At 50.6% G+C, this 141,417-nt stretch overlaps 2 protein-coding genes and 1 pseudogene across 15 annotated transcripts in view; all 3 read right to left on the minus strand.

The window, feature by feature from the left end:
• The window catches only part of Mdfi (MyoD family inhibitor), a 14,831-nt gene extending 13,250 nt beyond the window's left edge, over window positions 1-1,581 (minus strand). For 3 of the 11 annotated variants that reach the window (XM_020157104.2, XM_074082221.1, XM_074082219.1), the window contains exons 1-2: window positions 1,464-1,581; window positions 1-37 (exon numbers count right to left, since the gene is read on the minus strand). The exon at window positions 1-37 is cut by the window's left edge. In XM_020157104.2, coding sequence (XP_020012693.1) covers window positions 1-26 — 26 coding nt within the window. In that variant the 5' untranslated portion in view covers window positions 27-37; window positions 1,464-1,581. Of the gene's footprint in view, window positions 38-161; window positions 342-961; window positions 1,300-1,463 lie in introns of those variants that run through there. The other 8 variants (XM_074082223.1, XM_074082215.1, XM_074082216.1 and 5 more) reach the window with 8 other exon arrangements.
• Window positions 1,582-10,570: 8,989 nt separating this feature from the next.
• LOC109682186 (transmembrane protein 126A pseudogene) lies at window positions 10,571-11,755 on the minus strand (annotated as a pseudogene).
• Window positions 11,756-33,892: 22,137 nt separating this feature from the next.
• On the minus strand, window positions 33,893-84,420 carry Foxp4 (forkhead box P4). 4 transcript variants are annotated; one of them, XM_074082227.1, is made up of 17 exons: window positions 84,320-84,420; window positions 67,257-67,476; window positions 55,236-55,331; window positions 49,401-49,514; window positions 48,850-48,936; window positions 47,229-47,376; window positions 46,902-47,112; window positions 46,534-46,638; window positions 45,740-45,827; window positions 44,739-44,822; window positions 44,446-44,614; window positions 44,273-44,349; window positions 43,451-43,552; window positions 39,518-39,639; window positions 37,844-37,910; window positions 37,189-37,358; window positions 33,893-36,795 (listed from the first exon to the last, which is right to left on the minus strand). In XM_074082227.1, exons 2-17 carry the CDS (start codon window positions 67,458-67,460, stop codon window positions 36,648-36,650), a joined length of 1,992 nt encoding a protein of 663 aa, XP_073938328.1. In that variant the 5' UTR covers window positions 67,461-67,476; window positions 84,320-84,420; the 3' UTR covers window positions 33,893-36,647. The 4 variants fall into 4 exon arrangements, with proteins under 4 accessions (XP_073938328.1, XP_020012876.1, XP_073938327.1 ...); XM_020157287.2 differs by having other exon boundaries at window positions 44,446-44,650; XM_074082226.1 differs by having other exon boundaries at window positions 46,902-47,115.
• Between the last annotated feature and the right edge of the window lie 56,997 nt (window positions 84,421-141,417).

Here is a 141,417-nt window from a genome sequence, read left to right on the forward strand (position 1 = left end):
GGGCGCTGGCCGCTCACCTGGGACATCTGCCCGGGACCTGCGGAAAACAGGGCTCAGCGGGCGGGGGCCGACCTCCCCCGGGAGTGTAGCCGGATGGGGGACAGGTGGGGGGCTCCGGCGCCGACACGCGCCTCCCCCCGCCGGCACGGCCCCTGACTCACTGGTGCAAGCTGCGCGCTGCTCTTGTCCAGCCGGGATCACCGCGCCAGGGGCCCCATGCGCGCCTGCGGTCCCCTCCCCTCTCACTAGTTCTTCTCTCCCATTTCGGCGCCAGCTCGCACCCACCGCTCGCCCCTTCCTTCTTCCTTCTCTGGCTCCAGCCCCCTCGCTCCTCCCCTGCTTGCTTCTCCCCCTCCCTTCGGTCCTGGCCCACCCTGTCCCCGCCCCCTCCTCGCCTTCCCAGTCGCACCCCCCACCACGTCCCCTCCCCCGCGCGGGACTAGGCGCTGCCTGGCCGGACACGTCTGTCCGCGGGGCGTCAGAGGCCCGAGCCCCCACAGGAAGCCGGCTCGGCTCGTTTCCTCCCCGCGCCCTGAGCCGGGGCCCCAGTCTCCCCAAATCTCCGCCTCCCGAGGCCCAGAGCACAAGGGGCTGCACAAGGGGCTGCGTGTTTTCCTTCTGTCTTCAACTCTGTAAAAGTTTGCAGAAAATCAGAAAAGAGAGAGAAACCACAACCATTCGGGCCAATTGTCTGGATAAATTGCAGTCTCAAATATCACTGTCCCAAAGATGGGAGCGATCCTCTGGCACCCTTTGCCCATCCCCTCGGTCTCCGCTCCGGGTACTAAGTCCGGTGCCCGGGATCTGGGGCTCGGAGACCACAAGTCCAGCCGGCGAGAAACTGTCCCTCCGAGAATCCGCCTAGTGACTATCCAGCCTGGCGACTGTAACAGCCCAGAGCATCCCTCGCCCATCCCCACCTCCACCAGCTGGACGTGAGAATTCCTGCCAACAAACCCACCCTGGAAGCAAAGAGAGCTTTTCCCGGAATTCAGCCCTCTTTGGGGCTCCAGACAGGAATCCCAAGTCTTCGAACACCAGGGTGCGTGCAGAAAGACGAGGGCGGGGCCAGGCGGGTGCCACATCTGGAATTGTGAGCCCTCGTGGTAGGAAAGAGCCGCCGCCAGGCAGTCCAAGGGGGCTCAGGGACCCTCAGCGTGACCCCGGGACCCGATCCCCGACAAACGGGGAGGGCATGGAGTTTGTGGCCAGCCAGGTGGGGCTGGGCGTGCCCATGCGGCGATCCTAAGGTAGGGCGGCCCGCCGGGGTGTCCCAGACGCACTTGATCTAGACAGCCCCCAGCACCAGGGCCTGCGAGGACCAATTAGGGAGGCGCCAGGCCACCTCCCCTAGCCCTGCGTTACAGTCACGGCTGGAAGTGCGGAGCTGGGACGCTGGGGACCGGGCGAGAGACTCAGAGTTTCTCCTTGGTCTCTCCTGAGCCCTGGAAGTCACTACTTACCGCGTTCGCAGGACCTCTGGGCGCCGTCGGGGCCAGGACCAGCGTGGCCCCCACGGCGCCGAGGCACTCTCTCCACCCGCAGCCACGTCCCTGCGATGGGCCCGGGTGGCTTCGGGAAGGAGGCGGGACGGGCGGGACAGAGGGGGTCCGCCCTGGAGGCCGGGCTGCTCGTTGTGGGGGCCTGGCTGGGTGCCCCGGAGCCTGCTGCGAGCAGGCTGCTGTCTGGGAGCGCTGGAGAGTTGGGGCGCACTCCCCCTTCCTGGCACCGCCTGAGTCACTGGGACGCGCCCTGGCCAGGGCTTGGCGGCTGCTGCATTTTTCCCGGCTTACCTGAGCCTGTGGGCTGGGCCTCGCCTGCCTCCAAGGGTAACCCCATGGTCCCTCTCTGTCCTTTCCCGAAAATGGAGTCTCTGCCCCAACCACAGACCTCAAGGCGGCACCACCTTCTCCTCATATTTCTCAGTTTTAGTTCAGGGTCCCTAGGACCCACACAACCCCAATTCTGAAGCCACTTGTGTGATCGCTTAAGTCCCCCAAATCTAGCTCAGTATTAAAATCTGTTTTATTGGAAATGTAAACTATATTCTTAATTTAACCCCAAATGCCGGTTACACAGGTGCGGCCTGTGTAAGGATTAAGTTTACTGAACGTTGGAGGGACATGCACTTTGTGGCATACTGGACGAATTTAAACCCAACACCCGTGAAAATGAACTTTTCACGACAGAGCCCAATAAACTGCTCAGTAGGGGAGTGAGCTTTGGCATGGAACTAGACTTTGGATCCCAGCTCCGCCAACCACTGTGCTTCTTTGGGGGCGTCCCTGTGCCTCTCCCAGCCTCAGAAGGGAGGCACATTGGGGCCCTCAGTGTGTAGCCCAAAGGCCTCATTGTGACCAAGGACCAGGGCCATTTTAGTGAGGCACTAGCCGTGGGTGCACAATTTAGAGAGTGCCAAGACATGTAATATTTGAAGGCAATATTTTACAAAATGGGCAAACAGTAGCCCTGGTGGCCAGCTAGCTTTGTAAAGTTTTATTGGAACCAGGGCCAGGATTAGGATGAATTGAGTGAGACAAAATCGTGCAGTTCAGGGTTGAATCTTGACTTTATTTAAAATGGTGACATTTTGTCATCTTGAGCTTTTTTGCAGTTATTTTGATTTTAAACATATTGCAGGAAAGCATTTTTTTTTTCTTAGTGACTAAGGGTTTCTTGTTTTATTTTTTGTTGTTGTTTTTGGTACATGCCTGGACCAATGAGCTGTATCCCAAAAAAAAATCTGCTGAGGGGCCTTTTTTTTTTTTTCTCTCTTTATTTTGTGGTTTTTATTGTTGAATTTTTTTTGCTTGGTTGTTTTGTCTGGTTTTTTTTCTGAGACAAACTCTTAATAGGTAGCTCAGGCTGGCCTTGAACTCTACCTCCTCTTGCCTTAACCTGTGGAGTGCTAGAATTACAGGTGTGTGCCACCACACCTGGCTTAGCTGGGTTTTGTTGCTCTTTTAAGATTTGTACCTGAGCCAAGTGCCTCATTTACTCTAGGCTTCACAGGCCTCACCCTAGTCCCTGCCCTGAAGGACCTGGTCAGGATGCCTAGGTAAATAAAGGGAGGTCAAAGGTGCAACTGCCCCACCACCACACCAGGTGGGCTCTATACCTGAGCCCAGGCCTAGCTTTCCTGGGACCAAGTGGCTGGTACAAATACAAAATCCTTACAATGGTCTTCAGCCTCCATGTGCTGGGCCCTACCTGACTTAGCCTTCATCTCCCCTCATTTATTTCTGTGACACCAGGCAGCTTCCTCCGCCCCCTCTCCAGTGCTGGGGTGTCTAAGCCAGGCAAGTCAGGCAAAGGTTCTATCACTGAGCTACATCCCCAGCACCGGCTCCCCCCCTCCCCATTCTCATCTCAGGGCCTTTGCATTTGCTCTTTCTGCTCAGAGTGTGCTTCTAGATATCTCATTTCCTCTGCTTATGTCACCTTCTAAGTGAGGCCATCCTGGGCCCCTCACTCTGCCCCTCACATCAGTTTATTGTCCTTTGCAGATTTTTTCCATTATTTCCCCTGTTATGTGTTTGCCTGTTTTTTGGTGCAGTGATTTTCCTTGTCTGCTAGTATATCCCCAGAATTGTGTCCAGGTAGATCTTAGCATGTCTGTCCAGTGTTACAGGTGGGGAGAGGGGGCCAGAGAGGGAAGAACTTAATGCAAGTCAAGTGCAGTTAGTGGTAAACCTAACTAGATCCCAGGTTCCCAGAGTCCCAACTCAGAGCTCTCTCCTACCCCAGGGCTTATCTGCCACACCCACCCAGAGTCCTCTAGATAACCAAGGTGACAGTAAACCCTTACCCCCATGTGCTCCCAAAGAACAGCAGCCTATACCTAAGTCTCCCTTGCCCTCTAGCCATGAAGTACCCACCCAGCCTGGCTGTTCCTGCTGTGGTGCCCACCCTCTGTGTCCAGCACCATTCATGGTTCTTTCTCTACTTCCTGTCTCAGGCAGAGGCCAGCTGGCTGGGCTGGGTGCTGCAGCTGGACCACAGCTGTGGTCTCAGTGCCCTGGAAATGGGAGACAGAACCCTCCCAGAAGACGGGTGTGCTTTTTGTTTGTTTGTTCGTTTGAGATGAGGTGTCAGTGTAGTGCCAGGCTGGCCTCCAACTCCTGACCTCAGGTACTCCTCCTGCCTCAGCCTTCTGCAGATCTGGGATTGTAGGCATTGACCCCACACCTGGCATGGAGGGCGGATGTCTGTGTGTGGTGGGGGTTGGCTGCTGGGTAGGGATTAAGAGCCCCTTGCTCAGTTGGTTGGGGTGAGCCATGCCTGTGATCCCCGCTACTTGGAAAGATCATGGTTTGAGGTCAACCTAGGCAAAAAGTTCCTGAGACCACCCCCCATCTTAACCAATAAAAAGCCGGGCATGATGGTGCATGCCTGTCACCCCAGCTATGCAGGATACATAAATAGGAGGACTCGTGTTCCAGGTCTGCCCGAGCGTAAAAGCAAGACTCTGTTAGAAAAATAACTAAAGCCAAAAGGGCTAGAAGTGTGGCTCAAGTAGTAGAGTGCCTGCCTAGCAAGTGAGAGGCCCTGAGTTCAAACCCCAAGTACTGCTGGCGGTGGGGGGTAAAGAAGAAGGAGGGTAAAGAAGAATCCTTGATTAAACCGGGTGGGGTGGTTCATGCCTGTAATCTCGGCACTCAGGAAGCTGTGCCATCTTCCCTGGGGAGAGAGAGAGAGGTGGCTCAGTCATCACCGATCCTCCCCTCTGTTAGGATCACTTCCTCTTCACCCCTAGGACCAGGTATCAACTCTCCAGGTGCATAACACCCTACCCCAGTGGTCTTCAAAGCTTTGTTTTGTTTTGTAGCAATTCAACCTTATAACAATTGTAACTACGCCTGTTAGAATTTTCTAACGATGCCAGCATTTGACTTTTTAAAAAGATAAGCTTTATTTTTTTTTTAGAGCAATTCTAGGTGACAGCAAAATAGAAAGTAGAGTTCCTGTGCTCCCTTTTCTCTCACAGCTCCCCACTATCAACTTCGCCCACCAGACTGGTGCATCTGTTGTAATCAGTGGACCTGTGTTGACAGTATCATCACCCAAAGTCCAGAATTTATATTAAGATTCAATCTTAACAGTGTGCATTCTGTTTTGACAAATGTATACTGATGTGTGTCTACCGTTATGGTGGTTTTTAAAAATTTATTCATATGTGCATACAATGTTTGGGCCATTTCTCCCCCCTCCTCCCTACCCCCCTTCCTCTCCCGCCCACCCCCTTGCTTCCAGGCAGAAGTTGTTCTGCCCTTAATCTCTAATTTTGTTGAAGAGAGAGTATAAACAATAATAAGAAGGACAAAGCATTTTTGCTAGTTGAGACAAGGATAGCTATACAGGGAGATTCCTCGCTTCCATGTACATATGTGTTGCAGTCTAAGTTGATTCTTCTTGAATTGACCTTTTCTCTAGTTCCTGATCCCCTTCTCATATTGACCTCTGTCGTTTTAAGTTTCTGTATTAGTTCCTCTGCAGTGGGAGCATCAAATACTATCATGTTTTTTGGGTTTCTTACCTATCCCCATACCTCCCATGTGTGCTCTCCCCTTATCATGTGATCCAAGTCCAACCACATTGCTGCATTTGCCCTAGATCTAAAGTCCGCATATGAGGGAGAACATACGATTTTTGGTCTTCTGAGCCTGGGTAACCTCGCTCAGAATGATGTTCTCCAATTCCATCCATTTACCTGCAAATGATAACATTTCGTTCTTCTTCATGGCTGAGTAGAATTCCATTGTGTATAGATACCACATTTTCTTGATTGATCTGTCAGTAGTGGGGCATCTTGGCTGTTTCCATAACTTCTGTTATAGTGTTGTACAGAGAGTTTCAACCTTAAAAATCCTCTGTGCTCTGCTGTTCATCCCTTCTTCCCTTACCTACTGTTTCCATAGTTTTGTCTTTTCCATAATGTCATATGACTGGAATTACACAGTGTGTGACTTTTCAGACCGGCTTCTTTCACTTAGCAATATGCATTTAAAGTCCCTCTATGTCTTTTCTTTTATTATTCATTTATTGACATGTGCATACATTGTTTGGGTCATTTCTCCCTCCCTCTGTGTCTTTTCATGGCTTCATAACTCATTTCTTTTCAGCTGTGAATACCATTCCATTGTTTGGATGCACTACAGTTTACTTATCCATTCTTCTATAGAAGGACATCTTGATTGCTTCCAAATTCTCGAAATTATGAATAAAGCTGCTCTCCATATCCATGGGCAAGCCAGGTGCCAGTGACTCACACCTGTAACCCTAGCTACTTGGGAGGCTGAGATCAGGAGGATCATGGTTCGAAGCCAGCCTGGACAAATAGTTTGTGAAACCCCATTGTCAAAATAACCAGAGCAAAATGGACTAGGGGTGTGGCTCAAGCAGTAGAGTGCTTGTGAAGCCCTGAGTTCAAAACCCCAGTCCCACCAAAAACCAAACCAAAACAGAAAAGATTCATGGGCAAGTTTTTGTGTGGATGTAAGTTTTCAGCCAGTTGGGTAAATTCCAATGGGCATTATTGCTGGACAGTGGGTTCGGAGTGTTTTGTTTTGTTTTGGATGGTTTTGCTAACTACTAAGGGGCTCTCTAAGGGGCTGCCCTATTTTATTTTCCCACCAGCAATGAACGTTGTTCGTGTTTTCATATTCCTGCCGGCATCTGGTGTTATTGGTGGCTTGGATTTTCTCCATTCTAATAGGTATGTCTCGTTTTAATTTTCTTTCTTTTTGTTGTTTTTTTTTTAATTTGTATTTTTCTAATGTAAAATATCGAACATCTTTACTTCTGCTTGGTTGTCATCCATACATCCTTGGTGAGATGTCTGTTCAGGTCTTGTGCCCATTTTAAAAGTAGATGGTTCTTTTTTTTTTCATTGTTGAGTTTTAAGAGTTCTTTGTATGTTTTGGATATCAGTTCTTTATTAGATAATGTCTTTTGCAAATATTTTCTTTAGTCTCTCTCTTGTCTTCTTACTCTCTTGACAGAGCAGAAGTATTTTATTTTAATGAAATCCAGTTTGTCAATTGTTTCCCTCATGAACCGTGCCTTTGGTAGTAGTGTAACTAAAATGTCATCATCAAACCCAAGACTAGCTAGATTGTTATTCTATCTTCTAGTTGTATAGTTTTGCATTTTAAATTTAGGCCTGTGACCCATTTTAAGTTAATTTTTTGTGCACGGTCAAAGATACATGAATATTACTGTTTTTTGTATGTGGATGTGCAGTTGTGCCAGCATCATTTGTTGAAAACATTATCATTGCTCCACTGTATGGCCTTTGCTATTTTGTCAAAGGTCAGGTGACTATGTTTGTATGCGTATGTCTCTGGGCTCTTTATTCTGTTCCTCCAATCTGTTTAGTGTCCATGTGGTATTGGCAAGCTTTATAGGAAGTTTTTTTTTCTTTTTCAAATAAGATCTCAATATGTAGCCTAAGGTGGCATCTTTTTTGTTTGTTTGTTTGTTTTTTGGTTTTTTGTTTGTTTTTATTTTTGGCGGTACTGGGGTTGAACTCAGGGCCTACACTTTGAGCTACTCCACCAGCATCTGCTTTTTTGGGGGGATGGGTTTTTTTTCGAGATAGGATCTCAAAGACTATTTGCCTGGGCTGGCCTCGAACTGCAATCCTCCTGATCTCTGCCTCCTGAGTAGCTAGGATTACAGGCGTGAGCCACCGGCACCCAGCTGGCATCACTCTTCATCTCCCTCAGCCTCCTGAGTGCTGAGATTACAGGCATACATTACCATACCCACCCTGTGGTAAATCTTGAAGTTGAGTGCAGTCGGTCTTCCAACTTCATTCTTCAGTATTGTGTTGGCTGCTCTGGGCCTTTTCCTTCTCCATATGCAAACTATTCTTTCAGCAACTTTACTGAGATAATTCACAAACCATACAATCCACCCGTTTAATGTGTACAACTCAATAGTTTTTGTTGTGTTACATTAATTGTTTTAAATTATGGAAAAATATAATTTTTTTCATTTCAACAATTTTAAAGTGTTCAACTCAGTGGAAATAATTACACCCTCAATGTTGTGCAACCAGTATAACTCTCTGTTTCTAAAACACTTCATCACCTCAAACAGAAGCTCTGTACCTATTAAGCGAAAACTCCCTGAAGTAGTTTCTCAGGGCGGCCATGTCCAAGTACCCAAAACTGGGGGGTGAGAAGCAACATTAAGTTCCTGGCTCGTGGCTTGGGAGTCCAGAAGCTCAAAATCAAGACCATCAGGGGTTGTGCTTTTGAGACTTCCTCGTGTCTGCTGGAGGTCCTTGATGTCCCTTGGCTTGTAGACGCAGTTCCTTAGCCACATGCCTGTCCTTTACCTGCGTCCTCATGTCATCATCCCTCTAGGCACATCTGAGTCAGTCCACAATTCCTCTTCTTATAAAGGCATCCGTTATTGCATTTAGGACTCACTCTAAATGACCTCATTTTACCCTAGTCAGGTCTGCGAGGACACTGTCTCCAAATCAGGTTACATTCTGAACTTTGGAATGTCTTTTAGGGACACAACTCAACCCATAATGCCCCTCATTCCCCTCTCCTTTCAGCCTGGTACCCGCTGACATACTTTCTGTCGCTATGACTTAGCTATTGTAGACATTTCCTAGATATGAAATAAAGTATCTGTGCCTTTGTGTATATTTCACTCAGCAGACCTTTTCAAGATTTGTCCATGTCCTATGGATGCATTCCTCTTTATGGCTGAATAATTTCCGTGATGTATGTAAGTGTATATACACACATATATGACGTACATTACATTTTGTTTGCCCATCCATCTGTTGATGGGCACGGGTTATGTCCACCTTTTGGCTGTTGGTAAATGTTGGTGGACAAGTTTCTGGCAGGCTTGCTTCCTCCAAACTATTTTTGATTGATCACCTATGTCAGTTTTAAAAAGTTGAACATCAGGGCAGGTAGAGCAGCTTAAGTGGCAGAGCAGCTGCCTAGCAAGCATAAGCCCTGAGTTCAAACCCCAGTATAGCAAAAAAAAAAAAAAAAACTTGAACATCAAACAAAACCAACATGTATCATCAGTACTTTTTGCTTATAAATTATATACACATGCAGCAGTGCCAATACATAATATGCCCGATAAATGTGTATCAAAGTAGAAAAGTGACAAGATGAGACAAAAACGTGGGCACAAATGAATGAGATAGAAATAGAGGAGATAAATAGAAATATGTATTTCTTTTTTTTCTTTTCTTTTTGGCAGTACTGGGGTTTGAATTCAGAGCCTCACGTTTTCTAGACAGGCACTCTACCACTTGAGCCACTCCGCCAACTCAGTATTTCTTCTTGAACTCCACCAGGGAGACACTGATTGACAAAGATAAGCAAAGCAAAATAGGTGGAAAGTGCAGAAAGTGGGGTGAATCAGATGGTGAGAAGTACTTGGCAAGCTTTCCCTGCCAGTCAACTGAATGAGACAGGCTGAGGGAGGTGATAGAAGTGGGAGGAGAGACAGGGTGGGGTCTGTGTATCCTGGTCTCTGAAGAAGTCCGTGGACTCTAGTTGGGATGACAGATGGTCTGATCTGAAGCAGTCAAGCAGATGGGTGGGATGGTGTCAGATTCCTACTATGGGGAAATCACTGACAGTTTAGGTTTGGGATTTCTTTTTGACTTTGGCCATTGCTATAGTAAGAAGGAAAGGATCACATTTGTCAACTCATTTATTGATAGCTCTCTCAATTCGTGTCCAATTAGGAAAACAGAGACCATTCTAGGTACAACAAGGAGAAGGCTATTTAATACAGGGAATTGGTTACAAATGTCCTGGAGGACAAATGAGCGAAAGAGAGAGGTGATGCTCCAAGGCTAGGATGCTGCTTGCTGCCACCCCTGGGCTGTAGTGCACAGCCCACACACTCACTTGAGAGCAGCTGGACATGCTGCCACCACTACTATTGCCACTGCCACCCGGCCCCAACCAGGGAGCCTGGCACCCCTGCTGATTATGCTGAATGCCTACCCCAGGAGCCTGCTTCTGTCACTACACTGTCACCTCTGGAAGCAGAGAAAGCTTATTGTGCTCCTTTGTGCCTTTCCATCCCTTCCCAGTTCCCATGACAGAACCCAAATGGAGTATAAGAAATGCAGTTTGCCAACTTCTGCAAAATACAGAAAGGATGGAATGAAATCGAGAGCCCAGAGTGTGCCGGCATGTCACAGTAGCTAGGACAGACCCCAACTTTTTTTTCCCCCGCCCCATGTGTTTGAACTTGACTTCTTCTCGGCCCTCTACTAGAAGTAGATTCATGATTTACAAGTGTACTTGTGTCTCTTCTCACTAGAATATGACCTCCTCAACGACAGGGTGTTGTCTTGCGCACTCTAATTTCTCCTGCACTTAGACCTAGGGCTGAGTCAACCCGGACAGCGATATTGTCCCTAACGGTTTGGTCAGAGAGGGTGTGTGTTCTCCACCTTTCCAGGCAGAGAAAAAAGGTCCAGAGAGTCCGGACTTGCCTGAAGGGATCAGCTGCCATGACATGTTCACCTGGCCAGCCTCAGGAAGGCTTGGGGAGAGAATGGGACTGACTACATAGCTGCCTGTTGCCTGCCACTCCTCCCCAGCCTGGTGCCATGGCTCTGAACCATGACGTGAATGTCTCTTTCATGTTTCCATGTGCTCTGGGAGTTGAGGCCAAGAATGGCTGACTCAGCTGTGACCTCTTCAGGCCTGGCAATTTCCTGCTGCCCCAGGAAATAGGGCATCCGGAGGCTCTGCCAAGAGGACCAGGATGGAGGTCAAGAAGTGTAACTACTGAGGCTGGGACCGGGACAAAGGCCGCGGCCCTCTTTGTTCCCCAGGGTGGAGCTCTCAACCACAGAGTCCCTGCTATACTTATGTGACCATATTTCCAAACTGAATACTCATATATGTAGTTAGATGCACGTGACTGTCCTTTTGAGGCAAACAAGAGAGTGTTAAAACCAAGAACCAAGTTCTGTCCTGAGATTTCTCAGCCTTAGTGCTATTGATGTATTAGGGCAGACAATTCTTTGTTATAGGGCTGTCCTACAGTAAACTGTAGGATGTTTATTGTCACCATTTTGTTTTTGTATACATATTTGCTTAAAATCTGCATTTCTAAGCCAGGTTTGTGTAACCAAAAGCTTTATAAGTAGCTTATAGTGTCTAAGTCCACAGAATGTTGCACAGTCTGAAGTGAGATGGAAAATAACATGTTCTTTCTAAAGACAGACTTGGAAATTCTAATCCAGTAAATTAATGCAGGGTTGATTCACACCTGGCTGCTGGCCCACCATCACAGGTATAGCCAAGAGATCACCAAAATCCAATCCAACCTGTCTACCTTGTATCATGGCACAGCTTTCATAATTCAGATCACCTGTAATCAAAAGTAAACCTATAAGACCTTTGTAAGACGCATTCAATGTCAAAAAGGGAATCATTAGGCAGGAGGTGTGGCTCAAGCAGTAGACCATCTACCTAGCAAGTGCAAAGGCATGAGTTCAAAACCCAGTGCCGCCAATAAAAAAAAAAATGTAATCACTGCCATTGATAAGCCAGCTGGTGTCACATGCAAGACACACTGAAAAAGACTGTTAGCTGTCAGGTCACAGAGAGCAGCATTAAGTCCAATAGATGTCAGTCCAAGTTCAAGTAGATTTCTTCTTTCTGGAAGTTGGTTAGTTTTGCTGGTTATGATATCAAAAAATTAAGTTTTCCTTGATATCATCTGGTTTATGATTTTCCATCATGAGCCTGATGCTGCCTTTCCAGCAGCTGGTGCCTCCCCTGCTCATCCTCTGCCACCCTGGGACTCGCTACGACCCCTGCTCCACTTGCTGGGAGGGCAGCCATCTTTGCTGGAGGATGTGTAACAGCACCTCCCTGCCCCCAAGTCATGACAACCCAAAATGCCTCCAGACAGTTAAATGTCCCATGGTGAGGTGTGTGTGTGGGGATGCTCTATTGGTTGAAAAACTTTAGTCTAACCCCAAAACACAGGACCTGTCTCTATACCGGGCATGCTCAGTGGCCAGGAGATGGTCCCAGCCTGACAGAAATACAGCTCCAACCCCTCCAGGGAAAGAAGCGTAGTTCTCTGAAGGAAGAGGGAGCGTCCTGCCTCGGGGAACCCCTGGGCTGATGGGGGAGGTTGGATAGTCCCTTGGGAGACAGGCGACCAGCCTGGGTTCAAATCCTGACTCCACCATTCACAGGATAAGCTATCTCTTTATGCCTCAGTTTCCCCACATGCAAAATGAGGATAGCAAGGGCATTTATATTACAGTCTTATTACATTTTTATTTATTTTTTATAATAGACGTTAGTTTTTAGAAAGATGGAGAAGGTGGGACAAGAATCTCTCAGGTCCGAGTCAGTTTCCCCTGCCGTTAACGCACAGCCCTACCAACACCTTCAGGTGAGCCCCTGCCAGCCCAGAGTTGAGCCCTGACCCAAGAACCATAATATAACAATTTCATGTCATTTGATGCCCTGCATTCATGGTGACTAATAGCAGCAAAGGGAAAGGAATACAGGTGCAGACAAGCACGGGCGAGAGTCAGCAAATTTCCAATCACTTCCTGTACGTGATCAGCCCTCTTTCCCTCTGAGCTCAGTTCTTTTAACAGCACCACCAACCGCAATGACTCTGCTGGTGAGTCTGCTGGCTGTTGAGCGTCAAGTCATACCAGGCCCTGGACTGGGCTTTCTAAACGTTGTCTCCTATCTGCAGCAAGGACCAGGGAGACTTTTTGCCCTTCTTCCTCCCAGGTTAGCTCTTTGTTGATCATTAACTCACAAGCCCAGCTGGGAACTCCAGGAAGCCAAAGTCCTGGGAAACAAAAGGAGATGCCTTAGCTAGTTGGCCTCTCAGTTGAAGACTCCCAAACGCAGTTCTTGCAGGCTGTGGGAACATTGCTGGAATATCTGGACTATCCTGCAACCATTCATTTATTCATGCACTCATTCACTCATTCGCTCACTCACTCAGCATCGCCCAGCACCCACTATTAGAGCCATGGCCTTTAAGAAGCTCACACTCTGGGAGACAGGCATGAACGTGACCAGGAGCCAGGTAGGACTGCTGCCTTCAGGAAGCAAGTCGTGATTGCTTGACCAACAGGCGGCACTGGACTGTGGGAATCTGGGAAGTCTTCATGGAAGTGGTGCATTTAAGATGGCCTTGAAGAACAGGTAGGCTGAACCATGCAGGATGAGGCAGTGGCCTTCTACAAGCAAAGACCCAGAGAAAGGGGAGCAGAGGCCCATAGAGTAGCTTTTTTACTCCTTAGGGTATTCTTGAGTAGGTATTGTTACTACCCCACTTTGCAGAAGCATAAACTGAGTCACAGAGTAGGTAACTGACTTGCCCCTGAGCATACCTGGCTTGGATGTGGTGAGCTGGGATTTGGAGCTGCAGTCTGACCCCAGAATTCTGCTTCTTCCTCTTTTCCTCACGGTCCTGGGGAAATGAAAGGTGAATTCAGACCATGGGAGCAAGTGAGAGACATATGTCTATCTTGTCATTGAACAAACAGTGATGGAGTCCCCACTGGGTGTCAGCTCTGTGCTAGGGAAGCCAAGATGACTCCAGGGAGCTCCTCTCTGGAGGAAGAGGTAGTTAGGTGAATGGTGAGCTGTTCACTGTTTAGTGAATGCCCTGAGACATGGATGAACAGAGGACAGAGTGTGGCCACAGGCTGGCTGTTGCAAAGTCCTTTTCAGGAATGTGGCAGAGGGACCAAATCAGTGAAGGAGACAGAGGACGTGGTCAGAGAGCCAGTCTGGCAGAAGCAAGCCCACACTGAACATTTGCAGGGCCTGTCTCACAGCCTGCGCCTTCTGTTCACATCCCCAGCATGGCCTGTGAACAAGGGCCTCAAATTAGTGAGCAAGCACATTCCAACCACATATCAAGCCTTGGCTACACTCTCCACCTCTCTTCCCACAAACAGCCTTTCATGGTCACCCCAATCAGTAGAGTTATGTTTAACCTCAAGAGGACAAATGCTGGGCTTGATAGTGCGTGAATGTAATCCCAGCACTTGGGAGGGTGAGGCAGAGGGTGTTGAATTTGAAACAATTCTAGGTTACGTAAGGAATTCAAAGCCATCCTGGGCTACATAGCAAGGTCCTTTGTCAAAAAACCAAGGACTTCGGACATAGCTAGGTGGGAGACTACTTGCCTAGTATGTTCAAGGTTCTCAGTTCAAATCCCAGCACTGATAAGAAGAGAGAGAAAGAACAAAAAATAACCAAGAACGAAGAACCTTTGGAGGTGATGACTACATTAACTACCTCGCCCATGGTGATTGTTTTGGGGGTGTGTGTCCAGACTCATCAACTTGTATGCATGAAAAATGTGCAGTTTTTAAAATAGGAGGAGGAAGAGGGGGAAAGAGAAAAGAAAGGAAAGGAAGTGAAAAGAAAAACAGAGTAGTGGTTGTTGCCAGGGTTGGGGAGGGCAGGAATAAGTAATGGGTAAGAAAAATTATCTGAAATTGTGATTGCAGCATTCAGGAGACTAAGGCAGGAATATCCAAAGTTCAAGGCCAGCCTGGACTATAAATGAAGACCCTCGCTCTAAATTAATTAATTAAGTGACATAAAATTGATGGTGGTGATCATTGCACAATTGTGAATATCCAAAAAAAATCATAGAATTTTACAGTTTACATGGTGAATAGTATGTGTGAATTTTATCTCAGTAAGTTATTACAAAAAAAAAAAAACCATATGCTGTGCTGGTTCACATAAAAGTTTCTGTGAACTTCAAAGAGGGCCTGGGGTGGAGCTCAGTGGGAGAGCAGTTGCCAGCATGTGTGAGGCCCTGGCCAGATTCAGCCCCACAAAATGAAAAAAAAAGAAGAACAAAATAAACTTCAAACTCTTTTGAAGTAATTTCAAAAGAGAACAAAGTGAGAAGTCCTTGCAGGCTCTGGAAGTAGGCTAAGGCTGTTTGGGCAAAGAATGAATGCCTACCACCGAGCACCTGAGCGAGCTGGTCCAGGACGACTTGTTTCTTTGGCACCACAGCTCCTTGCTCTCAGGCACCCTGGTTGTCCAGGACTAAAGGCCGTTTTGGATAGAATCATGGAAGCCTTAAGCAGAGGTTTCATCCAAGTCGCATTCTCCAGGGAGATGGCATGGGGCAAGGATTAGGGAGAGGCCCCTGCAGGCAGAAGGTCCCTGGAGCTGTGAGAAAACCCAGCCTGCATAGTGGGGGGTGGAGGTGAAGGGTAGGAGGTGGAGCACAGAGCACTCTTTCTTTCAGGACCTTTGGCAGTGAAAGGGAATAAATCCAGAGGAAAGAAGCTGGGAATGTTTCTGTTTGTGTTAGTAGACTGTAGACAGGAGTATGTTTTAGACTGAGGGAGAAAAATCTGTGTGGGGGTAGACAAGGGAGAAAGAGGGATTGAAAAGTTAGGAAAGGAATGAAGAGAAAGTATGACCCAAAAGGATCTTTCTACCTCATCACCCTAGTAATCTGAGGACCTTAGAGAGAGGAAAGACTGCCTCTCTCTCTCTCTGAGGGAAGGTGGGTGGAGGTTGAGGGAGCCCTGGTTGTGGGGTCCGATGATCTCTGAAGTAGCAAGATTGAGCTCTCACTACAGGCCGGGCTACTCGTGTAATATCTTACACATTTCTCACACAACCCTGAAGGTCAGTACCACTGTTGTCCTCTTCACTTGACAGGAAGGAAACTGAGGCACAGACAGGACTAATGACTGGACCAAAGTGTGGTTAGTACTCTCCAGAGGGGCCTCTGACCCAGGATTCACACATTAGAAGGTTGTATGTGTCGTAGACGCACACAAATTTGTTAACCAAATTAAACTACAGCTTTTGGCCATCATGAAATGAGGTAACAGGGACCAGATTTTTTTAGACTTTGGACAAAGGTGACTTACTCAGGACTCTGATCATTGAGGAAAGGGAAACAAAAAAGGTGAGGCCTATAATTATCCCAGCTCCTGCTCAAGGCACTTTCCAGGTGGCACAGGGGCTGGAGAGTCTAAACAGAGCTGGGTGTCTTGCTGATTAATAGACTGAGAGTTCAAAAGACCAAGGTGTTACAATTTGCAGGGCAGAATACTGGAGAGGAGGGCGCTGAGCATAGATATAAAACCAGCAAAGGGGTCTCCTTAAGCCTTTGGATGAGTTCTGATTTGCACAGACAGGAGAGGCAGGGCTGGCAAAGAACCGCTGAGGGCAGAGAAATGCCTGGATTTCACACTAGGTGGGGGTTAGTTTGTGTTCCCAACTGGCAGAGTAGAAAGACCTTAAAATACATGGGATATTGAGTATAACCCTTCGCTTAGGCAAGGGCTAAATTAACCATAGACTAACAGTTACCATGTATCTGACCTAATCTTTGTTTGTTTGTTTGTTTTTGATGGTATTGGGGTTTATGCCCAGGCTAACCTGGACTGTGTTCCTCTTCTTTTAAGCTTCTTGCAGTAGCTGGGATATGCACCACCACGCCTAGCTTTGATCGGTTGAGATAGGGGCTGGTCTTGAACCGCCATTCATTCAATCTGTGCTTCTCAGGTAGCTAGGATTACAAGTGTGAGCCACCGTGCTGACTCTGTCCTAATAAATCTTAAAACCAAGCATCATGAGAAAACTTATTGCAAGTATGTTCTGTACATGTGAGAACAAAGTCCAGCAGTACTTAAAGGCTTGCCACAAAATCCAACAGCAAACAAAGTACCTATCACAAGGTTCAGCCTCCAATCAAACTGCCTGTGCAAATCCCTTATAAACACAGACATAAAAATTCTCAACAAAATTTTAGCTAATTAACTCCAACAGTATATTAAAAGGATAATACAACATGACCAAGGTAGAGCTTATCTCAGAACAAAGTTGGTTTCATGTTTGAAAATCATTTTCATTCACTTTACTGAAAACTAAAAAATAGAAACCATATAATCATTTCAGTAGATGCCAAAAATGCATTGGACAAAATCCTATATCCAAAGCCAGGTATGATAATACATATTTGTAATACCAGCACTCAGGAGGCTGAGGCAGGAGGATCACAAGTTTGAGGTTACCCTCAAACAGTGAGACCCTGCTGCAGAGGGGCTCAAGTGGCAGAGTGCCTGCCTAGGTAGTGCAGGTTCCTGAGTTCAAACCCTAATACTGCCAAAAAAAGCAAAACAAAACAAAAAACCCAATATTATTCCTTATAAAACTTTCAGAAAATTAGAAATAGAAGGAACATTTCTCAATCTCATAAAAAGCATCTAAAGACAAACCAACAACCATAACAGAAGGCATGCAAAGAAGCAGAAAGTATGACCCACATCCAAGATAGAAAGCAATCAGTAGACACATGCTAGAGATGTGGCTCAGTGGTAGAGCGCTTGCCTAGCAAGCATGAGGCCCTGAGTTCAAACCCCAGCACTGCCAACAAAAAGAGAGAGAGAGAGAAAGAAAGAGAGAGAGAGAGAGAAGGAAGGAAGACCCAGCAATGAAGAGATGAAGGAATTGGCAGAGAGATAGTATAAATATGCTTCACATATTCAAGAAGATAGAAAAAAGTATGAAAATGAAAAGGAGATAAATGGGAGTTACATGAAATACCCAAATATGATTTCTGAAATGAAAAAATACAGTATCTTATAGTACACTGCATTGGATAAAGAGCAGATTAGATACTGTAAAAGAAAGAATCAGTGATTTGGAAGATAGAATAAGAAACAATTAAAATGAAGCATAGAGAGAAGATGAGAGAGGAAAAATAAACAGACATCAGTGCATTTGATGTCACTGATGTCTGGATCTCTAGTTGGAGATCCAGATTTGGCAAGGGAATGAAATATTTTATATGTGTGTTGCATGTGTGTGTGTGTGTGTGTGTATGTAAATGTATATATACACACAAATATATTGTATGTGTGTGTATATATATATATATATATATGTTCATTCTATCTATCTATCTATCTATCTATCTATCTATCTATCTATCTATCTACATAAACACATAAACACATAAACACAGTACTAGAGATCAAGCCCAGGACCTTGTGCATACTGGGTAAGCACTCTAGCATTGAGCTACAATATCATCCCTTGGTTTCATGTCCTTTATTTCTTTCTTTTCTTCCTCCCTCCCTCCCTTCCTTCCTTTCTTTCTTTTTGCAATACTGGGGCATGAACTCAGGGCCCATATCTTGAGCCACTCTGCCAACCCTTTTTGTGATAGGTTTTCTCGAGATAGTCTTGTGAACTATTTGCCTGGGCTGGCTTCGAACTGCGATCCTCCTGATCTCTGCCTCCTGAGTTGCTGGGATTACAGTTGTGAGCCACCAGCACCTGGCAGTTTCATTTCTTTTGAGACGAGTTTCTCACTATGTAGCCCAGGGTGACCTTGAGCTCATGATCTGCTGGTCTCTATCTCCTGAGTGTTGGGAACTAAAGGAATGCACCACATACAGCTAAAAACATTGTATTCAAAGGGGCTGGGAGTGTACCTCAGGGCGGAGCCTGCTATCATGCACGAAGCCTTGGATATGTATGAACAGCACTGCAAGTTCATATATATATACATATACATATACACATACATATATATCTGAAATAATAGTTTAAAAATATCCAAATTTGATGAAAGCTAAAAACAGAAGATTCAAACAGCTCAATGAATCTAGGCAGAAGAAACCTAAATAAGGCCACAATGAAAACACATCAGACTCAAATTGTTGAAAATCAGTAATAAAAAGAAGAAAATACACATAAGCAGCCAGAGGGGAAAAAGAACACATCTCATACAGAGAAACAAAGAAAAAGAATGACAGCATTTTTCTCATAATGGAGAGGCAGCTTTAAAGCATCAAAAGGGAAAAGAAAAACTGCCAAAAGGCCAGGCATGGTGGTACATGCTTATAATCCCAACACTCAGGAGATTGAGGCAGGAAGATTGTTGAGGATTTGAAGTCACCCTAGGCTACAAAGCGAGACGCTGTCCAAAAAACAAAACAAAACACCAGTCAACCTATAATTTTATACTCAGTGAAAATGTCTGCCCAAAATGAAGGTAATTGAAAGACCTTTTCAGACATAGGAAAACAAATCAAGACTAGCCAAAGCAAATTTGAAAGGAAGTACAATGTAGGAGGAGGAGTAACTGAGTATAAGACTTACAAAACTACAGTGTTGTATTCATGCACAGACAAATAATCCACTGATATTTATCAGTTTTAATTCTTATATTCCATTTCTCATTGTAATAATATTAAATATTTTAAATTAAAATTTGAAAAATTCAAGTAACAAATTTTCTGATATTTTTACATTTACTTTTAAAATGCTTTTATAATAATATTAACATTTGTAACTTGAACACAATTAGAATTTCTTATTTATTTCTTCATTTGTTTACCTTTTTGAGACATGGTCTCTCCTCCTAGCCCAAGCTGGCCTTGAACTTGAGATCCTGGGGCTTAGCCTCCTGAGTGCCGGGATTACAGTTGTGAAGCACCATGACTGACTTGTATTAATATGTTAATCTTTCATGTTTATTGCTATGCATAAAACAATGACATGAAAAATCTTGATTGTAAAACCAGAATTAGTGATTTTACTGAAATGAGATCATAAAAAAAAAGAAATGGTATAAGGTAGCCATGTAGTAATTAATGAATTATGGATGTTTTTATTGATTATTCATTCAAATAATTGATGGGCTGTCAGCCCATCAATGGAGCCTCACAGGCGTAATATTAAATTTGGTGATTTTTGTATTTTACTCCTTTATCATACAAAAAACATAGCTATGTGCATACATACACATTTCTTGCTTAAAAAGAATGTTATAGGGAAAAAAAACTAATTGTGTTGACATTTAAAATCTGCCTAAATTTTTTTGGTGGGACTGGGGTTTGACCTCAGAGCTTCACTCTTGTAAAGCAGTGCTCTACTGCTTGAGCCACGCCTCCAGTTCATTTTGCTCTGGCTATTTTGGTGTCCCATGAACTGTTTGCCAGGCTGGCCTCAAACTGTGATCCTCCTGATCTCAGTTTCCCAAGTGGCTAGGATTGTAAGTGTGAGCCACCTGTGCCAAGCTAAAATCCACATCACAATTCTTCAGCAAAGAGGACCTTTGTTTAAATGTCGTTCTCATCCTCTGAATTAGAAAGGAATCTCAAGGCCATGTTCACCTGCGACCTGCAGTGCACCCGGACGTGTGTTTGCTCACCTGGCAGTACGCAAAGCGGCAGAGGCTTGCTCTGTAGTCTGTGACTGATCAGGTGGGGAACTAATGTACCCTTTGCAACAGACGATGCCAGGCAGCTGGTGTCCACTTTCTGTCACAACTCCATTCTCCTAGAAGGGTGTTTTTGTCAGACTAGGAAGCTGGAATGTGTTTTTATAGAATGAGATGTTAGCTTTATTTGTAACCCGTAACTGTGAAGTATGAAGATACAGATTTCAGGGGCCTCCTTTACATTTCTGTCCTGAGCTTTGCAAACGTGACAGGGATGTGGAGAGGTGGGTGACTGGTTGGTGATAGGCCTCTCCCAGTGGTGTGGCCCCAGGACCCAGCTGCTTCTTCCTTCAACACACTGCCTGGGAGGGGAGGCTGGGGAGGGAGTTTAGGAGGAGCCCAGCATGGAGAAGCTTCTGGAAGAGGTCCATGAAGATGCCAAAGAACCTCTGTGGTGAGTGGAAGGTAATGTTGAAGAGGAAAAGTTTGAGGGGCAAGGTGTGAGGAGGACCGACGAAGCATGGTGGGATGCTGGGGACATTGACTTTTCCTCTGGGGACAACAGACTCTGACAGAGGTGTCAGCAGAAGAGAGATTGAATCAGGGAGCTGGGAAGCTAGGTGATGGTTCCTTTCCTTCAGCCAATTCCCTGTCACTCCCGGAATGGAGGCCAGTGTCACTTGGCCATCCTAAAAAATAAATACAGGAGAGACAAAGCAAGGTACGACTGTCTAGCCAGATACTGTTGCCTGCCAGGTACTGCTGGTTTGGGGCCAGAGACCAGTTGGTGTTGGAGAGGGATTACAGACTGGTCACACTAGGCCAGCACCGTTCTCCTTGATGGACTCAAAAGAATTCCAACTGCAAAATTAATTCTCACTATGTCCAGGTCCACCAAATCATCCCCAGGACTCCAGTGGACAGTCCCCGGGGCCTGGGAAACACCATGCTGGGCCAGACTCCAAGACAGTGCGAATTGATAGGCTGAGAGAAACTTTCAGAATCCTCATCCACCACTTCTCTAACAGTATGTACTGGGTGCACTGTTGCCAAGGGCAGCCTCCAACAATTTCCCTCATTCCTGGGCTGGCCTCTCCTCCTGTTGGGGGCTAGGAGGCTGTTTCCCTTCCATTTGATTCTGAGGTGGCCTTGGGACTTACTTTGACCAACAGAATGTACCAGAAATGATGCTAGGCCAATCAGTTACAGCCCAGGCTTTAAGAGGCCTGGCTGCTTCTGCCTGTACTCCCTAGACCTGGGACCACCATGCAAGGAGTCCATCCTGCTGAAGAAAGAAGGCCAGTCAGTCTCCACCCACTCTGGTCACCCCAGCTAAAAACAGTCAAATGAGCTAGCAGCATGAAGAGCACAAGGAAGGACTGCCTGGCCCGGTCCCCCAAATGAAGAGCTATCAACAATAGCTGTTCTTTTGTCACCATGTTTTGGAGTGGTTTTTCACAGCAATACACAACTGAAACATGTGCCAGGCACTGCTAAGAGTCTTCCCTGTGTTATTTGTTTAATCCCCAAGACATCCCTGCAAGTGCTGCTATCTTTAATTCTATTCTCATGAGAAAACCGAGTGTCACAGGGTGACTTCACCTTGCCTTTGGGCTCAGAGCTAGAAAGTGCTGGCACCTGGCTGTGGACCTAAGTCTGTTTGACTCCAAGATGGGCGGGGAAGGGCCTGTGTCCCTGGACAGGAGGGAGGGAGAAGTCCCACAGAGGACGGTCCTGTCCTCTCTGCAGGAGCAAAGTGAGTGAAGGGGGAAGTACCAGCTAGACAGGGGAACCAGTTCTTGTGTGCAGGCTAACTCCATTAGCTCTTGGGGGAAGGCTGTTCATGGCCAGGGGTTCCTTGGTCCAAGCCAACTTGGATAGCACCCTGCTCCCCATTGCGCTCACCTTGCCTGAAACGCCAGACTTCACAGGGGCTGGATTGGGTAACATCTCCAAAAAAGCCTCCTGGCTCATCCAGCTCCCAGCTGGTGTCCATTGGTCAGCTGCCCAGAACCCATATGGCTGTCCAGGGCGCTGCATTGGGCATTTCTTTGACACAGCTAAGTCCCCAAGTTGCAGAGGGTGGAGGGATCACTAAACTAGGCTCCTTCTTTTAGGGAGTGTGTCAGCCATTTCCTTTCTTGAGAATCCATCCCACCCCTCCCCCAGGCCTTCTCCATACATCCTGCCTGACATTCTTCTTGTGTCCCCAGCCAAACCTGAAATCCTTTGTTCCTCTGAATGAGCTGGATTCTCCCCAATGGCTGAGAGAGGAAGGACAGTTATACTTGCAGAAGTTTCTGGAGCTGTGGGGGATCCAGAGTCAGGCTGTGTGCAGAAGTGGTGGGCTAAGAGCCCTGTTTGCATGAGTGTCCTGACAGGTGGTGGCATTCCTCTCGAGGCCTAGGAAGAGAAAGGAAGTTTCGTACTTGCCTGAGACAGAGGAAGAGAGGAGAGGGATGTCCTGAAACAACACAGGACATGGTGGAATCTGGGAAGTGTCAGTCTCAATTTCTGGGCCACCTCCTTTTAGACATGTCCAAAAGCTGATGGCCACACATCCTTAGAGAAAGGGCACTGGTGGAATCAGTGTCTACCTAGTACCCATGTTCTTGGTGGTGTTTGGAAGGCAGAAGTGAGGCAGAGGCCATTTCTTGCCCTTGGGCCACTTTTGCTCCCATGTGAGGAGGTGAAAGCGTGAGGGGTTCCTGCATCTCTGAGTGGACATTCCAGGACCTGCTCTGGGCTTCCTGGCTATAGAGAGGCAGGTGCAGTGACAGCAGGTGAGCTTTATGTCCCTAGATCCTGGATCGCAGCCATGGGCTGTGCTCTTGAACTCTTGCTCCTGCAGGGCTTTCGGGGGATTAGTCAGCCCCGTGGGATCCATTTCTTCTGTGAATTGCTGCTCTCAGCTGGGGCAGTGTTACCAGGTCTGGCGGGAGTTACATCTACCTTTCTCATACCTCTTTCTCCTGGCTGGCTTCATCTTCCCTCTTGTTTTCTTTTTTTTTTTTTTTTTTCTCTCTCCCCAGGAGAGCTGCTTTTGTCCCATAACTGTCACCTCCATTCAGCTTAGAAGGCAGCCCCTGCTCATTGTAGGAACTCTGGGCACAGAGAGAGTCCACACTTGACATCATTGCCCAGAGCTGCTGCTTATCACCCAAGCATCAGGAAGGTGTCATTTCTTTGTGGGCCTCAGTTTCCTAATCACCCAAATGATAAGGTTGAAACACAAGTTCTCTCCCAGATTGCACCTATAATGAGTCATCCTGCAAACATGTAGCTGGGGGCTGCTGTCTGACAGGTCATGGGCCAGGTGCTGGCCTTCTAGAGGCTGGGCTGACAGGGAAGAAGGGGGAGGGGGGCTCTACTACAGTTGAATCATCACCTGTTCTACCAAGCCTGTTAGAATAGCAAGGCCTGCCTGCCTCCTTGGCCTCTCCCTCTTGCCCCCTGGACACAGTCACCTTCAATTATTTGAGTGGATTCTTTTGACTTTTAGCATCATATCTGTAGAAAAGTGATTTGCATTGCTTTTTTTTTTTTTTGACAGTACTGGGTTTGAACTCAGATCCTTATGCTTGCTAGGCAAGTGCTCTACCACTTGAGCCACACTCCCAACCCTTTTTGCTTTAGCTTATTTTTCAGATAGAGTCTTGCATCTCCACCCTCACCTCCTGCATAGTGGGATTACAGGCGTGCACCACCACAATGCTCAAATGTAATTACCGAGTCATCCTCTTGGTTAGACTGAGATTCAGTGTTCTTGTGATTAATTCTCCCTCCCCTCTTTTTTGGCTTAGTTTTTTTTTTTGGAGGTACTGGGATTGAATTTGGGGCTTCACACTTGCTAGGTAGGCACTCTAGCACTTGAGCCACTCCGCCAGCCCTAGGTTTGCTTTATACATGTTAGTAATCCAGTCCCAAGTCTCCTTGGTAGTACAAAGCTCATCAGAAGCACAAGATTAGATTCGGAGTACATTTTGTCTTCAGATAAAACTCCCTCCCGTAGCCTTTGACAGCTCCAGTCTGGTCAGGTTGGTCCCTCTCTGCTCCTGGGACCAGGTCTCCTGACCTCTTTCTTAGGGTGACATTTGACTTCCCTTTTCTTGTCTTAGGGGAATATACCTTCCATCCTCTCCTGTGAGAACCCATGAGTGGGAGTTGCATTTTGAGAATTTGTTTCCACATGCTTTCCCCCTTACACTTAATTAATAGTTTGGCAGGGTGCAATTTGAGGCAATGTTCCAGTATCTTCTACAAGCAATCCAGTGCTACTTTGAATCTTCATCTTTTATTGTGCCTTAGCTTTTTCTCGGCGAATACATCAAATCTACTCTTTGACTCTTGCATTCTGAAATTCCGAATTGCCTGCTGACGTTCTTTGGTGAGGGTATGTTTTTTTACTTGCTCTTTGGCCTATTCAGTTTGGAAACGCATGTTGATGAATTCTGGGACAAGTTCTTGAATCACTTCCTTTTACCTCTCTTTCCCTCTTCTGCCTCAGCCTCCTGACTGGCTGGGACTACAGGTGTGTACCACCATGTCCAGTTTGAATTACTTCTTCAAACTGATTCCTCGTTTCTCTCTTTCTAGATCTCCTGTTATTTATTTGTTAGGCCTCCAGAACTGGTCCTCTGATTTTGTCCTGTTTTCCTTTGTTGTTTTATTTCCTGTACTTTGAGAATGGTCTGTTTAACAACCAGCCTGTCTGCTTAAGTTTCCATTTCTGCCATTGCATTTTAAATTTCTGAGAGCTCATTTTGTTTGAATGCTCATTTTACAGCTTATCATTCCCATTTTTTAGATGCGATATCATATCTCTCTGAGAAAAAATAATATATATATATATTTTTTGGTGGGATTGGGGTTTGAACTCAGGGCTTCTCGCTTGCAAAGCAGGTGCTCTTCCACTTGAGCCACACACCAGTTCATTTTGCTCTGATTGTTTTGGAGATGGGGTCTCAAGAATATTTGCCCAGTCTAGGCTTGAACTTCAATCCTCCCAATCTGAGCCTCCCAAGTAGCTGGGATTACAGTAGTGAGCCACCGGCACCTGGCTGAGAGTGTCTGTTTAGCAGTGTCCTCCATCTTGCTTTCTGCACTTGATCTTAGCCAAAAGGCCAAGAGGTGATCCAACCTGCTTTCTCTCTGTTTGATCTCTGCTTTTCATATTAAAAGCTTTCCTCATATATTTTCTGGTCCTTGGGTTTTACTGAAGAATGGAACTCTGAAAACCCTTTGTCCATGGATGGTCTTGATGAACTCTCTCTCTCTCCTTTTTTGCAATACTGGGGCTTGAGCTCAGGGTCTACACCTTGAGCCACTCCACCAGCCCTTTTTTGTGAAGGGTTTTTTCCAGGTAGGGTCTCAAGAACTATTTGCCTGGGCTGGCTTCCACTGCAGTCCTCCTGATCTCTGCCTCCTGAGTAGTTAGGATTATAGACGTGAGCCACTGGCTCCCGGCTTAATGAACTCTTGATGTCTGTGTCTCTTACAACGCATTTGAACGACAGATTCAACATGTTAAAAAGACAACAGCATCAGTGCATGTGGGTGTCCGGGTGCCAGAAACCCAGAGACGTGGTGGGAGGGCACCCAGGGACCTTTTCCTCAGCCATGCCAAAATACTCATTTCTGTCATCTGCCAGGTGCAGGGAGGGAAAGGAGACCGCGCCGAGTGAGGAAAGGATCTGGAGGACTAACTCTTTAAACTTACCTTCAACCATTTTTCTTGATTTTTTCATTGTATTTGTTAAGATGGACCAACTGACACTGACACAGAATTAACTCCCAGTCTGTCATTTACATTAGGGTTCACGCTTGGTGGTGTGCATTCCATGTGTCTGGACCCATTAGGGTGACATGTGCCTATCATTACAGTATCATACAGAGCAGTTTTATTACCTTATAAATACTCTGGGCTCTGCCCATTCATCTATCCTTCCTGCTAGTCCCTGGCCCCGGCCAATCATGAGCCTTTGTGGGAGGTCCGTATGCAAAGTAGGCTGCTTCTCAGTTCTCATTGGTGGTTTAGGATTCAGCCATCTTTCCCCATCCTCTCTCCAGATTCTCCAATTTTGTCTCTGTTGTCCCCTGTCTTGTTCTATTTGTCTCTAGGAGTGTATTCCTTATAATAGTGATAATAATAATAAAAATCTCAGGCTGGCGGAGTGGCTCAAGTGTAAAGTGCCTGCGTAGCAAGTGTGAGGCCCTGAGTTCAAACCTAGTACTGCCCACCACCCCGCAAAAAGTCTCCACTATAGTGCAGCAGGCTTCAGAGCGCAGGACGGGACGAAGTGCATGAGTCCACCAGCCATCTTTAATGAGAAGCTGCTGCTCCAATTGGATTTTCTGTTGTCATCTCAAATTCAACTTGACTCAGACCAATCCTCTCATCTTCCACCACAAAATGATCTCTTCCTCCATATATCCTGATTCCTGGGGCTGCTTCCCCTACTGTTTGTTATCTAGGTTCAAAACCATACTTTGTATCTTTGTTTTCCTTGCCTCCTATTTGTGGAACAAGTTCATCTTCTCCTTCCTTGCAGAGCCCCACCCATTTCCCTTCCTCTGTTCACAGCTGCTGGGGATCTGACTCCTCACACCAGGGCCTGAAGGAATGGCCTGTTAATGAGCGCCAAGCTTTCCTCCTTACATCTTACCTACAAAATGTCCATTTAATAAAAAGAATAATAAGAAGAAGATCCTTGGGCTAGAGGAGTGGCTCAAGTGCTAAGAGTGCCTTCTTAGCAAGTGTGAGACCCTGAATGCAAACCCCAGTACCACCAAAAAATCCCAAAACAGCAAAAAACAAAACAAAACAAAAATCCCACCATTTCTTTGCACAAAAATATTTTGGTTTTCTGGGCAAGGTGGCTCAAACCTGTGATCCTAGCTACTTGGAGGTGGAAATCAAGAGGATCACAGTTTGAGGCCAGTCCTGGCAAAAACTTCAGAGATCCTATCTCAATCAACAAAAGCTGGGCACGGTGTTATCCCAGCTATTTGGGGAACCATAAATAGAAGAATCGAGGTTGAAGCTGGTCCAGGCATAAAACAAACCCCATCTCAAAAATAACCAGGGCAAAAAAGGTTGGTGGTGTGGTAGGAGTAGCATGACTGCCTAGCAAGTGTGAGGTCCTGAGTTCAAATCCCAGAACCACCAATACAAAAATCTTATTAAAAATTTTGTCTAGAGTAAAAAGTCTAACTTTCTGAGGTGAGCAGGCAGGTTTTCCAACACCTAACTCCATTCTTGCTTTCTAGGCCTAATTTCCTGCTGCTACTTGGGGGTGCTCAGTGGCCCCTTTCCAACTCTTTGCCCCACCTGCTCTGTTCTCTTTGCCTCTTCACCTCCCAATGCTCAGCCAAGTGCTGCTTCTGACACAAAGCTTCCCAAGCCACTCCCCAGAAGTTACACAACCCCCTTTCCAGGGTCCCTGCCCCAAGTCCAAGGCCATCTTGTCATTGTGCTTGCATAGCCCTCTGTCCCTTGGGTTGTTCTGGAAAAGGACTGTGCCTTACCCATCTTACACATTCTGTCTTAGCTTTGTCCTCATCAGCAGTGTGTTCTCAATAAATTTCGAATGAATGAGTGATTAGCCTTATCGCTATCCTTCCTTATTTGTCTATTTTTATTCCTTTCTCTGCTGCTGCCTTCATTTTCACCATATTGATAACAATTTTCCTAGGAGGATTTTTAAATAATTAAATTTCTTGGAAGTGTCATAAGAAGGGCCCTTTCTATATTAAGCGTTACTTAGAGTCAAAGGCTATGGAGTCTGTTTTGTAGGCAGCCTTATCGTGACTTAATATTTTACTTCTTTATGAATTGGTGGGTTTTGTTGTTGTTTTGCCAACTTTTCTGTTAGCCCCATGAGGACTGGGCCTAGGTCTTAGGTATCCCCCAAAGTCCCCAACACCAGTCTAGGTGTAGAGTATGTGTTCAGTAAAGATTTGTAGATTGAAGCCAGGCATGATGGTGAACACCTATAATCCCAGCACTTGGGACACTGAGGGAGGAGAATCCCAAGTTCAATGCCAGCCTAGGCTACATATTGGGACCCTGTCTCAAAAAAAAAAAAAAATGTAGGTTGACTGTCCACTGGGATAGGGAAAGATATATAAGTTAGCTTGGGGTAATTCTCTGATATGGAAGGAAACTCAGGAGCTGAACTGTGTCTGGGTCAGGCCTGGGTGATGGTGACAGTGAGAACCAGAACAGATGTCCAGGGAGGGCATCTGGAAACAGCCAATCACAGCAGGTTTTCTTTGGGAAGCAGGAGGCAAGAGGCAGCGAGGAAGCGGTTAGATAGAGCAGAAGAGAAGTGCGCACATGCGACCTGCACCTGCGTGTGAATGGAGCAGCAGCTGTGTGGGGAGGGGTGGGCAGGGCAGTAGGGGACAGGCACAGCCTCCGTGAGGAGGCCCAAGGAGCCTTCAGGAGTCTTCTTCCCTCTAAGGGGTCAGTAGTGAGCTCCTCTTTCCTCCTACTCTCCAGCCCCTGCTCACTTCTGCTGGCATTCACCCGGGCCCTAGGTGTCAGCAGGCCCAGGCCCTTGCTGGTGTCTGGGATCCCCCACTCCCAACATTCCCTGCCAGACCTAATGCTATGAGTTGCCAGACCACCCAGGAGGTCCTGTCCCTCTTCCTGTGCAGAGCTGGGTTATGAGCAGATCTTCCCTGATGGGGCTGGAGGTGGGGATGATGCGGAAGACACGGTCTGAGGGGGAGGAGGACTGCTCACATGCACTCAGATCCCACTCTACCCTCCCTGCTTTCCTTACAAACCCATAAAACACAGCTGAGTTATTCACCATCAAACCTTTTCTTGACAGTCTCTGACTGTGCCTCCTCCCCTCCACCTTTGGGGACCTGCTCTTTCCTGAATTGCTTCTAAACTTAGAAGCGAGTGCTACAGCTATACTTCTGTTTCTTCTGCAGACTGACTCCCCAACTCACTGTCCTCCTGCATGTTCTAGGGCACCAGAAGATTCCAGTTATCAAGTCCCGGGCCTTGCATTTCCGGAAGCCTTTGGCCTCTGTCTCTTAGGACTCCTGCCTAGGCCTGGGGCTGCCCTCTCTCCAGTTCTTTGTCATTGGATGTCACCCACTGATTGTCTGTGGCTTCCTTTGTGGCCAGGACTCTTGCCTCATAACCAGATGAGGGCTGGACATGTTTTACCAGTGTCCATCTGTCTGCTCGATCAATGCCCTGCACCCCTGACAACCAGGTAGAATTTTATCTTCTCATTTGTCCAATCTTGAGCTTGGAGGAGCTGAGTGGATGAGGATTCTTCCTGTGGCACAGTCTCCAAACCTTGGAACCATTTTTTTTTTTTTTTTTTTTCGGTGGCACTTTTGAACTCAGGGCTTTACACTTGCAAGGCAGGCACTCTTCCACTTTAGCCACTCCTCCATTTTGCTCTGCTTATTTTGGGGATGGGGTCTTGCAAACTATTTGTCCAGGCTGGCCTAGAACCCCGATCCTCTTGATCTTAGCCTCCCAAGTAGCTAGGATTACAGATGTGTGAGCCACTGGTACCTTACTAACTCCTCTTCCTCCTCCTCCTCCTTCTTTGTGGTAATGGAGCTTGAACTCAGGGCCTACACCTTGAGCCTCTCCACCAGCCCTTTTTTTGTGATGGGTTTTTTTCAAGATAAGAACTATTTGTCCAGCCTGGCTTCAAACCACTGTCCTCCTGATCTCTCCTCCTGAGTAGCTAGGATTACAGGCATGAGCCACCAGCGCTCAGCTCTTCTTTTGTGTTTAAATGAAATGCTCCAGCCACACAAAAGCTACAGAGAATAACTGAATGAACCCCGGGTTCCCACTGACAATTACCTGCACATCTGAAGCCCCTTGAGTGCCCCTCCCAATAGAATTCCCCTCCCCTGGAGAGGTATCAGGATCCTGAATTCGTTTATCATCCCTACAAACTCTTTCCATGTTCTCCACGTGTATGTAAACGCCCTCACACGATAAAACATTCTTCCGCGTGTTTATAAGTATTATGTAAGTGGAACCCTTTCTCTGTATTTTTTTCTCCTGCTTACTTTTTTTGTGTATGTGTACTGGGGATTGAACTCATGGCTTTGCACATACTAGGCAAGCACTTGACTGACTGAGTGACACCCAGTTTACTTTTTTTTATTTGCTCACAGTTACTCTGCTGGTGGGAGTTCTTGCTTATTCCTTTTCTTTGCAGTACAATATTCTATTGGATGCTGTGCCACACTTTATTTCTTCCTCTTTTGTGAATGGACACTTAGATGAACCCAGTTAGTGCGTGCAGCGCCCAGTCCCTCTTTCTTGTGCTGTTATGCAAAACACTTCCTGATTTCATTCTCAAAGCAGCACCCCCTACTTAGGATTCACCACTAGACAATCCCAGCAATGGCCTGTAGGGCCCACAGCCCCTGTCTTTCCCCAAGCTGTTCTGTCCCACAACCCCAAGTTGATCATCAGTTGCTCCACTCCAGCCTCCCAGACTTCCTGACTGTCTCCCAGCATCCTACCCAGTCCCAGCCCGGCCTTCTCTCAGCTCTTTGCCCCACTGAGAAACTTCGGCTAAGTGTGGTCTTCCCACAGGGCTCCTTGTTGGCCTCACTTCCTGCAGGAAGCCTGCTCTGAACACCTCTGAAGGCCACAGCACCAGGTGTTAGGCGCACAGGGTAGCCCCTCACTTGTCGCCATGTATTTAAGTATGAGACTCCCTCCTCCGGGCACAAGCTCCTTGATGGTGTAGGCTGGGTCTCTTTGGCATCCCCACCAACTGGGTATCCATGCTGGGCATGCTTCCATTCCTCCTCCCCTAACCTCAGGAGTCGGGGATTTGCAGGACACTTTAGCGATTGCACCCTGTTCATTTGCCCAATGCCCAGGGCTGCAGGGTGCAAATGTGGGCTGGTGACAACAGTTGACAGGGCCACCTCTGCCTCTCTCCCAGTTCCTGTCAAGCCTTGTTTTCTGCCACGTTCACATCCCTCTGCAGTCCCTCTGCAGGCCTAGAACTTTCTCTCCTCTCCTTTCTTCCTACCCAGATTTCTCGTCCTGGGCTCCAGGGCTTTCCCACAGAGTGAGCCCTCCAGTCCCTCCCCCCCTATGGTAATTGTCACCCAAGACTACTTGTTATTAACAGCTGTCATAGAGACTCCCAAGTTTCTCAAGAGGCTCCCCCAAGACGCCCCAGAGCCGGCAGGAAGCAGAGGCAGGATTCACTGGCTCCCGCAGAGCCTGAGCTGTCCCCCTCACAGTGAACCTGTCCTGTGTCCTTTGGTGACCACTCAGCGCTGCACCGCCCCTGCTCACTCCTGAGTGCAGGAAGGAGCACGATGTAATTCGGTGTGAATTCCCAGGCCCAGGAAAGTGCTCCTGCCGCTGTCCTGCCCCGTCCTGTACTCTTGGCCGCCTCTGCAGGTGGCTGGTCCCCATGCTTGCCCTGTCCCTCCTGTCTTGGCTAGGACAGAGAACCTTTCAGCCCTTGCTGTCACAAAGCCACCTTCTCAAGGTGGGCTGTCTCTCTAAACTTTTGATCCTAAGGTGGATGCAGACTGCAGTTTAGGGGAAGGCCCTGGGGCATGTGGGTTGGCATGTCACTGTGACCTCTGTGAGAGGCATGTGTGTGTCCTGCCAGGGTGCCCACAGGCTAACTGCCTAAAGATGTTTAAAAATGGAAGGGACCATAGGGTACCAGTGGCTCATGCCTGTCATTGTAGCTACTACTTGGGAGGCTGAGACTGGGAGGATTGTAGTCGAGGTCAGCCTAGGCAAATACTTTATGAGACTACTGTCTCCAAAATAACCAGAGCAAAATGAAGTGGAGGTGTGGTTCAAGCAGTAGAGTGCTGCTTTGCAAGTGTGAAACCCTACGTTCAAACCCCAGTCTTATCTCCCCCCACACCAAAAAAGATGTGTAAATGTACCTTAGCAGTGGTGTGTGTGGATGCTTGTGTGACTGTGTATATGTGTTGGTCCTTGTGAATGCCCTCTGTACTCAAGGGTCTTTTTGTCTTCACTGTCCTGACTTGCTATTCCCAGAGGTCCCAACTGGTTATAGTCACAGGGTGTTTTGGCCTTCTTCTCTGTCTGGCTCTGTACAAGCCCTGGTTTACCTCACTGTACCTAGAGAAATAGGGCAGCTGGGGAACTTGAAAGCCACTGTCTAATTCTTGGCTCTGTACCTCAGTTTCCCTACAGGGTTGTCTCCCAAAAAGCAGTGGTGAGGGGAGGGGCAATCCGAAGTAAACTGTAACTAGTGGAGACCAAGCCACAGGGCTTCCCTTTTCCCTTTCCCACTGCAGACTGAAGTATCCATCTGCATCTGTGAAGTGGGGATAACAGAATCTAGCCCAAGAGTTCTGTGAGGATTCAGTGACATACAAAGCTTCTAGCAGACTGCCTGGCATGTGATAAAAGCTCATTGTATGTTAATAATTACGATTACCGTTACAAATCGTTGAAACTGAGCATAGTGGTGCCTGCCCATTATCCCAGCTTGTGAGGCTGAGGCAGGCGGATGGCTGTATAGTGAAGCTTTGTCTCAAAAGACAAAAAATGTTGAGCCTTTTGTTGTGCCTGGTGTATGAGACTGAGAGATCTCTCCCTGCTGGCATTCCTCACTCTTCCTCCCTCTTGCCTTCTCCTGTTCCTATTTAGAATGCGTCCTAGACGACAAGTTGGAAGGGTCTGGAAGCCTCTGAACAGCAAGAAGAACCCTTTCCTGCCCTGGGCCTAGGCACTCAGTTCTCCCAGGAAGTCAAGCCAGGAGCCCCTCCAGTGGGCAGGTTTGTCCAGAGGAGCCGGTTCACTTTGTCTGCTGCGCCCTCTGCTGGCCACTGGCAAAAAGCCTCAGGCAAGGGTGGTGAGGAATGGTAAGGGCAGCAGGGAGCCTCGAGTGCAAAGGGAAGGGGCCGCTGCCCTATGCAGCACCCAGGGTGCTACTCACCCTACCCTCAAAATGTCCAGCTTGGAGTATTTCCCTTTTTCGCCAGTCTGAGAACAGTTATCCAAAGATAGCTTCCCACCAGGCAGAAATGCCAAGACTAGAAGCTGCCAGCCACAGCTAGCACCCTGCCCTCTATAGCTGTGAACCGTAAGGAAGGACAGAAGCTAGACAGCACACGGGACTTCCAGATGGGAACGTGTGACTGGGGGGAGCAGAGAAGTTGCCTCTTACTTGGGAGATAATAATGGGGGGTGGGTGCTACCCTATGTGGGAGTCTTGTCAGATCAATAAGAGAATTATTGAGTCTATAAGCTCAGTGCACTGGAAGGCGGTGGTCCATAGTCTCCTGTTCTTATACTGCAGACCCGTCTTGATGTAGCTCTCCACCCCACCTCCCAATAAACTGACCAGGTATTTGCTATAGCCCATATGGAGGAAGAAAGAAAAAGGACTCCAGCTTTTCAGTCCTTTTGCAGGCCTTTAGTTTAAGCAGGAGAAACTGAAGTTAGACTGCTGGGAGGACTTTCTGAGAGTGAGATGGGGTGGGGGACTGCTCTTGGGACCAGCCTGCAGAACAGACCCTCTTCTTCCGGGGGTGGAAAGACTAAGGGAGCTGGGAGTTTGGTCACCAGTGCCTCTGGGTTCTCAGGGGTTTTCTAGGGGGCTGGTGGGCTCCGGCTGGGAAGGGAGACAGAGAGGAGGAGAAGCAGCAGCAGTCACGGGTAATCATTTTATTGCACCACACAGGATGTAGTCCACAGTGCATGCAGCCAGTTCTGGTGCACAGGTGGTGTGGCCTCTGTGGGGCCAGAGGGCAGATTACAAAGCAGTGTGGCCTCTCTAGGGTCTGGGGTGAGCTGTGGGCAGAGGACTCAGCCCCCACCAGGGTGCCAAGACAGGATAGGGAAGCCAACCCAGAGCACCAGGGTGGGAGGAAGTGGGAAGTGGGTAGCTGGGGTGAGATGGAGAGGGGGCAGTGAGCTGGACAGAAGGCAACAGATGATGGCGGTAAAGGACAGCCAGGAGGAGTCAGCAGACTCATCTCTAGGTCCTTCCCCTAAGCTTGGCTTTTGGAGAGTTCCAGCAGTTTTGGGGAAACCTGTGGGGAGGCCCCTGCTCTATTGCTTCTCTACCAGCACCCCCTCCCCATTCCCTCAACTCTATATCGTGGGTCCTGTCCCCCCCCAAAAAAAATCTGGTCCCCCAGAACCTGGAGGAGGAAGTGTCCAGAAGGTGTCCTTGGTACTGGAAGAAAGGATCCTAGAGTGAGATAAGAGGAAGGGCTCAGGCAGCAGGATTTGACCTGGAATGAGCCCATGGCTGTGGGCTGGGCTGTAGCATAGGGCTATGGGAGGAATCAGGCACCTTTGGTCTCCTCTTTTCCTCTTGATAGTCCTGGGTCCCTCTGAAGGGACTATTAAAAGTCACCAGTACTATAGTCACTGTAGACACGGGTGCCACAGGGCATGCATGCATTCCCACTAATAACCCTACCTTACACAGGCCTATCCAGGTGGTTTCCACAAGGACATGGATGATGACCTAGCATAGGTGGAGGCCAAGGTTAAAAGCCCTCCAGCTATCCTCTTGTCCACCCTGATGCAGCACACCTCCTAGGCTGAAAACACCTGAGCAGGAGCCAGGATTTCACACGCAAGAAAGGACAAAACAGAATGATGGAGAGGCCTAGTTTAAGCAGAAGGGCCAGGAGCAGAGGAAGGGAGAAAGGCCCGGTCCATGGGTCCAGGGCCCAAGCCCACGCCCACTCACCTGGCATCGCCTTCTGCCCACTTCCAGGCAGAAGTCATCCTGCAGGAGCCTCCTGCCCCCAGCAGTCTCAGAGTTTGATTGCCCCTCCCCTTCCTCCCCTTGGCGACATACTCAGGGCCCAGTAAATAGAGGACGTTTAATATTACTGTGCTGGTCGAACGGAACACAGGTGGGGATACATGGTGGGGCAGAGGCCCCCTGCCTCTCAGGAGGGTGGCTTGTGCAGGGTGTGTGAGGGATGCTTGGGAAATATCCAAGAGTCTTCTCAGCAAAGGGGCCTGGTGGGGTGATCTGAGCATCCGACACACCCAGTCCTTGGCTTTAGGTTGGGGTCCCCCATGGGGGGGTGTCTGTGGAGAGTCTCACTTTTCCAGCTCTTTTGCCAGAATCCACTCTCCCAGCAGGATGGGGGACTTGGTCCTAGAAAGGGATCTGGAGAGCCCCCAGGAAGCAGCCCATAGTTGGGGGCCAGGGCTCTGCCCTGTTCCTTTCTCCCAGGCAGGGCAAGAGCAGAGCGGAGGTGAGCAGGGCACCCGGCATTACTGACTCCCAGGGCCCTTGGGTGGGGTAGAGGAGGGGTGGAGGGAGAGGGTCTTGCTACCAATGGACACTGTAAACTTTGGTTTAAAACAATAACTTAAGTGGAGGAAGGGCATCCAGCCTGGGGCCAGGGAGTGGGGCTGGGAGACTAGGGTATTCAGGAGGCGACAAAGGAAAAAGCCAACAAAAAGTTTTGGTTTTTGCTTCCGGCATAAGAAAGGTCTTTGGTCATCCGTTTAACTGGGGACAGGGAAGAGGTTTTGGGGAGGGGAGAATAAGGACTGCAGTGGGGGACCCACAGGCCTGGGCTGGGGGTGAGGCCAGATTTCAGCCTGGCATCCCCCCCCCCCCCCCCCCCCCCGTGCTGTCTCTGAAGTTTCCCTGCACCACCTTGGGCCCAGTTCAGGCCACTGGGGATAGCCGAGCTCTACCTGCACAGAGCTCTCCAGAGGGAGGCACCAGGCAGCCTACACCAGGCCTCTTCTGTGCTCCCTCCTGGGACACGCTGGCAGAGCACCCAGCAACTGGGGTGGGGTGGAGGCTGACCTCAGTCTGGGTCCCCCCTCAGGTTGGGGGATGGCAGGGAGCCCACAGGGCACACACCTTGTCCTGCCCCAGCAGCCCAGGGACTTCACTCCCCAACCTGCAGGCCAGGCCTAGGAGCAGGGGCTGGAAAGCAAATCTTCACAGTACGGAGGAAAAGAGGGGGAAGCGGGAAAAATGAGGGGAGAGGCCTCTGGCCAGGAACCACAGCCAGAGCCAGGTGCGAGAGGCCCTGGGGGTGAGGGTAGCTTAGCCCCGCCTGCGGGTCTCCATGGCACTGAGGGGCCCTGTAGGGGAGTGCTGGTGGGGGAGGAGGGCCCTGCTGCTGCTGGTGGTCAGGGGAGGCAGTATTCAGATACAGGGGAGAGTCTGAGAGGGTCTGGGCCCTCCATATCCTCTACCGGTCCCAGACCAGGGGTTCTGTGTCCCCCGGGGGCAGGACATCCCTGCCCCCAAGCGTTTGTCAGTCCGGTTGCATTGGGAGCTGCTGGCCCAGGCCTCCCCCACCTGAGTCCTGGAAGTGCCTTGAGGTTGGAGGGGCTGTGGAGTGGGGGTAGGTGGGGCCTTGGGTCTGAGCTGGAGGGGTCTCACCCCTGCCCTGCCCGCCCCTCCAGGCCCTTAGGAGAGCTCCTCTCCAGGCAGCTCCTCCTCCAGGTCCCTCTCTTCTGGAGGCCCCACGATGCTGGCGTTGGGGGGACCCAGAGGGGCCCCAGGTCTCCGGTCTTCCTCTGCCTCTGTGGGCTCCTCTTTCACCTGCACCTGGTGGCTGTGCAGAAGGGGTGAGGTGGGCAGAAGGGGTGACACGGGCAGGCATGGGTCCCCACCCCATCCCCTCTGCCTCCAATGCCTAGAAATCTGGAGCATGTGGGGTGCCCACAAGCCCTCCAGGGTCCCCATCATTACTGAGGCCTGTGCTCCCCCAGGGCTCTCTGAAAAGAGGACATGGAATGGAGTGGCTAGAGAAGGGAGAAAGGGGGACAGTGATGGGGAGAGGAGAGGGAAAAGGAGAGACAGGAGAGGTAGAAGTGGATAGAGCTGAGGAGAGACTCACCCAGGAGGGGAAGAGGTCACTGCCCTGGGAAGGGGAGACATGAGGCATAGGATGGGTTGCCTCCCAATATTGAGGGACCCCAGGGCTGGGCCTGAGCTGTATGCTCACCTGTACTGGGGAGGGGAGAGGCGAGGGGGGCTGCTGCTACCGTTGCTGGGCAGTGGCTCCCCAGGGGCGCCTGTGTCATCCTGGCTGAGGGGCAGGAGGTTGCTGGCAGAGCCGGGGTTCAGCATGCTGGGGTTGCTGAGAAGGGGGAAGCTGCTCTCCGCCAGGGCGGCCTAGGGTGAGTGAACAGGGTTGGAGCTGTCAGGGCGGGTCCCCTTCCCACTGCTCCTGCATGTGATCAGATCTCCATAGCCCCTAGGACTCACTCAGTTCTTGGGACACAGCACCCCTCCCCTCCCACAGCCAGAACTCTGACCCAACCACCCACCTCCCTGCTTTCCTGGGCATCTGGCCTGGGTTACTCCTCACCCAGGGGACAGAGGACCCCCAGGGGAGGGGATGTCACTGGCAATGCCAGTCTCCCTGTGCTCTGCACACACTTGCTGAATCCAGCCTCAAAACAGGAGGTGCTGGCTGGGCCCAAGGTGGGGTAGCACAGGGGGCTGGGGTTTGGACACACAGTGGTCTTTGGCCTCCTTCCCATCCTCCCACCCTCCAATGGGCTCTCTGCAGGGGGGTGGGAGATCTCCTCACACACTGAAGCCAGGCAAAGCCAGGGGGAGGCAGGGAGGAGTGGGTGGGCCGGGCAGCCAGTTACCTGGTAGCTGGCATTAAGCGCTCCGTAACTGAGCCCAGAGATCATGTTCTTCACCAGGGTGGGGCTCCTGGGGAGAGAAGGCGGCTCCAGCTCAGTCACTCCTGGTCCTAGCTAAGGGAGGCGGGAGCAGGATCCTGTGCTGTGCCACCACCCTCACTCCTCACACCAACCAAGCGCCAACCAGGCCCCTGGTGATGGTGCTGGGTCTCCCAGGGCTCCGTGGCTTGTCCAAAGTCTCAGAGTTGGAAAGTGGGAACCAAGACCCCTCCCAATGTCTGTCTTCACACCAGGCACCCCCAGCATTTTCTCTTTCTCTGGTCTATAGCCAGAGCTATAGCTTCATAGGTTCATATTTGCAAAATCCACACTTTCCTTGCCACCCCGAACTCTGGAACACGTGATAATCCATGTGCTCAGCCTGTCCTCGTGTGCTCCGTACAAAAGGCTTTTCTGTATCAGAAAGGTATTGGGGGAGAGCAATGGCTCGATGCTGTGATGATCCCATTTACAGAGCCTCTTAGAAAGGTTAGGAAACTGGCCCAAGGTCACACAGCTTGTGAGCAGAGATGCAATTTGAATTTAGGACTTCTGATTCTACATTGGTAATGAGACATGACAACACAGAGTGCAGAACCTGGCACGAGGGAGAATGTGGTAGGGGGTTTCTCAGGCCCCACCCACCCCCCTGCAGCTGCCTGGGGTGGAAAGGCTATTGCCTGGGGGAAGGGACACCCCAGAGACATTCTTCTAGCCTGCTTTAGGTCTCACTCCTGAGCCAGAGGCTGCTGGCCTAAGAGGGGCAAGCAAGAAGGACAGGCATGGGGGACTGTGCTGCAAGGGAAGCCAGGAAGGCCGGTCTGACCCTCTCCTGGCTCCTCAGTTCTCATTTAAAATCAGTGTGGTAGATCAGAGCACAGGCCCGAGAAACCAGAGATCTGACCCTGGACCCGGCTCTCCCACCAACCTGCTATGTGGCCTCCTGCCAGCCCCTTGCCCTCCCAGGTCTTCTCCCCTCTAGAATGAAGAGGTGGGACTTGGGGGTCTTAGAGGTTGCTTATCCTATGGTAGGCGAGGGGAGTGTGGGTCCTGGGGGTGGCAGGTCCACCCACAGCCCATTGGCTGGCATCTGCTCCAGTCCCAGCTCTGATGGTGCTGTTTCTGTTTAGAACTAGGTACTCCTTGGCTACTTCCCTTGAGCAGAAGTAAGGACAGAGAGTCCAGGCATGGTGGTGTGTGCCTGTCATCCCAGCTATGTGGGAGGCATAAAAAAGAGGATTGAGGTCCAGGCCAGCTTGGACTCAATGTAAAACCCTATCTCAAAAATAACTAAAAGCAAAAACGGCTGAGGGCGTGGCCTCAAGTAGCAGAGTAGCTACCTAGAAAGCTCAAGGCCCTGAGTTCAAAACCCCAGACTATCACCAAAAAGAAAAAAAAAAAAAAAAAGAAGGAAGGAAGGATGAGGAGGAGGAGGAAAAAGGAGAGTGTAAATGTCTACTTTTAGATTACCCACTGTTTCTAGATTCTAGTCACCCTTCTCCACCCTTTACTAACCTGCACCCCTGCAACAGGGAGGGATTTGGAGTACAGGTACTCTGGAGAAGGAGTGGAGGAGTGACCTAGCTCCTCCACATACCACCAGGACAGGTGCAGTCCACCAAGGCTGAGCCCACGTACCCCGTCATCTTTGGTGGTCTCCGCTTCTGATATTCCCGCTCATCCACAGTCCACACAGCACCCTTGACGTTCTCCACACGGACAAAGCACTTGTGCAGGCTGAGGTTGTGGCGCACAGCATTCTGGGAGTGCAGTGGACGGGGGCTCAGGTGAGCAGAGATAGCAGCCGCCTACAGTCCCATGTCCCAGACAGCAGCAACAGCCACCTCCCTCCAGCACAGAGGCAGCAGAAGGAAGAAGGCCCTTCCCTGCCCCCACCACCAGGGAGTCCCCACTCTTTCCACCAATGCTCACTTTATTATCAGCTCCCTGCTACCACATTTTAGAAAATGCTGACTGCCAACTAAATGATATCCAGGTAGTAAGTCCTTTCACCATCATCGTTGATCAAAGGCACACATGGCCTTGACACGTGGCTTCTGGCATCTCGGAGAGTGGGGGCTACCTCATCTCAGTGCTTATAAAACTCCCACCAATATTTGGCAAACTTTGGAAGTAACTCATGACCCCTCACTGCTAGCTTCATCAGCCCTAGGAGTCTGGGAGCTATGGTCTTGAGATGTGGCTTAGAAGAGACAGCTTATTTACTGAGAGCAAGAAGTATACAGTAGAGGCCTAATATATACTTGTAAAAATAAGTTAGTTGGCCAACTGGGAAGAAGAATGAATGGCAGCCACAGGCAAAAAAGAGAGAGAGAGAGAATAAGTCACCTTGTCTTATCCCCTCCTAGAAGGATAACTTCAGGAATTGAGGTCACCTGGTTTGTAGGACACTTGAGTGAGGGCGGGGCTGGGCCCAACTCCCCCTGGGAGCCTGGCCTAGAGACCTAATCTGCTCCCTGCTCCTTCCCCATGTCCCTCAGTCCCACCCTTGCCCTCTGTTCTCAGCTCTTCTGTCCCCCATCTCTGTCCCTGTTACCTGTCCTCCATCAGCCTCCCCTGCCTCACCCCATCCTTGTCTCCTCTTTACATTTCTAAATGGGAAGAAAGCGGGCAGGGCGGGCAGCCCGTGCCCCTGGAGACCCCCTCTCCCTCTCTCCCTTCCAACTCTTGCCACTTGCAACTGGCCCGATTTCATTACCAATTTTAATTTGCCTCTAATTAAATCCTGTGTATTTTTCCGACTCGCTTGCTAATCCACGAGGGAGGCGGGCAGCTGGAGTGGAATCTCATGGAGCGATAATTACAAAGGGCCTAATCACGCCGGGGCTCCTGCCTCAGAATAAATTTGCCCGCATTATGGGGCTCCGATCCTCCGCTTTGCAAATGAGAATGACCCCAATTTCTGAGGATGGCCTCACCGGGGCTTTTTTCCCTCATTTCGAAGCCTGATTCGTGATGAGAGACTAATTCGTTACGCTGAAACATTAACGGCAATTTAAGGGGTCTGGTTGGGGCTGCGTAAACAAAAGGATGGGCCCACAACATGGGCCCTGGGAGGGGATGGACACTGGGGGGCCAGCGAGGACCATCAGCTTGGCAGATGGCAGCTCTGTTCCCGGATGGACAGCAGCTGGCCTGTCCCACACTAGCTCCCAGCCCTTCTCTCTGCCCCTGTCTGAAGTGGATGGCATCTTAGGATGGATGCCGGAAAGGCTGACAGAGGGCAGAAGAAGAAGCCCAAATAACACAGGAGAAGAGGAAGGGCCCCAAAGGGCAGGTAAATGGGTGCAGAAATGGAAGTGGGAGGGAAGCAGTGTGAAAAGGCACGCTTCCTGAGTAGCACGAAACTTGGCTAAACCTGAAAGTCAACGTGGACTACAAGTCACTTTGATGGAAGTCTGGTCTGCCGTGGAGGGCACAGGCAGTGTGCTCCTAGGTGGCACAGGCAGCAGAGCACTGCTAACGGGGACTGTCACTCATTCATTCTCTTTCCCCTAGCCTGGCTGGTTGCTTACTGGGACCCAGACTGGCTGAGGGAGCTGGAGGTGCAGGAGAGATGAGATGAGCAAGGCTGGAGAGCAGGTGTGTGTATATGGGGAGGGGGTGGAATTTGGAGAAGGAGCAGCTTCAGGATAGCCAGAGTGGTTAAGGACGTCGCCTACACCAGCTCTTGAAGTAGAAAACTGTACTGAGGAGGAAAAGGAAGGTAGGTACACTGTCCCCCAGGAGGAGATTACCATATGGAAATGAGGCTCTACACCCCAAAATGCAAAGGATGACAATAGCGTATTAAATAAACATTAGATTATAATTGTAATGGCCCTTCTGCTTGTACAGGACTATCATTTCTAACACTTGGTATCAGATCTGATCTGGAGGTTGGAGACTGGACCAGGTGGCCTCAAGAAGGCCAGGCCGGCTCAGAAAGAGGGCAGGACTGTGGTTGGCAGGAAATGACATCACTCACAGCCAATCAGAGTAGCTGTGTCAGCAGCATGGTCTCTCCCCCAAGCTTTGGAAGCTATTCATAAGGACACAGAAGATTATGGAGCAGACCCTCCTGCTGCACTCTGAATACTCTCAGGACAGAGAAGGCTGGACCCCTGCAGGCCCCACCCAGTCCTGGGTGCTGGTGAGGAAGGAGGCCAGGCAACACTTGTTGAAACCTGGTAGCATTGGGGAAGTAACCTGTTTAATTGCAGTTTCTACATTGGCCAGCAGGGGGACTCACGAGCCAGGGATCCAATTAGGGTTCTGAGCTAGTGACACCCTCCTCTGTCTAGCCATCCCCACAGGATCAACATTCCCTCCCAATTTAGATATCAGTTGCCTTCCCACCCTGCTCCACAGGCACACATACACATGCACACACATGTACACACATGTACACCCCACCTTGGCCCTGGCCCACATCTCTGTGTCCCATTTTTCTAGGGACCCCTCTTGCATTCCTCCGGTCTCCCAGGAAAACCCTTATGGCTGAAGGTGTTAAAATGACTAATTGGATAGAGACAATTGTCTTTCTGCCAGGGATGGCAGAACTGGGGAGAGTGAGTGGCAGTGTCTATGCCCCAGTGTATGGTCCACAGGCCTCGGTCCACCCTCATGTCCAAGTTTTTGTACCTGCCCAGGCTCTGGACTTTAGAACATGAGCCTTTAGCCAATGAATCCAGACCTGGGAGAGGAGGGGTCTCTGGGAAATTGATTCAGGACTGACTCCCTCCTGACCTCCCAAGTCCAATAGGTCACTATTGACTCCTAGGATCCTATCTCATGGGGCTGGAGTCTTTGGGGCCCATGGAAGAGCACCCCAGAAAAGAGAAGGATTTCTTCCCATAAAGGAGGGTGGGCAAGCTGAGCGCCAGTGGCTCAGGCCTGTAATCTTAGTTACTCAGGAGGCAGAGATCAGGAGGATTGCACTTTGAAGCAAATAGTTCCGGGGACCTTATCTCGAAAAAAACCCATCACAAAAATAGGGCTGGTGGAGTGGCTCAAGGTGAATGCCCTGAGTTCAAGCCCCGGTATTTCCAAAAAAAAAAAAAAAGGAGGCAATGCTAGACCAGACAGGGTCATTAAAAGCAGTTACAGGACTGGCGGATGAAGTGCAGTGGCAGAATGCCTGCTTACAAAAGGAAAGGCATGACCAGGCATGGTAGTACATGTCTGCAGTCCAGCTACAGGAGGGTCCCTTGAGCCTAGGAATTTGAGGCCAACCTGGACAACATGAGGAGTTCCTGTCTCAAAACAAAAACAAAGACAAAACAACAACTAAAAAAACACTCCACAACTCTTGCCGAGGTGGGAGACAGGGCCTTTGGTCCTGCCCAGGCTATTTCTTCTTTTTTGGCAGTACTAGGATTTGGACTCAGGGTCTCAGCCTTGCTAGGCAGGCACTCGGCCACTTGAGCCACAATCCCAGCCCCCTGATGGGCTATTTCTGCATTAAGTAGTTGTTGAGAGCTAGAACTGTTAGGCAGTCTTGGTTTCACAGGGATATGGAGATGGCCAAGGTGCCTGAGACCCAGGAGGAGGCAGAGGGGCCTGCCTTACCTTCCAAGTGGCGGTGTTTCTGCGGAAATAGGCGAACATCCTGGTGAACCAGTTATAGATCTCATTCAGGGTCAGCTGCCTGTCGGGGGTTTCCAGAATGGCCTGCAGACACGGAAGGAGCAAAGGGACGCTTGGTCTGGGTCACAACCCTGTGTTCTCTCCCTTCTGCCTGGCCCCTAACTCATCCATGGGCGGTGGACACCCACTGTGGATAAGGAGATGGATGGATGTGGAAGTAAGTCCATGAGAGGCAAGCTGGGCCTGTACCAGCCCAGCCTCCACGGTCTCACGTGTACAAAGGGCGCGGGGGCTTCTTCTAGGGATGGCTTCACCTGCCCCATCCTGGAGTGTCTGTTTGGAATTTGTCTTGATTTTGGCAAAGTGCACCTTGAATTTGGAGGGTGTAAGAGAATGTAGGTAAGGCTGCGTATACCTGTATGGAGTACGACAGAGAGACCACACGTGCAACTGTATGTCTGTGTGTGAATGTGAATAGTATGTGAGCATAAAGGATGTGAGGATATGCACAGGAGGGAGGAAACAGAAGGCTGCATGTGTGTGTGAGAGACAGAGGAGACAGAATGAAGAGCCTGCAGTCTGCACACAGAAGCGAGCACCTGACTGATACAGTGGGTATGGGCAGTAAAACCAGTGTGCCTCGAGATGCCACGTGAGCAGCAGGCTGGCTGGCCAGCAACCTGCAGGAGGGACTATGTAGGGGAGACAGGAGGAGGGGGCCCGTGGATCCTAGAGGCTGGGACCTGGAGGTTAGGGTGCAGCCCATGCACCATTCCCTCCTCTCCTTCTGCCTCTCACACTCACCTGGCGGATGAGGGAGGCATAGGTGAAGGGGGGCCTGACGTCTGCGTTCTTGTAGAACTCATGATTCTGGGCCAGCTCTGGGGGAGACAGGCAAGAATGAGGAAGCCAGATAGGGGTCCTGCTTAGGGAAACGACCCTCCCACCACAACCCTGCAGCCCCCATCTGCCCTCACCTGAGGAGATGGGGGAACAGAATTTGTCGCTGCTTCTCCTGCGGGCAGGGCCCCCACCGTGCAGGGAGGCAGAGCCCAGGCCAGGGGGCCGCAGGGGCGTGACAGGGGCAGCAGCCGAGGTCGGGGGGTGCACTAGGCCATCTGGGAATGGGTCTGCAGAGACGGTCACCTTGGAGAATGAGGAGGAGCCGGGGACGGGGTTCAGCTGTGAGCAGTGGGGAGGGTGAGTCATCTGGAGGCTGGGAAGGGGTTGTGGAGGGGCTCAGGAGGGTGGAAGGAAGGCGGTCACTCACCGGCTGGCTGAAGGGCTTGGGCTCAGAGGGCCGCATGTGCAGGTGTGCCATCATGGCCTGCAGCCGCTCGCTCTCCTTGGCGAGCTGTAGAGGAGCAGAGGTGGGAGGTGAGTGGGAGGCTACGGGCTTCTCGTTTTCCACATCCCCCTTCACCAGCAGACCCATCAGAAAGCCTCATGTTCCTCTCCACGAGCTTACCTTCACAACTCAGTATGCCAGTTCCCTCTGTCCTTTGTCACCTCCGTAACTTGTAAGTAATTTCTCCACACCCGCAAAGGCAGGATGAGGAGCTGCCAGCTCTGTGAAGCCCTGTTCCTGTGTCATATGTCTACGCCATTGGAACACTCCCTGTGTTGTGTGCCCCAGGCTTGAGCTTACTACGGCCTCTATATACCAGCGGCCTCTTCCACCAGCCACACCTTTGGAGGCCAGAGGCTGAGGCTGAACAAGTAGCTAGCACCCTAGTGTGGAGTGGAGACCTAGGGACAGATGAATGACTCAGTCAGCCCAGTCATAAATTCAGTGGACTTTCATGACCACCCTCTCACTATAGGTGAGTCTCAACGTGAGAGGCCAGCTCTGCCACTCACTCGCCGAGTTACCATCAGCAGGTTACTCTGGCTCTCTGTGCCTCTGCTCCATACATAAAGTGGGGGCAATAATAAAAAGGTACCACCACACAAGGCTGTTGTGAGGACTCCTGGAGCTTTTAGATTAATGAGCACAAGGCAGGTACTCAGTAGCTGTCATGTTATTTTTGTTTTTATGTAGTATGGGTTTCTTCACCTCCCCAGAGATGCCTCCACCTTGGTTCATCCCCAGAATCCAGCTGCCCTAGCTTCACATCGTGGTAATTAGGACCTAGAGACTGTAAGACAGTGGTTCTGAGCACAGAATGTCCCCTCCCCCCCACCCAAGACTCTGGAGATCCCTCATGGAAAGTGTGTAGTGCAATGCACAGTGTGAACCCACCGTGACCCTCTCACCCCCTTGGGCCACACCTGGATCTCCAGCTGCTGGACCACCTGCATCTGCACACGGCACTGGGCTGTGCTCCGGTCATCTAGTGCGTGCTCTGTGTTGAGGTGTCTTGGCGGGGAGGGTGGAGAAGAGAGTTGGTTCAGGTTTTTCTACTGCACCACCCAACCCATCCTCCAATCCTGCCCGCCCGCCTGCCCATGGCCTGAAAAGCACACAGACCAAGAGATACAAAGAGAAAGAGGTAGAAAGAAAAAAAAACGGGGCAAGGGAGGAATCCTTTTAGTCAGCCTCCTTTGATGTCTTTGCTAAAACCCGGCTACAGAGAGATCTAATTGCAAATGAACTAATTAAGTAAACCTCTGACGAAGCGTGAAAACAATTTGTTTGACCCTGATGCTGCAAGGGTCCGGGAGACGGTGGAGTTAATCAGTCAGTGACAGAGCCTGGCACTGTGGTGGCAGCTGGCCGCCTGCTGCCAGCCGCCTGTCAGCCTCCTGCCCTGCCTGTCCACAGCCTTCTCAGGCCATCCCTCTCCAGGCTGTGGGGAGGCAGCCAGTGGAGAAGTGCTTCCTTCTCAGACCCCTCTTTTCTGGGGAGGGGTGCGAGGCTGCCAGCCCAGGAAAGGGGGGGGTGGTAATCAAGGAGTTGATGGGGGCAGAGGAGGAACTAGGCCCCCCTGTAGTGAGGATATAGGACAGCTGGTGACCGAAGGCCCCAGAAAGGGCAAGCTTGGTGGCAGGCTTGGGGAGTGGTTAGTGTGAGGACCTCTCCATTGTCAGGAGAGGCTGCTGGGAAGGGCCAGGGTGACACTTACTTGATGAACTGGCCCAGGTCTTCACACAGGGTCTCACAGCCTGGCCACTTGCACTCTCCATGTCCGTAGAGGGGATGGGAGCTGGGGGTCTCCTCATGGGAGGAGCTGGGAGGGCAGGGGAGAGGTGCTGGTCAGAGACCCCCACATTCCCCAGCAGCCCTAGGCCCAGCTCAGTACCGCCGATGCTCCTGTCTCTATTATAGACCCCCAGGCCTAGCACCATCTGAACACCCTGGGAGAGAGAACAAACTCCTGGTCCCCGAGCTCTAGTCTCTCCCTCCCAACCCCCACCATAGTGCCTTTTCTGGGGTCCAGGTTTGCCCAGCAGCAGGTCTTTACCCAACCCCCCTACCCTTGCCGGGCCATACCTGTCTCTCCGAGATGTGAGCACAGTGGGCTGTCCATTGGGCAGGGGGTGGTGGGAGAGGGGTGGGGAGACCTTGGGGGGGCTGGCAAACGAGGTAGCGGTGGCAGCTGTGCCGGCGAGGTCCAGCCCCTCCTGCCTGACGCTGTCCTCGGCAGGCTGCCCAGGAGCACCCTCACCTTTCCACAGCTGGGGCAGGTCCGTTGGGCACACAGCTGCTGTGAGACAGACAGGGAGGCTGCAGGGCTCAGGCATGCATATGGCCTGCACCTCACATAGCTCTGGGTTTGGGAGAACTGTGGGGCTGGAGGTGGGGTGGGGGTGAGCTCACCTTGTGGGAGGGTCTGGAGGGGTCCTGAGGCTTGGCTGGGCTGCAGGCTGACCAGCCCCTGCCTCTGCAGGTTGAGCAAGTGCTGTTGCTGCAACTGTTGCATCTGCAGGAGCTGCTGCTGGAAGGCCAGCTGCTTGTTCCCCAGTGCCTGGGAGGGGGCCCGAGGGGGCGGGCAGAGAGGGGTGCCGTCGGTCTCGGCCGTCCCATCTGGCCCCCACGCTGCAGCCACCCCCTCCCAGGGCCTGTCAGCCCCTGGAGCTGTCGTTGTGGCGTCTGCAGCTGCAGCTTCTCTGTTCCCGGCCCAGCTTCCATAGGGCTGCATGCCTCCTCGCAGTAAACACACGCATGCACGCAGGCACGCACACGCGCAAACACACACAGCCAGACCCAGACACGCAGCAGGACGCCCTCCCTCCTCCTCCCTCCTCCACTGCTTAGGCTCCAGCCGCAGCTGTGCGCCTGGCGGTGGGGGGGGGGGGGGCGGGGGCTCTCATCACCATGATCGATGAGCCCGTCAGATCTGGGGGCCACTCCTGCTTGGTAGACACCCTTCCCACATGCCCGGGGCCCCCTTCTGCCCTTGAGGTGGGGGGAGCTTTCTCCCCCTCCAAGATCCTGTCCTCTTGCTTTCTGGATACAGAGACTCAAGGAGTGGATGGGACTCGATCAGCCTCAGCTGGCTGGTGGGACCAGCTCGGGAACAGTTACATCACCACTGCCCAGGCACGCACTGCTGCTTCCCTTGCTCTCCTCACCACCCCCAATTCAGATCTTCACACAGGCACTGACAAGTCAGGCTGTCAGTAAGCCTTCTGACTCCTGGGTGTTTGGGAGGCAGGGTCCGTCACTGCCTGCCTGCCTGCCTGCCCTGGGGGAGGGATGGCAGGAGGAAGAGGGTAGAGGGGGAGCTGGCTATTCAATAAGGAGACAGGAGGATAAACCAGTCTAGAGATTTAAGGGCAGATCTGCAGCAACTGAAAGATCATGGAGAGCCTGAACCCCATTAGGGCAGCCTTCTGCGGAGAGGCAACTCAGAACCCAGGACTGAGCTTTGGCCAGCAAGAGGGGTTGGATGAAAACACTCAGAGGCATGATGGGGCAGGGTGTATGGGGTGGGGATTCTGGAACAAGACACTGGAGGGCTGGGCAAGGCATTATAAGAAAGGAGCGGAGCGAAGGCAGGCTGAGGTGGAGGAAGTGTATACCTGAGGGACTAGGAGGTCCTCAGGATAAGGAGAAGGGGAGCTAAGGGGCTGGGTCACTAAGAGACAAGTGAACAGCAAGATGGCATGACCACAAAGCACCAGGACATGAACACAGACCATCACTGATGGCACGTACACACGTCTGTATGCATGTGCATAGAGACAACTTGAAGCAAGGAGAGAAAGAATGCTGTGGGGATGAGGGACTAGAGGCATGCAAGAGGCATGAAGAGACCTCTTTGCCACCCTCCTGCTCCCCCGGGGCCCTCCCTGCAACTTTCTATTCCCACAAGGCTATTCTCTCTTGACCACTTTCAGACTTTGGCCTCTGGCCAGGAGGGCTGGGCTGCAGGTGTGGGAAGGAGGCCCTCCTAAGACATCTGGGACCTGGGCTAGGCGCTGCTGTGGCGGCTCACCTCTTTGGGCTGCTGTTTCCCGGCCTGCTGCTGGGTGAGGAGCTGCAGGTGGAGCTGCTCTTGCTGCTTTTTGTAATATTCCTGAAGCTGGAGGAGCAAGGGGCGGTTACCTGGCAGGCCCTGCTGGCTGCAGGGTCCTACGAGCATGTCAGGGGAGTTCCATGGAAACCTGGCCTGGCAGGGAGAGGTCTGTTCTTCCCCCTCAGCCCTGAGCAGGATCTGGGTAGAGAGGAAGGAAGGGGATCCCACAGCTCTGACTCCTCCCTGCCTCTTGGTGGACCTCCTGAGCAGGACACAGGGACAGAGGGCCTCAGTGTATTCCAGGACTTTGCCCTTCCTGATGGATGGTGGACGCAGGGCTAGGACACAGGAAGGGTGTGTGGGGGTGGGGGGCTGTTGAGGCAGGAAAGGAACTTTGGTCTCTCCCAGCTGCCCTGGAGAAATGCAGATCAGTGCAGCCTGAGCCCTCCACTGAGGCTGGTAGTAAACAGGGAGGGAGAGCAGAGGCCAGGTGAGCAAGTGGGGGTCCACAGCCCTGGGATCAGACTTACCTGTTGGAGCATGAGGGCCTGTTGCTGCTGGAGCAGAGCTTGTAGCTGTGGGGGTGACAGGATCTGCTGGGGGGTGAGCATCTGCTGTGACATCATGGCCACTGACACGGGCACCTGTGGGATTTGCCCATTAGCAAGAAGCGGTACCCAGAGCCTCACCCACAGCGTGACAAAGTGGCTCCCACTGAGACTGCTGGGTTCACATGCTGGCTCTGCTACCTATGGGCTGTGTCTCCTTGGATATGTGACTTACTCCCAAAATGGAAACAGCAATTGTGTCTATCTCATAAGGGTAACACAAAGATTAATAAGTTAGTCAGAGCTTGGCACAGAGCAAGTGCCCATAAGGGATGGCTATGACAGTGGGATGTGCTGTTCTTGGTGCAGGGAGATTAGAGTCCCACGACCCTGGTCCATGGAAGCCATGCTTTGAAGGGTTTCTCACCTAGTGACAAGGAGGGGCAGCACTCCTGGCCATTCCTAAATCTGTTCAGTCTGACCTAAGACCACCAGTCAAGGTGGGCTGGCTAGCAAGGCAGTTTACACTCACAAAGATTCAAAAAAGCGGCCAGGCCAGCATGAGGGCCTGGACTCTGGCCCTGCTCCTGCATACGCCACACACCTGTGGCACCCACAGTGGCTGAGAATTGAGGTCCAGGGAGCTGTAAGCAGAGCCATGTCTACAGTGGGTGGAAAGAGCAGCAGGCAGGGAGTTAGAAGTCCTCTACTCCTAGCTCTGCACTGAACTTGCTGTGCAACCTCAAGCAAGTTGCCTGCCCTCTCTGGGGTATCATTTTTCTCAAACATAAAACATAGAGGTTGGACTAGGACAGATGACCCTGAGCTGGAACATCCAGGGTTCTTCCTGAAAGTAGAACAGCTTTCTGCTTCCTGCCTTGGGTTAGGTCCCTATAGGAGGCCCAGAGGATCTAATTTCAGGGAAGAGGCTCAGGGAAGAGCAATGACATCATTCTTTTCCTAGCTCCACCCTCCCACCCTTACCCAAGCTTGCAGAGTCATGGCCAGGCAGGTCTAAGCCGCTATACTGTCCTACTCCGCTTGTAGCAGGACAGGTGCTCTGACGGAGCTGGCTGCCCCACCCCTCCCCCCCACTCTAATCTTCTTTCTCACTCCCAAGCCTGACAGAGGGCCTGGCTCACTAAGTGTTTGGTCCCATCAGCTGAAATGCCTTCCCCAAGAGATCTGAGTCTCTCTGAAGGCCCTGGGCCAGGGAAGAGGGGTGCAGGACAGCTAATCAGGGAGAAAGTCATGCAGGGACTTGTCCTGGGTGGAGACAGATTAGGCCCCCAGGGGACCCTTCCCTGAGCCCCAGCCCTACTGTAAGGCAAGGGAGGAGTTTGTTCCCTTTCCAATGATGGGAAGGACTCAGTCTCCAGCCACCCCATAAGTCATGGAGTAGGAACTCCCCAGAGGAGCAAGCAGGCAGATGCAGTGAACCAGGGACACTGGGGAAGTCCCACTGCCCTAAACTCTTCTCACCCGTCCCAGTCCTGAGCTTTATTCCTTACCCAAGTCTGTGTCTGTGCAGAAGTCCCCAGGAGGGGTAGCAACCTAGCTCCTAGCCAAGGACATACCATGTGAAGGAAGGTTCCAGAGGCTGCTAAGCTAGTGGGGGATATGCACAAGAGCCCTTGGGAGCTGTTTGTGTTTAAGCCCCATTTCTATTCAGAAGCAGATCAGAGAGACTAGGTGGCTTTAAGTGGTAGGGTGGGATTCCAGCCCATGTCTGGTGAACCTGGTGGCTCCCAGTATTTCTATCCCACACTGCAGGCCGGAGAGAGGCAGACAGAACACAAGGGGACTGGGCCAGGTTGGGCTGAAGTGGCTAAGATTTCACAGGCAACTGTCCTCTTTGTAAATTATTTTGGAAGCCAGGCTGCTGGGGTGTCAAGAGCACTCTGAGGGGACCTGGCACAGACACAGCCCCTGTGTCTACCATAGCTGCTCAGAGAACTTGGGTTTTATCAGGCATAGACTTGGGCTGCAGAACCCCAGGTGGGGAGCACCCACATCACACAGGTATCAGAGACTGTCTTTGCATCCTCCTCCTATGGGGACGCCCAGCAGAGGCATCACAGTGGTGGCAAGCTCTAAGTCCTGGCTTTCTGAGTCAAGTGACCTAGACTCTTGGCCCTGCTATTTACTGCTCTTTGAAATCACCGCCTGCTGGCTGGGATTCACACTCCCCACACAATGATGTTGCTGGTGGAGCAGGTGGCAGGTATGTGAGCAAGCCCTTTACACATTTCATCTCACTGAATCCCCGCAGCCACCCTGTGAGGAAGGTACCATCATCCTTGCCATTTTATGGATGAGACAACTGAGGTCTGGCTTGCTAAATAACCTGCCCTGCTCCCAAAGGGACAAGAGGAGAAGGAAGAATGAGGACACTGCATGGTGAGAGCCATTTAGGACCAAAGCACTGGGTCACTTGTGAGCACAGTGAGAACTGAAGTAGAAGAGATGAGCATAGTCCGAGGCAGGACGATGGAGACCAGACATGCCGAGATCTTTTCAGGTGTCAGGACTGTTGAGTCACTGACAGTAGCATGCAGGGAAGGATGTGGCCTGCCCTTTCCTGGGGCTTTCTGCCTCAGAGGCAGGGGACTGGAAGAGATGACATTGAAGACCCAGCTGACCCCTATGGCTCCTGCCAGTCAGTCAAGCAGGTTGGCCACAGAGGCCCCCATGGACACCGACATGGATTCCTCATGTACACTGGTCTCCAGGTGGCCTGATAGGCCAAGAAGGGCCATGAGGTGGCTGTGCCCAACCACCCCCTGCCATGCTGTCTGGAGTTCTGAAAACTGAGTGGGAGTGCCCCCATGTCCCTGTGGACTCACCAAGCTGGGATGTGTCAGCATGGGCTCTTGTCAGCTGGTGGGCTCCGAAGGGCTTGTGAGGCCCTGTCTGGAGAGCAGCCAGGGCAGCTCTGTGCTCTCTAAAGCCTTGGCGGGGGGGCTGGGCTGAATGCCAGCAGCTGATCCAGCCCCCCAGCGGCCCCATTCAAGGCCCTAAGTCCTCTACTCATCATGAACACACAGTGCTGGGTTGGGTGGCCTGACCAAAAGGAACAGGGACAGTGCCTGACACTGAGGAAGCTTGTTTGGGGACTGGGGGCTGGGATGCATGCAGTTTGGGGCCAGTGTGAAGGACCCAGACTTAACTTAAGTATGAAGCCTGGAGTCCCTGGTTGAGTTGAGCAGAGAGCAATGTGGGGAGATCAGGCTAGAGTATGGTTTGGGTCAACTCCCTTGCAAATGACCAGAAGGAAAAATTCTCAGACTGATTCTGGGCTGGAGCTGCAGCAAGAAAGATAATGCTGGGACATCAAGAAAAACTTCCAGGGGGCAGAGGGTGAGGGTGGAGGTGGCCTAAACAATGTATACACATACGAGTAAATGTAAAAACAATTTTTTAAAAACATAAAAACAACAACCACAAAACAAAACAAAACTTCCAGAAATGCCAGATGGGGAGTAGGCAGAAGCCAAGGGGCTGGCCCTAGGCATTTTCCTCCAACTCCCAGCAATCTGCACTGCCTTCTGTGACTGACCTCTCTGTGTCTGGGGTTGAGGCCTGGCTACAACAGGCAATCTCCCCAGAGCCAGAGCTGGGACCCTAACGCAGTTCGGAAGCTCATCTGAGGCTGACAACAGAAGGGTGGTGTAAGAGGCTGGGTGACAGGTGAGTGGAAGGTGATCCTGTTGGCGAACAAAGTCCCCTGCGAGACCCTAGGAAAGGCACTGCCATCAACTTCCTTCATCACCCACATCATTCAAGTTCCAAATCAGCAGCGCACACTTTGATGTGTGTGAGGAGCCCAGCCCTCCCCCTCCCCTGTCCCCTTTCCTCTTCCCCTGGTCTGAAGTCTCAGAAACAGAGAAGCAGGACCAATGGCTCCAGGGGAAGTTCAGACCTGACTCCAAGGATACCATCTCTCAGAGGACCACAGAACCTGGGCATGGAGGGTGTTCTCCAGGATGTGAAGGTGTGGGCAGCAGCACATGGGGCTGGAGTTGTGGAGCAATCCAGGCTCTGCCCTTACTAGTGGGGTGACTTTGGACAAGTTATGTACCCTCTCTGGGCCTCAACTTCCTCATCTGCACAATGGCCTAATAATAGCACCTGTTCCGTGGGAGTGAGGACGAAATGACATGATGATTGTAAAAGGCTTGGGGCCAGCCTTGGGGAAGCATTCTCTAAATGTCAGCTGCAAGTTTAGGGCATGCTTTGTGTCTACTGAATGAATGAATGAACAGACTGCCGAGATGTAAGCAGGCAAGAAAAGAGAAGCCCTGAAGAAAGGACCCGTTTATCTGTCTCCCTGAGCTAGGTGGCTCTCATTTTGGTGGGGTGGGGTGGGGATGTCTCCTAAGGGGGACATCCATAGGCTCCCTTCCTCTAGGTTGTTCCAGATCTCTCATCCCAACACCCCTAGAAAGTCCCTTCTACTCCTGATCTTGGCTTCCCACACCATCCATCTCCTCCCCTCCTATTGGGGTTTAGGGCCCTTTCTGGTTTTGGGACACTCTTGTCCTGTAGCCTGCCTCTCCCAGTTCTTACAAGGGTATACTAAGCTGTGCTAGAGTGGGGAGGGCCGCTGCAGACCCTGGGAGCATGTGTGTGGGTGTCCCTCATGCAAGGAGACCCAGTCCTGACACCCTGGGTGTGAGGACAAATGCATGTAAGAAGTCTCTCTTCCTCCCTGCATCTCTCCCTCCATACTCCATAGTCTTTCCAGACTTTGTTCTCCCCCTCCCCCAGCCACACCCCTGTTTGCCAGTTCCCCTTTTGAGGGAGCTCAGATTGTTCACAGGCTACTGACTGCTGCCACTGCACAGCAGCTTTTTCAAAGCCCTTTTCCAAATATACACTAGTTTTTTATAAAACACAGATACTTCAATTGGAGCACTGGAATCTCCCTCAGGACTAAACCCAGTCCTGGGTCCTTCTGTGATTCCCTGCACCTCACCCTCCTCCTCATACCCCTGTCTCTCCCCCTCCCCCCAGACTACTCAGGATCAGCTAGCACTGTGCTCACCCTTCCTCCCTTAGATAAACTTCCTTTCAAAGTCCAGCTTAATCCTCTCCCCGGCCCCTAGCTGCCCCAACTGCTGGGCAGAGGGGGAGGGAAGCGGCTGCCAGAGTTGTGACCCAAGGGGACCCAGACTGCAATTCTCCCAAGTTCTTTGTGACACAAAAGGTAAACAGAAGGCCTGGCTTCCCCACCACTACACACAGATTCCCCCTCCCCCAGCCAGCCAGATGGGCCTGCAGGCTGGGGGGAAGGGAGAAGGGAAAAAAGGGCAGAATGTGCAAAGGAAAACAAAAGAGACAGAGACACCAGAGACAGGAAAGGAGAGAGACAGGGAGAGTGGGGATGAGAGATAAGGGGAGTGACCCTGCAAATGAGACAGCCTAGGAGGGGGAGATGCAGGGACAGGGGGGTCACACAGAGTGACCCACAGGGAGGGAGAAGCAGAATTGTGGAGTGCTCAGCAGAGACCCTGAAGGAGAGACAGAGTGAGAAGCCCAGTGAAGAAGATCCAGAGTCAGTGAGAGCTGCAGCCTGACATATAGCTGTGAAGCAGACCAAGATCTGGCAGGTAGACCAGGTGGAGGCAGAGAGAAAGTGCAAATTTCTTTAGACTGCCCCTGTAGTAAGTGACTGTACTTTCTTCTTGAAAGTTGCCCACTTTTTGGCATAAGGGCTGAGGAAGACTGCTTTCAGAGGGGTCTTGGACCTCCCCCTGTACCAAGGCCACCCTCCAGCAGTCCCTAGTCCAGTTGGGGGAGGCACCCCCTTCTCACCTGCACAGCAGAGGCTGACTGTTTGCTTTCATTGTTCCCAGGAGAGCTCAGGCCTGAGGCCTGCTGCAGCAGGAACTGCCGGGCCACCTGGAGAGCCTGCAAGACAGGGGCTGAGTAAGTAACACTCCAGCCACATCCTAGGAAGGGCAATGTGCAAGGAGAGTTGGGGCAGTGAGGAGGAAAAGGTAGGGGAAGACCTTGGGACAGAGGAGGTCATGGTGTCCCTATGGGTTTGGGATAAGAAACGAGGCAGGAGTCACTGAGAACTGTCTCTGTAGGGAACACAGCCCACAAGGGCTTGCTGGGGACCAGTGACGTTCTGTTAGGATTCAATGGGGACAGCAAATGGAAGGGCTAATGGTCCAAAAGGACTCCAGGGAACAATACAGGTGGTAGACTCAGGAAGCCTGGTTTCAAGGCCATTCAGGGGTGTCAGGCTCTGGAAGCAGTCTTCACTGTGGAATCAGAGCATAGAAGTTGAGGTGAGGGTAAAGTCTTGGGGTCAGTGGCACAGGGTCTGAGTGCTAAGTGGCTTTCTAAGTTCAGAGGGTATGGCACTGGGAGAACCAGATCAAGGGTAGATCTGAATCAGTAGAGATCCATGAATGGTCGGGGCTTACCAACCCTGGTGGAGTGGCCAAATCCTGAACAAAGAGGGGTGTGAGGAGTTTGCAGGTGGGTAGTAATTTCTGGCAGGAGACTGAGGGGTCAAGGAGTCCCAGGGAAGTCTCTACAAGGTGGGCCAAGCCCTCCACCTCTCTGTCTGGGTCAGTGGGAGTTCAAAGGCGGGGCCTGTGGGGACTTGTTCTGAACCACTAATACCAGTCTGCCTTTGGAGAGGCAGGGCTCTGGCATCAGGCAGAACTTGGCTTGATCCAGCTGTTCTACTTGCCTGCTGTGATCTTGGGCAAGTCATTCGTCTCTGTGCTTCTACCTCATCTGCAAGACTAGGACGCGACCCATCTTCCAGTTGCTAGGGGGATTAAAGGACTGATGGCTGACACCTAGTTGGCATTCAGGAAGTGTTTGTCCTTCCCTTCCTACTAATCTCCCAGGGGTCGGTTCTCTGCTCACCTCCATCACCAGCCTCTTCCCCCACGGCCTCACCGCCACCAGTCTTTCCCCACACAGCCTCAATGGCACTTATTACATGTAAGCACCCACTTGTGGCTCCTTTTCCCACCCGTGCACACACATTCATGTTTTTTGTCACAATCTCACAAGGACTCCATTCTCCTATCCCACCTCCAACACCTTCACATCAAAACTCTCCACACACCAGCCAGGTGCTGGTGGCTCATGCCTGTCTGTAATCCTAGCTACTTAGTAGGCTGAGATTAGGAGGACCATAGTTGAAGGCCAGCCCGGGCAAATAGTTCACGAGACCCCATCTCCAAAATAACCAGAGCAAAATGGACTGGAGGTGTGGTTCAAGTGGTAGAGCGTCAGCTTTTCCAGCATGAAGCCTCGAGTTAGAACCCCAGTCCTGCAAATAGCCTCCTTCACTACGTGCTGGGGATGGAGCCAGAGCCTCATGCTGTGCTCCACCACTGAGCCCCAGACCAGCAGCCAATCCTTGTCTGTGTGGACATGAATTGTGTCATCCACACTCACTCTCGGCAGATACCCTCCAAATACCCAGTGTGTGTACACAGCCACCTCTGTGGTCCCTTCTGCACTCTGCCGACCAGCTGGGCCTCCTGGGACCCTAGTCCACTGTACCTTAGGATGATGTCTAAACATGGCGTGTCTATAGGAATGTGTGTCTCCTGGGAGACCCCAGACTTCAACACCCAGAGGTGTCCTGGGCTTCCAGAGGGAGACAGGATGCTGGCTCCTCCTTGGGATTCACCTCAGAAAGCAGAAGTCCACCCTCCTGAGTCTACAAGCTCTGAGCGGCTGTGGGGTACGAGGTGGAGGGTGGGTGGTGAGAAGAGGCAGAGTCAGCCAGGCAGGCCTCTGGAATGTGACTCTGTTGCCTGGCTTCTGAATATCTTCTCCAATTCTTTTGATAAATGAGAGGAGGATAGCCCCAGAGCTGACCAGCCCAGGTGACCCAAAAAGGGACACCCCACATTCCTGAGTGGGGAGAGGGGAATAGCAGGGGAGGGGTTTTGAGGGGAAGCTGGGGGAGAGACCGGCTCAGTCCCTGGGGTGGAGGGAAGTAGCCAGGGGAGCCAAATTCACTCCTCCCTGACTTTCTTACTTTGTGGTCCCCTGGAGCATGAAATTACAAGATTTACAGGGAAAAATGACAGAGCTTTGCAGTCTCATTACTGGGAGGCCTCCCTCCCTGTGACAGGCCCTCCTCTCCCCATCCTTCCACCCACCCACAGACTTCCCTTCTCTTCCTTCCACCTTGCCAAGGACCCTCCCCTTTCAAGTAGTTGAGAGACAGGTAACACCTGAGATTCAGCCCAAGCTGCCCCTTTCCTGATTGCCCTCGATTCCCCCTACACAGGTATCCTCTCCTTCTCTCCCCATTCATTCTCCTTCGTGAAGTATCTGCTGTGTGCCGGTGCCACGGACCATGTTAGGCATAGTCCCGCCCCCAGGGACTCAGGTGCTATGTGGAGGACTCCACAGAAACTGATAAAGAGGTAGGCAGCCTGAGCGGCAGGGAGCATCTGCACCAGGCCCAGGGAAAGACCTCCTCTACTGGGGAGGTCTGGGCAAGTCCCCCGAGTTCTGAAGAGCCAGCTCACCAAGTGGACAAGGAGGAAGCCAGGTGTTCCTGCAGTGACAGCAGGCCAGGGGTAAGAAGTGGCCCAGGGAGTGTGTGTGTGGTGGGGGAGTCAGGGGAGGGGAAAACAGGACATGCAACAATCCCCAGGGTTGGCAGAAAGTTGAGCTCCACTGGGGTAGCAGCAGGAGAAGCTGGAGAAGCCTGAAGGGGACCCTGGAAACCAGGAATCTGACCTCGAGGTGCTTTATTCACTTTTTCCTTTACTCACTCACTCACCTTCACTGCCACCCACCACATGCAGGCCTGGGAAGCTGATGACAGACATCACAAGATTATGTACTGTTTCATGTAATTTGCCTACAGCCCAGCCATGATCCAATTTGGGACCTGATACCATCTAAAGATTAAGTTGTATGGGTCACAGGGCCAGTGTTGGGTAAGTGCCCCTCCTCATATGGCCTGGACATGCTACCCACTGCTCAGTGTGCTACAGATGCTGCCCCTCTCCCCACCACCAGGCCAAGGATTCTGCTCCTGGTCAAGGACTCTGGAAACCTGGGGGGCCTCTGGCCTAGGATGTCCTCCTCCAGAATGTCACCAAGGGGATCAGGTAGGTCTGAGACTTTCTGAAGCCCCTCCAAGTTGCATCCACCATTGTAACATGGCAAGTGTCAGTGTCTACACTGGCACAGGTCCTGAAAAACCACTGCACTGCCTGCTTCCAAAAAAGATGGAAGCAGCAGGCCCTGACTCTGACAGATCCAGCTCCACTTTCTTTATGATGCCAACCAGATTGGAGCCTCCTTAAAAGTGTGGATAATAGCTGGGCATGGTGGTACATGGCTATAATCTCAACACTCAGGAAACTGAGGCAGAAGGATCATGCGTTTAAGAACAGCTTGGGCTTTACAGGCTAGATAGATATTGTCAAATGTAGCTATGCCTCCCCTCCTCCCCCGCCGCCATCAGCACTTGGCAGACATGCAATAGCTACTCAAAAAATTCATTTTGGTCTATGCTGAACCCCAGAGGCAGGCACAGGCTTACCTTGAGTTTGAGAGCTAACAGCTGCAGAGTACCTTGAAGTTTTCAGAGCACTTCTAAATGCATTTAACTGAAATGTCGCAATCCTAAGCTAGGCAGGGGTGTCACTGTCTCCATTTTACAGACAGGCAAAGTGAGGCCAAGCTCCCAGAGCTAGGAAGGAGAGTCCAGACACCCCTGACTGGCCAGCCCACCCATATCAACCTCCTGAGGGTCCACCATGATCCTGTGTAGAGTCCAGCCAGGCCTTCAGGTCTTCAAATCTGCTTTCTCCTGGAAGGTGTAGGGCAGGGAGGGAATGTGCAGCAGGTAGAGTGGGAGAGAAGTATAAGAAAGGAATCCTTGGGAGAAAGGAGGGCTCAGTGCCCCTTCCCTGGGGACCAGAGATTCCTAAACATGGCCCTGGGCAGGAAAAGAGGGGAGGAGGGAGAAGGGTTGAGGAAAGAGTGGAGCCCTTTGGCCCTTAAGCCTCCTTTTCTTCCTTTTACACCTAGGATTGAAAACTAAATGCCCAGCACTGTGGTTTGGGGGACGAGGTCCAATTTTCCTCTGGAGCTGGGGAGGAGGGCAGTACTGTCCATTCAGAGCACAGGAGCTGGACAGAGTTCTTGCTCCCCCATACACCAGGTAACCTTGGATAAGTCGTGTCAGCCCTGAGTCTCGGTTTCTTCCTCAGCAAAGCTGCGCAGCCCACACTTACTTCATAGGGCTCCTGTGAAGAGTACACAGGACAGCTAGCTACATGGAGGACTGGGCAGGGCGCATGGCACCCAGAGGGTTCTGGAAGAACATGACTACTGTTATTATTACTGATCATTCACCAGCCAGTCTGGTCATTTGCTCAGAACCACCCAGAAGGCTTTGCTAACCCAACCCTCTTCCAGCTTGCACCTTTCTCTGGCCCCTCAAGCCTAAGAACTAAGTCTCTCTCTCTCTCTCTTTTTTTTTCCAGTACTGAGGTTTTGAACTCAGAGACTTCCCCTTGAGCCATCCCCTAGCCCTATTTTTATGATAGATTTTTTCGAGATAAAGTCCTGAAAGCACTATTTGCCTGGGCTGGCTTTGAACTGCGATCCTCCTGATCAGCTAGGATTACTTGCGTGGGCCACTGGTGCCCAGCTAAGAACTCAGTCTCCTTAATGAAGCTGAACTCTGCTCCCCTCCCCCGCATTGAGAAGTCATTAGCAGGATCTCCACAATTAATGACTTCTGACGGGTGGTGTGGCAGGGATGAAGGGGAATGGAGCTTCAGCTTCTGAGGGTGGGGGAGTGGGGCCGTTCTGAGAAGAAAAATATGTCTTGGGGTGGTAGGGATCTTCTACCTCCAGGATGAGAGCTCCCCCAGTTTCTGCTGTGGAGAAATTGGGGCTGGGAGGCTGGGGAGGGGTTGTTATGGCTAAGGAAGGAAGGAGCAGGGCTGTTACCAGTCATTTTGCGGGGGGATTCCAGCTCCGTGTGGGTGTCCCTCCTTACTCTGTATGTGTCTGGGAAGACAGGGATTTAATGATCAGGGAGTCACGTTGGAAGGGCAGAGGATGGAGAAGGAGTCACAGAGATCACTGCCCTGGGGAGCCATTTCTGTCAGAGGTTATTCAGTGTAGTGTCTGACTTGCTGATAAAGACCAGGTGGGTCAAAACATAGGTATGTTACACACAGAGAACGTATTTATACTGACCTAGTTCACTTTATAGGTGAGAACATGTAGATCAAGAGCGGCGCAGTGACTTGCCCAAGGGGACACCAGGTACATGCCAAACCTGAGCCCACCAAGCCTGAAGCTGGGCTAGGGGCAAAGAAGAGGAGACAGGGCTGGCCAGGAGGATGGGAGGACAGGAGGGCAGGAGATGGCACTCCAGTAACCTGTGGTTTCTTTGGATTGTGGTAAGAGGCAGTCAAAATAAACAATATCCAAACTTTTTTTGTCTGCCTCTGTGAAGTCTGTCAAAATTGGGATCGTCTTATTCAAATTGTCCCGGTAGTTAATCTTTCACTGGAGGTAGGCAGTTTAGGAGAAGGGACACTAGAAGGGTATCTAAGGATTCTGGCCCCCAGCCATCTCAGAGCAGAAAAGCCCCCCACCTTCACCCTGGCCAGGATGACTTTCTACCAGCCAGTAATCCAGGTAATTAGGAAGCCCTGAAGGCACTGCCCTAGCACCAAGGGGTTTCCATACTAGCGGGCTGACACAAACACTAAACAAAAGATACAAGCAAACCCTAAGCTGGTGTAAAACTTGTGCAGAGGATGGCAGGTGGAATACCTAGGGCATGTGGCCAGGGAAGGCCTCTCTGAGCAGACACCTCACAAAAGGAGGCGCCAACTCTTCCAAGGGAGAGTGTTCAAGGTGGAGGAAACAGATGGTGCAAAGGCCCTGAGGTGGGGAAAAAAAAAAAAATAAAGTATGAGGTACATCATAAACTAAAAAGGTCATCTGGGTGTGGTGGTGCATGCCTGAAATTAATCCCAGTATGCAGGGGCAGGAGGATCGAGAATTTGAGGCCAGCCTGGGCTACATAACAAGACCCTATCTCAAGGAAAAAAAAAAAAAAAAAAGACAAACTAAAAATGTTAGTGTGGCCAAGCTGGGAAGCCTGAGGCAAAGCCCCAAGAAGTATACAGGGATAGAGTCAGGGATTATTACTATTCTTTTTTTTTTTGAGATGTAGCCAGGCTGCCCTCAAACTCACAGTCCTCCTGTCTCAGCCTCTCAAGAGCTGGAATTACAGGTGTGGGCTACCAAGTCAGGCAGGGCAATAGTTTATTACATTCTTACTGGAGGACTTTGAGCTGAAAGTGATATAATATTTGTGGATAGGCACCTAATCCCCTCTAGCAAACAGCAAGTGCCTAATAAGTATTCCTTGATTTGAATTAAACATCCATGCCTCGAAATATAACTGTTCAGGGACCAGAGGATGGAGGGAGGATTTGCAGGGGGAAAGGGCTCAGAGGTCAGTGGTCACGCTCACCTGACCACCTAGGCTAGGGAACTGACCAGCCAGGCTTTGTCCTTCAGCAAAGGGACATAAAAATGAAATTACACAAAGAGGGGCAAAAAGGGTGGGGGAGAGGAGACCATAAAACCCCCGAAGTGATTCTACACTTTTTTCCCTTGGATTAAAAAAAAAAAAAAGCTTTTTGGAAAAGGCTGTAAATTTTTTTTACACCAGCCTCGTAAAACTGACACGGGCACATTCTCAAATTAGAACCATTAAAATGAAAACCAGCGACGCACAGACACAGACAGGCCCACGTGGGTGGGAGAAATATCTTGGGTGCACAGTCGGGTTTCAGGACACTCCTGCCAACTGTCCGGAAGCTGCCTCTTTTTCACAAGGAGCTGGCTTTGGGAGATGGGGACTGACCACTAAGCACAGCAGTACAGAAAAGGAACCCTGTCCCTGGAAGGCTCCTCTGTCCTCTCCTTTGTCAGTCTGCCCTAGGTGGGCTTCATAGCAAGGGCCAGTTCTCAAGAAGAACCCAGGCTAGCTCAGCAGGATGCTGTGAGAGGCAGGACTGGGGTCCCAGTGTCTAGAAGGAATACCTGTCATCTGTCTGCTGACAAAGTGAAAGCACCAAGGTAGAGGGGTGATGGGTGATGGAGGGGCAGCGGGTGGCAGTGGCTCTCCTCCCTCTTGGCAGTGTCTGAAAACAGCAGACACACAGCCTGCCCACAGCTGTGGAATTCTCCCGAAGCGGGTTTACTTCAAGCTCTGGAACCCGGGCTGTAAGTGTGGGATTTATAAAGGGTGCAGGCAGGGCCTTCTCTAGGACTCCCACGGGGCCTCTCAGAGCAACACCTCCCCCAGGAGAAAAAGCAGCTCGCCCACCTGTGGCTTGGGATGCAGACCTCCCCACTTCAACTCTCACACTCAGTCCCTGGGAAGAAACCTACTTTCCCCAAATTCTCCTCATCAGTAGCAACAGGAACTCTGCCATGATAATGAGATAAGGAAGGGAAAAGTAAGGGGCCTTGGCATCCTTCCAGCAGGCTTTCCTGCTACTCCCAAGGCAGCAGGGGTCTAGAGCCCCTCCCCCAGGCCCTGGGCTTTTCCTCTGCTCATGGTACAACTCCTTTTGAGGAAACTCTTTGGGCAGCCTTTGGTGTAGCAACCCAGGAAGGGCACAAGAAGGGGACAGCTAGAGCCCGCTCCCCAACTCTTCTTTCCACAGACGCTCAGCTGCCCTCCTCCGACTATTTCCAGGCTAAGGTACACTTTCTAAGTATTTCCCAACAGCTGGTGTGAAGTATGTTAAGTCCCACTCTGGGGAGTTCAGGCCCCCAACTGTCCCCACCACCTCCCCGCTCAATCTCCAGATTGAGAGGGGCTCAATCTCTAGATGGACAAAGAAGAGCCAGAGGTGTGGGACCAGAGCAAAATCCTGGGCAGGAGGCTGAGTCCTGGGGAGAAATGGGCCACAACCAGAAGCCTGCACACAGCAGTGGACAGCATGTGTAAGGTGGGACAGACCTCCCTAAGTAGCTTGGGCAGAGGAGGGCCAGATGGAGGAGGAAGGGAAAGTTTCCTCCATTCTTATCCCCTCCCCCAACTCCCTGCAGCTCCCCCCCATCTCTTTGGAGGGAGGTGGGTTAAAAGCCCATTAATGTGTAGAACTCCCCCAACCCTTTTGAATCCCCTCACAGGATGTGGATGGGGTGGGATTTGGCCCCGTTGCCGCAGCAACTGCACTGGGAGTTCCCAGACGCTAAGCAACCCTCTGGTGACCCTCCCCGATCTGTCACCCCTGCAACCCATGGACAATAGGAATGTGCACTCCAGAGGCCCAAGGACGCCTTTCAGCACAGCCCGCCAGGGCTCTGCCTGCCCCTCCTGCCGGCTCAGCTCCCGCCTCCAGCGTCAGGACCTCCCCAGGCCCTCCACCTCCCAGAATCTGATGAACACCTCTCACAGCCCTCATTGACCCCCATCAGAGAGCCCAAAGGGTATTTGCTGGGTCCCTGGGGAGAGCCCCACACCTTGGATAATTAGATGAAAATAAAATGTAAGGGCAACTTTCAAAGAAAAAAGCCACCATGTGGGATGAAAACAGAAGAAGGCAGGAGGGTATGAAGCATCCACCTTGGTAAGGGAGGGGGACTGATGCAGCCAGGTCTCTCTGCAACAGGGGACAAAGGCACCAACTCCAGTCCACACAGTGCCCAGCCAAGAAAAGGTTCAATGCTTGTCTGCTGAGTAACTGAATCCTCCAAGGCCTGGACCCTCCCCCACCATCTTCTCAGTACAGGGTCTCCCCAAGAGGTGACACTGCAGACTTTGTGAAAGCCTCGGGGACAGACTGGAGTTCCATATCCTAGTTGCTGTCACTCCCCAATAAGGGCGCTGGGAATACTGAAATGGGGCAGCCAGCTGGTGACCCTCTCTCTAGTCAGACCAGGCCTGGCAGCTGAGCCGGTCACCCCCAACCTCTGTTCAAACAAGCTCCCAGCCTGCTGTTGCATGGAAACCCAGCACCACTTTTGTGACGGCTTCCTGACCTCTTCCGCCTAATGTCCAGTCACCTGCCTGACTTCTGACTTGCTCTGCCTCTGTCTCTCTTTTTCCTCTGTCAACTCATTACTCTCAAAGGCCAGGATTGCATTTCCAGGGCTTGTTTACCCAGAACAGAGGGACCAGAGACCAACAGACAAAGGGAGAGGAGTCTTGGGGACCCAAGGAGGGCATGAAAAGGAGGACGGGACCAGTGCATCATCTGTCTGCAGACCCACGCTCTCTCAAACTCTGCCTCTAGAGTGTGTGGTGGGCATGAGTGGCTACCTAGGGTCATAGGCAGAGCTTCCTAGCTTCTTTCCCTCCTCTTTCTTTGTGTGTTTGTTTCGGTTTTTGAAGCAGATCTTGCTTTATAGCCCAAGCTGGTCTCGAACATGTGGTCCTCCTGCTTCCAATACTGGAATTATAAGTGTGCACATCACACTTGGCTTTAAGGGTTGCTTTTTTATTGTTTTAAAAGACCCCTCCAGTCAGGAAGGAAGTGTTGTCACCAACAGACATCTATTCACCACCTACTATATGAGAGAACCTCCTCCCTCCACATCCCACTGGGGACTGTGTGACTGGGATAGGAACAACGAAGGTGTGATAAGCCCTGAACTGGAACCAGGAGACAAGTCTAGCTGCAGCCTTTATATTACCTGGACAAGTTGGTGCCTACCCCTGACTGCTGCCCCATATGTGAACTAGGAATAATATCACCTCCTTCCAGCAATGGTGAGGGGATTTAATGACACAGAGAATGTGAAAGTTGTCCTCTGAAGACTTCCTGCTGGGGGCTGAAAGGGAAGATGGACCAAGAGACCAGGCTATCTTCCCCATACTTGCTTATTGTTGGGGTACTACCCTAGAAGCTTTCTCAAAAGCCTCATTCAAATACTGGGGGGTAGAGGGAAGGCCCCCACACTTTCGCTTTAGTTGAAAATTTTGTAATTTTAATTTTGCAGGGTTCTTTTCATAGTTTGGAGTCAACAAAACCTTTTTTTAAGTCTCAAATATTTTCCTTGGCCCTGGGCACTACGCCCACAGTAAGCCCTAATGGATAAAACAGCCCTCCGCCTGCCTCCAAATCCCCACCCCAGTTTATTTGTGAAAGCAATACAGGACTTTCCAGGATGCTGGGATTTTCCCCAAAATAAACAGGGATAACTGGGATATAGAGTATAGATGGTAAAACATGGCTCCTATGTAATGAAACTCAGAAACCTGGTGAGTACAGACAGACCTGTTCCTCTCCACCCCAAAATATCTGCCACCTCTCCAGAGACCTGTGTTCATGCTTCATTTTAAGTCATGTTTTTCAAAGGAACTTTCTAGTTTTGGTATGCCCCCTTGCCATGTACCTCCTGACACATTTGAAATTTGTCATAGTTCTCTTTTGTTATTATTTGGATAAAGGTATGATTTTGTTGTTTGACCTTCTGTCCCCATCAGAGCACACAGATTCATTAGGTCACTTCCCCAGAGAGCTTGCCTGGGGAGGCTTAGGAGATGCTCACAAACTCACACGGACATCTCCCAAGGAAAAGAGTCAGGCCCTGCCAGCTTCAGTCTCCCCTGTTGGCAAGAGTTAGTGATTAAAAGTCTGTTTAAATCCACAGGGGCAAGTCAGTGTGAGAGGGGTTTCACACCAGCCGCATAGGACACAGACAACACAGTACTTTAGACGCCAAGCAGGCCAAGGCTGTGGAGGTCCTGGCGTGGCGAAGGTGGCATGACTGGTGAGGGACCAGGTTTTTTCCACCTCTGCTTTAGAGCCCACTCAGCCCTCAGAGCATGGTGGGGCTTCTGAGAGTGCTGCTTCTAGTCTAGTGACCGCTGGCTCCCAAGAGAGTGGTGGGAAAGCACCCCTTAGGAGTTATGGACTGTTGTGGGGTGGGTGACAGCAGTGCCCTAGAGGGAGCACGAAGGCACTGGGTGCGCAGTGAGCGAGGCAGGAGTGTGGAGGGGTACAAGAAGCCCCCAAGGGCCAGTGTTACCAGCAGTGATTGGAGTCGCAGAGTCGAAGAAGAGCCAGAGCTGGCTGGGCCGGTTCTACTGAACTTGTTAAGCATGATCCCCCCACCCCCACCCTGGGTGGGGCTAGGACCAGGGGCCTGCTCTGTCATCAACCAACCAGGCTCCCCACCCTAGTGCTGGTCATCCTCAGAGAGGCTGGTGGTGAACTCCTGAACCCTGAGCTTAAAGATGGAGACCGAAGAGGCACAGAAGAGGAAAAGGGTTCCCAGTGTAAGCCCTAAAAATAGAGGCCTGCCTTTGCCTCCTTCCCTTGGCCTTTTCTCAACTGCTTTGGCCCCTGGTGCCTGGAAGTTTAACCTCTTCACAGTTCTGATCAAGAACCCAGGCAGATTTGGAAGTGGGGAATGTTTTACCATACAAATAAAGATACCCGCCCCCCTCCCTGCAACCCTGTTAATTTAGCCAAATTCCCAGCCATGTGCCTGGAAGAGCAGTGCCCTCCCCCCAACCCCCACGTCGGGGGTAGGGGGGGGTTAACCTCTCAAGCCTGCTGCTGCCCAGGCGTCTGTTCTGTCCTTATGGCACTTCTGGGGCTGTTCCAAGCTCTGTGAACCCAGGCCCCCAGTCCCAAGCCTCTCTTTTGGGAACACTGAGCTTCCCAAGGCTCCCAGTGGCTTCTAGGGAGTTCCTGGAGGCTGGACTTTCTCAAGAATGTTAATGCCAGGTTGATTGGAGGGTGGCTGAAGGGCGGGAGCAGCTACACACGCCCAGGTGGCCTGGAGCGAGTGGGATGAGGCCTCAGGAAGGGGCGCAGCGCCTACCTGTTGCTGCTGGAAGTGCAGAAGCTCTGCAGGGCTCATCTCGCCATTGCTGTCTGCAACACCAGCTGCGTCCCTACCCGCGCCTCCTGAGGCCGTTCCTGCAGCCCCGCTGCCGCCACCATCGGCCTGCCCAGAGAGGCTGCCAACACCGTTCTGACCAGATGGAGCCGACCTGATTGTCTCCGAGGCGGATTCCACCATCATGTCGCTCTAGCGGGACCTGGAGAAGAGACACGGGGGAGGAGCTGAGGCTCAAGACTGGACCGGACAGGGCAGATTCCACTCTGGGCAACAACTGAAATGCCCCCAACCACAAAACCGCCATCATCGTGAACACCCCACTCCCCAGCCACGGTTCTGGGGTCCCTTCCCTCCTCAACCCGTCCCAGGATGTGTGCCTCCTCCATGTCACCCCTCCCCTAGGCCTCGGTAAGGGGCAGTTCCAGACAAGCCGAGGCATCCCTTGCTCACTTTTCCTCACTTCCCCCGGGAGAGGGGAGGAACCCTTGTCCCACCCCTTAGGGTCCTACACCTGTTCTGTCCTCTCCCTCTAAGCCACAGTGTTAAATGCAGAGGCAGAAGGTCCTATAACAACCGGATGGTAGATGAGCTCTTTGCTGAGACCTTCCACACTGGTGCCCCTCCCCCAACCTGTGATGGTTTCTGGTTGCTACCATCTAGATAGGGAGTTCCCTCAAGGGCAAGACCTGCTTCCCCAGTCCCTAATCAACATTCAACATTGTTCTATTACAGTGGCTTCGTTTTGCCCAGTCTCTAACACTTAAGGGAGGCTGCTGGGTATGGGGTCAGCTGTGGGCGCCTTCTTCCCATCTTCCATTCTAAAGTCCTCAGCCCAGCACCAGACTCCAAACAGATACTCAATACTGTTACTGACCCTGCAGAGAACTGTGGTAGATTGTTATTAAAGATTGAAAAACTAGCCAGCCACTGATGGCTCAGGTCTATAATTCTAGCTACTCAGGAGGCAGAGATCAGGAGAATCAAGGTTTGAAGCCAGCCCAGGCAAACTTGAATCTCTGTCTCAAAAATATCCAACACAAAAAAGGGCTGGTGGTGTGGCTCAAGGTGTAGGAACTGAGTTCTTCAAACCCCAGTACCTGGAAAAAAAAACAAATTGAAAAACTGATGCTGGATGTAGCTTAGTGGCAGAGCACTTAGCATTCAAGGCCCTGGGTTCAATCCTCAGCACAGCCCCTCAAATGGGGCTGGTGTAGCTCAGTGGAAGAGTGCACCAAGCGTGCACGAGGCCTTGGACTCCACCACCAGCAAAAAATAAACAGAAAGTAAGTAAGTAAATACTGAGGTCCAAGGAGTTAAGTGCCTTACCCAAAACAAAGGGTCAGGGTCTGAATCCTTCCATGACAGACGTGACTCCCACTATAGAAGTGCCTCTCAAGGAGTGGCTGCAAATTCCACGGAAAGAGAGGGTCTGATCGTGGTGGTCAAGGGCAGTGAGGAGGAGGTGGCCCGAGCTTCCACTAGCCATGGAGAGCCAACATCCCAAGGACTTGTACACACAGACCACAGGGAAGATGGAGGAACTTTAGGATACAAAGGCTGGTGTGGTGGTACATGCATCTGGCAAGGCCCAGGGAATTCAGTCTGTGTTCTTTCCTCGCTTTTTGATCCCTTTTGGTCCAGGCAGATCGCATAACCACAGGGTCCCCCTGTGGATGACAGCCTTTGGGTAACAGATTAGGGAAACTGCAGGAAGAGTGGGAATTACTTCCCTAGCTCTTTCCCCAGGGCAGTGGCTCCCAAGAGCATCCCTCCCATGCCCAAATTCACTCTTTTCCCTGGAATAACTCTTCTCTCACTGCACTAGGCCACTGCTCTGTCTTCATCCCTGCTAGAAGCAGAAAGAGGAGGAGTGTGGAGGTATGAGGGTGGGTAGAGGACAAAGTCCAGGAGACGCCACATCACTGCTCCTGTAGCCCCTCTCTGACTCTGGCTGTCCCTGTCCAAGTGGGTCTACATTGTCTGCTGGCTACCCTAGTGCTACGAAAGTGCCCCATGTTTGTAAATTTCTCTGCATGTTCCCTCAGCTGCTGCTCCCACTCCATCCAGAGTTCTGAGAGGAACTGGGCCAGGGGTAGGGCAAGGATGGGGGTGATGGTTTGGAAGAGATTGAGTACTTGATCTCAGGCCTTAATGGCCATGTCAGCCCTAGGGCTAGTGGCTGCCAAATGATGGATGGGGTGGGTGAGCACCATCCTCCACCCACCATAGCACAGGGCTCCAGCCCCCACCCCTGCAACCACCCACTCCATAGCCTACAGGAGCAACTTCCCCACTGGGGTCTGCGCCTCAGCTACAGTGGGGGATGGGAAGAACAGCAGGAGCCCACTCTGCTCTCCCTAGCCCCAACCTTGGCCGGATTGGGGGTGGAGTGCAGCTGCCTGTTCTGAATCCCAGGCAAGCTGTTCTGAGATCTGAGAAGTCCTGGGCCCCAGGGGACAAAGACCAAAGCCTCAGGGGTGTGTGTGCACACAGGAGAAAGCAAAGAGAATTCCACAGTTATGTCCCTGGGGTAAGGGAGAGTGGTCCCCTTCCAATGTTCTCAGGAACACCAGAAAGTTGTAGATCAGACAGCAAGTTTTAAAAAGGGAAAATAAAAGGAAGGATGCAAACAGAGGTGTCCCTTTCTTTCTTTTCATTTGGTGGTGGGGGGGGGACGACAGAGTGACACCCAGTGAACAACATAATTGCTGCAATGTGGTGTGTAATAATAGCTATTCAAAGGCCGATCATTCATATTAAACAGGGTGAAGCAAGCCTCTCATTTGCATGCTTGAGATTATATGCATTTGAAAAGTCATTTCCGCAGGGTGTATGAATGGCATTAATTCCCATGTGGCATGCTCTGCCCCCTCCTGGAGCCTTCACCCTGCTGACACACACCCATATACCTCCTGCCCACCCACCAACACTTGCCCCTCAAACCCACATGGCTGGTACTCCCAGGCCATCCCTGAATCCTCGCCTTTGCCCTGGGAAACTTGCCCTCCACCTAGGCATACCAACAGCCTCTCCACAGGGTGCTGCAAAAAGACAGTTGGGGTGGAACGCTGGGGGCAGGTTTTGGTATCAGTGCCCTCTAACTACAAGGGGGTGGGAGTGGAAGTCAGTGTCCATGAAGCCTGGACCCTGACTAGGAGAGAAGACAGAGATTGTGCTTAGCCACAACTGTAAATCTTCCCTGTCTCTGGGCCTCAGTTTCCTTTCTCTGTGTGGAAAAGTAGTTTGAAGGTCTCTTCTGACTTGGGAGCTCCGAGTCCAGCATGTGTACATGAAGCCACAGTATTTCAGTCCCTATCTCAAAGGGCTGAAGTGGCTGTTCTGGTACTGGGGTGCACTCTCTAAGGACCCCTCCTCTCTGCACTCCAATCCTTTGGCCTTCTTTGTGAGCAATCCCTACTCTTCTGGTCCACACACCTCTCCCATCACCCCTTTCCTCAGCAAGGATCAGCTAGACACCTGCAGAAGCCCTAAGATTAAACCATCTGGTTTCAAGGCCCAGCTGTGTGACCTTGGGCAAGTCACCACCCCTTGCCCAAATCACAGGCTGCTTTCTTCCTCTGTATAACTAGAAGAGGGCAACAGAAGTCTTTCTAGGATCCTTCACCCTTCCTAGACTCCTCTTATACCACACGTTGGAGGGAATGGAGACCCAGTTATTTTGGGAGGACCAGGATTTCTGCGTGGGGCTCTGGTCCTACAAGTGCAGTTCTTAGGGTTCGCTTAGGTAAGCCCAAGCACCTGGGAGCTGCGGCCAGGCCCTGAGGCTCCAGAAGATGCCATCGGAAGGAAGGAAGCTGGGTCAAAGCCGCAGCCGCCTCTTCCGCTCAGGGGGACGCTGCGGCCTGCCATGGGGGCTCCCATTCCCCCCCACCCCCCCCCCCGGAGGCTCCTGCCTCTAACGTAGAACCGAGCAAGCATGAAAGCACCAACGCCCTTTCAGAACTCGCCCGGGTCCGCCCTGTCCCTCTCTGTCCGGAAGTGACGAGTGCCAACCTACCTTGGAGCCAAAGGGGTGCACCCAAGACCTGGGGTGTTTTGCGGGGAGAGGAAGAGACTGGGAGACCCACACGTGGAGAAACCTTTTGTGCCTTTTCGCGGGCCCATATGGCGTAGGGAGTATTAATTACCATAGCTTTTTAATTAACAATCGCTTAATCTGAACCGTAACATTTGCCACGACACCCTTCGCCTCGCCGCGAACCCGCGCCGCCCGCCCTGCCAACTCATCAATTAATTTTTATTGACGTTTTCTTCCCCAAACAGGCACAATACCAGGGTTTTCCAATTAACACCTCCGCGATCTCTAATTAGTGCAATTAACAGACTGATGGATGCCCGGAGTTTACCCGCGGGGGGAGGGATGAAAGGAGGGGAAAGGCAGGCCCCCCCCCCCCGCACGCTCTCGAGTCGCGCACGTGCACGAGCGCAGCTGGGGAGGGAATGCGCCCCCGGTTCCTAAGGGATCACACGGATGGGGGCGTGGCCAAAGGTCCCCTGTACCGGTGGGGGTTGGAGTTCAAATAAAACGGCAGTTTCCAGGTCATCAGAAACCTATATGGCAGAATGTGGCTGACACTGGACGGTGGGAAACTGGCGTCTAGCCCCAGCTCTATCTATCACCAACTTGCTGAGTGACTCGGAGCATGAACGTTAACTTCCCATTTTTCTCTGTAGAATGGGAAGAGCTGGACTAGATGTAGCTATCTACTTATAATGCCAAGAAAGATGAGGAAACAGATTGCAATAAAAGACAGATACAGCTTCCTAAAATAGAATACCATGGGGTAGGAGGAGTGGAGAATGGACCCAAACTGTTAAGCCAGGTTATCACAAACTTAAGAATCATCTTGGAGAGCTGGTTACTGGGCCCCACCCCCAGAGTTTTTAATTCAATAGGTCTGGAGTGGACTTGATAATCTGTATGTCTAAAAAGCTCCCAGTGATGCTGACCTGCATTTTCTGAGGCTCCAAGAGTGTACAGATTTTGAGATTTCTGGTGACCAAAACTAGACGACGGATCTCTGAGGGCCATTCATTGCATTTAGCACTGATGAAACTAGGCAGTGAAGAGCTACCTGTAGGACACTGAAGTGGGTCCCTAGTCAATTTGACAGTAAACTCCTGGAGGCCAGTCTTACCTACTTTGAGAGCTGCATGTGAACGACTTAGCAAGGGCAGCCGACAATAATGGGGTCCTGACCCTTCCCCTTTTTTCTATGTAAATCTTGCTTGTCTCTTTGAAAGTTTAGCTACTAGTGAAGCTGTATGAACAGTCATACTCTCCTTCGATGGCTGTAATGACCCTTTATCCATTTATTGGTTCAACAAGTATTTAAGCACCGAGTAAGGCTCTGGCCTGTTCTTCTGGAGTTGGTGTTCCCTCAGCAGAGGCAAATGACAAAGCAAGGCACATAAGTATTGATGCTCAAATAAGATAAATTCTATCCATGTGAGTACAGTGAATAAATGGAGGCCTGTCTTCCCTAGAGGACAGAGAGGAAGGTCTTCTCTTCTGAAAAACACATTGAGGCTTGGATATGAACCATGAGGAGGCTTGACCAGGCAGAGTGTACACTGAATGCAGGGAGAACAGCACATGTAAAAGCCTATTCATTTTACAAAAAGAGAGATCACCAGTTCAGACTTCCCCAAGGCTAAAAGCCTTTGACATGGATGAACTTTCCTAGCTGGTATATGAAGAGACACACTGGGTACCACATAGAACAGAGCATGAGGCACACCTGATTCTTAATTTTTCTTTTTCTCTTTTTCTACCTTTATTTTTGGCTATCCAGCTATCAGTATTACTTGTGTCAAGGAACAGAAAGCCAAGATGGCACAGAGTCCCAAGCATTGGCCCTATAAGTAACTGAGGGTGGGGGGGGAGGGGGAGGTAAGACCCAATCACTGTATGCACATATGAATAAAGGAAATTAAAAAAAAAAAAGTAACTGAGAACAACTTCCAAGTCACAGGCCCAGGGACAGCTCTGATACCCTCCCCGCCCTTTTCCCAGCTTTGTCTCTCCTGAAGCAGCCACTGCCTCTCATTTGCCATCCTACCTGCTAGCACTTCCCTGACCTCTGATTACCTTTGGGACATTAAGCAGTGATGTCACCAGTCTGAGCTAGGTCTGTATCAATAAGGGGGAATGCATGAAGAAGATGGTCAAAGAAACATAGCTACTAGAACTGTGGAGCCCAGAAGTCCTGCTACAACCCAACTCTCTGAGTGAACTGGGATTTAAAAAGCCATTTCCCTTTCTTCTCAAGTTCAGCACTTGAGAAAAGGCAGGCAGGACCCAGGAGTTAGAATGTCCCTAGCTTGGTGCTGGAGTATTTGCCTCAAATGTGTAAGGCCCTGGGATCAGCACCAGGACCACACAACACCTGCCTCTGCCAAGCCCCTGCCTTCCCTGAACTCTGGGACTCTCCCTAGTCCCACCTCTGCCTGAGATTGTCCGTGAATGACACTCTTAAGAGCTACCTACCCCAGCTTTAGGGACCATTTGAGGCCTCTTCCTAGCACAAAACTTCTGGGCTAGGGCTTAGCTTAAGTGGCAGGGCAAGGATACCCACCTAAAAGTCTCACACTTTTTTTTTTCTTTTTTTGTAGGACTATTTGAACTCAAGGCAGCAGATGCTCTACCACTTGAGCCACAATTCCAGTCCATTTTGTTCTGATTATTTTGTAATTCTTTTTTTTTTTTTTTTTTTTTTTTTTGATAGTACTGGGGTTTGAACCCAGGGCCTCATGTTTGCTAGGCACACACTGTGTCAGCATTGCTCTGGTTATTTTGGAGATGAGGTCTCATGAACTCTTTGTCTGGCCTGGTTTTGAACACAGTTCTCCTAATCTCAGCTTCCCAAGTAGTTAGGACTACAGGCCTAAGCCACCAGCACATAGTATTACTTACTGCCTTTGATTTTGAAGGTGAACCACTGTCATGTCTATTCCAAGCTCTCTCCCAAGTTTCAAATTACTTTATTTTCTAATCGTAAAAGTAAGACATCTTGGGAGAACATTTTGGAGGAAAAAGTGTATTAACTGGGTGTGGTGTTACATGCTTGTAATTCCATGCTCCCCAAGCTGAGGCAGGAGGATGAGAGGTCAAGGCCAGCCATATCAAGATGCTATCTCCAAAAAAAAAGGTATAAGAAAAAGAGAGTACTTATAATCCTACTACCCAGAGATCTAGCCTTTTGGGATAACCCCATCCAGTCAACAATGTACTTTCACTCTCTCTTTTGGCATATAAACAAAAGTGAAATGGCGGAGGGATGAAGCTCAATGGTATAGTGCTTGTCTAGCATGTGTGAGGACCTGGGCTCCATCCCCAGCACCCCCACCTCTTTCACACACATACAAAAATGAAATTGGTGTCACATGGTTTGGGTTTTCTATTTTTTCCACTCCCCACTTAATATCATAAGCATTTCCATGTGACATCAAATATTTTAAGCAACAGGTATTTTTTGTTTTGTTTTTGGTGGTTCTAGAGTTTGAACTCAAGGCTTCACACTTGCTAGGCAGGCACTCCAGCATTTGAGCCGTTGCTTCAGCTCTTTTTGCTTTAGATATTCTTCTGACAGGGTCTTTTGCTTTTTGCCTGGGCTAGCCTGGGACTGAGATCCTCTTACCCTGTTTCTCGAGTAGTTAGAATTACAGTGTTAGCCACTATGTCTGGCTTCCGAAAGTTTTAGTGGTCAAATGGTTGTCTGAATAGCTGCAGAATGTTCCAGAACTTATTTAGCCAGTTCCAGTCTAGAGTTCAACATCTAGGCTGTCACCTATTTTTTAACTGTGATTTTGTAGTAAACACCTTTAAGAGAATACTTGCATTTCTGACTAGGATACATGCTTAGATAAGGTAGAAGTAAAATTGCCTTGGTTTTTCTGTTTGTTTGTCTTTGAAACAGGGTCTTTCTATGTAGCCCAGGCCACCCCTACACTGTCATCCTCCTGTTATGGCCACCTGAGTGCTAGGATTACAGACTTCAGAACTGATTATTTTTAAAGCTCTTGATTTATTTAATATCCATAAAATTTGTACCAGCTTAGCCTTCCCTGTAGCAATGTGCCCATGTCTAAGAAAACCCATGAACCCTCACATTTTTGGCCATTTCTTTCCATTTACCTCAGCTCTTTCTCCAGAAGATTTTCAGCTCTACCTATGGCATTCAAAACCCAACACTATAGACCCTAAGGAGTCCGTGAGCTCAAGGTGCACATAGATGGGCAGTGGACCTTTTCCTGCAACTGACATTGGGCCCAGCAGGCACTTCAGTCTTGGCAAATGGAGGTGAAGAAAACACAGCTGTTGCTTTTAGTGGCACAGAATGAGAAAGACAAGGGCATAATGCAGCAGAATCACCTTAAACCAAGCCATTCCTAGGCTCCACCCTATGTCAGGCTCTGGGGAGTGGTAGCCAGGTGTAGATATTTCCCAAAGCTTTTCCAAGTACTCTAGCCTAGGAATGCAGCCAGGGTGGAGCTCTGCCCTACACAATGCACACACAACCTCACAAATGTTGTGTTAGACACTGGGTGCAGGATGTGAGATGCTTAGAAAGGCTTCCTGTAGGAGATTGCTTCTGTTGTACCTTGTCCCTCCTCTCTCCTCACTTTGACACTGGAACCACTCTTCAAAGATGCTAAGAGACTTGACAAGGTTACCTGGCTGCTAAGTGGCTAAGCTGAAACCAGTACTCTTCCCAGCATCCCCCCTCCCCCCTAGAGGGGCAAGGCCTGAAGGCAGGTGTCACTAGGGGATTTCCGAGAATCTGAGCTTCTCCTCACCACCCTCTCTCTCCAGTTCACCTGTTACCAGCTCCAGCCCCAAATGCTTCCACTAGACCCAGGCTCCGAGGCCTCATTTCAATACTCCTTTCTACTACCATGACCAAAAGGAAGAATTAATAAAGAAAAAAAGGGAGCGAGAACCAAAGATCCCACTCCATCTCATTAAGAAAGTAAACATAAGAGCCATCTAAGTGTCTAATTAAGCTTCTAATTAGTCCCTGCTTGTTACTAATGCAAATTAGATTACTCCGCTTAACTACAGCATGTCCACAACACCCTTGTTAATTGCGGCCTTTTGAAATTAAATTACTCCCTAATTAGCATATCAAAGCCATTGATTCGGAGCTGGGAAAGATGAGGGCAAGAGGAGCCTAATGCCAACTTTGGTTAATCCGAGATGGCTAATTAAATAGTGACGTCTTACGTGGGGGGCCTGCTAGTTAAGGAGTAGGGGCAACCTGTTTGTGGCCTGAATGGCCATCTGGAGCTTGGTCCTGGTAGTGCCCTTGGCACCAGGACCTCCCGTGGGAATTAGAAAGGCTCCATCGGGCTATGATAAACCATTGGGTCTGGCCTTCCTTGGCCACTGCTCTGTCTTCCTGGCTTCCCTGGAAGATTTCAAGGTGTGGGATTTAAAGGGATCTTGAGCATCAATGCAGGGGCATCAAAAACACAGCCACATCCACATATGCAGTTTCAGCATCCTTCTGCCTTGCTCTGCCTATGTTAAGAAGGGGTTCAGAAGGGTACCTAGTTCTCCAGTCCCAGTGGAGAACTTGTATTCACAGTGTCCACTTGTGAATCTATGCTTGGAAGAAAGTCCTTCTTCCCCAACAAAACATACACAAAGAATAAGGTTTTTTTTGTGGGGAGGGGGCAGGTAAAAGGGTGATGACTTTCATGAGCAGGGATGAGCTGCTTTTGGCTTGCATCAAGCCCCCGGGGCCAAGTTTTATAACTCCCTCCACTGTAGAAAGGAGGGAAAAAAGTTATCTGCCACCATCAGTTCTTAAGCAGCAGTGTGGAAATTAGATTTGGGTCAGGGTGTCCTCCTTATAGGCCTTCTTTGAGCTGTGCGGTACAGACCCTAACCCCACCCCCATACTTTCCATAAAGAACAATGGGTGCCAGTGACTCCCGGCTGTAATCTGAGCTTCTCAGGAGGCAGAACTCACCATTTGAAGCCAGTCTGGGCAAATAGTTCTTGAGACCCTATCTCAAAAATACCCAACACAAAAGTAGGGCTGGCAGTGTAAATCAAGTGGTAGAGTACCTGCCTAGTAAGTGTGAAGCCTTGAACTCAAATCTCAGTACCACCAGAAAAAAAAAGAAAAAGAACACTGGGGACAGGTGGATGTCCATGCTGACCAATGTGCCCTCAAGGGCTAGGATGGTCACCAAGGGAGGAGGGGACAAGTAGCTGCCATTCAATCTCTGTTCATTCCTGCCACACAGAAAGGCAGACTCAGTGTTCTCTTCAGAGGAAGCCCAAGTGGGGATATTTATGTGAAAGTGACCATGTATACCAACAAAAGTCAGCAAGGATGAAATTAGTGGATTTGTGACCTCAGCCTTCAGGCCAGCATTCCCAAAAGACAGGTTCTAGTTAACTGGAAAAGTCACAATGCAGTTCTGGGCCTGGGTCTTTCACCTGGCAAATGAGAACAGTAACTATCACAACTGGAGAACTTCTTGGGGCTACTGCGTTAGATTACAAAGCACAGTTCCTCAACGGAGGTTTGGTGACCATTTAGCTCTACCTGCCACAATCCCCTCCTGAGTTTCCTTGTGGGGATGCTTCTAGAACCTTCTTCCCCCATATTCCATGCAAGGGCTGAGGGCTAGTTCCTATAGGAGGCTTGTCCTGGCTGTTGGGAAGCTGGGAGGTCTTACAGGCACTCTATGTTACATGGGTGATCAGTCTGGGCAGGGGTAACAGCTTCTAAAGGACTCCTTAAAAAAAAAAGAAAGAAAGAGGAACAAGCCAGCCAGATGTCCCTAACATTGGTCCTTCTGAGTCCTCTTCCCCCTAGCTAGGGTGCATGCTGTTCCCCTCCCTCCACCCATTCTCCAAGTTCTTCATCAGTAGCCCCCGGAGTCACCGGAGTCACCGACGGTCAGGGTCAAATTCCCAAGAGGTGAGATCTTGTTTATTTAAGGAGAGATCAAACAGTGTTCAGGGAAAGTAAGTCCCCTTGTCCTCCCCACCTCAGAGAGGGTGAGTACCAGACAGTACCCAGCTCAAGGTATTCATTCAGATCAAACTGGGCAAAGGGACCCATAGCAGTGGTTTTATTTTAGAAAGATATCTGAAATGAAAAGGCAGAAAGGGAGAAACTGGGGGAGGGGAAAGCTGTCCTGGTGTGCGGGGGAGGGGGACAGTGGCACACAAGGGCCAAGCTGCAGCCCGCCTCACCGAGCTCTCTCTCCAACGAGATTCAATTAATTGATAACAAGAGGCATCAAATTAATTTCTGGAGGATGTGAGATTCTGATGAAGGGAAATCTCAGTGATGGGGATCAGGCGAGAGGGGTTGGGCAGCACCCCTTTTAATCAGGTTTGGTGTCCTAATTGGGAAGACCACTAGCCCGGGTTGCAGTTGCAGGGTTCCCTGCCCTGAGCTCCACAGTGCCCCCTTTGGAAAGGACCCTAGGTTCATGGGGTGCTGAGTCACCAACTGTACAGTAGGAAACTGGAGGCCCACAGAAAAGATGGTCCCCCGGGAGCCAGTTAGGACATTGACAGCAGTGCCTCACTGAGTCCCCACCCGCACAGTGTACCTGTGCACATCTGGCCGGTGTAGAACCCAGACCCACTAAGTAAGCCATCTCTGAGCACAGGGTTATATATAGCACAGGTGTGGGTGGCTCTGTGGCTGAAAGACAGAGATCCTGCTGCCCCAGCCACCACTAAGGACATGGGTCTGCAGGAGCCTAAGCTGTCCTGCTCTAAAGTTATTTTCTTAGCACCCTGACTAGAGCTGTGTTCTGAAGACAGGGTCACAGACACCAGAAAGCTTCCAGCAACTCACAGATACTCTGGAAGCTCAGGGAAATGCTGCCAGAGTGCTCAGCTGGGGGGTGGCAGGTAGCTCTGACTCTGGGGAAATCCTGGAGGCTTCCTAAAGGAGGAGGTGCTGACTGAGGAAACAATAACTTACACCCCTTCCCTGCCTACCCTCCTATTTCTCCTCACACTGCCTGGCCCTTCCAAGGATTCTCTTCCACAGGCACATGCCCCCTGTCACAGGACCCCAGCTTGCCTCACCCGGGCAGCACCCATCCAAATGGTCGAGGTTTTTGCACTTGGTCATTTTGGATTTTCCAAGTTGCAAGCAAGTCTTCTCTTATTTCACCTCTTCACTGGGTCCTTCCAGTGTTTGTAGAATGGACAGAACTAGGAGCCCTGTCTCCATTCCCTAAGTCATCCTGCCCTCAGAAGCCATCATTTTTCCTTCCCCTTTCCTGCCAGAGTTCATGGGCATGGGTGAGGCCCTGATTTTTTTCCCTGGCACAGGGTGTGTGTGTGGGGAATTCTGGCCACTTGTGTACCCACCATCCCTGCCTACCTTGGTCAAATGCCTGAGGGTCTTCATTCTACATACTTTTGTTATTGTCTAGGGAAATCCACCATTCACTCCCCCTGCCTATTTAGATGGTATCCCAGGTCAGTGCATCAGAGACGCCTCCAGTGGGAAAGAAAACACTCTAACTCTATCTTGTACCACCAATGGACCCCACGCATCAGAGGCATCAATTGCACAGGGTAAGGGGCCCGGGAGGCAGGGATACCACCTAGGCTGGAAAGAAGAAAGATGAAGGGCTTCACTAGATGGGGATGTGGAGAAAAGATGGGGGTAGTCCTAGGAGCACAGATCCAGGCAAGGGAGGGCACTGGCCAGGCCCAGGCCTAGACACACCACAGGCTCTGACACTCTCTCTGGCCCAGCACCATGTGGCCCTATGCAGATGGTACCTTTTGTATCTCAGCTCTATTTTCCAGAGCAACAGTGTTCTCTGAGTTCAGGCTCTGCCACAAAGTTCAGAGGATAGAGAAAAAAGGCTTTCTACTGTGATCCCTCTGGGCAGAACCTGCAGCGAATGAAGGTGTGCATTTCCACAGTGAATCCAGGAAGGCAATGACTTTGAGGTCAAGGGAAGGTTCTTTTCGCCTCTTTGAGATGATCCATTCAGTGATAGGTCCCCAAGTCAGACTGAGACTCGCTGCCAAACTGCTTTCATAAGGATGTAAGGACTGCACTTTATAAATGCTAGGATCCTCTTCTTTTGAAGAGAAGGGGTAGAAATAATTTTTCCTCCTCTGTGCTCTGAGGAATTCTTTCATTGATATTTAACTACATTTAAACCTTAAGAGTGCCTAGGGGGCACTCCAGGGTGTGTGCAGGAGGGTTTTGGAGTGGCAGGATGTCAGGTTCTGCACCCAGATCCTCCCTAAAGTTAGAGACAAAGGGAAGTACGTTCTTCTAGGCACTAGAGTGAAGAAAGGAGGCTCAGCTAAGCTGGTGAAGGAGGCAAAGTGGGTTGTGGTCCCTCCATCCCTTCCTTTCTTCCTTGTCCATAGCATATGCTCAAGTCCTGCTGCATTTAGACTTAACTCTGCTGCTGAGTAACTGTGTAACCTCAGACAAGTCACCTCTTCTCTCTGGCTTCATTTTCCAGCCTACAAAATGAAGGATAGTACTCCAGTATTCAGCCCAATAAGTGGTCTACCAGTGTTGATAAATTTAAAAAAAAAAAAAAAAAAAGGCATACCTGGATGGGCACTCCTATGGCCAAGCCAGCCAGGCATCATGCTAGGAACTTACCTCTCATTCAACTCCCAAGCTGAGTCTCTACACTGGGTATTATTGACCTACTTTAGAAAATTGAGGTTTGCGGAGCTTAATTAAGTTCCCCAGAGTCCCACCTCCATTGCCAAGTTCCAAAGCCTTTTCCACTCTGATATGCGTTTTGCCCTGGGGAGGTCCAAGTTCCTCACCTGGGTTCCAGAGTTCTGGAATCAAGTATAAGGAAGCCATTTCAGCCAATGGAGCCACAGAGTCCAGGCCGTCCTTGGCCTGGGGAAACTGGAAGGAGGGAAGGATGCAAGGGAAAGAGGTGGAGGAGCCCCTGGGATGGAAAACAGTATTAGCTCACAGAGTTTGGGCTGTAAGAAAGGTGAAGATATTGTGCTTGCTTGGAATGCACTACAGCTAGCTGTGGGGACAGCAGGCCTCTAGGGAACCTCCAAGGTAGTAGGCAAGCAGCACTACGGCTAGCTGTGGGGACAGCAGGCCTCTAGGGAACCTCCAAGGTAGTAGGCAAGCAGCACTAGGCTAGCTGTGGGGACAGCAGGCCTCTAGGGAACCTCCAAAGTAGTAGGCAAGCAGCAAAGGGTTAAGATGTAGGGAAGGAGGGGCAGTTTGTAGAGCAAGGGAGGCTTCTTGGGGAGTTGTCCCATGCCTCCCACAGCACCTCACACCCCTCTGGGAAACAGATTCCCTGCCCCCATTCTATCAGTCTCTCCTAAGCCGAAACTATGAGGTCCAGAGAGCAGACCCCAGCCTTCATCACTTGGGTACCTCCAAGACCCAGCCTGGGACCTGCCCAGACAGAATAAGGACTCAGCAAACATTTGGGGAATTACTGGATCAAAAGAACCATCCCCCAAAGTCATCCTGCTTTCCTCCTCCCAAAGGAAGAGGTGTGTTTGGAGTAGGGGCCCAGCAGGATAGCACATTCCTGGCAAGAAGGGACTTACCTGCCTACAGCCAAAAAGGAAGTTTCAGGCCAAAGGCAGAGAAGGGGGTTGGAGGTGTCTAGGTGAGAAGGGCAGCTACTCAGACAGAAACAGGGGCAGGTTCCAGGCAGGCTGGGCCCAGCCTGCCCTGCCCCTGTGTTCTCCAGCAGTGGCATCAGGTCTTTCCCTTCCCAGGGTTCAGGAGTTCCCCAACTGCACGACCCCTGGGAAAACTCCCACAAATGGGAAGACAGAAAACCTCAGCCGGAGGCCCAGGGCTTAGTGCCAGGGTAAAGTAGGGGCCTGAGAGGGCGTGGGAGAGCACAAGCCCCCTCTTCCCCATGCTACCTTGCCCTACTGACCAAAGTGGAAGCCACACCAGTTAGAGAGCCCTCCAATGCAGTCTCAGGTCTAGGGAACCAAGGCAGCCTGTAAGCCCTCCAGGTGCCCCTCAGCACCATCCTTGTGCCCTCCCTTCCCCTACCAGGTGGCAAAGAGCCCCAGAAATCCTAAGGCAACACAAAATTTCTCCAGTTTAAAAAAAAAAAAAAAAAAGCCCCCGTGGGGGGTGAGCTGCAAATAGAAGTTGTCAGAGACCCGTGGCTCCCCTTGAAACAACTTCTCCCAGTTTTGCCAATTGGAGGGGGTCTCAAAATTCCACGCAGCAGGGCATGGAGGCCAAAGGACCAATCTGTCGGGGTTCTCTGATCCCCGCAAAGTGAGCTTCTGGGGCAAGCTGGGCGGTGGGACCGCAAGGGCCCTGCCGCAGTCACTGGCGTGTAGACCATCCCTGCTGCTCTCCTTCCTTCGGGAGAAAGGGCCCTCGGTGGAACCACAGCAACTGCCCCTCAGGCTGCGCTCTCCGAGACCCTCAATTCCAGACCCAAGTTGGGTTAGGGACGAATCCAGGCTGGTCCTTTTAAACAGGGGCAAAGATACTGAAGTTCAGGTAAAATCCCGCATTGGCCAAAGCGTTCCTGGACTTTCTCGGGAACCACTGAATGATGGCTTCAGACTCAGATTCACTCCTCCGGGCCCCCACTCCTACCCCCCAAGCTCTGGGTACCCCGGTCAACTGGCAAGACGCTGGCGGGTGTGCTTCACACTTGCCGATCTCCAGTTGCCTTAAATCCCAGGTGCGAAGGATCGAGGAAACCCGCCGGCTGGGTTGGCAAGAAAGGCCAGGATGCAAGGGAAAAACGAGGGCTCTCTGAGCACAACTAGGTTCTCTAGGTTCTCTCAACCTAGAGTTTAGGGTGTGATCTGGCTGTGTTCACGAGGTCTCCCCAGTTGGGGGAGAGGGAATAACGCGCCGTCAGAGTCTGTATGAGCAACCGCATACCGCGAAATCACACAATCCTTCCGCCGGGTGGCCGGGACCCCAGGTCTTTCGGAGCACCCCTCATTCTAACGCCACGGGCTCTGCAACCGCGCAGCCCAAGGAAGTTCGTTTCGGGTTGAAGCGGAGCGAGAGATTGGAACGCCGCCGAGGTCGCCGCGGGTCGGAGAGGTGTTGCGGAGGGACGGAGAGGGTGTCCAAAACAGACATTAGAGTCCTCAGTCTGGGAAGATGGGGTCTTGCTTGGTCACTCCAGTGCCCTCTTCTCTGGTGGCCTCCGGCCTTGCCTTTGCCTTCTTCCCCCCATTGCACGTCGGGAGCTCTCCCGTAGTGGGGTGAATAGAGGTATCCGCCAGGCCGGTCCCCCACCCTCCAGCTGCGGCTCACAAAAATCACGGTGGCCATTTCTAGGCGTTCTCAAGTCCCCAAGAAGTTTTCCGGTCTATTTCCAAGTTGAATGAGGGATGCGGGAACGAGGGTTGACGGGTCCCGGGACTTTCGAGATGCGACCTCAGCAAGATAGTACCCTCTTCACCCAAGGAGACGCGGTAGATGAGACTTTGATCCCCCCTCTAGTCCCTGTGCCTCTGGAGAGTCTTGGGGAGTCCCATGCAGACTGGAGTTGGGGGATCCCACTTCACCACTTCCCTTAGCTCAGGAAAGTCCGGGCCGGGAAGTATTCTTTGTCTGACTCGGGGCTTCGGGGGGGGGGTGCGCCCCCTTACACCCCATTCCCAGCTGCGAAGCTGGAAGGGGGGCGGAGCCCAGATTCTTGGGGCAGGGCGGGCCTCAGTGGCCACTCCAGCAACCTCCCCCCCCGCGGGCCTCTGGTTACCTCCCCCCACCCCGTCGCCGCGCCGTAGCCCCCACCTGTTCCCAGGGCAGCTCGGGACCGCGGAGACCAGGGCCCGGGGCGGGGTCTCGAGGCTCCCCGGGGTCTCCGCGTCACGGCCACCTCCGGCTGGAACAAAGTGCGCCGGCCCGGGCCCGGCTCCTCCCGGCGCCCGGCGCGTCTCCGGCGGGCAGTTTGCAAACACAAAGTGAGCCAGTGAGCGGGCGAGAGAGTGAGCGAGCTAGGGAGTTGGTCTGGTCGTCGGCCCAGCCCCCACCCGCGTCCCCGGGCCCCGACCCGCCACCTACCTGTCCCGCCCAGCCGCTCCGTGCGGGCTCCGGCCCGTCAGCCCGCGCAGGGCATGGGGCACGCTCGGGTCGCAGCCCGGGCCCGCCGCCGCCCGCCTGGGCTGCCCCTCCGCGCCGCCCCGCGCCGCGCAGCTCTCGGGCGTCCTCCCCGCGCGCCGCGCCGACCGCCGCGCGCCTCAGCCCCGCCGGGCCATCGCACTTTGTGAGTAGCTCGGCTCGCCCTGGCTCCGCTCCTCCTTCCCGGTCCTCCCGCGACGTTCGTTAGCTAGCTCCGGCTCCCGGGCTCCGGGACCCCGGCGTCCCCGCCCTCGGCCCAGCCCTGGTTCCGGCCCGGGCTCCTCCCCGCCGCGCCGCCGCCGCCTGCGCCGCGCCCTCCTCGCGGGCTGGGGGGCTCTGTCCCGGCCGCCGGCCGCACTGTCCGCTCCGCAGGGGCGGCCGGCTCCGGACTCCGAGGGGCTGCGACTGAGCCGGGGCTGCGAGTGGCTGCGAGCGCGCGGCGCGCGGGCGGGGCGGGAGGGGGCGGGGGACGGGCGGGGTGGAGGGAAGGAGGGAGCGCGCGGAGCGCCGGGGAGGAGGGAGCCAGCGAGAGAGCGAGCGAGCGAGCGAGCGAGTGAGCGGCGGAGGGAGGAGAGACCAACTTCTAGTGCTACCATAATTCGCCTAAAGCAGGTGCAGCCACTTTCACCGCGCGAGGCGGCCAGCCGCAAGCGAGAGAAGACCACGTGGACCAAACTTTAGGGGAGGAAAAAGGGGGACGTGGGGAGAGGACGTGTTGCTACAGATCTGCATAACCGGGTAGTCAGAGAGACCCCAGACATTCACTCTGGCCTGGCCCACTCCTGTGGCGCGCTTTGCAAACTCGGGCCTTTCCCGAGAGTGTGGCGGTACTGCCAAGTTCTGCTCCCACACGGTTCACTGGTTCCCGGCGGACTGCGCCAGGCGTGGGGAGTGGCGGGGGTGGGGTGGGGAGGGGACCGAGTCCCGAGCGGGCGTCCGGCGAGGGAGGGCACTGCCTTGCCTCCCTCCGACTCCCCACTGCACGGGAGCTGGGGGTGGGCTTTCTGAAGCGGGGGTGGGGGTGGGGAGGCTCCTCTGGGCTTTTGTGAACAGTCACCCCTCTTATCCCCCGCACGCGCTGCCTCCGTCTGCAAAGGGGAATTTCCCGTAAAGTGCTATGAGAATTAGGGAAGAAGGGGCCCAATGCTGAATCCACGCGAGGCAATTATCTGTGCAAATTACAGATTTGTTACAGATTGTAAACGAAACAGCGTCTCTGAATGCCGCTTCTGCCAGGGATGGGGTGGGAGGTGTTGGAAGGACTCACCGTCCAAGGGGAAGGGCTATGTCAGGTGGCAGACACCCCACTCAGAGACAGTGGAGAGCTGGATAAATCCTCCTCATCTTCAGTGTGTGTAATGTGGGTGGGGAGCAGGGAGCATGAGTGGGGGGTGGCGAGAGATGCATCAGCGACCATCCATGAATGCCCCCACACTGCACAGTGACGCCAGGTCTCCACGACCAAGAGAGGACCCTGCTGTGGGATGACGGCAGGAAGGCAGTGGCTCTGGAAGGTCTTCTTGGCCCCAAGCCACCTGAGGTAGGTGGACAAGGGGCAGACAACGTGACGCCCCTGGGAAGGTTGAGCTGGGCAAAGACTGTGTCTGGTGGCCTGGGAAGGTGAGTTTCTCAGGGAAGGCCTTTCAAATGGGGCCTGAAATAAGGAATCTCAGAGAGGAGCCTCCTGATTTGCTGTCTCACTTCTGTCCTTTTTCTGTGGGAGAAATAGCAGAAGTAGTTGTAATCTGATACCTGCCACAGGTAGGTCTGTATTTGCCCAGTAGGGCAGGTGTGTGACAGGCATATGTAGGTCCTGGTGAAGCCTTGCAGACATGTAGGAGTGAAGTGGGCTCTCAGTTCCATTTATTTAGTTATGTGTGCTGCTGGAGCTCGAACCCAGGGTCTTGAGAATGCTGAACACATGCTCTACAACTGAGCCACACACGAAACCCAGTGCCGTGTATTTGGATATGACAGTGACCTTTCAAGTATACCAATAGCAGTAGCATAAATAACAGGTAATGTGTGAGCTACACCGTATGCCAGGCACGGTGACTCATTTAACCTTCACTGTAACCCTATGAGATTGTGGCCTTCCAGAGCCACTGCCTTCCTACCTTCACCCCACAGCAGGGTCCTCCCTTGGTGATGGGGACCTGGAATCACTGTGCAGATAGTTCTGTTACCTCCATTTTATAGAGGAGGAAACTGAGGCCCAGAAAGCTCTTTGTCACTTGCCCAGGCTTACACAGCTGGTAAGTGATAGAGCAGGATTCCAACTTGGGCAAGGACTGGAAGCCGCTCCTGGACATCTTTATCTTCTGTGGAGAGTCAGCTTGGTGGACATCATGGTAAGCAGACAACCCTGGGCAGAGCCTGAAGTGGCAGGTCTACCAGCTGGGCTAGTGACTCTACACTTTAGGATAAGGGATTGCTGTATGGAGTGTGCTGTTGTCATACTCACTAGACCCTGCCCCAACACCTTCCTGCAGCAGCCCCCTGCACCTCCTGCATGACTTACTGAGAATGCTTTTGCTTTCGTTTCAGCTTGTCCTTCATCTCCAGGCCCCTTCACTCCACAGAGCCCTGGGAGTACAGTGGAAAGCCCAAAGGAGTCAGAAGACCCCTTCTTGTCCTCACTACAGAGTGTTTCAGTAAGGAAAACAAAACGCCTCCAAAGAAACATACAGAGCAAAGGTTCCCAAGTCACAGAAGCCAGTTCAGAGCCCTTCTTCCTGGTGCAAGAACTTTGTAAGAAGGTTCCAGAGAGGAGTCTTTGACCCTAAGGGGAAGTGACTGTCCTTGGCCTGTCACAGGATACAGGGCAGGTGTTGAGGCTCAGGTGGTGGCAGGAACCAAAGCAGGTGCCCTGCCCCTACTAGGGAGGCCAAGGTTAGGAGCATGTGGAGCTGGAGTCAGGCAGCTTGGGGTTGAACTTTAGTCTCTGCCCCTTACTTGTGTGTGACCTAGGCATGTTACATGTCTGAACCTCAGTTCCTTCATCCACAAAATCAGGAGGATGCCTCTTTGGGGGGATAACATGAAAAGGCCTGGGCAGCACGTCCGGCCTGGGGACCTGGTCCTTGAGTGTTATTCATATATGTTGATCCCCAGTTTCCTCACCTAAAAGCAAGGAACACTGACCTCAAAAGCTGCCAATCCAGTATGAGGCTCAGAGAGAGGTCAGATAACTTGTCTTCAACCACACAGCTAGGAGGCAGTGCAGCAAGGGCTTGCTGTCAGGTCTCTGTGCTCCAAATAGATGCTCTTCCCAGAGTCAGTTGCTGCCCTGGGATGGCCATGAAATTGGCCAATCAGTGAGCTTGTTCCTACTGCTGTGCAGGCCACCACTTGGAAGGGGATGACGATGGTGGTGGTGGATCTATATTTGGAAACATTACTCTCCTTATTCCTACAGTTTCAACATACCTAGACCCAAATACTTTATGTTTCCATTCATCTGACTGCTTAAATATTGCCTCCTTTTCCTCAAGAACATTGTTTTAGTTATTAAGGAATATGCTGGGCACTCGTGGCTCACGCCTGTAATCCTAGCTCCTCAGGAGGCAGAGATCAGGAGGATCATGTTTAGAAGCCAGCCCAGGCAAAAAGCAAGACCCAACCTCAAAAATACCCAACAAAAAAAAGGGCTGGTGGAGTAGAACAAGGGTGAAGCCCTGAGTTCAAATGCTTGTACCTTACAAAAAACAAAACAAAATGAAAAGTTATTAAGAAATAGGACTTTATTAACAAAATACAGCACCTATACTCCTAAGTACATACCAAGAGAACGCATACATATGTATGTTCAAAAGTTGTGTACTACAACACTGTACCATCTATTCCCACTCATCGGCTATTCTAATAGCCAATAATAGTAGAATAAAAAAATAAATCCTGGTCTTCTCACATGTGAGAATGGTACTTTGCAATGAGAATGAATAAACCATCATCACATTCAACAAATCTCACGAAGAGTGTTGAGTGTAAATGCCAGACAGCAGAAAACATTGATCTGAAACTTAAAAGCCAACCAGATTAATTGATGATATCAGAATTTGGGAGAGCCACTCCCACTCAGGGGTGTGTGTGTGGGGGTCCCTTTCTCCATCCTTCTCTATTCTTAACCTCCTGCCACGGGTAACCAGTTCCCTAAAGTTGGCCTTGCCACATAAGGTTTTCTTTTTGCAGTACTGGGGCTTGAACTCATAGCCTTCACCTTGAGCCACACAGGCAGCCCGATTTTTGTGAAGGGTTTTTTTCAAGATGGGGTCTCATGAACTATTTGCCCAGGCTGGCTTTGAACCTCGATACTCTCGATCTCTGCCTCCTGAGTAGCTAGGATTACAGGCGTGAGCCACTGGCACCCAGCGCCACGTAAGTTTTATGCTCTTAATATTTAGTACTGCTTGGGTATCTTAAAATGTCATGTAAGGGCTGGGGTGTCACTTAGTGGTAGAGTGCTTGCCTAGCATGTGTGAGGCCCAGGGTTTGGTCACCAGCCCTGGAAAAAACCAAATCAATAAAAATTAAGTTAAAGGTATCTTTTTGCCCCATGTGTTCACTTGTGTGTTCGGTTTCATTTTGTTTTTTTGAGACAAGTGTTTGCCATGTAGCCCAGGCTGATCTTGAACTCCCGATCCTCCTACCTGTCTGTGCTCCTGAGTGCTAGGATTACAGATATGAGTCAGCATACACTACTTATGTTTTTCTCAACTTTCATGTTGCAGATGCATTCAGGTTTGTTACCTGCATCTCTACCTCATTTATTTGAGAGACTGCCAGGGAGCATTCTATGATACCAGCGTGCCCCTGTTTCTTTACCCAGCCTCTCTCCTAATGGACAATCAGATTTGTATCCATGTTTGGCCATTATGGTTGGGCTGTGGAGAGGTCTTCTTTCTGTGATCCCCCTCCCCATTTGCCTCCTGCTTAGGCAAATTATTTGTCTTACCCCCTCCTCTTTGGAATCTTCTCCCCTCTTCATGTACTCTGCTTCCCAAGCCTTTCAAACTCAGAAAGACCCCAGTATCTGTGCTGGGTGGAGATGGGAAGAGATGGCAGGGGCAGCTTTTTCTCCCTTTTCCACAAAGGCCCCTGTTCCTCAAGATAAATGACTATTTAAACAAAGAAATATTTCATTAAGTGTTGATATCTTAACTGTGCCAGGAACCCTCAAAGCACTCTGTAGACTCCTCCCTTTTTAAGGGGGGCTCCTGCCTCTTGGGGAGGCTTATCAGTTTACCATATTGGTCCCAGTAGAGGACTGTGTAGTGTGGGGTATCCCTGGGGTTGTAGAGGAGAGGCCTGGGACTGGAAGAGGTGGGGTTGCCCTTCTGGGTGCCAGGCTGGCTGGGTTCCTGAACTCTGGTAGGTTTTCAGGCCCCCTTGAAATCACTTTTAGGGACTCAGAGACTCAGGTTGTGTCCATGGTGGTGGGGAAGGAGACTTTGGTCTGATTGGCAGAAAATGAGTTATTAAAGATTGGGAAATGAACGATAACTTGACAAGCAGTGAGCAATTTTCCATGTATTAGAACACAGTGTGTCTTTGGGTCAAATGAGATTCCTCCCTCCCCGCCATGCAGGGATAGTAAAACACTCCTAGGGATGGCCCAGGAGAGCAGACCCAGCACCTTATCCTTCCACTTGTCACTTTTCACTTATGGGGATGGAAGGGGTGTGTGGGGGGAGGGTGTGCATGGGGGCAGGAAAAGGCAAAGCAGCACAAAGAACCCCTTCTCACTTCATTTAGTTTTCCTTCCTCAATCTCTCTTCTTTCTCTCCCTCTCTTTTTCTCCCTCCTCACCCTTCTCTCCCTCCCTTTCTCCCTCTGAGATGGGGGTTGCAGGCTGACTCTCTGCTTCAGAGCTGGGACTACAGCCTTTCACTACCATGCCATCTTAATTCCACTTCGTTTTCAAAGAGCTATCCCACATCTTCCTCTTTTGGGAAGACTTGTAAACCCTAATTCTGTCATCTTCTACCCTGAAATCTTGAGACAAGAGACTTGGCCTCAGTTTCTTCAATTGCATGAGGGCCTAGCAGAGAGGTGGTGGGGACTGGCATGGCTCCAATGACCCCTGCTATTATTTCCTGATTACCCTGGCCTCTTCTGCCTCCTTTCCTCTCCTCTTCAGCACTCTTGTCATTGGTGTTACAATGTATTGTTGCCTAACTTTATTTTGGAAGCATCTAGTAACTTTGAATTCCTTGCCTTATTTCTCCAATTAGAAATAAAGTCCTAAGGTTAGCAGCCCTGGATCCTAGTCATTTGAGAATTTCTCACTGCATGCATCTTAGTGTCTTCTGCACAGTAGGTGCACTGTATATGCATATTGATTTGATTTGATACTTTAAACTCTTAAGTAAGAGAAGCTTAGAGTAAGTTAACTTTAGAGTTTTAAGTATACTTTAGATACTTTGTAGTTAAACCAAAATAACCTGACACCTTAGGGCAAGTTGGGGCTTTGCAGGAATCAACTGGGGGTTATAGAACCTATGCAATAACCCAGTCTTCATTGATTGCAAGAAAAGAGCTGGTAGCCAGGTGCTGGTGGCTCACCTCTGTACAACCCTAGCTACTCAGGAGGCAGAGATCAGGAGGAGCGGGGCTCGAAGCCAGCTTGGGCATATAGTTTGGGAAATCCTATCTTGAAAAACATCCATCACAAAAAAGGGCTGGTGGAGTGGCTCAAGGTGTAGGCCCTGAGTTCAAACCATAGTACTGCAAAAAAAGAAAGAAAAAAAAAAAAGAAAAGAGCTGGTGTGTGTGTGGGTGGGGAGGGTGGATAGAAAACAGGGCAAGGCAGCTTCTTAAGAGCCATCCCGTCCTCCCATGGGCAGGGTCCTTTTTCCCATCTGTCTTGGCTCCTTTCTGCCTTCAGAACTCTGCTTAGCAAGGGAAACAGTCCTTCCTGTGGTACCTTGAATTCTGGGATTTGGGGTCTCAGCCACTGACACAGAGAGGGGAGGTAGAGCATGAAGGAGGAAAGTCAAAGCCAAGGTAGATGCATACTGGAAGTAGCTGCTATCTGTTGAGTGTATGCTGTGCACCAAGCACTTTTTAGATATATTTCTGATGCCTACACTGGTCTGGGTTTGTTGATGGTGTTTTGTGGTGCTTGGAATCAAACCTAGAGCCTTATGCATGCTAAGCAAGTGCTCTACCACTGAGTTATATCTCCACCCTGCCTCCTTTTAAAAGAGAAAGGAGAACCCCAAACAGCAGAGGCAATGGATGTAGTCTGGATATAAGGGGAAGTCAGAATTTTTATATATCCCTATTGTGTGTAGCATCTGGCTGGGCCCATGGAGTGGGGTCACACATTTCCTGGGGCTTTCATATACTGGTCTGAGCCATATTTTATTACAGGTCTGGGCCCCAGGGCCCACTTCCTTCCTGATGCCCCACACCCCCTTTCTGGCCTTCCTCACATCACTTGGGATCCTCTCTGCTCCAGTCCCCTTTGCTCTTGATCTCTGGCCCTCCAGCCCCGACCGCTTGTGATTGTTAGGCAGCAGGAATTCCTTAGAGCCAGGCAGCTGAAGGTTGGAGTGAAGCTGGATGCTCATGGAGAACACCCATGGGTGCACCGAGCCCAGCACTAAGCACTCTGCACACAGGTCCTCATTTTCCTCCCAACAGCTCATGGAGAGGAGCTGTCTTGTCTCGGTGCCTTCACACTTACGCAGGACACCAAGAGTTCCCCAGGACTAACATTTTCTGGAAGAACCCTTCCCCCCATAACAGATAGGAGTTGGTGTATAAATAACCCCGTTCAAAAAAAAATTAGCTGGGCACTGGTGGCTCATACCTGTAATCCTAGCTACTCAGGAGGCAGAGATCAGGAGGATTGCGTTTGAAGCCAGCCTGAGCAAATAGTTTGTGAGACCCTATCTCGAAAATACTTAACACAAAAAGGGCTGGTGGAGTGGCTCAAGGTGTAGGCTCTGAGTTCAAGCCCCAGTACCACCCCTCCAAAAAATTACCCCCACTCCTGAGCTGGCAATGTAACCCAGTAGTAGAGCACTTGCCTAGGGGTTCTATACCCAGCACTCAAAACACAAATGAACAAAACCAACCAAAACCCAAAACAATACAACAACAAACAAAAACTCTCCCCATCTCTGTAGGTGGGATAGCTGCAAGGCATGCACTCTAAACACACCCAGGGTTTCCCCAGTGGAGCTGAACCCATCCTACTGGCTCACGTCATTTATTGCCTTCCTTCTCTTCTTTGTCTATTTCTCCACTTCTTTTCTCCTTTTCCTTCACATCACCTGTTAGCAATGGAGAAGTGGTCTCAGGGCTGCTTCTATGGAACCCCAGCCCAAGTCAGATGGCTAATATTATTCTCATTCTACAAAGACAAGAACAAAGCTCAGAGGTTTGAAACTCACATACCAGGACTGGAGGTGGGGCTTAAGGGTAGGACATCTGCGTTTAAATCCCAGTACCCCGCCCCCCCACACACACACACATAAAAAGAGAGAGAGAAGGCAGGAAGGAAGGAGTCTTTTCAAGCCTTTGCATTGTATAGCAGCCCCTGCAAAAGGTGGAATGGAGTGTGTCTGGTGGTGCTGGAATTGAACCCAGGGCCTCACACATGCTGGGCAAGCATTCTACTACTGAGCTACATCCTCAGTCCAGGAAAGGAATTTATTTTCGTTCTTCCTTTCCTTTTTCTTTTTCTTTTTTTCTTTCTTCCTTTCTCTCTCTTTTTCTTTCCTCTCTCCCTCTCTCTCTCCTTCCTTCTTTCTTTCAAGTAATATAAGAAGAAAGGAAATGATTTATTGATGGTGAAGCCTGTTCATCCTAGGAATGTGGTATGTCTCCTGCTGAGACCCTTAAGGGAGAGAAATTTCTCTGCCTCTTATGAATGTGGAGGTAGGCACTTGGGGCAGGATGACCTGAACCCGTCGAAGACTAAAGTCATACCCTAAGAGAACATCGTGAAATTTTCTACTTGTGTGGTTTTCATGACAACTTTGTCTTAGTTTAGGTTCTCTCAGAAGCAGACTGTGGGGCAAGGATTCAAGCACAGCTGGTTTATTTAGGAGGTGATCTCAGAAGTGGGATGGTGAGGATAAGGAAACCCTACAGGTTACCACTGTTAGCAAAAGGAATGTGCTCCCTCTGGAATCCTAGAATGTGTCCCATGACACATTCATGTTGGTCCCATGACAGGACCAGGGAGTCAGCTACTCATCCACTAGCCCCCTCGGCTGGGCTTGAGACCTGCTTGAAGGTGCTTTAGCTCTCCAATACTTCCGTGTTGCCCTAGGCTGGGGCCAAGGGTGTTTTCATGGCTAGGAAAAAACCCTCAGGCAAAGATCATGAGTTGGCACTGAGCAGCCTTCTACATTTAGAGAGGAAGACTGAGAGATGAGGGTATGGCACCAGTGCCCATGGCACGCTACCCTCTGCTCTCCTCCTTAATTTTCCTGTCCATATGCCTTGGTAGCCTCATTCCTCCCCTACTGACCCATCTTAAGCACTTGGTGTTCTCAAGGCTCCAACCTGGACCCGTTGCTCTCCTCATGATACTTATGGCTTTAACTACTACCTGTAAGCTGGTGGCTGCTGGTACCATCTTGTCTTGGGCTTTGTTCCCACACCCATTCCTGTGGGCCTCCAGGGGTTAGCATACTCAACATGTCTCCATTGCTGTCATCCAAAGCATGCCCACCTCTGCATTCTCTTCCCATTGGTGCACCAGGATCCACCCAGTCACTCTAGAAACTGGTGTGGTGTCCCCACCTTGATTCTCATAAGGGATTCCTTTTCACACCTGAGCAGTTACCAAGGTCTGTGGTTATGTCTTCCGAAGCATTTCCCAGAGCCATTGGCTCTTCTGTGCCCTACTCCTCCCACCCCACCCTTGATCTGGATCATCATTAATCTTCTACCTGGAATATTCCAGCAACCTCTGAACTGACCTTTCCCCTTCTGGCCTGCTCCCCTCCCCAAAGTCTTCCTCGGTGTATCCTCCACAGTGAGCAAAGATTCTGAGCTGGATATGATGTTGCATACCAATAATCCTACCACTAGGGAGACTGAGGCAGGAGGATCAGAAGTTTGAGGCCAGCCTGAGCTACATAGAAGACTGCCTAAAAAAAAAAAAAAAAAAAAAGCAAGAAAGAAAAGAAAAAATTATAAAATAAAGTACCAACCTGAACTTCTCACTTCCTAACCTAGACCCATTCCAAATTCAAGCACCTTGGCCTGGTACACAGGGCACAAGGCTGGCACCTGTGGCATCTGCTCTTTTGTGCTGCTGGGCTTCTTCTCATGTCACACCCTCTGCTTGGAATATGTTTTTTCCCCTTTGCTTTTATTGCTGAGTCTAAGACCCAACTGAGGTGGCACCTCCTCTTGGAAGTCTTCCCTGAATGCCTCAGACTGGATTCAACACTCTTCTTTTGTGTTCTTGTATCAGTGCAAGCGTCAGAAAATCTGCCTCAAAAGGGCTTAAATAACAATGGAAATTGATTAGCTCCTGGAACTAGAAAAATCAAGGGGTTGGGCTTGCTGTAGATGATGTGTGATCCAGGGGCTTAAAATGATGCCCCTGGGTCCTCCCATTGCTTCTCCCTGCCTTTCTCTGGGTGGGCTTCATTGTCAGAGTCCTTGAAGGGCATCACCAAATTCAGACACACATCTTGCTCAGTGCAGTGCTGTGAACTGTTCAAGCAAACACTGGCTTATCTGGACCTCACTGAGGATTTGCTTGTCCCTCTCCAAACCAATAAAAATGGCCAAGGGCTTACAGTGTTCTGCTTCAGAGGTTGGCACACTATGGCCAGATCCTGCCTACCACTCATTTCTATGAAGTTGTGTTGGAACACGGCCACACCCATTTGTTTTTGCCTCATCTGTCTATTTTTGTGCTATGAGGGCAGAGTTTAGTAGTAAAGGTGCGAGACCAGCAAACCTTTTTTTTTGTACAGGGACAGATAGTAAATATTTGAGACTTTGAGGATATTTTTTGAACACTTCTTTTTTGGCTGTACTGGAGTTTTAGGACCTTGTGCTTGCTAAGTCAGGCTCTGCACAACTTGAGCCACACTCTAAGTCCCAAATTGAGGATTTTATATAAGGATTTATAAAACAAAAGAGAAAACAAATTTCCACACACACAAAAAAAATTCTTGTGGTGGTACTGGGGTCCATAAAATTTTTCTTGATGAAATGACAGTAATATTTGAGTACATTTTTTTGGTAAGACAGGTCCACTAGTGAAAAGAATGAATTTGAGGGGGAAAGTAACATTTCGTTGAATTGGATTCAAAGTTAACACTCCCTGTCATCAGGTTAATGTCAAATGGTCATCTATGAAAACCTAATCTTGGGGTGGGGTGGTAGCTCGGTGGTAGAGTGTTTGCTGGCATGAACAAGACCTTAAATTCAATCCCTGGTACCACAAACAGACACAGAAAAAAATCTCCTTAGCTTATAGACCATACAGAAACAGGTAGGATTTGGTTTGTGGGCCCTTGTGGACCTCTGAGTTAAATCAAACCATCATAGAGCTAAGAGCTAAAAAAGGCTATGACAAATCACCCTGATGGTTTGGAAGGAGGAGGTGGCATGAACACCATGGCTCTTACTGTATAAGGCTACCTTTGTGACATGCCATTGTCACAGCAGGAATATGCCGGCAGTTTAGAAGGCATTCCTTATAAGACAGGTTTGTGTTCACTGGGCCCATTAATGGTGACAATATCCCTATGAAGTAGGCACCCTAAGGTGGCTGTACCCTTTTCAGAGGGAAAACTGGAGCTCAGGGAGAAGTGGCTTGTCCTAGCAAGGCCTCTTTGGGACATTTCTGAGGATTCTAAGATGTGGATCTCGTAATGTATGCTTTGTTGATTAATTGAACAATTGTGATATTTCTGGTTGGGTGGCAGAGGCTGGGCCAGAATGGTTTGAACGTAGCCTGGGAAGCTGTGTCTACAGCTGGCTGTGTCATTCAGTGGTCTGTAGGGATGGGGCTCGTACACATGTACACATAAGTGCTCAGAAAGCCAGTGTGGTTGGGCTGGAGGAGTGGCTCAAGTGGTAGAGCACCTGCTAGCAAGCATGAGGTACTGAGTTCAAACTCCAGCACAAAACCCAAAAACCCAGTGTGGCTTTTTTTTTTTTTTCCTTTTTGGTGGGACTGGGGTTTAAACTCAGGGCTTCACACTTGCAAAGCACGCATTCTTTCACTTGAACAACAGCTTCCCCAGTGTGGCTTTAAACTTCTTTGGGACAGACCAGTCTCCCTTCTAACTTTCCACACGCAGTAGCCTGAAGCTAAAGAGAATTCGGGCTTCAGGCAAGAATGCCCAGGACCATAAAGACTCTGACCCCTCATCTCATGTCTGGTCTCATCCAGGTCTCTGAGGAGAGCTCCTGTGTCTTGCTGGCCAAGCTGGGAACAGACTGGGTACAGCCTCCTCCTCCAGAACTGACCTGGCCTCAGGAAAGCTTTCCACATGGGTAGAGGCAGTCAGACGTGAAGGATGGGCTCTGGGTTCCTTCCCAGGATGATGATAAGTAGATTCTGAGTGTGTGTGTGTGTGTGCTGGTACATATACACCTGTCCTGTCTCTCACACATGTTTACACACTCCTATAGTCACACCCATGTGCACTTTCAGAATCTCACCCCCACACATACATACACAGTCTCATGGTTTCCCACATTTACTTGCACACCAAGCTCACACATGTTCAAATGTGTGACTTGATCATACCCTGGGGGTTGCTTAAAACACTTATTGTTTTAAGCAACAAGTGTCTCAGTTTTTAGGAGGCTAAAGCCCAAAATCAAGGCTCCTCCTGAGACCTGTGGGGAGGATTTTTCCTCATCTTCTCTTCTGGCTTCTGGTAGCTCCAGGTGACCAGGTGCTCTGTCACTTATCACTACAGTCTCTGTCTAGTCTTCCTGTGGCCTTCTCCATCTGTCTGTGTCTTCATATGACCATTTTAAGCAGTCGGATTACACTAGGGCCATTCTACCCCAGCACCAATTCCTCTTACCTCCTCTGTCCTTGTCCTGACCAATTGGTTTCTGTTCTGGGAAAGTCAAGTTCCCTCCTGGCCTGACCACCATCTTTGTTTCCAGCACATCTTTGTGTGTGTGGCAGGGGTACGTGGGGGAGGCCTCCAGGGTCCACTTAGGGCCCTGTTGTTTTAAGTCTTTGGGAAGCTTCCAGTCTCAAAATACCCAGGAACAAGTCCCCCAGACTGAGTCCTGGACACCCCCACCTGCTGAACCCACACTTTTGGAGAGAGAGCCCTGGTGATCAGCCTCTAAGAAGCTCTATCCCAATCTAACACCCATTAAATTTGCAAATGACCTTCTAGTGCTCTTTTTCTCTTGCACTGTGTACTCTTATGCATCTCACACAGTGTTTTGGGAACGTGACTGCTTCTTCCTCCCTGAAGCTGCTGAAGCCTGATTCCATGGCAGTTGTACCACCCCCACCCACCCCCATCACTGGGAGCTCTCTGGTTCTAGCTTCCACAGTGGACTCTGCATCCCTCAAGGTCAGTTAGTACCTCTGGGTTCCTCCAGCAGTGGCCTAGGATACCACTAGGCTCCATACCAAATGAAGATATTGTCTCTCTGCCCTGGCATTCGAAGCCAGGCTCAGGTGGGGACGTGTTGCTTCCAACCTCCCCAGAGCCACCCTGCACTGGGGGCTGGTGGGTAGGGCAACTTGTCACCCAGGATGTCCACTTTAGTATTTGTGGGGGGCCAGAGAGGGGGCACTTCTCAGATGGCTCCCATTCCCCCACATTGTGACCCCATACACACTTAAACTACTCCCATCCCTGACTGAACCTGGGAGAGGGGGTGATACAGTGGCCCCCATGGCCAAACAAAGGATGGCAAGCCCCTGGCCATCACCTCACCTGGGAAGCAGCAAATAACACTGTGAGATGGCGGATATGACAGTGCAATGATCCTATTTCCAAATTAGGTCCTATTCTGAGGTGCTGGGCATTAAGACTTCATTTTGTTGTTATTGTTATTGTTTTGGGTAGTGCAGGTGGGGGTAGAGGGGAGCACAATTCAATTCCTATAGCCTATGGCCATAAAATCATTTGCACATACCATACTTCCACAGTGACACACATTCCCATAGTCCCAAAATCACACATACCCAGTTTGTTACCAGGGTCCCACACGCCAGTTGCCTCACACTCACATGCTCATAGTCTCCTGGTCATACAGCCTTGCGCCCACTCGTGCCCTGTCCCCCTCCTCCAGATCCCCATGATCACACTCAAAGGCCACCTTGTGGAGGTCATGCTCAGAGACCCACACATTTGCAGCCTCACATAAGGCTCATAGTCACAACCCTCCCCCCACCACCCACACAGCCTCTCTTTCTTACTCTTCCTCCCTCCAGCTCACCAATTCCCCAATCACTGCCCAGCCTGGCTGCTCTGTCCCACTCCAGCAGGCCACCGGGTGGTGTCCCCTTGCCCTCTGGAATCAGATGTCCCCCACAAGCCTTCATTCTTCACAGACTCCTACTTTTCCCTGTCAGGAGCAGACAGACAGACAGACAGACACACACTCTCTCTCACACTCCCTCACACCCCTCAGCAGCCCCACGGCAGCAGTCTGTTTTTCATTATGGGCCAATGTGCCTGTTTACTCACCCAGCTGGAGATGGTTAGAGAGTGATAAATAATGAAAGAGAAAACAGGCTTTTCCCCTCTGCGGCTTCTATTTATGTAATGTGTCACAGTGCGCTCACAGACTGTTTCGGAGCTGCTTGCAGGAAATAGTTTATTTTTTCCGGACGGTGGCTTGAGGGGTGGGGTTGGGGGCCCAGGTTTGGGTTTCTGGTCTCACGCCCATGGGAGTTTCGGGATCTGGTTCCCAGAGTCTTCCTTTCCTGGTGCCTCCTCTCCCCATCTCCCCTGGCACCCCTGGGGCAAACATCATAGCTTGAGGCTGCCGCAGAATGGGGTTCTCCCGCTCTACCAATTTGGAAGGAACTGGGGTGGTAGGGGCCCCTCCCTGCTGCCTCTGAAACCTCCCAAACAGATGGGCTTGTTTTAAGAGCCAGACAGCTTGAGGCTAGGACTCCCTGAGAGCAGGCAGTTGGCCAAAGGGCTTCCTAGGTAGCATGCACCTGTTGTTGGGTAAGGATGTAAAAGGATTCGTTCTGTAAAAGAATAAAAGACCCATGCCCCTCGTTCACTTAGCACTGTCATATCTGCCATCTCACAGTGGTATTTGCTGCTTCCCAGGTGAGGTGATGGCGAGGGGCTTGCCATCCTTTGTTTGGCCATGGGGGCCACTGTATCACCCCCTCTCCCAGGTTCAGTCAGGGATGGGAGTAGTTTAAGTGTGTATGGGGTCACAATGTGGGGGAATGGGAGCCATCTGAGAAGTGCCCCCTCTCTGGCCCCCCACAAATACTAAAGTGGACATCCTGGGTGACAAGTTGCCCTACCCACCAGCCCCCAGTGCAGGGTGGCTCTGGGGAGGTTGGAAGCAACACGTCCCCACCTGAGCCTGGCTTCGAATGCCAGGGCAGAGAGACAATATCTTCATTTGGTATGGAGCCTAGTGGTATCCTAGGCCACTGCTGGAGGAACCCAGAGGTACTAACTGACCTTGAGGGATGCAGAGTCCACTGTGGAAGCTAGAACCAGAGAGCTCCCAGTGATGGGGGTGGGTGGGGGTGGTACAACTGCCATGGAATCAGGCTTCAGCAGCTTCAGGGAGGAAGAAGCAGTCACGTTCCCAAAACACTGTGTGAGATGCATAAGAGTACACAGTGCAAGAGAAAAAGAGCACTAGAAGGTCATTTGCAAATTTAATGGGTGTTAGATTGGGATAGAGCTTCTTAGAGGCTGATCACCAGGGCTCTCTCTCCAAAAGTGTGGGTTCAGCAGGTGGGGGTGTCCAGGACTCAGTCTGGGGGACTTGTTCCTGGGTATTTTGAGACTGGAAGCTTCCCAAAGACTTAAAACAACAGGGCCCTAAGTGGACCCTGGAGGCCTCCCCCACGTACCCCTGCCACACACACAAAGATGTGCTGGAAACAATGATGGTGGTCAGGTCAGGAGGGAACTTGACTTTCCCAGAACAGAAACCAATTGGTCAGGACAAGGACAGAACTGGTGAAGGAGGGAGGGAGGGAGGGAGGGAGGAAGGAAGGAAATGGAATGATCAATACCTATTGGAAACCAAGAAATTTTATGACATTTTGACCTGACTGTTTTTACATTTTGCCCATTTCTGGAACCTAAAATGCTGTAACTTCTATTTCTTATTAGCAAGAACTGCTCACACAGACGTGCTCAACTCACCTTGAGTCAAGACTGCGTCACTGGGGAGTTCTCGGGCATTTGTTAGCTGCACATCCTGTTTCAGGACTGTACTGATAGGTAATACTGTTCCCAGTTACTGATGAGGTTTAATGGTTTATCTAAGGTCATCAAGCTATGTAAGCCCCTCCCCCTTTTGCTTTGGTTATACTGGAAATAGGGTCTTGCTTTTTGCCTGGGCTATTCTCCTATTTTAAGCTTCCCACCTATCTCTGGGATGATAGGTGCATGACACCACGTCTAGTTATTGGTTGAGATGGGGTCTTGTGAACTCTGTGTGGACCAGCTTCGAATGATCCTAAGTAGCTCAGCCTCCCAAGTAGCTAGGATTACAGGTGTAAGCCACAGACACTGGCTACTATTTTTATTTTTTAACTGCTCCAAGCAGGAATTCCACTGGGGAGGCAGAAGAAGGGTTCTGATTTGCAGCTCTCTCTGGGAATCCCTCCATCTCACTCTGTGGGCCACTACTCATCCAACCCCTCTGTCTTTGGGACTCTCTGGGCTCTCACAAAGCCCACCCAACTTGCACCTGAGCTCTCTCCCAGAAAGTGGAGCACCAGAGATCTTGGAGACCACCTTTCTATTCAGTCCCTAGAGCTCTTGTGGTTCTGAGGGGATCCCAGAGGGGCCATATGATCTGGGCTTAGGAAGCATCCTTCCTGGGTTTCCAGAAGCTCCAGAATCCCTTGGAATCTCTGTCTCTTTGGCAGAATGCTGGTGTCACAAGCTAGAGGGTGGAGTTGGGAACAGCAGGACTGCCACACCTGCTGCCCTGGATATTGTTCAGGCTGAAGACTGAGTTTGAGTCTAACATAGGGGACTCAGAACAGCTTCATGGGGCTCTGCCCAGATTCCCACATGGATCCCTGCCTGCACCCACACGTGTGCAACACCTTTGCAAACTGACCCATTCCTACAAACCTTGATGATGCTCTGGACTCATGTTCCTGTGGACAGTGACCTGAATGGTGAAAACCATGTTAAACCTAGGGGCTCTGCCCATGTGGTCTCTACCTTCACACAGATCCTGCAAGGAAGCTCTTATTGTTACTTCTCCTAACCTTACAGAAGACAGAAAAGGAGCTCAAAAAAGCCAAATGACTGGCCCAAGGTCACACAGGTCTATCATGGCAGAGCTGAGATTGGGGCTTGGGGGTCCCTGCTGTTCCCATATTCTCCTAGCCCCCAGCAGAAATGTGCATTTTCTTTCCCACATGACAGTGCAGGCTCCAGCTGTACTTTTCTCCAAAAAAAGTACAGCTGTACTTTTCTCCCATTTCAAGCTCTGAGTGCAGACTCAGCTTCCTCCATAGCCAGCATTCACACCAGCCTGAGTTCACTGGGCTCCAACCTCAGTTTCCCCTCTGCCTCTCAGGCTCACATACCTGAGCAAGGCCTTCCCTGCATTGAGGAGACCGGCAGTGTTGGCTGAGGCCCTGTCCCAGGTCTGACCCTCATTCTGGAAGCCTCTGGGGTCCAGCCACATCCATCCTGCTTCTTCCTTAGAAACATCAGGCCTGGCACTGGCCCTGCTCAGCCCCCCTCCCAGCAGCCCCGTGGGAGTCCCGGCTTTGCTCGAGGGCAGCGAGTGAAGCGGGCTGTAACAGAGAAACCTCCGGCTCCTCTTTAGAAGTCCCCGGAGGAGGCAGATCTGAGGAAGGGCTGCCGAGAAGGCGCCTGCAGCAATGTCAGCTCAGAACAGCCAGCTGACAGGATGCTGAGCGGGGATTAAGGTCGGGATCAGGGAAGCCGGGAAATGAAGGCAAGTTCCCTGCATCCCTCGCTGCTGCCACCGCTGCCGCTGCTGGGTTTGTCTTCTTGTTTGTTCTCTCTCTGGGAAAGTGGGTGGGGAGGGAAGAGAGGAGGGGCCAGGAGGGAGGTGGGGGCAAGGACAGGGGAGAGGGGGAGAAGGACAGGCAAGGGGTGGAGAGAAGGCCAGGCCTCCTCTGGGTTTTGGGACCCCCACCAGGGGTGGAGCAGAAACATGGGGGTCCTTACCTAAGACCCTTCCTCTATACTGTCCTCAATCAGCTAGCCAGGCTGTCAGACAGTGTGGCACACAGACATGTCCCCTGGTCATCTTCTCCCATGTTCTGAGTGTGGGTAGCAGGACAAGTGAGGACAGAATTGGCTGTAAGAGACTCCAGGTGAACAAAACAGATGTTCTTAGAAAGAGGACGTGCCTGTTTCTTCCTACCTATAAGTCTGAGATTCCCTGAGCTGTGGCAAGACCATCACCTGAACTGCTTCATCACTGAAATGTCACAGGAGCCCAGTCAAATGACTCCTGACTTCCAGGTCACCTAGTGCAATGAATGCTAGTGAACTTCAAACCCTTGCATTGCTGGTGTGGTGGTTAATATGGCTGGGTGCAGTGGTACACACCTGTAATCCCAGCTCTCAGGAGGCTGAGACAGGAAAAGCTCAAGTTCAAGGTTGCTTGGGTAATTAACTTGAAGTTATAACTTTTTTTTTTTTTTGTCTTTTCTTTTTTGGTGCTGGGATCGAACCCAGGGCATCACGCATGCTAGGCAAGCGCTGTACCACCGAGCTACATCCCAGCCCTTGAAGTTATAACTTGAAGTTAATCACTGGAGGTCTTCCTGGAGGAAAGGGAGGGGGGAATCTGATTTTGGAGGCTGAGATTTGGTAGGGGTGGAAGAGTGACATAGGACTGAGGGACGGAGCTTCTGTTTGCCAAGTGAATAACTTAAAAATTGTTTGGTAAGAGGCAAAAAGGATTCGTTCCCCAGGAGCCAGACCCTCTCCCCACACCCCAGCCTACTGGCCAGAAAGCCCACAGATGGGAGAGGGGCTGAGGATGCCACAGGAGCTGCTGGGTAGTTGGGTGAGCAGGCCAGTCTTTTTTCCAAAGTTCCTGTTCTGACTAGGGGTAACATGACTGCTTTCTCCCAGCCTGGTCAAGAGCCAACCAAAGTTCAAAAACCATGCAAAGATGCTGTTTTTCATGGTTTCTTTCCCAGAATAGGGCTGATTCCAGAAATCCTAGCAATTCAGAGACTCCAGTTGTGACTGGGCTCTTTGGACCTGGAGAGGAAGAAGCAGAGGTGGAGTACAAACCTGGCTGGTCGTAGCTCTGCCAACTACTACCTGTGTAAGTTGGAGCAAGTCAGTTTTCCTCCTTGAGCCTCCATTGCCTGGTCTGTGAAATGGGATAATAATATGCACTGTAGACTGTTATGATGTGTAGTTACTCAATAAATGCTCACCGTTGATCTTCAACTTGGCCAGGCACCGGGTCCTAATGAATAAGCCTCTCTTCTGGCCTTAGGAAATTGGTGGTCCTGCTCAAGTGTAGCCACATACCCTTCAAGTTTTGCCTAGGAACCAAGTGGTGCTTCCTGCCTCCATGGGCCTGCTCACCTGCCCATGGGGTGGCTGCCTGGGGTCCTTAGCCCCTTACCCATCTCTGGACATTCTGGCCAATAGGTGGGCATAGGGAGAGGGTATGGGGGGCATTTGGGCATGGGATGGGGGTCTGGCAAAGAAAGGGTCTACTGAGTCTGATTTCTTGGGGAAAACCCTGGGCCAGAGGCCCAGTCTCTGCAGAAGTCTGTGGGGAGCACCCCAATGGGAATTTTATCTCTAGGGGCTAGTTTCTAGAGAAGGCAATTTAAAAAACACCTTTTCTTTTTTTCTGTTAATCAAAGTTATGTATATTTATTATAGAAAATTTGGAAAATGCAGAAAAACACAAAAGAAGTAAGTGAAGGTCAGCCATAATTTCTCCACCCAGAGATAACCATGGTAAGATTTTCCTAAAGTTCTAGAATTTTTAAAGTTCACTCCCAAATACAGACACTCATATTTACATTTCATGTGTACTTATACACACACACACACACCTTTTAATTATGGCATAATACACTTAATGTACATGTATCATTGAAAATTTAGAAATATGATCATGGAGTCATGAAAACATTGCAGTTTTTTAACTGATTTTTTTCATTAAACCAAAGATCAAAGATGTTCCCCCCAGGTTATTAGATATTCTTCTCCAACATGATTTCAAATGACTGCACCATGCTTTATCTTTTTGGTATATTACAAGGCACTTTATCTTGTCAGTCTTCAATTGCCGCCCGTGCAGATTTAGATTTTTTTGCTATTATAAAACACTGCAGTGGACATCCTATAGAGACATCCTGGAGGGAACAGCTAAGTCTGCAATTATTTGTTTATGTGTTTGCCTAACCCCATCCCTAATTTTGATCCTTTCTAGACAGAGCCTGCATCTGATTTGTCTCCATGACTTCCGAGTCTAGCTTGGCCCTAGTTCCCGGCAGGCATAGGGAAAAGGTTGGATTGAGTGTGTTCTGGAGTGTGTGTCTGGGACTGATGAAGAAGGAGTCCACTTTTCCTGCTAAAACACTCAGAGGTCCTTTCTGCTTCTATGTTGGGCAACATCCAACCTCTCCTAGAAAAAAACCACTCTTAAGCCCAGAGCCATTGTCCATCCCCAGGCTCACAAAACTACCCCTTTTATCTCCTTTTTTCTGGACAAACCAAATCTCCCCTCCCCTACCTGGAATTTCCCTTTTGGGTCTCCATCTTTGACTCTTTTGAGCCGTTTTTGTTGTGTCTCCAAGCTAAAGGCCCAGCTCACAGAGAGCCCTTTCACCTGCTTGTGGCTGTGGGAGTTGTGTGTTGCAGCTCCCCAGCTCCTGGTGCAGTAGCCCTCTCTCTGGTCCCCATTTCTGACAGCAGCACAACCCACTTGGCCCCTGGGAAGTGTGGCCTGGCACCCCTCACACCTGCCTCTCCTGTTCTGCTACCACTCCTGAGGCACTAAGGAGCCTTCATTTCTTCCTCAGAGGGTTCTAGACAGATGCTGACATTCTTACTCATATGGATTTCAGGAAGCACAAATTTTGGAGCTGAGACCCAGCTCCCAGATGGTTTTTCAATTTTTTTTTTCTTTTTGACAGAGAGAGAGAGAGAGAGAGAGAGAGAGAGAGAGAGAGAGAGAGAGAGAGAAGAGGCTAATGTTGAGAGGTAAAACTTACCAATTTAATTTCTTTCTCTCAAGCATCCATGCTCCCACCATCCTGGAATTTTTCCCTTTTTTATTTTTAATTTTTTCCTTTTCTTTCTCTCCCTCTTCCCCCTTTTTTCCTTTCCTTCTCTCTTCTCTCTCTCTCTCAGCTCTGACCCATACTCTCCCACCCTCCTCTTCTCACCTCCCCTCCTCTCCCCTTCTTTTTTAAGTTTTTTTTTCTTTTAACTTTCAAGGTCATTCCGGACTCCTGATGCTGCCAGTCCCTCGGTGAGCCGTGAGCGCCATTGGCGTCCGTGGCCTCTGTTTCCGTGGCAACCCAGTAACCATTAATTTTCAATTAAAGGAGACAAAAAGCTCGATGACAGCTCCAGGTCTGCTGAAGATGTCAAGAATCTGTATTAATATACAGCAAGAGAGCATAATTGTGTGTCCATCTTCCAGAGCAGCGAGAAATGGAGGGATAATTACCGACTCGAAAGCCACTCTGTAATTTAGTTCTTACTGTCACCACAACCCTACACATTAGCATAAATTAAAAGCAGCGTTTATTGTTATCAAAGTACATTGATATCGCCAGACCTGCTTTCTTCTTTTTCACTGCTTGTTGTGGGTGAGTGACTCCCCAACTCTGCCCGGGTCTCCCTGGGATAGGGAGACTGGATGTTGAGGTGCTAGATCTGGAAGGCCGTAGCCATTTTTTTGCCATCCTTGAGGTCTCAGGGCAGAAGGAGACGAAGGTGGAGGTATTGCCCCTCTTATGGGAGCTGGAGATGGGGTGGGAGGCTTGGATATCAATTCACCTTTCACGTGTGAGTGCTTTGTTTTGCCTAAGAGCTCTCCGCTCTTTTTGGAGGTGAACTGCCCCATTCCAGGTCCTCCCTCGGTGCCTGGTACAGTGCAGGGAAGATGGTGGGTGCTCAACCAACCTGTTTAACAAAAGAATGAGCAAATGCCAAGGGGTTGCCTCTCCTGGGCTGGATGCAACTGATCAGAGGGAGCTACTTGCTTTTCTGATCTAGAGTGGCCAACTCAGGTGGAGATTCTCCTGACTATAGCCGGTTCCTGCTCCATCACACAGGACCCTAGCTCCCTAGAGGGCCCCTTTGGAGCCCTCTCCCCTTGTAGCATGTCTATCCACCCCTGTGGCCTGGGTCCTGCCATGGCTGCCATCCTACAGCCTCATCTCCAAATAGTCGGAACGCCTTAAATGTCTCACTGCCAGAAGAGTGCCAGCACCAGCCACAGAAACCATGCATTTCCGTGAATGGGGGATGCGGGTTGTTCTTTATTCCATCCAGAAAGAGCTGTCCTTCAGAGAGGAATTTAGTGTAATTACCCTTAAGGGAGCGATCCTTACACAGCCAGTCACAACACTGACCTCCTGGCTGAGATTTGACAGCAAAATTACAGGCTGTATACTCAACAGAAGGGCATCCTCCTTTTTTTTGGAGGGGCGGGGTGGGAAGGAAGGAGGAGGAGGCAAAGGAGATACACAGGCTTTGAAAAGAAAAGTGCTGGCTTACAGCTGCCAGGCGCATGGGTTCTCTTTGGCAAGGCATTGATGGGGCAGGGAGAAGCAGCCTGGGCACTCCAGCTGGTTGGTGGGAGAGGCCCAGACAACATTCTGCTTGAGCCATGGTCTGGGATCTGAGCTGAAATCACTCTTGTTCTTCCGGGTCAGGCTTAGAGGGTACTAGGAACTATCTGATAAACTACTTGGATATATTCCCCCAAACATGTCTGTCTGTCAGTCCCTCCCACAGTGCTTGAATGCTTCTTTATGCCTCATTTCTTTTCTTTTCTTTTTTTTTTTTTTTGCAGTACTGGGGCTTGAACTCAGGGTCTTGTGCTTGCTAAGCAGGTGCTCTACCACTTGAGTCATGCCCTTAGCCTTGTTTTGCTTTAGTTATTTTTTCAGGAGGGTCTTGCGCTTTTTTCTCTGGGTTAGCCTTGAATCCAGATCCCACTCCTCCCAAATACCTGGGACCACAGGCATGCACTGCCATATCCCCCAGCTTGTTTTTGAGGTAGTGTTTCACTAACTTTTGAACTATGGTCCTCCTGTCATTGCCTCTCTAGTAGCTGGGATTATGGACATCCACTGTCATGCCCCTCTGATTGTTGTACTTCTGAGGGAACATGTCCAAGATCCTGTTAGTTTCACCTGGGTTGCCTGGCAGGGTTAACATGCTAACTGGGGGCCATTCCAAATTTAGCAGGGACTTATCTCTTAGACACTCTGGCCCGTTGCGTGGCAGAACTCTGAAGACACAGGCCAGGCAAGGTTTCATGAAGTATTGGAGAAAAATCTCCATGGACTTTGGAGCCTGGGAAGGAGTGGAAGCAAATGGCCACATGTCAGAGCCGAAGGGGCCCTTAAGAGCAGCAGGTCCAAACTCCTCTAGGGCAAGGGTCCTCCCTGACCTCTGCCCCACCCTGCCGAACACAGAAGCTCAGCACCTCTAAGGTCCCTGCTGCTGTTAAACAGTACACTGGATCCCTCCTGAATGTAAATGAAGAATGTGTTGCCCTGAGATTCCTACCTTGGAGAGCCTTGGGTACAATTCTACAGATCTAGACTTTCTCCAGTGATATTGTCCTGACCTGTTTGCAGGCAACTGTCCCATACATTTTCTTCCAATTCTGGGACCCATTGGGCCACCCAGGCCACCTCCCAAGGAAGAACCACCAAGAAGTCTGAAAGGACAAGGAAGGGTCTGCCAGGCAAACCCAGAATTAATTTACTGGGCACATTTCGGGCACCACTCCTCCTTTCACGCTCTGAACCATGCAGCAGTGGGTGGACGGGAATCCCACTTCCTAGAGAAGAAAGACAGACCCAGGAAGCTTCAAGTCACTCGCCCGGGTCACCTGGTCAGTGAGGGGCAGAACCAGGATGGAAACCCAGATTCCTGATTCAGGCTGAGGACTTGCCTTGAGAACCCAGTTGCCAACCAAACATGGTGATGCATACCTGTAATCTCAGCGCTTGGGAGGCAGAGGCAGGAGGATTGCAACTTTGAGGCCAACCTGGACTACATTGCAAGTTCCAGGACAGTCTGAACTACATGGTGAATCCCTATTGCAAAAACAATTACAAAGAGAGAGAGAGAGAGAGAGAGAGGGAGCGAGTGAGAGACAGAGAGAGTGAGAGACAGAGAGAAAGAGAATCTAGTTGTCTTTGCCTCTAGACCTCTGGGCCATTATCAGGTTTGAGCTCCAGAGCCTCTTTTCTTGCTACTTGGTTGAGAGAAAGAATTCCAAGAGAAGCTAGGTACTGGTCGTACACGCCTGTAATCCTAGCTACTTGGGAGGCCGAGATCAGGAGGATCAAGGTTTGAGGTCATCCCAGGCAAATAGTTCTCTCAATCACATCTCCAAAATAACCAGAGCAAAAATGGACTGGAGGTGTGACTCAAACAATAGAGTACCTGCTTTGCAAGCATGAAGCCCTGAGTTCAAATTCCAGTCCCACAAAAAAAAAAAAAAAAGGAAGAAAGAAAGAAGTTCACAGAAACCCACTGCAAGTCCTGCTTCTTACTTGAAGGTCTCTGCCCAACCCAGCACTAGGCAACAGCAACTGCTTCAAGGACAATGATGACAACATCAGTGGTTATTTACTGACCATAGGACCTTGTTCCAGAGCTGGTGCTTACCATTTATTTGGCCTTTGACCAGGTTCTACCTGGACCCCTCTGCCCTCACATATCTGTATCTCCTTCTCAGACCCCCTTTTCAGGGAAGGAGGCCAACCCCAACCGTCGCTCCCAGGAGCTTTTGTGTCTTTCTCTGTTTCCTTCCACAGCTCAGGTCACCTTCCAACATAGCGGGTGTCTTGTCTTTCCCACTCTACGTTCTTAAGGGGCAGAGACTCGGTTTTGTTTACTGTTGATTCCCAAGCACCACGAACAGTGCCTGGCATGAAGTAGGTGTTCGGTATATATTTGTCAAGCAGAAGGAGAAATGCTTAGTACCCTTGGAAGAAAGGCGTGCTATTTTCACAACAGAGAAGAACTAGAGTTCTAGCTCTGGGTTGCACAGCTTGTTCAAGGTCACAGAGCTGGCAATATGCAGGTGCAAGGCCTGGTGTATGTTGGGCTGCTAAGTACAAGGTTTTTTGGGGTAGGCCCTGAGTCTGGGTCTGTTCTGATTTCTGACTGTGTGTAGGGGGGGTGGCTTCTAGGGGGGAGGGTCCGCCTGTGTTCCACCAGCAGATTCTTCTGGGTACCCCTCCTTTCCTATGGATACAGGATGAGGAGGTCACCCTCACTTCCTGCAGTGCCTGCCAGCCCCTCTCTCCCATCTCCCATTTAGGAGGGGCCCACAGGTGCCATCCAGCTCACCTCCCTCCTGGAGATCTCAGGTCCCTGTCTGGGTTGCAGTCCATACCCAGGAGTCTGGGGTGCCCCTGGGAGGCCCCAACCCTCGCCTCTGAGTGGCTTCCCTCCCCGCAGATGTAAATCCGGGCCCCAGAGTGGCCACACAGAACATACATCTTAAACAAACACTTCTCCTTGCTGTTTATCTCCATGGCCTTTAAACAAACTCTTTCAAAGGTTTCTGCTGATAGGAGAGATTTACTGAAAACCATTCCTTGCTTAAAAGCCCTGGGTTTATGCTGCTGGGGTGGGGGTGGTGGGCCCTTCAGGCCTGGGGTTTCTCTGCCCCCGGACCACATGTTTATCCTCCAGGCCTTGATAGAGGAACAGCAGAGACTAATCTTTATGGAAAAGAAAATAATAAAAGCAGGAAAGGGGAGGGAGAGGGAGGCCAGGGAGGTTTGGTTCTTGTCACTGACTTCAAGAGGCTGTGGCAGGTTGGGGTGTGGCAGTGCCCACCACCCTGCTGGCTGTGGGGGTGGGGCGCAGCCAAGGAGGGTAGGGCTCCCTTGGACTTTGAACAAAAGGCCCTTGGGAAGTGAGCCTTTCTTGGGCTTCCGCCCCAGACAGAGGACAGGGTGGGCCTCTCCCAAGCTGCAGGGCCAGGGTAGAGATGGGGACAGGGCCCTGCCACATGATAACAGCTACCTATGTCCATGTCTATCCTGCAGTCAGCCAGCATTCCAGAAGCACGTAGCCTACACTTAGACCTGGGGGTCCAGAGACAGTTAACGTGTCCTTCAGCATTTCTGTGGGCCTTGTTCAAAATCACTTATATGAATTAACTCCTATAATACAACAGATCCCAGAAGTAGCTCCTATAATTATCTCAGCTTTGTATCTGGGGAAACAAAGGCACAGAGAGATTACTGGGCCACACCCAAGAGGTGTGGGCTTCACTGGGACACAGACTGGGGACTGAAATCTAAAATGCATCCTGAGTGGGGAACTACTGGTGTTCAGAGTGACATTCCTGTTCCTGCCAATCTGAAAGAGTTCTTCCAAATCACTGACGGTATAGTTCTTTCTTTTTTTTTTTTGGTGGTACTGGGGCTTGAACTCAAGGCAGGCACTCTACCATTTGAGCCACTCTACCACTTGAGCCCTGTTTTGTATGGGTTTTTCAAGATAGGGTCTCTTGAACTATTTGCCTAGGGCTGGCTTCGAACTATGATCCTCCTGATCTCTGCCTCCTGAGTAGCTAGGATTACAGGCAAGAGCCGCAGACTGTAGTTTTTTCGTAGTAGAAGGTTAAATAACAGTGCATCTCAAGCCAGGTACTCACACCTGTCATCCTCCCTATTAGGGAGGTTGAGATCGGGAGGATCAAGTTTCAAGGCCAGCCTGGGAAAAATCACTGGAGAGAAACCATCTCCAAAATAACCAGAGCAAAATGGACTGGAGGGGTGACTCAAGTGGTAGAGTGCCTGCTTTGCAAGCACCAAACCCTGAGTTCAAATCCCAGTCCCACCAAAAAAAAAAAAAAAAAAGGTTCAAAGAAATAAGTAATGGAGAACTAACCTCTATCAACTATGGGCCTGGGTAGAGGGACTTGCATGCACTATCTTGTGCACCCCACCTCTCAGGAGGTCCAGGGTCAGCTGAGTACCTCTGATGAGAAATCGAGGCACACAGATCTCTGTAACTTGCAAGACTCATTGGGAGGTGGAGGCAAGTAATGTACTGTGAACACACAGGAAATGACATAATATTTATTCCTGACCTTTAAGGGGCACCTTATATTTTTTAAACTGGCTTCATAATTTTTTTTCCTTGATTTTGTATTTTTTTTTAGACTGGGTCTAGCTACTAAAGCCCAGGCTGGCCTTGAATCCATGATCCTTCTGCCTCAGTCTCCTTAGTGCAGGGGAGTGGAAATTACAGATGTGAGCAGCCATACCAGCTCTTGTTTCTGCACCTTTTGTTCATTGAGGAAGACCTTGGAATCCCAAAAGGTTATTTGGCCTGACTTCTCCACCTACAACTATGGGAGACTCAAGTGGGTGGGCCTCCCCAGGATGAGGAAGAGGGCAAGGGCAGGGACCTAGGATAGTGTGGGCTGTCCTGGGGTTTGGGTGCTGAAGGCTGAAGCTGAGCTTGTTCTGGGCCTTCCAAGGGCAGAGGCCCTGGCAGGGGCAGGTGTCATTTCGAAGACTGTGCACTTCCGTCTCTGCCTTGTTTGTTTGTGAACTTGCTGCCGTGGCAGGTGGGGAAGGGAGCAGAAGGCCAGGTATGAATTTTTACTTCTACAGCTGCCCAAAGCTCAGGCCGGAAGCCACTCCCTCTTCCATGTTTACACTCATGGGGCCACACCCCTGGAGATGGCACAGACTGACACCCCTTCTCTGTCCCTCTGCTCCAGGCCAAATACCTTTTCCCTCACCCTGAAAGCACCTTTCAGCACCTGGGCCCTAGACTGGGGTTTGTTGCCAGGGAGGAAGGAGGGGGGAGAGAGTGAGGAGGAGGCTGGCAGGGAGGGAGAGAGCCCGGGAAGTACAGTAGTCCAGGCTAGGACAAAGAAATGTGGCCAATTGTCTCCCACACCCATCACCTTTCTTTTTGTATTATTCTTTCTTTAGCTGGTGACATCCGGTTTCCAATACCTTTCCTTCCTCCTAGCAACTCTTAGTTTAAGATACTTCATTCACACCCAGGTAAACATAACTGATAACAGCTTCCCGAGTGACCCTTTCAAGGGAGAAGTACATTTTGGCAGTGGCTTCTTTGTTTGTCCATTCATTCTTTGATTGACTCAACAATTTCCTTTGGCATTCCTGGAAAGTCCCCCTCCTATATGACTCTATATGCCTCCAAGTGGTGTGACCAAGGTTTGGGCTTTGTGGGTAGTGACACCCCACCTGTCATTTTTTGGGGGGTGAGGGGAGGGCAGTCCTGGGGGTTAAGCTCAGGGCCTACACCTTGAGCCACTCCACCAGCCTTTTTTTTTTTTCCGAGATAGGGTCTCACAAACTATCCCCAGGATGGCTTTGAACCGCTATCTTCCTGATCTCAGCCTCCCGAGTAGCTAGTATTACAGGCATGAGCCACCAGTGCCTATCAACACCCCACCCTCTGACTGCAGGCAGTTACACCAGAAGCAGCCAAAGCTCTCTTTTCTGTGCCTTCGATGAAAGCAAAGGTAATTCACAGGGGACTTTGCCTAGCTTGAAAAGAGAGGTGCTTAATGATAGACCTTCAGGTGTCATTCATTAGTTTATTCTAGCTTAGAGGTGGAGCTGAGCTCCCCAGGGAGGCTAGACAGGAGGTCATCCAGGACATCAAACCTTGGGGTGCAATTTCCAAGGATCATCAGAGCTCCAGACAGGATTTTCTCTCTGTCCTCAGCAGGGAAGGGGCTGAGTGGGAACAATCATTTAGTCTAGTAGTTTATGGAGATTTCAGCCTTTTTTTTTTTTTTTGGAGGTACTGAAGTTTGAAGTTAGGGCCTCATGCTTGCTTGGCAAGTGCTCTACTATTTGAGCCACCCTGCCAACCCATTTTCATATTGAGTATTAACTATCTCCTGGGCTGACTTTGTACTGTGATCCTCCTGATCGGCTGCCTCTCCAGTCTCCAGAGTAGCTAGGATGACAGGCATGAGTCGCTGGCACCTGTCTAAGTTACAACCTTTTGATAAATGTAGTTTACACCAAAATCCAAAATATAAAGCAGCTAAGAGTTGCAGCTCCAGTTGAAGGCAGAGGACTGGGCCTTACTCCCTCTGCTCTTCTACTGATCCACTGAAGTGGACCAAAGCTTCCCTGTGGCACACCCGAAGCTTAGGACACAAACAGAACCCCAATGAGAGAGGCCAGTGATCCATACTCCAGACAAGGAAACTGAGTCCACAGGTGATGGGGGGATGGTGGGCCTCAGGGTTCTCCACCCTCCCATGCTCTGCCTTGGGTTCACACTCATCCTCTGAACTCATCACATGTCCTCCTTTCTGACTGGGCCCACAAAAATCCCATCCTACCTTTAGGCTCAACTCAAATGCCCCCTCCTCCATTCCCCGGATATAGCATCCCCATCTTCAGGACTCCTGCCCTGCGCAACTTCTTCTCTTAGCACCCACCTTCCTTGCTTCTCTGCTCAGTTGGTGGAGAGCTTTTCTCCCTCACCTGACTGTAGGGCTCCCTGAAGCCCCCAACCCCCAGCTGGGCACACAGCCACTACAACACTGCCGGTCTGCCTCCTGGGGGAGGGGGGACTTGGGGAGCTAATTTGCCCCTTGGATGGGAGTCTGCCTTCTAGACAGCCCCACTCTGCCAGGAGGGTACTTGGTTAGACAGTTACTTAGAGATCTGAAGGAGTGTTGGGGAGGGGACATGGAGCCCTCAGAGTCTGGGGAAGGGGGACCCCTCAAGTCTCCAAGAAGATGGACAGCAGGAAGGGAGTGGGGAGGAGAAGTTGGGCCCTCACACTTCCTTCTACCACTGATTTCCCTCTTCTCTGGCATTTTGAGAGCTCAGTCTCCAACCCTTCAAGGGCTGTTGAAACAATTAGATTTGCAAGTGCCCAGCGCTCAGTCTAATTGCTTAAAAGCCACTTCAAGCTCCAACTGACCCAGAGTAAAACCAGGGGCTGGGCGGGGGAGGGAGGCTGGAGACACTCTGCCGGCAGTTCCCAGGCCTTCCTTGGTGACCAAGGCCTAGGTGAGAGGTGATGCCAAAAGGGGACCTTAGTTGCCCCCAGTGACTAGAATCACTGTAATCTCCCTGCCCCTTCCACTGCCCCGCCCCCAGGGAATGCCTTATTTACATCTAACCCTTCTCCCAAACTCAGCCTTCTCAGGGTGGCTGGGCCACAGTGTGTCCCCCACCAAGGTTCAGAGTCAGTGACTAAGCCAAGGTAGGGAGGTCCAGAGTCTAACTTGAAGGTGACATTTTCCCTCTGCCATGGGAGGGAGGGATGGGACGATGACACACTTTTATAAGCTTTTAACTCTGTTCCATCTCTCATGCTTTCCTCATTGCTCTTCCCCCAAATTCTAGTTTCTGTATAAAATTCTTCTCTCTGCTATAGGAACTTGCAAGGGCTCCATGTCAAATGGGGTCAAATCCTTTCTCTGGCTTTTGAGCCCTTCTGTGACGTGGCCCTGCCTCACCTTCCCAGCTCCATCTGCCCTCCTTCCCTTGCCTCTCACCCACTTCTGTGCCTTTTTCTTTTTTGGTGGGACTGTGGTTTGGGTTTGAATTCAGGGATTCACGCTTGCAAAGCAGGCATTCTACTGCTTGAGGCACACCTGCAGTCCATTTTGCACTGGTTATTTTGGAGATGGGGGTCTCGTGAACTATTTGCCTGGGCTGTTCTCAAACCACAATCCTCCTGATCTCAGCCTCCCAAATAGCTAGGATTACAGGTGTGAGACACCAGCGCCCAGTTCCTCTGTGCCTTTTCCTGTGCCCTGCTCTCATCCTCTGCTCCTTCGCCATCTGAATGAAGACATCTGTGGCAGCCATAGCTCTGCTCTCAGGTGACACATTCTCATTGGAACATAGAAGCACTAGCAGATTATTCCTGCTGCATGCCTACGTGCCAGACCCTGCTCCTGGCCACAGGAACACAGAGGCAGGTGAAAGGGTTCACATTCTCAGGGAGCTTGTGTGATAGAAGAAGATGGGCTGAGGGTGTAGCTCAGTGGTAGAGCACTTGCCTCACACCCATGAGGCCTTGATTTGATCCAGAATACTGGAAAAAAGAAAGACAGGAAGAAAAACAGGAAGTAACATATAAGCAGAGAGACAAAAAATATGCCAGGCATAGATGAGTGAGTAAAGGGAAACCAAGCAAAGGGAAGAGGATAGTTTCAGAGATGGGGATATTTGAGCAGAAACCTGAGTAAAGAGAAAAAACAGCTTGTGCAAAGGTCCTGTGGCAGGGAGTACCTGTGTATTCTAGGAGGAGAAAAGAGGCCAGTGTGACTGGGGCTGAGTGAGTGAGGAGAGGAGAGATGGAAAAGAGTCAGAGAGAAGAGGGGCTAGATCATCAAGGGTGTGTGGTCTCAGCGGATCTTTGAATGCTAGAACAAGATGGGAGCCATTGGTGACATCAAGCAGGGGGTGACATGAGCAAACATCTTTTTAATGGCTCACTTTGGCTTCTGGAGCAATGGGCAAGAGTGGAGGCAGGGAGAATAGTCAGGAAGCTACTAGAATAGTCCAAGTGAGAGATGGTGGTGATTGGGGTGCAGGGAAGTGTTCGAGTTACAGGTCATGATAGCACAGTGTAGACATTCAATTATGAGAGCCCCTGATGGAACTGGAGGGACTAGAATTCCCTTCCCAAAGGGCTGGGAGCCACATCCAGGACCCGTTGCAGGCTGCCTCCCCAGCTCTGATTTCTGATGTGTGTGTTGCAGGGAGGTAGACATGGCTGTGGCTTTGAGCCGAGTTGGAGGCATATAGACAAAGCTTGGGTGTGCAGCACAGGTGTTCCTGAAGCCCTTCATAACTTAAGGCTGGGGATGAGAATGGAAGGGATGGGGCTAGGGGCAGGGGAGGGGGGCTCAGAGGCAGTTTCTCCTGCCCTGCCCTGTGCAGAACACCAAGGAGCCTGAGAACTCTAAATTCAGACCTGGCCTCTCAGATCTTTAGAAGGGATATCTGTCAGCCCAGGAGAATAGAACGTATTTTATTTAACAGTTTGTTAACTTGATTTATAACTTTTAAATATTTAGACATATGGAATGCGGGTCTCCATTCGTACTTTCACCAGGTCCAAGAAGGGTGAGTGGAAAACTCCCAAGGGCCAGGATTATGTCTTATTTGCCTTGTTCACTCTCCCTGCCACCCCCTCCCTGGGCCCCTGGGCTTTGGTAATTTCCAGCGAACTGGAAAGAGAATCAGATCCCAGCCAGATAGTGAAAAATGTAGACTCATTGTGGCCCTGGAGCAGGGGACTTGGGGGTGGGGGGGAAGAAACGGGGGACAGGCTGGACCAAGTGCAGAGGTCTTTGCATTGTGTGGCCTGGGGTGGGAAAGGCAGCTGATCCTGTGCGCGTGTGGGTGAAGAACTTGCAGACTGTAGGAGTTCAAAGCCCAGCTGTTTGTTTAGCTCCTCGATCCGGTGCCTCCCTTATAAGTCAGGATAATGACAATATCCCTGATTTGCTGGGGGAAGATACAGTGTTTGGCACATAAGAGTTCTAGAAAGCGTTTGGTATCACTAGCTCATGCTATGCCCCCCAAAAGTCCAGGCTACAGGGCAGTCCTGGCATGGTAGTGAGGGAGAAGCTGGTTTGGGTTCCAGACTGTCCCAGGGCTTTGGATAACTGCCCCCCATCTGTCTCTTCATCCTCTGAGAGTCTTGCCAAGCAACTCTCTTGCTAATTTGTTTTTTAAAAAGAGAACAGGGGATCGAACCCAGGGTCTTGCCTATGCTATGCTAAGTAAGTATGCTGCTACTTGAGCTATTCCCCCCAGCACTTTCATTTGTATTTTATCTTTGAGGCAGGGCCTGGCTAACTTTGCCTGGGCTGTCCTTGAACTCACCATCCTCTTGTCTCCCCCTCTAGTGTAACTGGGATGACAGGTGTGAACCACTACACCTGGGCGTTTGCTGATTCTTGGGGACCATATTCCCAGGAAGGTATCAGTGGGCATGAATGAATTCAACACAGTGCTGAGTGCCCTAACACATGACTTCTTCCATTTTTTTTTTTTTTGTGGGACTGGGGTTTGAACTCAGGGCTTTGTGCTTGCAAAGCAGGTGCTCTACCTCTTGAGCCATGCCTCCAGTCCATTTTGCTTTTGTTATTTTGGAGATATTTTGGCAGACTATTCACCCAGGCTGGCCTTGAACCAATATCCTCCCAATCTCAACCTCTCAAGTAGCTAGGATTATAGGCATGAGCCACTGGTGCTCAGCTTATTATTTAATCTTTTTAGTGAGCCTCTGATCACTGTTCCAAATGCTCTTATCCCTATTTCCTGGAGGAGGATCAGAGCACAGAGAGGTGAGGTGATTTGCCCAGGATTTCTCAGCACCAAGTTACAGCACTAGGACTACAACCCAAAATATGTGGCTACAAGTCCACTTGTTACCAAAATGAAACTTGTATTAGATAGAGCTACTGCCACCCTCCCCCCAAATAAACAATCTAGACTCACAGGGAACTGTGGTGGATTACCTGTAATCCCAGCACTCAGGAGGCAGCAGAAGGAGGATCAGGAGCTTAAGGCCAGCCTGGGCCACATAGCAAGTTCAAAGCTAGCTTGGGCTATGTCCTGAGACCCCGTCTCAAAAAACAAAGACTGAGGATGTTGCTCGGTGATAGAGCACTACCTAGCATGTGCAAGGACCTGGGTTCCATCTCTGGCACCATAAAGAAAAAAAAAGTTTAGACACTCTGGAGACAAGACCTATCCCACAGGAGGCATGGTTTTTTTGGGGGGTGGGGGAAGGGCCACTATAGCAGGCTGATGTTCTGATCTGGCTTGTTGTGTGTGGGGGGGAGATGGTGGGGGGCGGGGGTGGTCTCTTGGTTTCCCCTTAGATTATAGATGAAGGCCTCTGCCTTCATCTGCACCCCAGCAGAACCTCTTTTCAAGATGAGTCTGGGAAACAGACTTCGGTGTGGGACTTCCGAGGCAGAGATCTGTTTGGCAGAGAGCAGTTCAGTTTGAAGGGATTCTCAGCAGGGTGCTGGTGGCTCACGCCTGTAATCCTAGCTACTCAGGAGGCAGAGATCAGGAGGATCTCTGAAGCCAGCCAGGGCAAATAGTTCAAAAGACCCTATTTCAAAAATATCCATCACAGAAAAAGGGCTGGTGGAGTGCCTCAAGGTGTAAGCCCTGAGTTCAAGCCCCAGTATCGCAACAAACAACTAAACAACAAAACAAAACAAAAAAAGGGATTCTCTAGAGACAAAGGGATGCATTTTCCCAACCCAACCCAGCCCTACAACATGTTCCTCCTGGGGGCCACAGAGGCAAGTTGGTGACATGGGCTCCTCAGAAAGTTGTCTACCTTTGGAATTAAAAGCCTGTGAAATGACACTTAGCATTGCTTTTTGAGTGGAGACAGGGATGTTTTATTCAGGTCCTTGCTCTCCAGGGCCTCTTAGTCCCTCCTAGGAAGAGGGTCACATGCCCTGGGGACATCAGATGGGAAGAGCATAAGGGAGGCCCACCTTCTGCTTTCATGTGAACTCACTGTGTGAGTATGGAGCAGATACTCACCCTCTCTGATTTTGGTTTCTCATCCATAAAATAACAAGGTTAAGACTGATCACTAGGTTAAACAGAACTCGCCCCCCCCCATCTTTATTTTAATGAAATCCAACACAGAATTTTGCCATGAAAAGTAAAGCATGGCTTACGCCTAGCTACTCAGGAAGCAGGGATCAGGAGGATCTCAGTTGGAAGCCAGCCCATGCAAATAGTTCTAGAGACCCTATCTTGAAAAAATCCAACACAGAAAAGAGCTGGTGTAGTAGCTCAAGTGGTAGAGCGCTTACTTACCAAGAATGAGGCCCTGAGTTCAACCCCCAATACGACAAACAAAACAAAACAAAACAAAACAAACAAACAAAAAAAAAAACTGCTCTGTTTCTGAGAGATGGGAGCCAATCTCTTCCCTTCAGATGATTCCAAGGGCAGCTCTTGGTGTCTCTCACTGTAAGACTTGAACTCCATTGAGCCAGCTCAGGAATGGCTTCATGGAGGGAGTCCAGGTAGACTTGAAGGCTGGCAGGGTTGTGATGAGTGGAATGGGAAGGACTCAGCAGGTAGGAGGTATCCAGTGGGAAAAGATGCAGAGGCAGGGAAGGGTGAGGTCTATGGCTGAGGAGTTCAGAGGAGGAAGGGATAGAGAACCTAAGGAAGGCACCCTTGAGTGGTACCTGTGGGAACTAGATAGGGGCATTAGGGCCCATTATGTCTGCAACAAATGGGAGCCCACATCTAGTCTCCTTCCTGCTGTGGAGGGAAGGGCAGAATCAACAGCAAGGAAATAACAATGACAGTGTCCACCTCAGAGGGTCATTTTGAAAGTGAAATCAGACAGAAAAGCTAAAACCCAGAACAGTGTCTGGCACACAAGGAAAGTCATGTGAATGTTTGTTAAAAATGATCCAGCTGGGCACAGAGGTTCAAGCCTGTAATCCCAGCTACATGGGAGTCTAAGATGGGCAGGATCGTGATTCAAGGCCAGCCTGGGGAAAAAAGACCCCCATCTCAATAGAAAAAGCTGAGTGAGGTGGCATGCACCTGTCATCCCAGTGACAGTGAGGAGCATAAAAAAGGAGATCATGGCCCAGGCCAGCCTGGGCAAAACGTGAGATCCTATCTGAAAACAAAACAAAACAAACGAAAAAACAGATTTTAGGGTGGAGCTTGAGGTTGCCAAAGTCCTGCATTCATCCTTCTATGAGATGTGCGTGATTGTGTGTGGGAGGGGATGTGACTGTGGGTATGTTTTAGCCGCTCCCTAAAACACATGCACACACAGGGACAAATGTTCTTCCCTCCCTGGGTCTGTTCACACAGAGCCCTGGATTTCCCCCCCCCCCCGCCCCCAATTCTGCTGCAAACCCACACCTTGCTCTGCCCCTCTTCTCTCTCCCTGAGCTCCCGGCCCTCCCACCCATCATAAATCTGCAGTCCTGCAGTGTGTACGTAGATGTGGGGAGGGGGCCTGGTAGGAACCACGGCAAACCAAACCAACCCCAGCTAATGAAAACGGTGATAAATCTCTGTCTATCATGTTTGTTGTGAGCACAAACATTGCCCAACAAGGGCCCAGATGGCCTGCAGGCCCTCCTCCCTCCAGTCTGCACAGCTTTAAATGGCAAGGGTTGCTTTGTACATCTATTTACTGCTTGGAAACAGTGGGATGATTGAGACCAGGGGTACCTGGCCAGGAAATAGGTGGCAGGCCAGGTGGGAAACCTCTATCCTCCCACACCTGAGCAGGATGCTGCTGGCCAGTCCCCAGTCTTGTCTATCCTCTATCCGGGTCCTGGTGTGTCCTCTTTGACATAGGCAAACCTGGTAGATTGGGTTGGGGCAGTAAGAAGCTGCACCCCCCACACACTGATATTCAGCCCTCCACAGTGTACCTCAACTTGCTCCTAAATGCACGCCTTGTCTTGGCCAGTCAGACCCAACCCCTCACTGTTGTTTTCAAAGTTCTTCACCCCTCTCTAGAACTTTCTCTCCTTTCCACTCATTCCATGGAAGTGAAAGCCTACCCTGTGCATCAAGCCCAAGTCAAACCCCACCTCCTCCAGGAAGTCTCCCTACCCCTAGTGCTCATGAATGTCCCCGGGTACCATTCCTGTAACACTGGCCAGGGAGCCCAGCACGGCCATTATACATAATGCATTTTTTTTTTAAGATAGGGTCTCTCTAAGGTAGCCCAGACTGCCCTTGAATTTGAACTCCTTCTGCCTCAGCCTTCTGAATGTTGGGATTGCAGGTGTCTACTAGGACACCTGGCTTCATATGTGTCATTATGAGACAACCACCAGGGAGGTTTGGGCTCACAGCCAGACTTTACCACCCACCATGACTTGGGCATGTTAATTTCTCAGTCTCAGTTTCACACTGAGAGAGAGAGAGAGAGAGAGAGAGAGAGAGAGAGAGAGAGAGAGAGAGAGACAGAGAGAGAGAGAGAACAGAGGAAGAGAAAAGACAGAAGAGAGAGAGAATGTTCGTCCTGGCTCAGTTCCCTAGAAAACAGCCCCAGCCCCAAGTACTTCTGGAAGCTGGAGGAGGGGATGGGGAAGCGGGTGGGGAAGGGGAGGGAGAAAAGCCTGTACAGAGTGGTTAGTGAGAGAATTACACCACACAATGGGGGCTCACTGAGGAATGGTGAGACTACCCCACGGATTGTCCCACTCCTCTGACTTATGAGTAAGATGAGGGTTGGCCTAGGGGCTTGGAATCCTGGCCCTTTCCAGCTACCATGGGGGTTGAGTAACTCCCGCAGCTCCAACACCAAAGAATCCCTGAAGTTTTCTTTCAGACTTGTGAGAGCACAGAGTTCCAGGGTCTATCAGTTATCTGCCATCTTGGTCCCTCAAGAAACCCTACAGGTGAGAAGCAGAAAGACTGCTTGAGTGGACAGTTCTGGGCTTGATGACACTTTCCTGTCCCAGTGCAGATGGACTGAGAAGTATGTCCAGGGATGGGGAATGGGGAAAGGCATCAACAGCCTTCTCTGCTGAATCTTTCACCTCAAGCTGTGTCCTCCTGACTCTACTGAGATGCCTCATGTCACTTCCTATCCCAAGGCTACCTCAAAAGTAAGGATCAAAAAAGAAAGGCCAAGGGGCTAAGACTTGCTGACTTGTCAGTGTAAAGGAGCTGAAATCTCCCTGATTACCATGTATGCTTTTGGCTCTGTGTGTGGCTGTGTGTGTGTGTGTGTAGTTGTGTGTGTGTGTGATGGTGGTGTTGGTGGTGGTGCTGGGGATTGAACCCAGAGCATCAAACATGTCAGGCCAAGTGCTCTACCACTGAGCTACATCCTCAGTCCAGACTCCTTATTTTTTAGGTCACTAGTGGGTTTTGACAATGACAAATGAATGTAGAAAGCAGTCAGTACAGAAATTCTTAAGCTGGGGGGTCTTAGAATTCCTAGCAGTCCCATGGGTAAGCTTTAGGAGTTCCTAAGTCTCTTGGAAGTACACATAATGTTGACTAGTTGTGTGTGTGTGCACATGAACTGTTCTAAATTGATGATCTGGAGCTTCTGATAAAATTTCAAAGAAGTCTGTGACCCAAGAAAAGTAGATTTGCAGTACCCCAATCTCCCATCTCAAAGGAAAGGATTTTTGAAGTCCAGAGAGGGGAAGTGGACTGCTGGTCACACAGCAGGCCCCTAACCCTGTGTGGCTGTGAGGGTAAGTTAGGTCTGACTGGCTGTACAACAAGAAAAGCAGGTGAGCTCACCAGGACACCGAATCCACAGCACACAGTATCTCCTTGCTCCTGGGGAAGCATCTCAAAGGCAGGGCATAGTCACTATTCCCTGGGGATAAGGGTGGCCACCAAGGTCTATTTCCATGGGAAAAAAAACAGAACAAGAAACAACAACAACAACAATAAACAAAAACCCAGACCACATGTGGAGAGAAAAGGAACTGAGAAAGAGTGCTGGGACAGGTAGTTTAAAAACTGAATTAGGAGCTTGGCATGGTGGTGAACACTTGTAATCTCAGCATTCAGGAGGCTGAGGCAGGAGGATCATGAGTATCAGGCTAATCTGGGCTACAAAGCAAAGTCGTGTCTTTGAAAAAAAAAAAAAAAACAAGGGAATGATCTAGTCAAGGTACGAAATAAGCCTATTTGGAATTGTTACAATGGATCTCCCTCCCATACAATGAATATATCCTAATAAAAAAATTAAAACCAAAGCAAACAAACAAAAACCTGAGTTAAATTTGGTCACACTGGTGGGCTGCTTGCATCTCCAAGTTGTGGTAAAGATTAAAGAGGACCAACTGAGTGAAAACGGCAAATAAAAAGGAAAGCCAAACACAAAATACTAGTAAAAAGCATCGCTAGCGGATGCCTGGCGAGTAATTGTTTTGCTGCTGGGAGGACCTTGTGCACCACCTGGAAGCCAATTACCCAATTTCTGGACAACTATGACATTCTCCTCCCAGGCCTTGCAGCCTGTGTTGCCCTGGTTCTAGAGTCAAACTTGAATCTGCACCTCTCAGCTCCACCACCTGTGCATGTGTGGTATGACCTTGAACAAATTACTTAATCTCTCTTTTCCACCTGCAAAATGGAGAGGCACAAATACCTCACTGGTATATTAAGAGGATTTGATGAGTTAGTACAAACAAAAATATCTGTAAATGCGACCACAGAAACATTTCTCAATAAGTGTTAGCTATTTTGTTTCTGTTCTTCAATAGTTTGTAACTTCGGATGGTTTGTTGTCTCCATGGCTCCCCCACGTCGCTATCTTCTCCCCTAAAATGTAAACTACAGGACAAGTATGTGCCTGTCTTGTTTAAGGCTGTATCCTTCAAGCCTGACACACAGACCGCAATAATACTTGTTACATGAATGAGTGGAAGTGCAAACGCTACGTTTGTAAGAATGGGAAGAAACTCTGCCACTGCAAGAACCTCATCCCAAGGGGGACCCGGAATTATGCCAAGAGCCCTGTTAGGGGTCAAGAGAGTTGGCCTCTGGTTCCAGCTCTGCTGCTCCACTGCGGAGCCACCTCGGGCAAATCGCGGCCCCTCCCTGTCCCTCTGGGTGCTTCCTTCAGAGCGTGGGAGCCCTGAGTTTGCAGGGCTTCCCCCTTAGAGGCTGGCCTCCAAGGAGCTCTGGCCAGCTGGGGGAGTGTGGGATTTCGGGATAATTCAGCCACTTCATTAATGAAGAGGAAGGGGAAGTGGGAGAGGATAAAGGAGGGGGAGGGAAGCAATCCCGGAAGACGTGTCAGCACGCGGCAGCGGAGGCGCTGGGCAGCCGGGTGGGGTGAGTGGGGGGAAAGCGGTGCTGGGCCGGGCGGGAGCCGCAGTCCGCGCCCCAGAGCGTGTCCGCACCGCGGTGTGTGCGCCCCGGCCTCCGCCGGCCCCTCCCTGCCCAGCGCGCCTCGCCAGTTCCCGCCGCCACTGACTTTCTGACTTCTTAACTTGTCAGCAAATCCCAGAGTTAAAAAATGCACACGCACCCCGGCCAGCCGCCAGCAGGGCCGTCTGGCCGCGGCTCCAGATGTGGGGCCACCGCGCGGGCCGTCCGCCCCGCCGCGCAGACTAAACAATCGGCCTTGGCCGTGAGCGCAGCGCAATTCCAGATGCCGCGTCCCTCGCGCCGCGCGCTAATTGGGCCGCGGGCGCGAGGCTCTGTCAACGCCGGCAAGGCCCTGCCCGAGGCGGCCTTGGCCCGGCGCCCGCCCGCTGGGCTACCTAGGGCGGGGGCGGGGAGATTGGGGGAGTTGCGGGGGGGCGGGGATGGAGGGGGGACAAGCGAGAGGGAGGGAGAGGGGGAGAGAGAGAGAGAAAGAACGTAGATACCGACTCTGGCTCAGAGATCAGAAACAGGGACACACGACGAGAGGCAGACAGGAAGGGACAGAGACATTCTCGAAAAGAGACAAAGAGAACCAGAAACATTGCGCTATATTCCGATGTAGAAGGACAGAGCCAGAGGACACGGAGAGAGGCACAGAGTTGGAGAGACTGAGGATGAGGCTCCGTCCGCACCGACCTAGAAGCAGAATACAGAGCCACCAAGACAAGCAGAAAGAAACCAACGGGGACGCGGCCGGGGACAAACAGGGTGGCTGCGCCTGACTGGTGTCCTCCCCTTTTGTTTCATGGTCTCTCCTCCCTACATTCTCACTTTATCTAATTCTTCCTGGACCCGGGCTAAACCTGGGACTGAGTCCGCCCGCGCAGTGACCTAGGCCTACTCTGGCTGGGTGACTGCGTGGAGGAGGAGCCTTCGTCCCCAGACGAACCTGTACTGTCGAGATTTCACTCCCAAACCTGGGCTAGGAGACGGGGATTCGCCTTGGAGGCTGCGGGATAGGGATTTACCTAGAGGCAGAGGGGTCCCCAAATGACTCGAAGGGGCCCACCTCCCCCAGGCGGCCACCCCTGTGGCACCCCCCCTTTCCATGTGCGTTGGGGCCTCCTCAACCCCGAAACTGGGGCATGACAGATTAGCAAAGTCCAGGGCAGGGAAACCCACCGGGGACCACCCGGAGGAGCCCCCAGCCTGGTGTTCCGCCCCCGCTGGAGGCCGGGGCGGCCGGGGGTGAGCGCGGAGGGCAGTGCGGCTGCCGGGCGGCTTTTGGCGGCCCCTCTCTGACAATCTTTCCTTTGTTTGTTTTCTTAAATCTGGGAGGCCCGAATTCCTGCCGGATTCCGTAGGTTTCACTCAGGAAGGAGGCGCCCCCACCCCCACCCCCTCGCGGCGGGCCGGGCTGCGGGGGGAATGGCAGGTTCTTCCCGCGGCCCGGGCGGGCGCCGGGCGCGGTGGAGAGTCCCGGGCGTCCTGCCCGCGCGCGCCACCAAGCAGCCCCGCCGGAGGGTCGCGGGCAGCCTCCGCTGAGCAGATTTTAAAAAGAAAGAGCAGCCCCCCCACAGCCTCATTCCACGCTTCTGTACCCCGCATCTCTCTCTGTCTCTCTCTCTCCCACTCCCTCTCCCTCTCCCTCTCTCCCTCCCTTTCTCCCTTTCTCTTTCTTTCTTTTTTTATTTTGGTCTCCAAACTTGAGCCTCATTAATTTCCAAAAAAAATTTCCCCCAATAAAAGGCAAACATGGAAAGAAAAACAAACTATTAGAAAATAGAGAAGGGAGGGAATGTTATTTAAAAGGTTAGCAGACCGCATCATTTTCCAATGATACTATATACTCCCAGCAGTATCCAAAATATATATGGGCTCTAGGCCAAGAATGTAAAAAACTTTAAAAAAAAAAAAAAAAAAAAAACTCACTTAGACACAACATCTGGACCGGAGAGCGAACAAACCCTCCATTTATCACACTTAATCCTCCAATGAAGCAATCGACAGTTGACTTCTGTTTTGCTAATTTAGCTGCTTTCAAGCGCCGGCCCAGTCCAGACCGGGAATTAAGTGTCACTTGTGGAAGGCCTGCCCTGCCCCCGCCGGTCTTCGCTCCCTCCTGCGCCCAGGCCCTTGGATATGAGGAAAAAGCCCATTAAAGAAGAAAGAAACTTTTTACGAATTCCCTTTACCCCCACCCACTCAGATCAGTGAAAACCTCGCCTCTGCCCTTGCTCTGCCCCTCAACCAGCACCCTGACACCCGTTTCCTTGGAGGCCACGCCCCCCCAGCTGCCTCCCTCTCAGACTCCAAGGGCATCTCTGCTGACCCAAACCCCAGCAGCTCCAGGCTGTCACCCCATCACCACCTCTGGTTTAACAGGGCTGCCAGCCACCTACCTGGCATCTGGACCCTTACGCCAGCTGGGAGAGGGCAGGGGAGGGTCGTGTGCCTACTGGTGGGGAGCCTCCATTCCCTCTATCCCCCGGAAATGGATAAGACAGGAGGCCCCAAGGTTGAAGTCCTGGACTGGCAGAGTCTGCAGACAATGGGATGTTGTGAGAGTGCAAGCCAGAGAGGGAATAAACCAGGGTGAGTGTATCATTTGAGGATTAGTCAATAAAGCCCTGGGACCCTGGCCCAGTGGGGCTGGTGCCAGAGGCAGGGCTGGCCCCAAGTGCAGACTTCCTTCCACAGCAACCTTCCCCTCCCTTCTCCAGAGCCTCCTGAGTCTCTCCTGGCCTGTTTGTCCATCTGTCAGTCTCCTGGGCTCCTCTCAACTTTGGAGCCATAGTCTTTTGTTGTTCCTCTCCCTTGTGTCTGGAAACAGCTCCACCTTGGAGCAGGGAAGATTGCAGGCTGGGGTACTATCCTCAGGCACCTGCCAACAGAAGAGGCTGGAGGCTGGGTCCCAATTCCAGTTGTCCACTCCTCTTCACTCTAGTCCAGTCCACCCCAGACAGTCTCCAGGAACAGCCTGTACTCCTGAGAGGTCCTTATTACCCTGAGCCCTAGTCCTTCCCAGGCTGGCACAGTGGCCTGCTTAGGCCTCAGACTTCTTGGAGAGGGGCCCTGCACGTTGGCTCCAATTCAGGTGCAGTCCTAAACCTACTGAGCTCATCCCAAGGCTCACGGAAATCTCATATCCAGGGCATCTTCCATATATCCTGTTCTCATCCCAACAGACATTTGTGAGCGCTTAGTAAATGCCAAGGCAGTGTGCTAGACTCAGGATACAGGGAGGGATGAAGCTCTCTGTCTGCCCTCCCTGGGGGGTTAAACCTCTAATGGGCCTTATTTTCCTTTCATGCAGGGATATTATATTACCCAGCTAGCTCATTCCAGTCATTGAACACCTGTCATGGGTCAGTCACTGTGCTGGACACTGGGGCCTCCAGTGTCCAGATGAAGAAAGACCATTTTTGCCCTCAAACTTGACAGGGAGACAGACATGTCAAACAATGAATTCTAACACAAGGCAGAAAGTAAGGTCATAGGAAGGCTTTCATAAAAGTTTTTGGGAAGCCTGGCATGGTGGCATGCCCCTGTAGTTCCAACACTGGGTGGTGGGGACATGAGAATCCAGAGTTAGAGGCTGACCTCAGCTATAGAGTGAGATCCTGTCTCAAAAAAAAAAAAAGGCCAGGAGGACTGATTCCCTTTGACTGGGATGGAAGGAGAGGTGTGAGGTCTCCAGGGTGGTGGGGAGGACCTCATCACTCTAGCTCTTACAGTTTAAGGGGTGGGGGGGGGGTGGTCAGAACAGCCTGATAGTTGAGAGCAAAGGCACTGGGGCCAGAACATTTGGTTCAACTTCCTACTGTGCCACATCAGTTGAGGGATCTAGGGCCTCTTGGTCTCCCTGAGCCTTGGTTTAATCATTTGAAAAGTGGGACCAATAATAGTTACTACCTTGTGGGGATGTGATGTGATCATATGGGAGCAAGCGGTGGCATATGTAATGAACATCCAGTTGTTGTTGTTGTTCCTTTTTTTTTTTTTGGTGGTCCGTGCTGGGAATGCAACCCAGGCCTTGTGCACGCCAGGCAAGTGCTCTACCACTGAGCCACGCCTCCAGCTTGAATTACCTTCCTTCCTTCCAAAGTATAAGGACAGACCACATTGTACCCCCCTTGTTCCCCTCCCTGACTTGAGGATCTGCTAGTGTGGGGCGCACAGGGGAGGAGGTTTATGGAGTGGATGGGCTGGGTGGGGTGTGCTCAGTGGTTGGTGGATTCCCCAACATGCACAAAGCCCTAGGTTCAATCTCTAGCACCACCCAGCAGCACAGAGTGAGAAGGAGAGAGAGAGAGAGAACAATGTGGAGGAGGAGAAGAAGGAGGAAGAGAAGGAGGAAGAGGACTAGGCAAAACAGAAAGCCCATGAAACCTTGCCGCAAGTGGCATCAGGTAGACAAGGTTGTGGGACGTGGATGGTACTTGAATGTGTCATCTCCCTCTGATACATGACCTGGGTGGGCCATGATGGGTGACTGTTCTTCTTGCTCCCACATCTCCACATCTCAGGAAGCCAAGCACGGCAGATCCACTGATGCCCCTTTTATTCAGCTCAGCAAAAAGTCAAGAAATGTCTTCTGGCTTAGAGCCACCACTCAGTAATTTTGGTTTGGGTTGAGTCTAGCCTTGCTGTGTGCTCTTGGGCAAGATATAGTCACTGTCTGGGTCCTGGACTCCTGGTAGTACAACGAGTAGGTTGGACTGGCCACTCTGAGGGCTTCTTTGCAGTCTCTGTGGTATGGGTCTGCTTCTGCCCTCCTCTGTGCCCCCCCTTCCCTTGATGGAGCCTGTGGTTTTCTGTTCTCCCTTTCCTCTCCTGCCTGTGACTTTTCTCTGTGGTGTCCCCCTCTGACTCCCCTCTGCCATCTTCCTCTTCTTCTCTTCCTCCATCTCCTACCTCTACCCGGTGTTCTGACCCTTGAACCCAATCTAGGCCTGAGGAGCAGACCTTTCCATCTGCCCTCTTAGAGGAGACTCCATCCCTAAAGGCCTTGATGGTGTCCTGAGCCTTGACCTCTGACCTCTGGGAGAGTAGAAGAATGGCATTCCGGCTGGACCAAGAGAGTGCCTAATATGGGTCTTTCATCCCCAGGGACTGGTAGGCTTTATATTCCCACACTCCCCTGTCCCCTCATCCCAGGCTCAGGGAGGGGGACAGGAAAGGAAGCCTTTCCTAAGACCAACTGACATCCAGCCCCAAACCCATCTCCTTTGCAATGTCACTCCCACCCCTGGAGCGGGGAGGATGCTTTCTAGAGGCCTGTGTGCCAGGGAGTTATTGTCATCAAGATACGGCTTATTAGCCGGGCGCCAGTGGCTCACGCCTGTAATCCTAGCTACTCAGGAGGTAGAGATCAGGAGGATCACGGTTCAAAGCCAGCCCAGGCAAATAGTTCTTGAGACCCTATCTCAAAAATACCCATCACAAAAAGGGCTGGTGGAGTGGCTCAAGGTGAAGGCCCTGAGTTCAAGCCCCAGTAACACACACACACACACACACACACACACACAAATACCACTTATTGTCAGGAGCTGTTTCCAGAAAACTTACTGCTGCATGTCAGGGACTGTGCTATGAGCCAGGAGGAGGTGTTGTTGTTGGGGAAGAGGGAGTAGGGGCAGGATAAAGGTTGGGGGCGTCTCCAAGGAGATGCAAGGCTTCCAGGCCTGGAGCTCCTGGGCAGAGGAATTGGCAATACCTGTGCGTGGGCCCAGTTGGAGTGGCACCTGAGATGGGGCCAGGTCCTGGGGGCAGGTAAACAGGACGTTGTATGCTGGGTGTGGTGGAGAGGAGGAGGGGACACTGGGGCACAATGAGCCATTGTGCTCAGAAGTCGCTTTCGCTTCTGGACTCTGGGCTTCCCCTTCCTCTCCTCCACCTCCCACTGGGCTGTACAAATATCAAGACATATGGAAGGTGCGGTCATAAATGTAGGTTATGTGGAAGATGACAGTCATTTGTGCCTGGACCTTCCGCGCCTGTGTAGGCCACAATGACTGAGGTGGTGTGGTGGTGCTGAATAGCTCAGCTAGGAGGGGACAAAGAAGGAGCATCCAGCCTCTGGCATGTGGTTGGCAGAGATCTAACCAAGTCTGCTGATGAGGCCCTGGCTTCAGCTGGGTCACTAGCTAGCTGGGTCTATCCTTAGGAAACTCACATACTGCTCTAACCCTCACCTGTTTATTCGCCTGTACAATGGGATGAGGTGATTTCTCTGTCTACTCATAGTGTGTGTGTCGGGGGGGGGGGGGTTGGGAGGTGCTGGGATGGAGCTTTGGATACTGCCAGAAAAAGCACAGGCAGGGATGGCTGCTTCCATGTTATTCTGCAAGACCCCTTCTACCTGACCAAAGGATAGGACTTAGGATTGAAATGCTGACTCTTCAGCCACCACTCTTCATTCATTCAGTCAACACATGGTTTTTTGAGCCTCCCCTCTTATGGCAAGCACTTTGGGACCTCCCCTTCAAAGATAAACAAGGTATGTTTCCTGCCTTTAGGAAACTCCTAGTCTGATGGTGGAGGGAGGCTGAAAATACACACACAAACACACACGCACACACAAACACACACAGCATTAACTTGTCCTAATAACAGCTTTTATTGAGCACTTAACTATGTACCAGGAATGATTCTAAGCGTTTTATGCATTCGTTCACATACTCATTCCCATTGTGAAGAGGAGAAAACTGAAGCACAGAGAAGCTAGGCAACTTGCCCAAAGTCACACAGCTAGTAAGAAACAGAGTGGGGCTTGATCCTGGGCAGTCTGTCTAGTCTGAACTCTTACTACACAGTACACACAGCATGCCTGAGCCTTCTATCCGAGGGTAGAAAGATAGTAAAGAGAAGGTTGGGTTGTGTCTCTGAAGGAGTACAGAAGGATAGTCAGGACCAACTATTGTCCAGCTTCCCCTAGAGCAGGCCATGGTGGACAGGCTCGACTTGTTGCTGGATGGATTTGCAGCATCTCTGAAAAGGGGGCCCCAGGATGTATCCAAGGGAAGCAGCTGAGTTAGGCTTCCTTGAAGATGGCAGCGAGCCTAGCTTGCTGGAATGATTCCCCATCCTCCCTCTGCTTGAGGTCCTCCCCGACCTCAAGCTCTGCCATGGAGGGCCTCAGGAGGCTCCCAGTAGGAGGAGGTGACACCTGTCCCATAGATAACTTGAGCTTTCCCAATCCCAAAGCCTGGTGGGCCCTCGGTCCTTCTCTTGTTCATTGGATGCTGGGAGCCCGGTGACATTAAGTAGGACTGAACATTCCAGGAGGCATTGTTCAGGAAGTGAGTGATGAGAAGCCACCTCAAGCAGTTTAAGCAAAAAGAAGGGACTTATTGACTCAAACGGCCAGAAAGGACAGGAGTGTGTGTGTGTGTTTGTGGGGGGGGGGGTTTAAGGACTACCATTCCCGGAAAGATCACTAGCTTTCTCACTTGCATTTTTCCTTGACCTCAGACATATCTTGGCTATGTTTTTTGGTGTGTGATAGCCCGGTGTTTTGTTTTTCTCCTGCTGCTGCTGAGCCTCCTCTGAACTACAATGGGGAGTGAGCAGAAGGAGGTCAGGGCTTCTCTGATCAAAAAGGCAGGGAGAAGTGGATAGATCACGGCAGCAATGTCACCCACATCTCAGAGGAAAGAGTGCATTTGCTTTGCCCAACCCTCTGTTACAACATCCTAGGGGAAAGCTCCTATTGGCCTCCTTTGGGTCATGTGCCCACCTCGTGGGCCAATCAGGTGGCTAGGAAAATTGTGTGTGCTGATTGACTATATCTGGCTCATGGGTCCACCCTGAGACCTGAGCTGAGGAACTGTGATTTGCAGAATTTCGTAGAATTGGGGGGCAGCCATTCTGTAAAGGAAAGAGGTATATAGTCACCAAAAGTAGACATGGCTACGATAGTGTGTACAGACAGTACACACTATGTGCCAGGACTGATTCTAAGCACATGATATTAATTTATGTACTCATTCTCATTTTGAAAAGGAGGAAACTGAAGCACAGAGAGGATGAGCAAATTGCCCAAAGTCACACAGCTAGTGTGTAATAGTGGCAGAGGAGGCAATAGAACAAATTTAGCATATCTTCTTTGAGCTACAATTTTAGTCTGTGATTGTGAGGGAAAATTTTTAAAATTTTGAATTCTAACATACCTTTCTATGTTAATTGAAAAGTCCAAAGTTCATAGATGTCTCAGATAAGATACAAGACACCAGGGTTGGGAATGTGACCCTGGTTGAGCATTACCTAGCATGTGTAAGCCTCTGGGTTTCATTCCCATCACCACAAAAAACAAACAACAAATGAAAACAAAAACAAATCCAAAATGTCAAAAAGCTTTGGACTTAGCCAGGCATGATGGTGCATACCTGCAATATCAGCCCTCAGGAGATTGAGGAAGCAGGACCTTGAGTTTGAGGCTAGCTTGGGGTACATAGTGAGACCCTGTCTGGAAAACCAAAAGCAAAGCCAAAGCTTTGGGCTGGCAGCAAGCTGTTTTCCTTATGCTGTGTATTTGTGGAAGCTCCTCTGATTGCAAGGATACTCAGGCAGGATGGAATTGGAGTTGGAAAGACAGACACAGGAGAAAAGAGAAATAGCCTGGGTCTGGGAGTTGCAGAGATTCTCCTTAAAATGTTGCGCTGCTGTTTTTCAGCAGTGTCATTTTAGGAATGTCATATCCTTTCTCTGAGCCTGTTTGCTCCCTGTAAAATGGGTACAATGATGCCTGCTTGGCAGAGGTAGTGAGAATGAAGAGATCTGCTGTGAAGAACTCAGCAGCCTGTACCTGGCTGGAAAGAAGGGATTTTGTAACTCAGCTCAGGTCAATGCCATCATCTAGGGTCCTGCAGCTGGGAAAGTTCCCCTGGGTAACCCTCTGTTGCTCTGTTGCTTTATATGACTTTCTCCTGCAGACCTGGACAGACCAGGGCCATGGTGATACTTTGTAGCTACTGAATAGACAATCCTTTGCCAGTGTAGCATCACCCATCAAGGAGGAAATCATTGTCTCATTTTCCCAACCCACTTTGTACCAACTTGGCCTCAGTAATGCAGTTATCTGTTCTATGTCTCTTGCTGCCACAGCTTGTGAAGTCTCAGAGGCGGGAGTTGTCTCCACTGCTCAACACAGATGTTGTTAGAGGAGGCTCAGGAAAGGCTTAGTTCAGAAATCAGTGGATAGGCTGCTGGTCTGGATTGCTTTTTGTCCAGTTGACAACAGTCACTGTTTATTGGGCCATTAAGGCATCAGTCATATACTAAGTGCTCTTTCATTTGCTCATTTGTATAATCCTTAAAACGGCCTTAGGCCATCCTAGGGGCTGTGACTTCGCCTCATGTGAGAAACTGAGGCCCAGAGGATTAAGCCCTGCTCACAGTCACACAGTCTGTAAGTGACCACGGTGTGCATATCCATTCTGCTGGATGTCAGAGCTGGGTAAATAAACGTTGTGCCTCCTATCTCAGGTTACGTTGAGGCGTGGAGAGAAGGGGACTGGGGTCAGATAAGTCCCCAGAAATAAGGCTAGAGAGAGAAAAGGGTGATAATCAGAGAGGATGCCAAGTGGAACTGGGGGAGAGGAGAAGGGAGGCTTTGGGGGTTGAAGTTCAAGGGGAAAGTTCAAGGGTCTTGGGGCCTGGGGCGCTTGGCTTGTTGGTCAAGTACTGTGGGGGAAAGTGTCTGGGCAGGGTGTTCCCTGGTGCGGGGGCGGGGGGGGGGGGGGGGGAAGGAGCTGGAAGGAAGTCAGCCCCTTCAGGTTGTTTTCAAGCTGGTTTGGGGGTGTTTAATATTAATAGTAATGACTGTGGCGGGAAGATAATAGGCCTCGGTGAGATTAGAAGGGGGTGAGCGCTTATCTATGGCTGCTGAAGACACATGTCTTTCACCTGCTCCTTTAATATCCCCCTTCTTTCATTCCACCGCCCACCCCCTCCCACCAGCCTAGAACAAAAGGGGTATTATGGGCCGGGGTGTTTTCAGGCTGCAGCCAGGGGCCCTCCCCTTCCCCCTGCCCCCCTCCCCCCTCCCAGTGTGAATGAGGCTTTTTCCTCCCGCAGGAGATTAGCTCCATTTGACAAGGCAGTGAACTTTGGGAGGGGTAAGTGGGGGTCTCCTCTGGGAGCCTCCGGAGTGCAGCCCTGCAGATCGAAATGCTTGCCAGAGAAAGACCTGTATTGGCAGCCATGAAGACAGACAGACAGACAGTGGCAATCTCTGTAGACCATGAGATAGAGGGACATAGACACACACACACATACAAATAAGCACACCCACTCATGCACAGAATTCAGGATGTTGGGGAGAGAGACAGAAACACTGACATCTGCAAAGGACAAAGAGACAGAAACATACAAACACACTTGCTACCAAATAGATAGACCTGGAGAGACAAAGGCAGGGAGAGAGATATAAGGGACAGAGGACAGAAGATAAAAGGATGAGACAGCAAAGAGACCAAGAAGCAGTGTGAGGAGAAGAAGGGAAGCGGAGGGACTTTCTTTCTTCTTCTTTCAGGAAGCTGGGAAGGTGGAGGTGACAAGAAGCAGGGAGAGAAAAGGAAAGTTGTAAGAAGGCTTCTGGGCCCTCACCTCCCAGGCTCTGGCCCTACTGACCTGGCCTTGGACTGCATGGGGTCAGGCTCTGGTGGGCATTTTTATAGCTTTAGAGGATGTGGTGGAGATGGAAGTGGGCTGGGGGAGCCATGGCAGAGAAAGTGAAAGAGGGACAGGCTGGGACACTGGCCTAGATGAAGGTACAGTCATGCATTTTCTTGGTAAGACAGCCCCAGCCTCTGAAGGGGCTTCCCAATGGACACAAGCAGTTGTTGTGGTGATAGGGTGGTGATATGCAGGGGGCTGGGCTTCATGGAGCTTCTTTAGGGGGCTATATAGAAAGAGGGTTCTAGTACTTCTGCTGGTGGTCAGATGTGGAGAGGACAAAAACAAGGGCCACTTCCACTGGTGTGAGCCTCGCCCATAACCCCAAGTTCAAGAGTTCCACTGGTACTGCTGTGAGAGAGTTGGACTGTTGGACACAGATTCAAATCCCAGCTCTGTTGCTGTATGACTTCAGATAAGGGACCTAACACATCTGAACTCCACCTTTCCCATCTGGAAAATGGGACTAGAAATGGCATCTCCCAAGCCTGGAGCCAGTGGCTCTTGCTTATAATCCTAGCTACTCGGGAGGCAGAAATCAGGAGGATTACAGTTCGAAGCCAGCCCAGGCAAATAGTTCGAGAGACCCTATCAAAAAAACCCCATCACAGAAAAGCGCTGGTGGAATGACTCAAGGTGTAGACCCTGAGTTCAAGATCCAGTACCGGAAAAAAAAAAAAAAAAGAAAAGAAAGAAAGAAAATGGTATCTCCTATAAGAGCAGTTGCAAGACTCAAATTAGAGCAAGTATTCAGCAACAACAGGTTTCTATGTTTGCAACCTTGTTCTGAAGCTTCCTTCAAATATGATTTCATTTAATCTCAGGACATCCCCAAGCGCTAAGTGACCAACATTGCACATTACAAAGTTCATTGTTTGTTTTTGCAGTACCGGGGATTGAACTCAGGGCCTCTTACTTCCTAGGCAGGTCCCTTACCGTTTGAACCAAGCCCCTGGTCCTTTTGCTTTTTAGTTTGTTTTTCAGATAGTCTTGAGCTTTTGTCCAGGCTGACCTTAGACCAAGATCTTCCTACGTTCACCTCCTGGACAGCTGGGATCACAGGCGTGTACCACACACCCCACCCCTTACAAACTATGAAATAAAAATGGTGGAGCTGTGATTGGAACCCAGTCCATCGAGGCTAACTCATCAGTGCCTCCTGCACTGGGTACTGTCCTTGTCAGTAAGAGCCACACAGTCCCATCTTCACTGTCCAGAAAGAGCCACCACCTTTGGGACCTGAGGGAGAGCTGATTTTTGCGCACGTGCTGGGGCTTGCAGCTCCCGCTGCAGGTTAGGCAGTGGTGTGTTGGTAAATGTTCAACAGCTGGGTCTCCAGGAGGGGAAAAACCAAACCAAAATGACAACAAAAAAAAAACTATGCTAACTTCTACACTGTCAATATTCCCTCATGATCAAGTTCAAGTTACCAAAGTGGCATTCGCTGGCCTGGAAGCTGGGGAAAGATGCCCATAATGTGCCTGGGCGAGCCAACCGAGTGGCTTCCTGCACAACATGGAGGCCTGAACTGCCTGTGAGAGGCAGAGGTCCCAGTTCCCCCCCTGGGAGCTTCCAAGCTTATCCAGGAGAGAAGGGGCACCTGCTTCCCCACTCAATGCCGAGGTCAGCACCATACAGCAGCTTCCATCCAACAGCATATGCTATGGGATTTGCAGAAGTTCAGAAGTGGGAGGGAGTACTGAGGGCTGGCTGGGGTGTTGGCCTCTGTTTTGTGCATCCCTCTATTCTCTACAGTTGGGAGTGCCTGGATGACACGGATAGCTTCTCCATCCTTGGCCAGTCCCTGCATGGTCTTGCCCTGCAGTACCTAGAACATCTTCTAGTGCATGATCAAAAGTGCCGGGAGGGCTGGCACAAAGGCCTGTGGTCCCCTCCTTGAGGGCCCCAAGTGTCTTCTGTGAAACCAGATACTCCCCCTAGTCACCCACCCAGACACCTGACTCCCTCCTAGGGCCCACTGGCTTCCTGTCTGAGTCTTGGTAACCCCCTGAAATCCCAGCCTCCACTCCCATCCCTTCCAAATGCTTATTAAGCTGTTTGCAAATCCAAGGCTGAACCACGGGTGTGAGTTTAATAAAATAGAAGACAGATTCCATCCATCACAGGGCAGGTGGGGCCTGGGCGATGATGGGCTCACATTCCCTCAACTGCTTCTAGGTCAACCAGCTGTTCATCCATAGGGATTCCTCTCTTTGTCCACGTTTCCCATCTATGGTGTCCCCACTGCGTGTGGCCTCTCTGCATACCAATTGGATGTCCCTAATTTCAGGGCAACACTTAAGGGGCAGCCCCAATCCCAGTTACCAAGATAAATCAATTTTATTTATTTTTTGCCATACTGGAGTTTGAAGTGAGGGCCACTCCACCAGCCCCTGTTTTGTGATGGGTTTTTTCAAGATAGGGTCTCATGAACTATTTGCCCAGGCTGGTTTTGAACAACAATCCTCCTTGGTCTTTGCCTCCTGAGTAGCTAGGATTACAGGCGTGAGCCACTGGAGCCCAGCTAAGATAAATCAAATTTTAATGCAATTATTTTTAAACAACCAAAATTGATGCCAAAATCCATGATGCACGAAATACCACAATTTTAAATAAAGCCAGGATCAACCTTACAGATGGCTCCTGTGGCCACCATCTCTAACAGGACTCATTCAGGAACTGTATGAGTCTGTCCCCAGCCCTGCTCCTTCTACAGACTTCCCACTTCAGGGAGGAACTCAACCTTCCAGTTGCTCAGGCTAAAAAAAAAAAAAAAAAAAAAAAAATGGAGCTATGTTTGACAGCTCTACTCTAAAGTACACTCAGAAATGGACCCCCTCACACCTCCTCTTGCTGGCCCTCAGTTCAAGCTTCATCTACACTCTGCCTGGGTCTCCCTGCTTCCCCTTTTTCCTATGGGTGCTCTCTCCACAGAGCAGCAGCCTAGGCCAGGCCGTGCCAGGCATCTGCTCAGAACCCCTCTGGTTCCCCATTGCACTGGGAGTAGATGCGTAATAGCCATTGGGTCCTACATGATCTGCTCACTCCTACTTCTTTGACATATTTCCTATTCTTCTCTCCCTTGTTCCCCACCCCCAGACTCAACAAATTGGCAGGCTAAGCACACTCCTGCCTCAGGGCCTTTGCACTTGTGGTTCCCTCTGCCAACTCAACCCAGATGTCCACATGGCTCCCTCCTCTACTCCCTTTAGGGATCTGCTCAAATATCACCTTGCCACTCTAAAAGGCCATATTGCTGCTCTCCATGACACTTCTTTTTTGATTTGTTTCTTGAGGACAGAGTTCATCTCTGAGACCCTTTTCGTGATTCAGGTGCCTGGCATTAGAGGTGCTTTGTAGTCCATGCTATCTGCCAGCCCCACCTTGAAGTAGACTTCCACATGCACTAGTCTTTCAACACAGCACAAGACAAGACTGTGCCTGTCTAACAGTCTACAGTCCTTGTCTCATTTTGAGCCCTATAAAAGGCACCTCCTCCAAGAAGCTTGGCTTTTGGCCAAGGATGCAGGGACAGAGTCAGAAGTGTAGTGCTGTATAAAGAGCTTTGAAGAAGAGACTCAGGATTAAGTCCTGCCCTGGGTTCAACTTGCTGTGTGTCACTGGGCCAGTCACTTCTCTAGATCTTGGTTCCCCCTTTAGAAAAGAAAGGGTTTGGCCCGGGTTCCTTCTAGAATTGACCTCTTCTGACAGCCTAAAACAGTCAGTGGAGTCAGACTGCCTGAGCTCACATCTTGGTGTCACCACTTTCTGGATGGACCAGTTACATACTCGAGGGTTTTGGTTGCATCTCTAAATGGGACAATTATATTCCCTGCCTCACAGGATTGTTAGTTGGTTTCATTACCACTAGTTATAGAACAGACATGGAGAATTCTAGAGTGTTATAAATGGCTTTTTTGGGGGGGCGGGGGAGCAGTACTGGGATTTGAACTCAGGGCTCTGCATTTCCTAGGTTACCACTTGAGCCACACCTGAGCCCTTTTGCTCTAGTTATTTTTCAGATAGGGTCTCAGGGTTTTGGTCCTAACTAGTTTGAAACAGCAATCCATCTATCTCCACCTACCATGTAGCTTGGATCACAGGCATCAGCCACCATGCCCTGCCTATAACTTGCTTTTTGTATTTTACCAAATATATATATTTATGAACAACAGCAGTGGCAAACCCTTTTCCCCAGAAAATGAAATGGCTGACAAGGGACCAAGGGAAAGCCCTACTCTCAGCATCTTGGCTGTCCTGGTGTTTCTCATCCCAGTTCAACATTCCTGTCAGATGGCCTTGCAGGGGGCTCCTATGTCCTCATCCCCTGCATCAGCCTCTGTCCTGCAGCCCCAATCCCCATCCTCTCCATTTATGCCGCTGAGCCTGGCTCCTCATCCCACCAGACCCTGGCCTGGGCCAAAGCTCCCTTCACACCCTGATCCAGGATCTGGTCACAGGAGCCCTCCTTGAGGCTGGGCTGGGGGCCAGCTTCACATCTGGCATCGATTACCAATGGTGGCTGCCGAATGGACTCCTCTGCCTGCCACTCACCTATCTGCTAGGGTGACAGAGGAGATGGGAAAAAAGGTTTTCACAGCTGGAATAAATTGAGGGGAAGTGGAGGGGGAGGGCTGAAAAGAGACAAAAACAACATTGAACTCAAGATGGGGGCGGGGGAGACAGTATTAGGGGAGATAATGAAGAAAATATGTGCGTCCACGTGTGTGTGTGTGTGTGCGTATGTCTGGGGTAGGCATGAGTGTGTACCTGTATTTGCACACACATGCCTGGGTGAGCGTGAATGTAAGTAAGTATATTTGTCTGCATGTGGTGTGTGTACTTATGTGTGTGTACATGGTATGTGTTGGGGGGCTGTTGGTAAATCAACTATGGTCTTTATTTAGTGTTGTTTAGTGGTTTATTTGGGGGGGCTGCCCACCCCTACTGCAGCTTGGGCACAGGCCTATTTCTGGTCTTCCAGGATGTGCCAAACTTGAGGAAGGGGGAAGGGGAGCTGAGGTAAGGGATCAGGGAGGAAAGGAGGGGAAGAGAGCAGGGAAGGACTGCCAAGGAGTCACCAGGAGGATGAGAAAGGGAAAGAAAGACAACAGTGGAACTATCCGGTCCTCAGAAGAGAAGGTGGGTACCCTGTAAAGCTTCCGTAGCCATCCCTCAGTCCATCACCTGGTGCTGTCTCTGCTGGGGCGGAGTCTTCTAGACCTGGGTTCTGGATCCATAGCCACCTGAAAATGACAGCCAGGCCAGGCCTCCTCCCTTTTTCCCTCCCAGTGCCCACATCTCAGAGGCCAGGCCAGGCTGCAGGAATTCCACTCCTTCCCCATCTGCTCGCCATTGACACATGGAGCTTTCAATTGCCCGCTCATTAGTCAGTAACAGAGTTTTCACTGGGCCCCCTCCCCCAGCTCCTCTGTTGCCCTGAGCCAGGCAAGCAGGGCTCAGCCTCCCACCTGGCCTCTGTTTGCAGCAAACTGTTCTGGAATTGCCTTGTCAGACTCAGAGAATGGCTGGCCAATGACCTGGGAGTGGGGAGCTGGTGGCCCTCTCAGAGTCCCCTGAAGTATGTGTGTGAGGGACTGGATGGCCCCTTACTGTGAGCAGCCCACTTTAGGTGGCTGAGGTCCCCTTATAATATTATCCCTGTCAAGTCCATAAAAGCCCCCTCTAGTGTTACAACATTTGAGAGACTATTAAGTTTTAAGGCCTTGGACCTCCGGGGAGAAGGCATGGTGTCAGGGGTGTTTTGTAGGTTCTTGGTTTATGGGAGGCGAGACTGGGACTGAGGAGGAGGACGAATGTCTTGGAAAGGCCACAGGGGAAGTGGAAAGGGTCCAAGATCTTTCTCTGTGTGCCCTCGCTAGTGACTCTCAGACTTTGGAAGACCTTAAAACTGGCCTCCCTGAAGTGAATGGGTACAGAGAGAAGAAAGGGGCTGCTCCCCATAAAACAAGGAGGGCTGGTCTTTACCATGTTGCCTCCATAATCCCAGGGCCAGCTGTGCACTGCTCCCCCCCCACCCCCTCCTCCATGCCCCATTCTCTGGTCTCCTCTGCAGGGGAATATGGCAGCTTCAAATTTATTGCCACTTTCCTTCTGGAGGCTGGGA

Source organism: Castor canadensis, chromosome 8, assembly GCF_047511655.1.
Source record: "Castor canadensis chromosome 8, mCasCan1.hap1v2, whole genome shotgun sequence".
NCBI classification, from domain to species: Eukaryota; Metazoa; Chordata; class Mammalia; order Rodentia; family Castoridae; genus Castor; species Castor canadensis.

Bases quoted from the DNA above. Each gene is read 5' to 3' on its own strand.
- Foxp4 (XM_020157283.2), bottom strand. From the start codon at position 67,460: ATGATGGTGGAATCCGCCTCGGAGACAATCAGGTCGGCTCCATCTGGT. The intron at 43,553-44,272 runs GTGAGTGTGAGA...CCGTGTCTGCAG, and splicing joins ATGCCTCCCTCATCCGCCAG to GCCATTCTGGAAACCCCCGA. The intron at 39,640-43,450 runs GTAAGGCAGGCC...CTGCACTCCCAG, and splicing joins GAAACACCGCCACTTGGAAG to AATGCTGTGCGCCACAACCT.